Source organism: Furipterus horrens, unplaced genomic scaffold, assembly GCF_987537825.1.
Source record: "Furipterus horrens unplaced genomic scaffold, mFurHor1.1.pri manual_scaffold_6, whole genome shotgun sequence".
Classification (NCBI taxonomy): Eukaryota; Metazoa; Chordata; class Mammalia; order Chiroptera; family Furipteridae; genus Furipterus; species Furipterus horrens.
The window spans coordinates 125,313,166-125,457,344 of NW_028327176.1; the positions used below are offsets into that span (position 1 = coordinate 125,313,166).

The window sequence follows — 144,179 nt, forward strand, 5'->3', positions numbered from 1 at the left end:
TTTGGAGTCAGAGTTTTCCTTCTCTGATGTGCCCTGACTGGAAGATCGAACCAGCGACACTTAGCTCGCAGGCCGACGCTCAATCCACTGAGCCAAACCAGCCAGGACCAACACCATAACACAAATACCCTCTCCACACCAGGATGGGTTTTTTCCCCCCATTGGTTCCTAACCCACAGGGAATACAGTTGTGTTACCTAACTCCCTCAAATGTCTACAAAACAAAGCACCCTATTATTAGCCCAGCATAAGCTCAGATTCATAGACAGTAGAGAGAATGGGGGCTTGGTGACCAAGTGTTTTTCAAGGAACAAGATTGGACTCTATAAGGTGAGGGACACTGTCCCTTGCTATGCAGACAGGAAAAGTAACAGTAGGCAGATTACTCCGTATTTGTCCTTTGGCTACATTCACCCCTGCCCCAGAGAACCAGGTACACAGACAGAAGGAGCCTGAAACCTCCATTCTTGAACGGGTTCAGAATCTGCCTTGTCCACATTAACCTTTTCTCCACTCTCCATCCACTTACCTGCAGGATAAAGAGGAAGTGAAACTGATCTGCCTGTTTTCATCCCTGTCCTCTCAGGCACAGAAGCAGATACTGTCTGCCTTCTTATTCCTGGGAAAAGTACTTCCTTCTTTCATCTGATTTCCAGCTTCTCTTGCCACTAATCATTTATTTTCTGTGTGACATTTTCTCAGGTGTCCTTTCTATTAATAAATCCTCACTTGTCACACCATCTTCCCAGGTGACACTGAAGTCATTGATTTGCTACCTCATCATAGCTTCCTCTCTGGCCACAGATACTTAAAAGTGTTCCAGGAGTCCCAATGCTTCCTCTCCTCCCCCTCAACAACCGCAAACAAATCTGAGTCAGCTGAAGGATTTCATGTCCCGAATCTGCAAACTTGGATCATCTGGCAACACTGGTTTCTAAGGTGGAAAAACCCAGGAATCATGATTGTCAGACAGGTTTTCTTGTCTACAAAAAGGCAGGAAGGAACAATATAGGCCCCAGAAAGGAGTTTTAAGTGAGTTTGCAAGCATGTATGCACACATATAAATATACATGTATAAAATGTAGTAATGCTTCTGCAATTCAAGAGGATTTTATCCTTTAAAAATTCATCTATTTTGTTAATCAATATTTCTATGTAATGTTTACTTATTTTCATTCAATACCCCATAATTTAGCTGAAGAATTTTTAAAAAGGCCTTTTTAATTTTCTACCATTTAAAGTTTTTTTTGGTTACTGTTCATGTTCATGTCAATACTTAGGAGTTAACCATTCGTAGTATACGTCATTCTCTCTGGGAGATTCCTGAAGAATTATTTTACCATGAAGGATCTTATATTTATTTATTATTATTACACAGTACTTGCTTTTAAGAAGATTTTGAGGTTACTTGAAAATATTACGACTACAATAGTAAAAGAAAAGCTATGCAAAAGAAGAAAACAAACATGTTTAGGTTAGTGGCAAATACAACTACAATGACTGAGCACTAACCTAACTTGAGTTTCCTAGCAGTCAAAGCAAAAAGGGAAACGGAAACCATACCAACACTTCAAATAAAAACAGGTTTGGTTTTGTTTTACAACCAAATCTGAAAGAAGTTTCCAAAACAGGAAACATTCATTCATTCCTTCATTTATTTGAGTCAAATCCTGGATAAGATACTGGAAATACAATGTTAAACATTTCAAAAATAATCTCTTTCCTCAAAGAGTTTAAAGTCCATTGGGAGGGACAGACAAGAAACAAGTAATTGAGCAAATAAATATAAATCACAACTGAAGAAAGTGTACAAGGAATTAAGAAGATAACCAAGTGGGAAGGCCTCTCTGAGGGGGTAATATGTAAAAAGTAAGAGGTAAAACATATTTTCTGAACAGAGATGTTTCAGGGGAGGACAAGGCCTTGAAGTACTCCTACAGAAAGAAGATCGACTTTTGAGGTGGAGAAACTCCAGGTGTGCTTGTCAGATATCCTGCTTAGCAATGCTACAAAGGAAGAAACTGGAATGCAGGCTCTGGATTTTTCAATTAAAATGCCTAAGTACAAAGCCCTTGGCATGAAGAGTCAAGGAAGACTTTTAATGTGAGGGTGGCTAGGAGTTAGATTTACCTAAAGAAGTAGCAGAACCTGTTTCCAAGAGTCCTTGAGGGTACATGTCTTCCTACCTGGGCTTCTGTGATTTAGCCTGAACTCAAAGGTGAAGAAAAATGGTCTTATTTTAGTAACTTTTGGCCAATAATTGCTTTCCTTCCAACATCTCTTATTTAAGTAAAAGAGAGACAAATAAGAAATGCACTTTTATAATGGAAACATTACAATTCAGATTTGTAGTAAAATTTGAATAATTTAGAAATTGAAAAACCAGGACAAAGTTATATGAAACTTCTTTGTTCTTTTTTAGTCTGCTCAGAGAAGGGTTCAGAGGGAGAGAATGCAAGGGGAGAGGGGAAACGTGGAAGTACTGGAGATGGGGGGGAGGGGGGAAGGATAGAGGGAGGGAGAGAGAGAGAGAGAGGGAGGGGGAGAGAGAGAGAGAGCACCTCTGCTTCAAAAGGAATATGATGTTGAAAAAAGCTGACAGGCAGAAAACTAGCCCAGGTGTTGTTGCTATGGTTACTGTACCATCTGTGTTCTTGGCTACCCTATACCAAAGGTAACTAGCTAAATATTAAAATAGACCTAACCGTGGAACTGGTTATTTTTGTTATTTTTAAAAACGGTGATTGTAAATCAAAATGAAACACTACACAACTGCTCTGCAGGTCTCATTCCCTGTGAAGCTCTCTGGGATACAAGCGCAATCCCCCATGAGAGCATCAGTGAATCTCTGAAGTACTACAGCTGCTGATTTTCAATCCTCGAGAGGCTGTTGTTCTTATTTAATTTACAATTAGGCAATGTCACAGCAGGATACATTTATATGTTTTCAACTGCAACTGATTTACAAATGAGCCAAGGTAAGACTAAAATACAAGAACTGTTCTCTACAAGAAAATTAGACTCTCCATTGACCAAAAATCCAATTTTCCTCACATGTAGTAACATGCAAAGAATACACTCTCATTAGATAATATTCTAAATATTCTAATCCATATCTTTCAATAGAAATAAAGCTTTCTTGTGCAAGTTCACAGGAACTGTGAAAAAGAATTGTTGGATCACAACTGGCAAAAAAACAGCCCACAATCCATTGTGGAAAAAAATAATTTGTTAAACTATTAAGCATATGAATAAGTACAGCAGGTCCTACAATAATGCCCTTTCATTCAACATCTTTTCATTATATCATTGATGACATGCAATAGGAACTTAACTCTTGTTTATATCAATTAACCTGCGGTAAAAATTGGGTTTGCTATAGATCATCTCATTTAATGGCACAGAACCTATCAACTGCATTAAGGACTTACTGTACCTTCAGGATCTTTTCCCACTGTTCCATTATAGCTTAATTTCCTACTCACTTCCTTGAAGTTGCATGAGGAATTATTTAGACAAATATTAAGACCATAACTTTCTTCATAAAATATTACCTAAAAACACCTTGAATTTGCAATGTTGGGGTAAAGCTGCAACATGCACAGATTTTAAAATATGGAGAATTATTTTAATAAACAGTCAGATTCAAGTGTTAAGTGCCAGTATGAAATCTGTGGCATGGGGAATTCAAGCAGTTGAACAGCATTGTTACTATTCATGAACTCTGGTGCACTATTCACCACATGAGAGTCAAAATGCAAGTTTTGTAAAGAAAACTGAATATGTGCGGTTATTAGAGTCAGTCTGATTACACATTCAACAGACAAATTATTTCTGTTGAGCAGACCAGAGAGGAAAAGTGTCTGAAAGCATCATGGCAGTTGGTCACCAGGAAGCAAATTTCACCTGGAAATATAATCTTGGTGGCAAGCTTTACTTGGGTGAGTTCTTCTCCTGGTCATAAGACTTTATCATATAAATCCCCACTAGAAAGAATCCAGAAACCTCTAACTTGAAATCGGCAATAACGTAATGAAACTTTATAATACTACTGAATTGATCTTCAAAACCGGATTGCCAGATGGAAAACTGATGATGCTAAAAGGGCAGAAAGAAAGGGCCTTTCCGGAGGTGGGAGACAGAGGGAGCGCTCCCAGACCACATGGTGTCCTGCTGGTCACAGGTAGGGGCTGCAAAGTGTCCTTTCTGCTGAAGGCAAGGACAAGTGATCCCTGCTCAGATCACTGGGTATGCTGTAAGTCTCCGGACAGTCCTTATGCAAATGTTTTAGGTTTTCGGTGGTGGGGCATATGTATTTTGTTTTTCCTAACTCTTCCTCATCATATGCACATCCATAATTACTGTCTTTGTATTTTCAGGTCTCTAAACATGGATTTCCTTCATGCTGTGCATGAGACAGCCTTGCTGGAAGAATCTGGACCTTCCTGCTGTCACAGTCATGGTGACACTGCATTTCCCCCACCCTGCTGTGCACTGCTGGCTGATTATAACCAGGACTGACACATATGCATCACAGAAAAACATCTGCCCCTTGGTGCCTGCCTGGCTGGCAGACACTTCAGAAGCCATTTGCTTTTTGGTTAAAATGTCACAGTTTACTATGTCAAGGAAATTTGATATTTGGCTTTTTAGCAATCGGAAACCCACATTCCCTTTCATTTTACTAAATACCATATTTTTTGCCACTTAAGCTCAGGACAATTTCCTTTTTCAGATGAGTTTATAAAAAGTAACAACTTTTGTCATTTATTTACACACTAAAATCTGGATGGAAAGTTCTGCTAGCAGTACACATTGTATAAGTAATGCTGTTACCCCCTATTACATTTTTTAGAAAGAAAACTATTTCAGTTTTGGACACTCATTATTTCAGAATTAAACTTTGGGCTCTGGTTTTCAGATAGACATAATTTTTTTTTCTAGTTGTTTAATAGGAAAACACACTTTACTTCTCTATTAGAATAGACAGAAATAAACACCCCTCTACAGTACATTTTTAGAATTCTTTAGACCTTTTAAAAGGACTTTGCTGCTGACTTTACTACCAGAGCCCATCCATCTTTTTCTCCAGCACTCGTTTTATGAGAATGCAAATAACCTTGCTTCACAACACGCCCTTGTGTACATAGTCCTGTGCTGCTCCCAGACTCATTGTAATCTGTTGATTCAATTTGGTTAAGCTGGTCTTAAAATTTTCTGCAGTTTGGAGCTTTCTTCTCCCAGCTGATTCTTGTAGCTTCCAAACCACAGTGGTGGAACATTAGCCTTGCAATAGAACATGCATAAATAAATTTAAAAATTAGCCATCTGGTGCCTAGGTCCAGAAGAGAAAGCAAAGCACTGGAATATTGGGATCAGAATGCATAGCTGGGCAAACTGCACATGCTGAGAAACCCATGTACCTGGCAGACAGCAGTTCCTGGCTCTTCTAATTTATTTCTTACCTTCATTATCACCACCTCTCTCCCTTTTTTAAACCCACAATCCTGTTGAGTGCTTACCTCACAGACCTATGGCCTTACTGGACATGGCCTTTCTTCAATTCTTCCTTCAGAGACTGGGAGGTGCTTCCACCCAGCTCAATTCAAGCCCTAATTGGACAGTAGCATCATGACTCATGCATTGCACCCTTGGGTGTTTTGTCCATCATGAGAAAGAGAAGTAGCAGGAGACCGAAAAGGGGCCCTCCCTGGCCTCCTAGGAGGACAGTTACCAACAGCACCTGGACCAAGATGTCCCAGGATCCTTCCTTCCATACAGCTGGCTCTTTCAGTCTCTAAGTTATCGAATGGTTATTCATATATAAGAGTCTTATCTTCCACCGTCTAGATTCATTGTTAGCTTCCTGTAAACAGAAGACATGTTTAACCTACCATGTTGCCCAAAGCTTGGCTTATGGTAGGTGTTCAAGAAGTTCTGACTTAACAGGATCCAGAACTTTCTCCAAAAAAAGTTACAATTCAAACTAAGGGCAATAACATAAGTAACATGAGGCATTATGACCATAATTTTATAAAGATTCTTAAGAGTATCTCAGCAGTTAGTATGCAGAGAGAAAATTCTGTCTTATGACATGCAAAATCTATTTTTTCCCCCAGAATTCAACCTAGGAATCTGACTTCCCATCCTGGCTGTAGGTCAGAACCCTCTGGAGCGCCTGTTGGAACTATAGCTGACCGGTCCCCAGCCCCATTCCCCTAATAACCAATTTTGATTCATTAGATATGGTATACAGTTGGAAAATATGCATTTATTTGAAGTTGTCTAGGTGATTGTCTCATGCATGGCAAGGTTTGGGTACACTGCTCCCAGAGAATGCTGACATTCAAGACCCACATTCTAAGAAAGTGGTGAGACAAATCTCTGACACCCTGCGAAACTGTTGGCAAGATGAGGGTGTAGCACTTAATTGTCTTAACAATCCTCTCCCTATCAGGGCTGGAGCAGAATGTGGTGGAGATTAAAGCTGAGCATTTACACTAAACATACCTTCCTGCTGGTGCTAGAGGTGCCTCCTCAGTGGTAAGCAACAGAATAGTCCTTGTGTGATAAGCTCCTTTACATTCATGGCATTGGATTTTGGCAAAATGTATATCAAGAGCAGGAAGTGCCCTGACTGGCGTGCCTCAGTGGGTTGAGTGGCGTCCTGTAAAGCCCAAAGGTCACTGGTTCAAATCCTGGTCAGGGCACATGCCTGGGTTGTGGGTCTTGTCCCCAATTGGGGCGTGTGCGAGAAGCAACTGATTGATGTTTCTCTTGTACATTGATGTTTCTCTCCCTCTCTTTTCCCTACTTTCCCCTCTCTTTAAAATAAATAAAATTTAAAAATTCATTTAAAAAGGAAGAGCAGGTAGCATGTACTATTTGAAAAGTCTCTGTTACCACACACATTGATTACACATATCCAGACGAGTTTGACTAGAAAAGGAGGAATGGCCATACCTGATACTGGCTTTGATTCAAGAATGTGCCCTGCCTTTCCAGGCCCAGGGTCCTGACCTGCACCAGCCCTGCCCTCTCCCCCTCTGACAGGCAGCTGCCTCACCCAGTTAAAGGAGTCTCTTTCTTTTAGTCCTCATGTTTCTTCCAGCCTCATTCATCCCAGTCCCACATCGTGGTTAAATCAACAGAGCCATCTGAGTTGGCACAATCCTTTTTTCTATGGCAACTATTAATACTTCATTCATCCACAGTTGGTCCAATAGCCCTATTGATCCAATCAGTTGCATAGCTATCTTTCCATTAGCTGTCAGGATTCCAAAACACTGAAACAGTCATATCTCAACCTAGCTGCATTTATTATAAACATAGTTTTATTTAACACTAATGCTGCAAATATGCTGTGGACACAGTTACAAGAGACTGGCTAGAATCTTCTCATCCATTTATCTGGGCAAAGAAGGCAGACAGTCAAGTCTCATTACTCATGTGGCCCAGGAAATGGAATTATTATTGCACATAGAAGGCACATTTCCAATGTCAAATTAGAGAACTGCAGAAATGTCATTATGCAACCTGTTACAGTTTTAGAGACCTGCTCCTGAGGTAATGCCTGCCTGTCCATACAATGACTTTACATTTACTTCTTCTAAGACTGCAAGACATTTTTCTGGCATTCTTGTTCTGGAACAAAGGCAGGCACAATATTACTATCCTTCTTTATAGTGTGGAAAGATTCCAAAGAAGCAAATTGGGAGAACGAAATAAAACTTGGACAGAGGCTTAAAGTCCAGATTGCCACTCGTCGTCGGCAGCCGTCCGTCTCGAGAGACGATGGCGTAGCTTCTTGAGAGTCTATCTGCACCGCCGAGAATGGCTGTGCAGTCCGACTCGGGAGTGACAATCCCTGCCACACTTGTTACAGGTGAAGGCAGATGGCCGTTGTTGCTGCTGTTGATGCTGCTTCCGCCTCGATCTTTTCTGGACCGCCTCCTCGTTGCGCGCAGCCTCTGCACGTGACGTACCTTGCCTGACCGCGAGCCTCCAGGCTAGGCGGTCGTCTGCTTGAACTTCCCATGTGTTGAGATTGATGGAGCATTGTGTCATGTCCTTTTTGCAGATGTCTTTGAACCGCAGTTTTGGGCGCCCTGTCATCCTCTTGCCTTCTGCTAGCTCGCCGTAGAGGAGGTCTTTGGGGATACGGCCTGCATCCATTCTTTTGACATGGCCGAGCCACCTGAGGCGTCTCTCGCTAAGAACTGCATGCAAACTGCTCATATTGGCTCGCTTCAGCACCTTGGTGTTGGGGACCTTATCCTGCCAGGTGACATGCAGGACGCGTCGCAGGCACCTCATGTGGAAGCTGTTGAGTTTCCTTTCGTGCCTTGCGTAGGTGGTCCACGTCTCGCTGCCATAGAGGAGAGTGCTGAGTACGCAGGCTTGGTAGATGCGCAGTCTGGTTTTCTCAGTGAGGCTGGAATTGTTCCACGCTCGCCGGTTCAGTCTGGCCATAACTGTGGCTGCCCTGGCGATTCTCCGGTTGACCTCCAAGTCGACTGACAGAGAGCTCGAGATGGTGGACCCGAGGTAAGTGAAGTCGTTGACAACCTCCAGGGTGTATCCGTCGATGGTGATGCATGGGGGAGTCCCCGTGCCTTGAGCCATAACATTCGTCTTCGTCAGGCTGATGGCTAGTCCGAACTCCTTGCATGCGTGGGAAAGGCAAGTGACTAGCTGCTGGAGTCCCTCTTCGGAGTGTGATGTCAAGGCTGCGTCGTCGGCGAAGAGCATCTCACGGATGAGCACCTCTTTGACTTTGGTCTTGGCTCGTAGACGGGCCAGGTTGTAGAGCTTGCCATCGGATCTGGTGTGAATGAAGACACCCTCGCTGCAGTCCTTAAAGGCGTATTGGAGGAGCATGGAGAAGAAGATTCCGAACAGCGTAGGCGCGAGGACGCAGCCCTGCTTTACTCCGCTGCTGACTGGGAAGGCCTCAGAGGTTGCGCCGTTGTAGGACACCGTGCTGTGCATGTTGTCGTGAAAGGACATGACCACAGCAAGCAGATGTGGTGGACAGCCAATCTTCCGTAGCAAGCTGAAGAGTCCGCTTCGACTGACCAGATCAAACGCCTTCGTGAGGTCGATAAAGGCGAGGTAGAGTGGTTTATGCTGCTCATGACACTTCTCCTGCAGCTGGCGTAGGGAGAAGATCATGTCCACTGTTGATCGGCCAGCTCTGAAGCCACACTGGGACTCTGGGTAGACGCGGGAAGCAAGGGTCTGCAGGCGGGCAAGAGCGACCCGGGCGAATACTTTGCCGGCGACGCTGAGGAGAGAGATGCCCCGGTAGTTGTTGCAGTCGCTGCGGTCTCCTTTGTTCTTGTACATGGTGATAATGTTGGCGTCTCTCATATCCTGGGGGATGTAACCCTCCTTCCAGCAGAGACAGAGTAGATGGTGGAGCGGCTGTAGCAGGACTGGTTTCCCGCTCTTTAGGATTTCTGGAGGGATTCCGTCGCTTCCTGGTGCTTTCCCGCAAGCGAGGCGGTCGATGGCTTTGCCGAGCTCTGCTGCAGTAGGTGGGGTGTCTAGCTCCTCCATGACTGGTAGGTCTGGGATGGCGTTAAGAGCAGTGTCTGTTACGGTGTTCTTCGTTGCGTACAGCTCAAGGTAGTGCTCGGTCCACCGCCGCATTTGCTGTTCCTGGTCAGTGATGACCTCACCTGTCTTGGACTTAAGGGGGGCGATCTTGGAGGGGATTGGGCCTGTTGCCTTCTTGATACCCTCATACATTCCTCATGCGTTGCCTATATCGGCTGCTTCCTGAATGCTTCTGCACAGGTTTAGCCAATAGGTATTGGCACAGTGGCGGGCGGTCTTCTGGACTTTGTTCCTGGCAGCCCGTAGAGCTTGAAGTGTACTGGGAGTGGGCGTGACCTTGTAAGCCAGTAGGGCCTTCCTCTTAGCCTCGATCACGGGTTCCATTTCTTCCCAGTGAGCCTCGTACCAGTCAGCGTTCTTCCGCTCTTTCTTCCCGTAAGCAATAATGGCGGAGTTGTATATGGCGTCGCGGAGACGTGACCAATTGGATTCGATAATGTCGTCTGCCGCCATTCCCTCGCCGAGTGCATCTTCCATCTTGTTGATGAATTGCTGGGTCTTAACTGGGTTGCTGGCACAACTGGTGTTGATGCGTGGGCGACCCTTCATCTTGGAGTGGTGCAACCTCTTTGGCATTATGCGCACCTTGCTTACCACGAGGGCATGGTCCGTGTCGCAGTCTGCACTGTGGTAGCTGAGGGTGAGGAGGGTGATGCCAGCGTCATCGCAAGATGTCGACTCAACACGGGAGGAGACAGATACCGGTTATAAGCTCATCCGATTGGCGAAGGAAACGAGCGCCAGGGGTCTCCTCTGACGGTGGGAGAGGTCATCGCACCTCACTGGACAGCTACCGTCTCGCCATGGCTCGCCTGCCCCACTGGGTGCGTGGGGATCAGAGAGGCGCCTCTCGAAAAGTGGGCCACAAAACACCCGCACCAGTTAATTCCAAGCAAACAACAAGAAAGAAGCCTCCGGCTCTTCGCCTCGCTAGCTGGAACATCAGGACCATGTGCCCCGGACTTACTGCAGACCTTCCGTGGATTAATGGTGCCAGGAAAACCGCTGTCATCGATAGGGAACTGGCACGACTAAACATCGACATTGCGGCTCTACAGGAGACCCGGTTGGCCGACAACGGAACTATCAGAGAAACCAACTACACCTTCTACTGGCAAGGGAAGTCTCCGGACCAACCAAGACAGCACGGTGTTGGGTTCGCTGTGAAGAACACGCTTGTTAACTCCATAGAGCCACCCACAGGAGGCACAGAGAGATTACTTACCCTCCGATTGTCAACAACTTTCGGCCCAGTCAGCATTCTTAGCGCGTACGCCCCAACCCTCTGCGCCACCATCGAAGAGAAAGAACAGTTCTACCATGCACTGGACGAAGCGTTATCCAAGATCCCCAGAAGTAACGCTCTCTATCTCCTTGGAGACTTCAACGCAAGAGTAGGAGCCGACCACATGGCCTGGCCCACCTGCCTTGGAAACTTTGGGAGAGGAAAGATCAATGAGAATGGTCAGCGACTGCTTGAGCTTTCGTGTCACCACGGCCTGTGCGTGACAAACACATTCTTCAAGTGCAAAGAGATCCACCAGGTGTCATGGAGGCACCCCCGCTCCCGCCATTGGCACCAGCTTGACCTCGTCATCACCAGAAGAACGGATATTGGCAGATTGCCACTAATTAGTTATATATAGCTTTGGACAGTTACTTAACTCATTGAGCTCACTTTTCTCAGTCACATATTTTTTCATTTGTCATACATTTCTTCAATAATGTGCAGATATTTAAAGCCAAAAGAGTCTCATAAATAAAGTGCTTTGGGAGTTTATGCTTTCAGCTTGGAGAGACAGAGGTCTCATGCCCTTGAAGTCAAACCTTGTGCCTGCCTTCGGCACACTGGGAATGCTCTTATCTTCATAAATGCCTCCAGCAGTTCACAAATTATGAACCTGATGACTATGGCCCTTTGTTATAGGAGCAGATGCTTCTCATTATTCTTATTAACTGCATTGAAATAAATCATCCAATAAAGTTCTAGTTGAAAGGCTTGGACTTCATTTTGTACAGGACAAGTTGCTCCAAAAGTAACTCAGAATAGTATTTTTGACATTCATATTTAGGATCAAGTTATACCTCATATTCCAGTCTGATCCCTCCCCTCTGGCCTCATGGCAGGTGGAAAGTTTTTCTCACTAATTGTGGTCAGTCTCGTGACTTAAGAGAGCTCAGTCCTGGCCACACAGTCTTCTTACACAATGTAAGACATGTTCTGCCTTCTACACAAGGTCTGACAAGAGTTTATAAATTGTGTGAACATATGTCATATTTCACAGTTCAAAAAAACAGTGGTGACTGGCATACAAGTAAGACCCCAGCAGAGGTACATCATATGAATGGAGAGTGAGTGAATGAGTGCATGAACACAATTCCCTCTCCAATCCTTGCCATCACCTGTTTTCTTCTGTTGAGGCTGCAGAGCTATCCCCTGCAGAACTAGGGGTGAGCTTCACAATCTTGGGCCCCACGTCCTGCCTTCTACACAAGGCTGACAGAAAATGCCCTGGGTCTGGGTGATAGGAGACTTGGCCATGTGTGGCACATAGGCACTCAAATCAAGATTGATTAATTGAATTGAGCCTGTACTGCAGCCTTGGATTTACAACTAACTAGATGATGTGTGATTTTGGGGGAAGTTTTCCCACATGTAAAATAGAGGAGTTAGATGAGTTCACCTTGACTATCCCTTTCTGCTCTAAGATTCTATGATTTTATTCCTTATTTACTCTTCCACTAGGGGGCTGATAGCCCTGAACTGCTCCATGAACGGGTGCTAGGTAAATGCCCAGAGTCTTGTTGCCTCATCTATAAAGGCGAACAATAATCCAAGGACTGTTTTCTGGCTTACATGAAACAAGGGACATGTGGTGCCTAGAAACATTCCTGACACATAGAAGGTGCTTAACAAATGACAGTTGTTGCTGTTTTCAATATTAAATAACAGCGTTTCCTCTACTCTTTTAGCTAATGAATTTTGCTAAATCAATTGGCCTTAAATTAAGTCTACAGTAACTCTGTTCTCTACTTTGAAAATATTCAGTCATGGACTCCAGTGTTGGGCAAATCAAGGGTTCTAATAATAGCTCAGCCATCTACTAGCTGTGTTAGGGTCAGGTCTCCTAACTACTCAGAATCTCAGTCTCCTCATGTGTAAAGCATAGATCATTATACATTTTTTTTTTCTGGATTAATTGTATGTAAAGAATGTGGCATAGCAGTGGCTCAAAAATAGAAGCTATAATCACAAGTCCATGCTATTAGGCAAGGCTGGGCTTTGGGTTTTTTTAATAACTTCACCATCCATAGGATAGAAGAGTTACCTGTAGTTTATTAAATGGCATTCTCCCAACGCAGCTACAGTGATTTCTCCCATCATTCCCTATGAAGGTTTTATTCCCTCACCAACTTTATCTAGGAACTTCCAAATTATTACCAAGGATCTGGTAAGTGGGTGAGAAAATTTAACCCAGTTCCAATGATACTGATAGTTACTGAAACCTACTCCCTGTTCCAGTGTTGCTAAAATACAAGCTTGGAACACCTAAGTAATCCAGACGAATAACTTAAAAATCATATTGATTTGACTTTGAAATGAAGGTTGGGATGTTTCAAAAATAAACGTTCTCGAAGTTCTGCCTTGGATAAAATCAATTCTTGTTTCCTGATCTCACATCAACCGAAAGCAGGAAGAAGCTCCAAAATCTACTCGGTTTCAGAGAAACCCACCTTGCTCAACGTTAAATATTTGAAATACAAATCCTCCAGCAATCCACCAAATGCACAGAAGCAAAACTTGTCTACTCAGCAAGTAGGAGATGTGGGGAGAATTGACTATGAAATTCAGCAGGCACCAGCCAGTCCTAAACACACGCATCTGTGCCCTTCCTGGCCACCTAGGGGTCTGGGTGCAGCCCTGAAGTACATCTGACCACCAACCCCATTGTCTCCAGCTTTGCCCAGGGGACCTCAGGCTCTCCCCACCCCCAGGAAGGCCAGATTTACTGGTACTTTTGTTACCTGAGAGGCAGAGGCAGAGGCAGAGGCAGAGGCAGGCAATTGTGAAGACACCTCTGCAGACTGCTAACCCTAAAGGCAACCCACACTCTGTTTAGACCACAGCTAATAAAAGATCAACCAGTATTTTCTTTTCAAAAGAGTTAAAAATCCAAAGAATCTCCAACTCAAAGGAGGGCAGTTTTGAAGGGCATCTCTCCTCATTCTCACTCTAGCATCAAGATGTGGTCATCAAAACCCAACTTGTTTAAGTGTGTGAAGTAGGCCTTTGTCCCTAAAGTGCCTGAAATAGGTAAGCAATGACCTAGGGAAAGAAAGATCTGCATTCACTCCAGTGAGTGAAATAGGCTCATTTAAAAATATTACATCTTTGTTCATAGCACCTTATAATCCACAGTTTCTGGGGACTTTAGGGGAGGGAGAATAATATAGAGAAGGAGTTATAATCCCTCTCAGTACCTGACAGTATTTGTACTCTAGAGATAAGGCTTTGTGTAAACTTTAGAAATAAGTTTGGATGACCTTTGGAACGACTTACTGCCTGTCAGAGAATTCTACTTCAGTTACTCCTGAAAAGCAAATACTTTGACCTGATTCCTTTAGTGACATTTTTGTAGCGTCCCTGAAGGAAGGCGAGTGTGGGGAATTAAGTGACATGAAACAGGTAGCTCTAACCAGAGCCTGGCCAGGAGGCAGTAAGGGGCAGCAGCCACAGTTGCTGTCCTAAGTGTTGAGAAAAGACTCTGCATAATGTGGCTGAATCATAGTATGAACCATTAAGTTGTTTTTTCTCCATACACATTTTTTGTCCCCCTGCCTCCCACCGCAGCTACTTCTTCCCTCTCACGTTTCATTGCCTCTGAGAAAACACAGGGCAAGATGGGAAGCAGAGGGGTCTGTAGCCCTTCTGGGTTTAGTTTTCCGAAAGCGAAACCCATGGAGGAGGGTAGGGTTTGAGGGAGAGGCAGAAGCCTAGAGGATGTTGGAGGGAGAGTAGGCCTCTGCCCAGGGGAAGAGAGAGCACTGTGGGACCCCGCTGGGAGCTGTGCAAGAATGGGGGGCTCTCTTCTGAAGAGGGCACCAAGCTTCAGGTGGGTAGTTCCTAAGGAGGATACCCTCAGGCCCTGGGTGCCCAGCATGTGTACCAGGCATATGACAGAAGCACAATCACATCGGGCCAACACTGTGTTATGAACTGAATTTGGGTGTCCTGCCAAAATTCATATACTGAAGTCCTACTTGCCCCCCCCCCCCATTATGATGGTATTAGGAGGTGGGGCCTGTAGGAGGTAATAACTTTTGGGTTATATCCTGAGCGTGGAGCCCCCATGATGGGATTAGTACCCTCATAAAAAAGAGGAAGAAACACAGGGTACTCTCCCCAAGCACGCACTTAGGAAAGGCCACATGAGCACCCACCAAGAAGGTGGCCTTCTAAGTCAGGAAGAGAGTTCTCACTAGGAAGTGAATATGCCAGCAGCTTGATCTCAGACTTCCCAACCTCCAGAACTGTGAGATATAAAAGTCTGTTGTTTAAGCCACCCAGTCCCTGGTATTTTGTTATAGCAGTCTGAACTATCTGGGGCACACATCAAAGACCATTATTTGGAGAACTTTTCATCATTTTTAGCCCTCTGTGAGCCTCCCTCCCAGATTCTGAGGCAACCCTGGAAGGGGGAGGAAGGTCCCCAATACTGACTAAATGGTTTATGTCTATTCAGGTAGAGGCTTGAAGTAACGATTAAGTTAATGGATAGATAATAGGAAAAAAGAAACCCCCAATATTTCTGGCTTAAATATACCTTGAACAGAGTTGTATCAGCAGGAATAGATGAATTTCTGTTTTCAAACCACTCTGAATTTAAGTTTTGAGAGTCTCACAATTTTCACCGATCAAAAGTAATACTAAATGTTATAAGAATGGGACCATTCTCTATCTTTTGTATTTCATCAAAAACATCACATTCATCTGCAGCCCGTGCCCTTGGCACCACAACTGCTTTTCTGCTTTTTGCTCTGCCTTTGAAAAGACACATGAGGTTGGGAAGTTTATTTAACCTCCCTACCCCACAGCTTTTATCTGCAAAACTCAGATGGCGCTTCTCAAATTAGGAAGAGCCATGCACAAAACGAGGTACTTTTATCCAGTCCCTGGCTGCCCCACTCAGTCTCCAAGCTGCATCACCCAGGAATTAACTCCTTTACCCATGTCTAGGCAATGCTGGGCAAGCTGGGCGTTTGGCAAACAGCAGCGATGATGATAGTGGATATTGATAATAATGTCCCTAAATATTTGTCAAGTGTTTTATGGTTCACCAAGGAAATTGCAAATATTTAATGCGATTTGATACTTTCAGCAACTCTTATGAAGGATTGCTATGCCCTTTTTGCAGATAAAGATACGGAGAGAGCTCAAGTGAGAGGTCATGGTGAAGGTGTCCACCTGTCAAATGGAAGAAGCTCCATCCATAAAAGTCTGCATTGTTTCTACAGTGATGCAGAGCTGGTCTTAGTCCTGATTCTTTCCTCAATGACAAAGCCCCTTCCTTTAACCGGAAATTGAAACTGTAAATGTTATTTTTGTCATTTAGCTTCATAATAAATGCCACAAAATATATCTGGATCTCTCTAACACTCTCACTAAGGCTACTGATAGGAACTCTAAGGTATATTTGAATTCATTACTCCCAGACTTCCTTCTCAGTCCTATTTCTTGCTCTTTGTCCAGCCTTCATTCTTCCTTGTCCTCTTGTACTGCTTAGATTTCTTTTATTTCCCCAAGGGACAGGTTGGTGCATTTATTCCAGGAGGAGATGGTGGAGCCACATCACCTGGCTGGTGGCTCTGCCACTTACTAACTACATGACCTCAGCAAGTTCCTCAACCTCATATTTCTCACCTTTAAGCATGGCTAGTACTCACTTCATAATGTGACTGTAACTAAACAAGTTCATGCCAAGAGACTAGCGTACTGCCTGGCTGTTAGAAAGTGCGCTATGAACGTTAGGTGCTGCTGTGGTCATTTAGAAATCCTGTCTCATCAACTCATCCTAATTAAAGTGTGGCATACTTTTTTTGGAGGCTCTTTTACATATTTCTTTAATGCTGTGGTCCTCAAACTTTGGAGCTAACCAGAATCACCCGAGTCAGCAAGCCTGAGTGATGCCGGGGCTGCTGTCCCCTAAGCAGGCCTGAGGGGACCAACATCTAAAACCACAAGTATAATGGTAAGAACAAAGGCTCTGGAGACAGAGACCGGAGCTGGTTTCTAGTCATGTGACCTGGGACCTGTCACTGAACTCCCCATACCACATTCAAAAACTAGGCATAAAAATGCTTCTGTCATGGAGTTATTGTAAGGAAAAGGTAAGTTTATAAAGGCCCTATCACAGTGGGATCTCAGTGCATGAGGGTAGTGTAGATGGAAGGAACCTCAAAGAAGTTCTAATTAATCTTATTTGTACTAGAGAAGGAAAAACAGACTTATGAGGTTAAATAAATAGGTGCTCAAAGAACACTAATTGAAAGGTGACCCACACTTGAAACATCAGAGCTGGGACTTGAACTTGTCTTTCCTGTGAGAGTCAAACTCAGTATGTTAACAAAATTCCAGGCTCTAACACTTCACTACAGAGCTCATGCTCATATGGTACTTTATTAGCATGTAACCCTTTCAGTATCTTTAGAAGGAGTAGTGATTAACACACAACACTAGACTGGTAACAGTGGCATTGTTACATAACTACACTATGATTTGGGAGAAGGAAGTATTAACTTCTCCTCCTGCTCCTCCTCCTCCTGCCCCCTCTCATCCTTTGACAGGTGCATTGTGTTCAACATGAAACTGCAACCAAAGGGAAGGTTGACCCTGAAGACCCCAGAGGGCTTTCCCCTTATCTCTTCACTGTGAAATTTGAAGCTAGATACTGTTACCCAAGAAATCTGGGACCTGTCACTGCACAATCATGAACAATTTCTTAAACTGAAGAAGCACAGGATAACTGCCTTGTCAGCACAACCTGAAGTTGCTGGCTGTTGGCATGAGTAATTCTTCCTTAAAAATAAAAATTTTCTGCTCATTTCCACTCTCAAAGTTGCAAAAAACAGTTGGAAATTTATTCTACACATTCTTGAATCTACTGGAAGGAATCTAAAGATAAGTACTTTCAATGCTTTTGACTATGATCCACAGTAAGAAATACATTTACATATGACCCAGTGTACATACACATACACACGTTATACCTAACATATACCTTAGTTTCTGTTGTGTTTTATTCTATTTCATATTTTAATGTTTGTTTTGACCTGTTAAATTGGTTTGTTCACTGCTACAGAGATAATGGAGCTCAGAATGTGGAGGTGACTTGTCCAAAGTCACAGAGCAAATAGCTATAGGGAACAGCAAATTCTAAGGCAAGAAGAATGAAAATAGATGTAGTGGAGGTGGGTGGAGAAGAGGGAGTGAAAGGCGGTGAGGTCAGCTGGGCCCAAATATGGAGCTCTCTGTGTCCTGACACACACATTTTGCACTCACAAACCCCACAAGCTACGGGAGACAGGGAAGGATTTCGAATAGGCAGCGAACCTACAAAGAGTATGCTTTCAGCTTCTGGCGGCCAGAGCACTGAGGATGTCATAGAAGTGGAGAGCAGGGGAGGGGCAAGCTTTCCTCTTCTTGATGCCAGATCTCCTCTCCTTCTTTGTGACAACACCTGCCAATCCTCGCCCCCATTCTCATCTGATGCAGGGATCTCTTCCCTGGACTTCCTGACTTCCCAGGTCATCCCTGCACTCCCTGATACCAACCCTGGTCAGCTAAAAACCCACTTGAATGATTCCTCTGATATCGGAATTCATAGCTCTATGCTCCCGACTCTGATGACCTCCATTCTTCCTTTAACACCCGAAGCAAGGCCTTGCCTTAAACCTACCAGTGCTGGAAACTGTTTTCAGGTCTTATCCTGTGGAACTGCCCATATTCCTTTCACTTCTCCACCTACCTCCAGTTCCAGCAAGCATTTATTAAATGCTACTATATGCTAGGTAACATATGAAGAGTGGAAGATACTCTTAATGAGTCATCTGGAGTTCTAGGGCCCATGTCAGTCTCTGTGCAGGAGCCTGTGGGTTAAGACCTGAGAGGAGGCCTAAGAGTGTCTTACCTGGAGCAGAACTGTTTGCCAGGGAATAAACTCCCTGGGAAGTTGTGTAATACACAATCCTTATGCTCAGGAAGATCCCAGTCATGGGATAGACAGACAAAGAGCTACAATCCAGAGAGATATCTGTGCTGCTGCTGCTGCTGGTGCTAACATTAGTAATAGTAGTAATAATTAACATGTTTGTTGTTTTCTATGACCAGGCACTATTCTAAGTACCTTATGGGTAGAAACTCAGTTCTCTTAAGTAAAGTTAATTTAGCTGGTATAAGGCACAACCAGACAGACATTTTGACTCCAGAAGCTATACTAATAACCCCCACCCCACCCCATCAATGATAAAAAAGGCACATGTTGCTGTGGGAGTCCATTAGGGAATATCTAATGGAGAACATCCTGGAGAAGAGGACCCTGGACATGACTTTTAGGAGGTAATTTAGATTTAACCAGTAGGAGATTGTGGGTTGAAAGGAGGTGATTCAGGTAGAAAAAGCAAAGACGCAGAGGTGAAAACGGCAGAGAACATTATGGATAAAGCAAATAATTTAGCCTGGCTAGAATGTAGAATGGCAAGAGATAAAGTGGGCAAGATATACATTTTATTTGTTTTTGTCTCGTGGCATATAATGTTTGGGGCTCAAAATGTTGTCAAGTGCTATGTCCTTGAACTCTTTATTCCTAGCAATCAGATGTTTTCTTGCTTTATTTTTTTGAGCTCAAATAGCATTTGTTTGGTGGTGTTCTTACAGGTTTGTGTTGTGCCTCACACCGTAACCGTCTCTGCCTTTGTCTTACTTTCTGCTGGATTTAAGTATCCCCTGCTGAACCTCGAGCAGAGCTTTACACAGAGTAGACACTCATTTATTTACCAAACTAGTTCTAGGAAGGATTCAAGGGAGCTTATGAGTACATGTTTGGCGCATTGTGTAGAAAAGCCTCTGATTCAAACTGAGACAAACCCTGATCAGAAAGGAAGCATGGGCCTTGCAGACGCCGCCGCCACTGCCGCCGCCCCGGATATTCCCGCATCCAGCCATGGTCAACCCCACCGTGTTCTTCGACATCGATGCCGATGGTGAGCCCTTGGGCAGCGTCTCCTTCGAGCTGTTTGCAGACAAAGTCCCAATGATGACAGAAAACTTCGTGTTCTGAGCACCAGGGAGAAAGGATTTGGTTATAAAGGTTCCTGCTTTCACAGAATTATTCCGGGATTTATGTGCCAGGGTGGGGACTTCACATGCCACAATGGCACAGGCGGCAAGTCCATCTACGGGGAGAAACTTGATGATGAGAATTTCATCCTGAAGCACACAGGTCCTGGCATCTTGTCCATGGCGAATGCTGGACCCAACACAAACGGTTCCTAGTTCTTCATCTGCACGGCCAAGACCGAGTGGCTGGATGGCAAGCATGTGGTCTTCGGCCAGGTGAAAGATGGCATGGGTGTTGTGACAGCCATGGAGCGCTATGGGTCCAGGAATGGCAAGACCAGCAAGAAGATTACCATTACTGACTGTGGACAACTCTAATACATTTGACGTGGGTTTCATCTTAACCACCAGACCATTCCTTCTGTAGCTCAGGAGAGCACCCCTTCACCCCTCTCTGCTTGGAAATGTTCTGTAATCTTCGTGCTCTCGCCGCAGTTCATTGGGTTCCATATTTTCCTTACCCCTTCCAAGTCTAGCTGGATTGCAGAGTTAAGTTTATGATTATGAAATAAAAACTAAACAACAACAACAAAAAAGAAAAAAGAAAGAAAGCATGAATTTCCTGGCCATGGAGGTCAATGGCCACAGGAGTGGAAGAGGGAGGTTTTAGGAAGGACTGAGGCCACCATCCAGCAGCCAGGTACATGAAGAAGAGGGCTAAGAGCCACTTTCTGACTTGGTGTGACTCTTGGAGCAGAAAGGAAATCATAGAAGTGACTTGAGGTGGCCTGGGAGTTTATTCCCTGGGAAGCAGTTCTGCTCCAGGTAAGACACTCTTAGGCCCCCTCTCAGGGCTCAGCCCACAGACTCCTGCACAGAGACTGACATGGGCCCTGGCATTCCGGAGGACCCATTAATAGCAGCTGCAGTGGACAGTGGCCTCAGCACCAGCCCTAACACTCTTGGTTGGGAGCCACCTCACTGCTCAGAAGTCCATGAGGCCCCAAGGTTGCTTTAAGTTCAGAGCTCCCCTTGCAGGGATCATAGCTGCTAGAGTAAGAAGTGTGAGGGCCTCAAATGGAGCTTTGGTTTCAGCTAATCAGCAACAGAGGCTGGGCTCCTACAGGAGTTGACACATTGATTGTCCTCCATGGCTAGTGTGGTCAGAAAGATAGCTGTTGCAGTCCAGCTGCATGGACCCTATTGCCACAGTGACCTCTGTGAGGCCACTTCTGTGCAGGGTAACTCTACAGTCTGCAGCACCGTATTTGTTAATGAAAGTGAGGGCTTTGGAGGGGATCCGGAGGTAAATGTGGCTCTGCAGCTTACTAGACAAATCACTTCAACTCTCCAAGCCTGGGCATCCTCACCTGTGCAAGGGGAGTAGCATCTCACTCAAAGAGTTGCTATAAGAATGGAGTGTGATCACACCTGTAAAGTGCCTAGGGCAGCAACTGATGCACATTGGTTACTCAACAAGCTGTGGCTATTTATTTTTCCTTCAAGATCCAGGGGCTCCTCCTGTCTGTGACTTGTAGCACACAATAAATTGTACCTATTTATTATGAAATAATTTACAAATTTATATTTTTCTTAATACCTTATATTTCTTTTTTTTTTTAAATCTGTTTTAAACCACCCCTGATTTCTTCAGTTTTATTTTGTATGAACGTGGGCTGAAGCCACCTCGTTTTGTCATGTTCGGGAGACATGAGGCCCTGAACAGCTGTTAATGACACAGCATGGCTCACATCAGATGGCAAGGCAGGAACAGCCACAAGGAGAAGCAGGAGCCCACTGGCATTCTGAGCCCGCACCTGGCCTTTCTCATGGAAGCCCAAGTGAGGTGGGTGCTGAAAAGCCAGGGGAAGGAGAAAAATAGAGGTAAGGGTGGTGAGGAGCTGGAGGCAGGAGTAACAAGACCAACATTTACTGGGATTTTGGCTATGTGGCAGCTCTGTTCTAGGCTCTTCATACACATTTTTCTCTCTGTCCTCAAATGACTGAGGGAGATGGCTCATTATCTTGTTACAAAGAAGATACATCCCAGCAATGTTAAGTGACTCCCCTGAGTTCACACAGAGGCTTTGTATCCACGTCTTCCTGATGCCAGAGCTCATTCTCTTACTGGGAAGAACAACAAAGCCTCAAAGAGGCTGGTCCTGAATCTGCACCAAACACTGTGTTCAGGGAGCAGACTTCATCTTCCTTATGGGTACATTACAGGGTTGGACTGATGACCTCTGTGGTCCCTTCCACATATCACATGCTGTCCTTGTCACTTTGGAAAGCTCTGCTCACTGATCCAGGGCAAAAGAAAAACGCATGGAGTAGTTACTAACTGCCAGATGTTGTCTATTTAATTAATTTATAAATTTCCAGCTAACTTTTGATTATGAAAAATATCCAACACCTGGAGTCAACAATTATTAAAACTTTGCCATATTTGATTCTTTCATCTCTCTCTATATATGTACCATCTATCTGAATTTTTGAAATTAAGTAGTGAACATCTTGAGATTTCACTCCTAAATATTTTATCCCACATCACCTAAGAATTAGAATATCTTCTTATATAACCATATACCATTATCACACCAAGGAAACTTAACAACAGTTTCTTATTTATATCCAAGTTTAATTGCTAGTCCAAATTAAAATTTCCTTATCTCCAAAAGCTTTTAGAGCTTTTATCTGAACCAAGATCCAAGATTCAAGATCCAAGTTTCACTCATTGTATTTAGTTAAGCAAGTTAAATAAGAATATTTCTTCAAACTTTAGTATGTTCGTTTCTTTCATGACACTGGCTTTTAGAAGAGTGCAGGCCAAAGTTTGATAGAAAAACCTATCTTGCGCATTTCTCTGATAGTTTCCTTGTGAAACTTAAAACTTAACCCCCCCTCCCATTTTTTCCTATAAACTACAACTTGGTCCTAAAGGCTGAATTGAAATTAGTTTAAACATTTTTGAGAGGGATACTTCATAGGTGATTTGTATTTCATATCACTTCAATCAGGAGACACAGAATGCCGGGTTGTTCAACAACAGTGACACTAAATACAGCCACTTGGCTAATGTGATGACCCATAGGTCCTTCCAGTGTAAAGCTGGGGGGATTCCTTGAACATCTGCTTGTAGGATCTGGGTAATCTGTTCCACAGTAACTTTGTACTAATGATAAAAGCATCTGTTGATACTTATTTAATTACATACATAATTTAATTGACAGTTGCAAAATAGTGATTTTTCTATATTATCATTTCTTGTTCATTTATTTGCAGGCATACCTCAGTAAACAAGAGCTTTTCCTTACCTGTTGGGGATGAATTCAAGTTCCTTTCCAAAAGGCAGGGTGAGAGCCTCTTTCTCTTTGCCAACTTTCCAAGAAAAAGTTGCTGTAGTCACTTTCAATGGTGGCAAATTTTTTTTTCTTTCTTTCCTGTTTTTAAGAGTTCTATGGACTTTTATTTATTTAACTTTTATTTACTTGTTCAATTTTTAATTGACTTTTTGAGAGAGGGGAAGAGAGTGAGACACACACACAGAGATTTATTGTTCCACTTATTTATGCATTAATTGGTTGCTTCTTCTATGTGCCCTGCAAGGGAATTGAACCTGCAACCCTGGTGGATCAGGATGACACTATAACCAATTGGGTTACCCAGCCAGGGCCTTTATTTTTATTTATTCTATTTTTATAACCAGTTGCAGTTATTTCTGGTGCCCAAGTAGCCCCAAATTTGTCCAACAGGAGCTCCTTCAAGCTGGTTGGCTCCTGTGTCCTTAGAGATGTCCCCATCATTCCCTGTTTTGGGCACATGAGAATGTCCTGGGCTTACCTTGTAACTTCCAAACCCTTTACTCAGAATCAGCCATTTCTCTATGGAGCCTTGGGGCCATTTATTGGAGAATAGGATTTGAAAACCAAGATCTCTGAATTCAGTAAGCTCATTGCCATTAGAATACCATTGTTTCTAAGCTCTTCAGTAGCTAAAGGTAAGAAATTTACCTATTTAAATCATGAGTTGATATAATACTTCCAATTCAAATTTAATATTATACAGTTTCCCTTAACTTTTATGATTTTATACTTGTACCTCCTTTCTATAACATAGAAAATTCTAGTTCCTAAAGTTGATAATATATTTACTTACACCAGATAATTACTTGGTGAATTTTAGATGGGGGTGGTGGTGTGATTTCCTTTTTCTTAGAATATATTTGATTAAAGATGAACAGCAAGACTACTATGTTTCAAAGTCACTTGAAAGAAGTAATTTTTCTGTTTGTTACCCAGTAATTTGTTTGATTTCAAATTTGGTTTGCTTTCATTCTTTCTTGTGATTAAATTTTATTTTTGAATAGGTAAAACATGTCTAGTATTTATATGACTCAAATCAAAACTATATAAAACTGTCCTCAGAGGAATCAATTGTATTCATCCATATCCCCTCTACCCTGCTCCTCTTTCTCCCCGCCACCTGACTTCTATAGGTAATCAATTATTTTACCTATGTTAGCTTGATATTTCATATCTGTATGTGTAATTTCTTCCTCCTTATTACACAAAAGAAAGCAAACTACATTCACTGCTTTGTGCTTTGTTTCTTCCTCACTAACACCATTAACCATCATACATCCCTGAGAATCATGTATGTATGTATGTACCATCCTCATTCTTTTTTGTTACTGCCCATTAGCAATGCTATAATGTTGTTCTTCACTTCAAAACAAGCAGTTTTAGTTTATATACTCTTCCTGGTGGCCATTTCCGCCTTTGCTTATGTCCTTGTGGTACTCTCTGGCACTGGAAGTTTTGACCTCTGCTAAGGCTTTCCAGCAGCTGGGTGGAGGCAGAGAATGCCAGGTTGATTTCCAGAGGACTCACCACATCAACCCACTTGCCTTTGGTGGAGATGAGGGTAAACAGGAACTGAACTGCAGCTATTTTCCCTCAGATCCGGCCCTAGGTACCCTGGCTTCTTCCTGTTTAGATGGAGAGTTAGGGAGTGATGAATGAGGGCCGGGGCGTGGCTTTAACACAACTTGGTTTTAACTTCTCCATTTACTCCGTTTCCCTTGTCTAGTAGGCAAAATGGGGGTGATTTCCTTCGTGTTCTAATTTAAAGGCATTTAAAAAAGGAACATGGACTTTTACTAACATTCAGAAATCATTCCTTTTGATTGAAGAAAGATTTTATTGCACACTGAAGCTGAGCTTCCATTTTCAAAAATAAGTGTTTTAGCCTTGACTGGTGTGGCTCAGTTTGCTAGGCATTGACTGGCAAAGCCAGAGGTTGCGGGTTCGATTCCGGTCAGAGCACATGCCTGGGTTGCAGGTTTGGTCCCTGGTTGGGGCGTGTACAAGCGGCAACCAATCGTTACCCTCTCACATCGCTGTTTCTCTTCTTCTCCTTCTCCCTTCTGTCTCTGCTCTCTAAAAATAAATAAAATCTTTAAAAAATAAATGTTTCAGATTTCTCAGGACAGCTTTAAATATAGTATATGTGAGTTCTCTTTATGCTTTTTTCTACTGCTCATCTTCAAAGCTCATAACACACATTCCCTGGCTTTCTTTTTCTGCTATGTGCCATTCATCAGCCTCACTGGAGCCAGGCTCTGCCCTTTTTGAAATGATAAATAAATGTTCTTTCCTGCTGGGTAATTCTTTAGCAAGTCTATTTGTTCAAAGTTCATTCCATAAGTTATTTGTTCTATTTTTGTCTTTTTTTCAAAAAGGTAAATAAACCAATTTGGCTAAATTAAAATGTTTTTGCCTTTCCCTTCTGACCTATTTTGCCATATTGTGAGCGATATGGCAAAAAGAAACTATTGCAATGAGGTGTGCTTATCCTCTAGTTCACACATGTGCACGCCTGTGTGGATGAGAGGAGAAGCACACCTCATTGCAGGTACCAGGCATTCCCTGCCTCCACCCAGCTGTGAATTACTTATGCTTTAGCACATGCAGAATGAATTAACCTAGCTCTGAATATATTACCCATTAGTCCTTGGAGGATACCTGTGTCCAAGAATCTGGAGAGTCTTGTGTGAGAGTCAACATCCTTGTTAGCCTTGAAGTCAGGAGCAGGATGAAACAGGGATAATTTCCTGGCCTGAAGGAAGGGGAGGGGGTCATGAGCAAGAAAACAGACATGTATGGGAAAAGAAGGTGGAAGAGAAAAAGTGGGGAAGAGGGAGAGAATGTGAGCAAGGGAGAGGAACTGGGGTGTTGCATGAAAAGAATCACAAGGGTCTAAACTATATCATAGACATAGGTCTGGTGGAAAAACCTCTTCTCTGAGGATTGGAAGCCATGTTTTCCAGTCCTATATCTTCTGCATGTGGTGTTATCCAGGGAATCTGAGGAATTTGGTTGTAAATCTAGCACTTTGGGAAATACAGTGCCTCTTTTTATTAGCAACTAGTATTTATGAGTGTTTAACACGTACCATTAGTTTATTCAAGTATTTTGCATGGATTATGTCACTTAATTCTCACCCAAGCCTAGGAATTAGATTTTATTATCTCCATTTTACTGATGTGGAAACTGAGGCACAGATGCTAAATAATTTACCTGAGGTCACACTAAGCAAACACCTGTAGCATTGCTGTTGCCACTCACCACCCCCACTGTCTTCCTTGCTAGCTGAAGCCCAGTTGTTTGGGCTGCCAATACGTCCACCCTCTACTCTATTCCCTGGGAATGAATGATAACAGGCCTAAACCCATCTTGGCTCTTGCATTCTCCTTCCTAATAAACATTTTTCAGTCTCCTTTGTAGGTGGCCCTGTGACCCAGTTCTGACCATTGAGGTTTAAGGAGAAGTCTGCTAGAGGGCTTCTGGGAAAGCTTTCCTTCTACGATAAGGAGAAAGCATATTTTCTGCTTGCCTTTATATTTCTTCCTACTTGGGTGGTAGTATGAAGATGCTGTACTTGCGGCTGTGGCAGCCACCTTGCCACCATGAGGCAACAAGCCCCAGGAAGAACATCATTATGCTACTGATGTCAGAATGGAAAGTGGAAAGTGCCCTTGGCGTTGAGGGAATTGTTGGGCTGCTACAGTAAAAACCTGGATTCACCTCCCTGCACTCTTCGTGTTATGTGAAATAATCAAATGTCACTATGACTGCTAGAAATTTGTCAGGTTTAGCCAAATGTGCAGCTTCATTTACATCAACTGATATAGATATGAAGTGGATTTTGGACTGTCTTTGTTTTAGGCTCATAGGTTGCCATTCAGTACTGCAGAATTGTCTCCTCCAACACCGCTCACCCTCAGCCTGGACTCCCGTATGCGGTTGTTACTTTTAACCAAGGAACAAAGGCAAAATGTAGCAAATTACAGGAAAACAGACACTGATGAGACTTTAACTAAAATATTATTCTACTTTATAATTAAAACAGAAAAAATACTGCTACATATTGCTAGTAAACTTCAGATCATGCTACAAAGACTCCTTTCAAGGTGACTCATTCATATTTCATGTCTCTCTGCACTGTTCTCCCACAACCATTCACTCACTGATTTTAACCTTCCACTCAGGTCTTTAGTTTGTGCTAAAATGGTCTCACCCCAATCCCAACAAACTCTCTCTGTTTAATTAATCTTCATATTTCCAGCATCTAACAGAATGCCAAGTGCCTAGAACAAACCAGATAAATGCTTGTGGTAAGGAATTAAAATTGCATAACAGCCCCTCTATTGAACAGCTTTCAAAGTCAACAGCTTCTGAGGAATTCAAGGACATAAAGATTTTTGGTCTTGAGAGAATACTTTTTAATAATTATTAAAATTTTAAATAAATGCAAATTGCTGACAAGAGAAAGTTTGATAAGTTACTGATACACAGGTGCTCAACAAATAAATTGAACCTAATGGATTGGGCTTTTAAAAACTACATGTTCTGGACAAATATAAACAAACCATGGTTATGGTAAAATAAGGCATTTCACTACATTGTTTTGGGGGCAAGAAGAACTTAATAAATTTTTAAAATATGTCTGGTTTACAATCAGAAAGCAATTAACACTAGAAGGACTAGAATTCTACTATTAAGTACTTTATTTTGTGAGATGTGGGCTGGTTTATGCCTTCTGAGTACGGTACGTTGCACGCATACCGAAGTCTTGCTCCCTGACATCAGTCTTAAATGGAATTTCACTTAGTGCAAAACTGCTTCCCTTCTCAAAAGATTCTGTTTAAACCCAAAGGCTCTCATTGCAGTGAAGACCATAGTGCTGCTGAGCGATACCTGCAGTTTAAGTTGCCTCTGAATGGACATTATAGAGATGGATGGGAAGGACTGAGGAAAAGAACCGGTAACTTAAAGTGTTCCATATTTTTTCTCATCCTTTGATTCTACTTTTAGAAAAGAGCTGAGGAATTTAAAGGTAAAGACCTTTAAAAAATTGTTATTTTCTAAAACACTATGGTTCAAAATATTAAAAGTACTTACAAGCAAACATTCATAATTTCCATTTAGAAGGCCTTTCAATATTATAGGAAAAACAAAAATAAAAATAACTGCTACAACAATAACACTTTGTGTTTATTTAACCTTCCATATTCTCTAATTGTAGCTATGTATAAACCTTTTCTTATACATCTTTTGTTGTAATTACTCTAAATGGCTTTTATGCCTAGCATAATGAGAAATTATAACGAGAAAAATCATTAGCAATGTACTCATGAGAAGTCAAAATGTTTCGGAATTCAACAATAACCTAAATGTAAATTTTTGTTTATTATAACATTGTAATCATTTATAAAGTAGTTACCTAATAACCAAAATATTGTAGAGTATTAAGTATTAGAAGTTTCTCTAACTTATGTTGCCTAGAACTATTTAAGCAATATCAACTTTTATTTATTTATTTATATTGTATTTTTTCCATTGCCATTTATCCCCCATACTCTCTTCCACCTCCCCGACTCCCTTCCTGTAATCACCACACTGTTGTCCTTGTCCATGACTTTTTTCTTTTTTTTCTTTTTTGCTCAATCCCTCCACCACCAACCCACCCCTCCCCCCAGAGCTGTCAGCCTGCTCTCTATCTATGAGTCTGTCTCTATTAAGCAATATGAACTTTTAACCCTTATTTTGTTATGGAGATATCATCTCCTGATCTATAATGTCATCTTTTTTGGGGTGGGGGGATTGTATATATATCTTCAAAAAAAAAAAAGTCAATTAGGGTTCCACTAGATTAACAAAAAATCAAAACAATACAATCTAGTCTTTTCCTTCAAGCACTTAGCATATACTTGTTCAATTTTCATCCTCCCAATTAGCTATAATCTCCATGAGGGTAGGGCCTATGCTTGATGCACTGCTGGATCCCCAGCATCTGGAACAGCATCTGGCACAGAGTGAATGAATACAGCTGCAAGAAATAGACTGCACACAAGGTTTTCAGTGTATCTTCTGGTTACCAGCACACCTCAAAGCCTTATTGTTACAGTTCTAAGATGGTGCTTGTGCTAGTCTCTCTTATCATACCCTTTTTCAGTCTCTAGTGGGAATAGGCATTGGAGAAATAGAAGTGTTTTCTCCTGTCAGAGAGGATGGGGAACCCTATTGGTTGGGTTGAATGTTAACTGATTCAACCCTAAGTCCTGGATGTTGGTTTCAAGCCTAATTCCTTGCGTTATGATCTGCCTCCAGGCCTTTTACTATGAGTGCTGAAAATTCCATCCAATCCAGGAGTTGGTTAATACAGTTGTTAATTAGGGATTTTATTTTATTAAGAATAGACAGAAGGGGCCTGAAGAAGCAACATAAAAGCAGTGGGTGAATTCTCCTAAAAAATTCAAGCTACACTATTTGACTTTATTGCTGCTTCATTTCACTAATACTCTTTTTATCTTAAATATGGCCTCTAAACTTCATTAACATTGAAACGTTTTTGTTAAGTACTTTAACTGAACAGGGCAATGTACAACGAGATCCTTGTTATTTAGAAAGTTAAAATCACAGACATGAAACAGAAATATTTATAGGACTTATATGCTTTATGCAAATGAAGTCCATCCCTTGATTTACTTTGTATGATTAATACTTACTGAGGCCTCATTATGTCCCAGGCACTTTGTGAAAAAGCATTTTACATACACCTTCTCCATTAAGTTCCCCAACAATAATGAGGAAGGTGAGGTATCAGCAAGTTAAGTAAACTGCCTAAGGAAGGTCATACAGTTGTGACATTAATCCAGGTCTGGCTAGGAAGGCCCCTCCTTAACGTCTCTGACCTCCCACTACCCTTTGGCTTATAACCTCCTCTCCCACAAATCTGTCACCCACTAATAGCCAAACATGCCGACTCAGCTTTCAGAGGAGCAACTGCCTGGCGCAGGGCAGGGATTGTGACGGGCATGGTGTGGTGACTAAAGTTCCTCAAATCCTTGGGGAGCCAGATAGTACTGGATGAAGCGCTGTTAAGAACAGAATTATCAATCAGATTCAATTCTATTTTATAAATAAAATTTGGAAAGCTGATACTCCAGACTGCTTAAAAGAGCTCTTTATTTAATCTGTAGCTAAACCTTAATGAACAATGTTCATGTTCCTTGATTCCCCTTCAACTTCTGTCCTTGCCTGTCCCCTCGTAGTACTCCTCACCTTCTAATTAGAAAATACTACATCATTGCCTTGACAGCCTCATTGGCTTTCCATCCTCAAACCACTGCCATCTGGCATTTGCCTCCACCCCTCTGCTGGAAGTGCTTTCAGAAAGGTCAGCAATGATAATAAACCATCATTATAATAACCCCTAGTACTTCTTGTGGACTTACTGAGCGCCAGACACTGGGCTCTGTACTTTATTTACACTGGAGGGAGAAACCTGGAGAACCACAGGGATGTACAGGACTTGAAGATGGTTTTGGTTTAATTGGCTCAGCTTTTAAAAAATTAAGTCTACATTGAAAAATCAAAATATTTCACACAAATATCTGGATTTTTGTGATGTTCTGTCCAGTTTGCTACAGTCCTCACAGAGAATATATGTGCACTTGGACCTTCTCCACCTCTCTCATTCACGTCTCCTGCCCAACCCCTATAAGGAATATGATTTATTATCCATGCTTTACATGGATATTCTGGTCAGGCGGGTATAGTGGCTGGGAAAAGAGACCCGCTTAAACTAGCTCAAGCTTGAAGACTGGGGATATTAACCAGCAACCCAAGGGCAGGAACTGTGGCAGACCTGGATTCATGGAAACTGAGAAATGGAAGTAAGACAGCCACCAGCCTTCTCGTTAGTGTCTCCACTTTTACTCAGTAGTGGCTCCATTCTCCTCTTGTCACAGACCCCACTTCCTCTTCTTATTCTTTATTTCAGTTCCCTCATTGTCTCATACTTGCTCAAAGCTTCTCATACCCACCATCTGGCCCCTCACAGCATCTTCCTTTACATTCCTACTGCTAATTGCATTAGCCTTTTGATTTTCCAACTGTAAATTCCTGGAAGAGGACAAACATGTATTATCAAGCTTGGCCATATATGTTGTAAATTACTTCCAAGCTGTAATAGGTCATCCTTGGGGAGGGAAGTACACAGATGTGGTACACACATCTGTATCCAGGTGAGCTGGGAGTATCCTTCACAAGGGCTGTGGGTTGATGGACACTATAAGACATAACTTAGAGAATATCCTAAGCATAATTAATCCTCATAACAACCTTGAGTGATAGTCATTATTTTTACTCATTTTATGGACTTGAAAACTGAGGCTGAGAGAGGTGACAAAATTTGCCCAAGGTATTAAGTGGAAAAGCTGGAATGTGATCTCAGGCTGCCTAACTAACTCAAAACCATCATTTTCATTATCATCTTTCTTAACTTCCAGGCTGAGTAACATTCTTGCTATTCTCTACTTCCTGACTCTTGGTTTTGTACTTTTCTGATTGCTCCCCCACTCTTAAATTAGTTGTCTTCCAATACTTAAATGTAGGAGTTTTCCAAGGGACTCTTCAGGGCTCCTTCTTGTCTCTTTCTGTATTTTCTTCTTAGGCAAATTCATTGGCTGCTACAGATTTGGATAGAGTCAGACACCTCCATTTTTTAACCTGGGCTTTTTGAACACACAACCCCCATTCCACGAGCAACTTGTGGACACAATTCAGGGAGTTCATGAACTTGAGTAAGAAAAAAAAACTTTATATTTTTGCTAAACTCAAACCAAAACTTACCAATTTCTTCAATTATGAATGTAGGCAACAAACCACTGTAATAGCAGCAAACATTTGTGACTTTGTTACCAATAGAAATGACTGTATTTTTATATTTTCATGGTGTTTACTTGACCCACTACTAAATTGTGATACTTAATGCATTAATAAAAAAGTGTGTATATTACCACATAAAAAATTGTTTAATATTAAAAAAAATTTATTTGTTTATTTATTTTTAGAGAGAGGGGAAAGGAGAAAGAGAGGGAGAGAAACATCACTGTGTGGTTGCCTCTCACTCACGCCCCCAACTGGGGACCTGACGTGCAACCTAGCCGACGCTCAATCCACTGAGCCACAGCAGCCAGGGCTCAAAAACTGTAACTGTTTGGAATACAAGTAGTTTCCTTTGTAATTTTATCTCTTTTATTTTCCATAATTAGGAACTTTTTTTTTTTTTGATGAAGGGTCCAGAGACTTCACCAGATTGCTAAAGGTTGAGCGCTCCTGCTTTAAAACACTTGGCCTGTTAACTAATCTTATTGTGGCGATTATTTCACAATATATATTATATCAAATCATCATGCTGCACACTTCAAATTTATACAATGTTATAGATCCATTATGTCTCAATAAAGCTAACAACAAAAACAACAACAAAACACTCTAGCCATATGGTCTATCATGTCCTTGTGAAGGAGATCAAGTCCCAGGCAATGCAGGAGCAACTTCCCTAAAACCTAATGACCTACTCCATTTTCTGCATCCTGTCTTTAAGTTTCAGCTGCCTGCTTTATCTGCAGCCTTTACTTGTCAGATGGGCATCTAATCCTCTCAGTAGTATGATACACTGGTGTTCTTGGACCTCTAACTTGTATCCCAGATTGCTTTCTACTCTTGGTCACTCTTCTACTTTGTTTACTAACTCTGGGTTTCAACTCCATGCTGGCCTTTGAGGTCTCCTAGACTGCTAACACTTTGCCCTGCACACAAGCTCTAGAGATAAACGTTTTCACCGGGGGTGGAAAAAACATAGCTAATCACTACCAGAGTAATTCTTAAAGTGTAACTCTGATCACATCCTTCTCTTTGTCAGATTCAAGGTGGCTTAAGTAGGATGAGGAATTTATGATACAGATACAGGGATATTATTACATAAGCCTCAAGATCAGGGGTACAGATACAGGGATATTATTACATAAGCCTCAAGATCAGGGGTATAGAAATAGGTTGAACCATAAACAAGGACTGGCAAACTCTGTAAAGAGCCAGGCGGTAAATGTATTAGGTTTTGCAGGCTATGTGGTTTCTGTCATTCTGCCAGAGATAATATGAAAAGAAATGTGTTCCAATAAAACTTTATTTACAAAACAAGACAACCAGCTGGATTTGATAGAGGTTTTAGAACCCCTGGACTAAAGAATTGTCAGGACACTCTGAAACTCATCTTTGTCACCCTCCATGTGTCTGTTCTGTTGTTCTCATCCTATTGACTAGCTTCTATAGCTTCCCTGTTTCTCATGTTGGAACATAGCTTCTGAAAGCTCCAAGCTTCCAAGTCACAAGTTAAAGTTCAAATTCTCTCTTTCCCAGTCTTAATTCTAGATCCTTATGGCAGGAATGTTGCCTAGTCTTGTTCAAGTCAGGTGCTCACCCATAGGCCAACCAGTTTTGTCCAAGGGTCTGGGTCTTGATGTCTGAACAGGGTTCTGGGGTGCCAACTTCACTATAATCTCTTGGATCAGAGAAGAGGAACAGATTCCAGAAAAGGGCAAGGAACTAGGCAGACAACCCAGGAGAGTTCCTTGGTGTATTCATTCAAGCCTCTTTTTTCAGCCCTGCCCCCTAGAAGTCCCCTCACTTCCCTTTATGAAGCAAAACCAATTCCTTGCTATCCTCACATATTCTACTAGTCTCATCCTGCATTCCACCCTATCTGCCAGCAGAAAGTCTACTCATCTTTAAAGTCTTGTCTAAAGGTCACCCTTTCCCTCTTTCCTTTATATCCATACAACACTTCATTGGTACAGTGTTTTTTGTTCTGTCAGTATTTCTGTACCTTTTTCTTTTGCAGATAGTAGGTGCTCTGCTGACTGAGAAAATGACTTATTCATCTTTTCATCCATTTTCGTACTTTTTAGCGAATAGGCTCTGAGTTCCTATTTGTTGATATTAACCATATCTTCGAAGCTGTATAATTTCAAACTGAAGAAAATGCTGATTTTTATATAGTTGCATTTATACAGGAGATAAGTGTCTATTTTTAAGGAAATTATTTTAAATTTCATAAACATACATTTCCATATTTATAGTAGCCAAATTAAAGTATATTTGAAGACATAGTAATTACAGCAAAACATATTTAAAATTGTTGAATACTAAGAAGAAACAAAGTCCCATCAAGATTCCATCTTGTTATTATACTAAATTAAAGAAGAATACTACAGAAATGTCTTAATAGGAAAGGTTATAAACTGAAAATATTTAAAATTGCTCTAAAAAACAAATGGTCCAAACCGTTTAGTATGTGTGCAAGAAATTTTCCAAGAGACCTCATCACCTCGTTTCTTTGTTTCAAGAATTATTAACATTGCTCCCAGAACTCTGCTAAGCTCCCCTGCTGAAAGGAAGAAAGTAAATACAGTGCTGCAGGGAAAACTGGTTCATTTCCACTAAACTGCGAGAGGCTTGCGCTTTTGTTAAAACAGAAGCACTTGGCTAAAGAACTATTCCTAAACTATCAGTAACTACATAAAAGCTTTTTATTTAACGGCATCCTCCAGGGAGACTGCGCTGGAATGTGCAGCAGGTCTGGAAAAGGCACAGATTTGGCTCAACTGTAAATATTAGGTGCACAGAGCAAAGCCATTGTGTAAGGGTAGGGGGTGGGGCGGGTGAGGCGGGTGGGGCGGGTGGGGTCCTGATTCCCAATGTTGATAGTAGGATTCTAATTTCGCTTGGTATTTATTTTTTCTACTACAATTACAGTTTTGCTAAGAAAAATAAAATATCGGTTGTGCTCTCATCTGGGTTTCTAATTTTCAGTGTCTGCAGAAAAAGAAAACCTCTCATTTCCCTAAAAGAATCACCTTTCCGCAATCTCCAGAGTAGCTGGGAAAACAGAGGCGCGCCCAGCGTCACTGCTTCCACTGCCGCCGCCGCCGCCGCCACCTCCAGAGAGCCCGGCCCGCCCCATCCCCAGGGCCGCAGGTCCCTGGGGCTTGTCCCGCGTAGATGGTCTTGGGTGGGGATGCTCCAAACCAATAAACCACAACATAGAACCTAAGCTTGGACTTTGAACCAAGCCCTTTTGCCTAGTTTTCTTTTTCCTCGTCTTGCCGGCATCCTCGCCACCCCTCATCACACCTTTACCCCGCTTGGGGCTCCCTTTCAGCCACCTGCAGGCGGACGAGATTGACGTGAAATAAACCTGAAGGAACTCACCCTAGCAGCCACTCCAGGGGGAAACCGAAACTACAACTCCCATCATGCTCCGCCTCCGCTTCCCTCCTCCCTCTCCTCCACCCCCTCCACTGCCTTTGGCTGGCGTTGGAGAGGCGCTGAGCTTTTTTATCTGCAGATCGGGAGGGAGGAACCTAGATCCCCTTGATCTTACCCGAAGGGAGCGCTCTACTAGGTGGCGTCTGCGGTTCTCAGCCGAATTTTGCCTCCGCGCCCGCGCCTGCCCAGAGCCCAAGGGGCAGACGGTGCGTCCCGGCACGGCAAGAGAATGGTCATTCGCGTGTTCATCGCCTCCTCTTCGGGCTTCGTTGCGGTGAGCATGGCGGGGACCCGTAGCGGACTGGGGTCGGATTAGCCGGGGCTGGGGGCACCCGGTGCGGGTCCTGCGGGAGGCGCGCGGGGCTCACTCCTGCGCGTCTCTCTCCGCGCGCAGCACGTCCGGCCGGCGGTGCGAGCCGGCGCTCGCCAGGTGATCCATTCACACTTGGACAATGAAAAGGGCGGGAGCAAAGGTGGATGGGGGACCCCGGGGACCCCAGGCTCACCCCAAGCTTACCCTGCACCGCCAGAGAGGGAGACAGCGCGGGAAGCCCCCAGCTCCAGTTTTGTGGCTCGGAAATTTGGGCAAGGGGTGGTAAAGAGCTTCAGGGTCCTACTTCCCTTGGTGTTAATAACTCCTGATTTTGGACTTTAAGCCTGGTTAAGTTTTGTGCGGGAGCTTTTTCGGCTGCTTGTTTGCTATCCTAGCTCTTGAATGAAACAAGTTTAAGTGGGAATTGCTCTCCACCCTACCTTCCGCGCTAAATAAATTTCTTTAGTATTATAACCTGCGCAAAGAACAGTAGACCAGGTTTTTCCTGTTGTGCCAGGATTTTTTTTTTTTTTGCCTTGACCACTGTAGATATTTTTACTTCTTTTGCAAATGTGTGTTTGGATTCTTCCCCCTGTAATGCTGTGGTCAGTTTCATCTGGGGGATGTATAATGGTTGTATTAGTTATTGTAAGTTACTTAATTTGGTCGATGTTCTTGAATATTTTTAGGAAGAAGAGAAGTAGATTTAAGACTTTAAGGAAAATTTAGTAGTATACTTGATAGTCCCATGAGTAAGACATGTAGCAGTGTTTTACATGATTATTAAGACTTGGTTTGCTTAGCTAAGAGTTAAACTATGGATTTAAGAGGCTTTTTGGGTGAGATATATAATACATATATAATAAGTACATCAGAAAGTGCAGTATTGATTGCTAAAAATTTGATCTAGTCAGTTGACTGCCCAGCAACTCAACCCGATTGTCCCAAAATTTGTTTGTGAAGCAGGTGGGATGGAGGATGGAATAAAATGTTGTTTGCAAATCCTTATAAGGCACTGAGGCTTTTTATTTAAAAAGAAATCAACACTGTAGTACAAAAAAGTCTCCCTTTTGCATTAGGAACAATAGATGGGAAATGCCAACTTATCTCCATATGCAGACATGCCCTGGTCCCCAGACACCTGCTAGTTTTGGTGTTTCTAGTTATTTGTGATTGCTTAGTCATACCTGCCTTTTATAGAGTTCTCCACTGAAGCTACCTTTTATGTGTTTGGAAACCCATACTGTTTTGTGGATAGAGTTTTTCAAAGCACTTCTTTATAAGAATGCTACAGAGCTTTTGGTTTCACCACCAACTAGCATGCTTCAGTAATTGTTCCAGTAGCGCTTTATTGGTTGTACAAAGGATGGGATACTTTAAAGTATTAAGAAGTCTGCTATATTGGATAAGTCAAAGTCAAAACTTGAGGTAATTACTTGCCTTATCCTGTCAATGGACAGTGTATATCAAGATAGTTCTAGAACCCTGCATCTCTGTTTTCTCCATTCCATTAACAAATATTTATTGCCAGCCTATTATGGGCCTTTTTAATTTTTAATTTTAATGTTCTGTTTTGCATATGTAGAGCTAAACTTAAGAGACCTAAATATTTTTTAATTTAAATTTTTTTATCCTCACCTGAGGACATGCTTATTGTTTTAGAGTGAAGTGAAGAAAGGGAGAAAGAGGGAGAGAAACATCTATGCGAGAGACAAACATCAGTTGGTTGCCTTTTGTACATGCCCCTAACTGGGCACTGAACCCGCAGCCTAGGCATGTGCCCTGGATGGGAATCAAACCTGTCTCTTTGGCCTACAGGACGATGCCCAACCAACTGAGCCACACAGGCAAGGGTGGAACCCTGTTTTAATGCAGTCTCTTAACTAGTGGAATATGCTTGGATAAGGTGCTCCATCTCTGCCTGAGTTTGTCTTCTGTAGAATGAAGAATTGTGTGATGAATAATTCAGAATTGCATTCTAGTTTTAAAATGCTTTGACTTCATCAGTTGGGTAAATGTGGATAAACCCTCTCAACAGCTTTCTTTAATTCAGCAATATACATATAAGCCCTAAAGTGAATTTATTTTTCTTTGGTGCTTTACTATGATGTCTCAAGTCCCCTCACCGTCCTGTGTTCTGACATTGTTTGATTTGAGCTGGAAGACTTACTCTGTTATCACATATGTATAGCCCATAAGACTAATTATCTACTTGCTGGACCCAATCTTTTCAAGTCTCAGTTAATTCTCAGCCTTAGTCTCTCCAGTTGTAATATTTTCTATATCTGTACACAGTTTTGCTGTAATTATATAATATTGATACTTTTGCAATGATAACTTTATGCTCAGGTACAAGAATAATGATTTCCAAGAGATAATGAAGTTAAATCAACTGTTGGGCTGGGGATGCTAATAGGGCTTATAGCATTAAGCTGTATTAAGCTTTAATGGCATAACTGTGCAGTTTTCCCTCTAGCAGTGTTGTGTTGACCATTGGCACTTTTATTTGGTGACCAGCCATGACCATCAAGTGCATAAGAGAGCAAATAATTTGATTCCCAAGTCAGTTTGATTTTAGCTGAAAGTTTTATTAAACCTCAACCTCAAGGGAAGAATGTGACCAGAATTAGATTTAGCTTAGTAAGTCCCAGGAATTTCTAAAAAGATGGTCTACCCCAATCAGCAATAGATTCAAACATTCTATTTAGAGAAAATGCTCATATCTTTTTCTGATTTCCCCAACTCTCTGGCTTCAACATATAACAGTGGTAGTTGAAATCATTTAACACCAAAGGGTGATTGCCCTTTTATCCCCCCTGGCTCCAGGTAGAATCTGCTTTTACTAGGAAATGAAAATGATTCCACATTATTATGATAACGGATATCTGAAAAATCAGATTTCTTATGCACCTGATAGTGTCATTGTCATTCATATTGTAGTGATGGACATTTTATTTCAGTCTTAGGACAATAGTGTATTTGGCTTATCCTGGTTGTATACCTAAAGGGGGAGGTCTTGGTAACTTTATACAGGAAATACAGTAATATGAATTTTTAATATAAAAACATTGAAATCAGTCAGTTATTTCATTCATCCATTATTTAATTCATTCAGTAAGTATTTTCTAAGGGTTTGCTGCTTGCCTAGCTCTGTCCTTGATATTTTAGGGGGACTAGAGGAGAATAGAAGGTGTGGTCTTTGTCCTTAAGGAATTCACGTGGGGACCAAGTGGGGAGATAAGATAGGAAAGGTAAAACCACTCGTAATAAAGTACAGCCCAAGGACATATGCCTCTTTCAGGAACATTCTTACCAGAGATAGAAATAATATAGGCAGCAGAGGGATGCATTGCAGGATGTCAGATAAGGAGGAAATGTGCCAGAAATCATGAAATATGCATGTGGGAGCCTTAGGCAGATGGCAGGGAGAGGGATTGAGTTAGATTTGGAGCCTGGGAGTTAGTGCATAAGCCCACCTTGTTCAGGCTGGAAAGGGAGGAGCTTTGGGTGGGAGACAGCAGGCAGCAGAGGACCCCATGGACCCCTTTTGAGGAACAGTATAGTCTCAGAGTCCTTGAAAGACGCCCATGATAACACGCAAACTCCGTAGTATTCAGTGTCTCTGAGATGTCCTCGGTCTCTGCAGCTTGCATGCTCTCTGGAGCCTTTTCCCCCAGGGCACAAGCTGCTCTCTGACAGGGAGGGACCTCTGGTATGTGATTTCAGTAAAACACATCCCGCCCCCACCCCCACTCCCCGACATTGACTGAAATTTTTCAAGAAAGAAATAGTTTTTTATTCTTCATTAAAGTTTATAAACTCAGTTTTTAGAGTTGAAGAAAACATAAAGAGATTTTTAGTGAAGTCCAACTACATAATTTCACAGAGAAGGGAATTTGGGCAGAGATTCAATGGCTTTTCCTGAGGTCATTTATGTCAGTCAGTGCACAGCTGAGGGTTAAATGGAAGCCAGGTCTCCTGACTCCTGAATGTATTCATTCCTGTGTTCATTCAACAATGCATTAATTCACGCATGGATTGATTCTTGCATTCATCAATCATTGAATACATACTAAATACTGGGATCTGTGTTAGGTATTGTTAGGTGCTAGTTGTGGTGTATGTGATGGTCAGGAGAACGGATTTAGACTCTGCCCTTGTGGCACAAATCATTGCTGACTCTATAGCTGAAAGACTTGGGATGCAAAACATTTGATCAAGGAGAGTGAGAGACTTGCCAGCTTGGGGGATGTTTCCACAGGCAAGGTGAAATGAGCTAGACAGCAGTCTATCCCTGGATGTTGGAGTGGAACCTTCATTGGGAACAAAAGTTATAGAGGAATTGGAAGCAAAGTTGGAAAATATGGAGCTTTGCCCAGGGCTGCAACTATGTTTTCAACTGTTTTCAAGTAGGGTGAGGGCGGCAGGAGGACACGTAGAAACTATATTCAGAGTTGTCTTGCTCTTTGCAATTGCTCTGCATGACATAACTATTTTAAGCATGCAATGGTCAGTTAAGCAATTGCATCTCCACAGAATGAATTTAGTGACACTTCACTGTGTGAGGAAGCTACCAAAATGAGTTCCAAGGCAGTCCAAGTCAGGATGTGACTGTAGAACAGACTGGACATTAATTCCTAAGTAATGCCAATACAGGAAGGAGTTAGTAAGGGTAAGCCTGGGCTCCTTAGCATCTTTAACTCATTAAATCTTTGGAGTCATATGGCCAGGTACTGATAGTTATTAACTCCCATTTAACAGTTGAAGAGACAGAAGTTAACTGATCTGATGAGATCACATGCAAGTAGATGGTGGGACCCAGAGTAACCCTCTACTGGGCAGCTGATTCCAAAACTCCTAGAGCAAAAGCTCACCACTGTGGGCACTGTGGCGCCCTGCGTGAATGAATGAGAGTACCAGGGACTCTTGACATCCTGCAGTGTGCTGGACAGTTCCCTATAAGGACCGCCTCATGCAGAATGCCAGTGGTACCTCAGAGGAGGAACAGTGCCAAAGGGCATTGGCAGGGGAAGGTGTGGAGTGAGGTTCGGGAAGAGGTGGGACATACAAGAAATGATCAGCAGCAGAAACATATCAGGATGCAAGGAAAAGGATGTGATTGTTAGAGGAGGTCGGGCTGGGAAAGTGTGTGTATTAGTTTCCTAAGGGCTGCCATTAACAAAGTACCAAAACCTGGGAGACTCGAACAACAGAAACTTGTCTCACAGTTCTGGAAGCTTGAAGTCAAGAACACGGTGTCAGCAGGGTTGCTTCCTCCTGAGGGCTGTAATAGAGACTCTTGTTCCATACCTTTCTCCTCTCTTATGATGGTTTGCTACCAGTCTTTGGGGCTCGTAGCGGGTAGGTATATCGCCATGATACCTGCCTTCGTGTTCATATGAGTTCTTGTGTGCATGTCTGTCTCTGTGTCCAAATTTCCCCTTTTTATAAGGACACAGTTCTGTTGAATTAGAGCCCACCCTGATGACCTCACCTTAACTTGATCATCCGCCAAGACCCTATTTCCAAATAAAGCCACATTCGTAATTACCAGGAGTTAGGACTTCAACATCTTTTGGGGACACAGTTGTACCTATGACAGCATATAATGTGAGAGTAGAAATAGAAAGACTAATTAATGGAGCTTCCCCCTTTAACTGAAAAGATTTTGAGCAAATTTCTTGAATCTTAAAGGCAGCAGCTGGATATGTAACTATATGGAATTGTAGTTGATGTACAAGGTCTGTTGCTAGGAGGGGAGATTTATCAATATCCCAAGTGAACACCTCACCTCAGTCTTTGTAGTTCATTTTAATATTTCCAAAATTTGTTATTTTTATTCTACAGTAATATTTTAAACTTGTAAATATAAATATGATCAAGGTCATGGACTTCTTTATGAAATTAGGGGCTTTTTACCCATTTGTTTTAGGATACTTTCAATAAATGTATCTACCTATTTGAGGAAATGAAGTCTTGACAAACATTTCTAATATGAAGTATAAGGTGGTTTCCACAGTACAGGAATGTAAGACTACTTGAGTCTTTCTTCTGTTTCTCAATTTTTTGATCAAAAATAGAAAAAGAAAGCAACTATGATGGGAAAAAGAAAAACAAAAACATCTCAACAGTTCAGTAGGAAGCATTGTAAGATACTAACTCCAAAAAATATTTCTTCTTTAGATTTTTTTAATGTTTAATTTATAAAATGTTCAAATATAAATTGTGGGTTTTTTCCCCAGTACACTTAGAATTGGGAGATGGAGTAGAAAAAGTCTAGATCCTTGGTGAATATTTCACTTTTCAAAGTAAAAATTAGTGCCCTGGCTAGTGTGGCTCAGTGGATTGAGTGCTGGCCTGCAAACCAAAGGGTCACCAGTTCAATTCCCAGTCAGGGCACATGCCTGGGTTGCAGGCCAGGTTCGCAGTTGGGGGCGCAAGAGAGGCAACCACACATTAATGCTTCTCCCTCCCTTCCCTTCTCTCTCTAAATAATAAATTAATAAATAAAAGTAAAAATTAGGTGAAATACTGATCATTATATATAAAAGTTTAAAATAATTTATTTTGAAATGCATATTTAAAAATGGGATCAAGAAATTATTTAAGCTGCTAAATGTCAATTTTTTTAAAAGTTACTCTCTCAAACTCTAAACTCATAATGAGACCCTTTTGGGTTTCAGCAGTTTTTCAGCAGGAATCTCTCTAATCTGTGTTATTGTAGATATAGAGTTAATAGTAACTTAGGTTGTTCTGAATGAAATTACATTCCTGTATGTTATTTTTCTGATTAATTTTTGTTATACTAATCCATTATGCAAAAAAGGACTTAAGCTTTCCAAATTAGAAATTTAGTGAATATTTTTCTATTAACTGGCAAATGCTTATTAATATTTGATGGAGATTTTCCACTTATGATTATCTACAATTATCTTTTTAGTGTCCTCTTTATAGCTATAGCTCAGAAACATGTCATTGAACCTTTCTGTTGAGTGGTTTTTTAGACCAGCAGGGATCTGTAATGTAATGCCTAGTTTTGGGAGGTGGTGGGGGTGGGAGGAAGAGTTAAGAGATTGGTAGCCTGTACCAGTCAGTCGCATGCTACTGATTAGTGCAGTAGGCTTATCTGTGTTTATCTGCCAGCACTGGCTAGTTCCTCAGCAACTACACTATGGTCATTTAAAGTTAGTGTTGTTACTTCTTTTATGTTTGATTGCTTCTTCCCAAACTCTAAAAAAGAAATCAATCTAGGAAAAGTGCTTAATTGAATGTTTCCCTTTTGGACTTTTGACAGCCTTACTGTTGGACTGAAAGCTGAACTAGAGGCTGGCAGACTGGAGCCCCCTCTACCTACAAACCCAGATTTAGGTAGAGGTGCTGCCACTGGGAAATTTGAGGACAATATGGTTGGTCCCCTGGAACTGTTTCCCTCTGCACTTTATCTTAGCCAAAAGGCTGAGAAACGATGGTTTCCAACCTCTGTTGCCATTGGCAGCTTGTTTATTCCTGAGTGAACCCGAGTCTTTTGGGCTGGCTCAGTATCTGGCAGAATTCCAAAGGAGGTTTCCTGGAACTGACCCCGAAAGTAGAAAAGCAGGGGTGTGTGTACATCAGGGTGTGTCTGTCTTCTTGTGGAACCTTTGTGGGCTCTCTGCCAATATTGGTTTAGAGTTCCAGAAGCCGGAAATGGAATGTTAGCTGTGACTGAGGGCAGAAGGTTCTAGGTATTATAGGGTGCATTTTCCATTTCATACTGGTAATGGCCCAGATCAGGAAATGGCTTTTTGTCATCTTCAATCTAGTGGCTTTGGGAGTGGAGGACTGAGTGTAAGAGAGATCCAGTTTGGTGACTTGCTTGATGGGTCATTTTAGATATTTGGTAGATGCATATAAAGTTAAAATAAGTAGCTCTTGCTGCATACCAATCCAATATTATAATGAAAACAAAACCCCCAAAATAACAGCAACAACATAGCTTTTGAGTAGTTTATTTTCCTTCTGTGGGTTGCATAAGGAGTGGGAGTGTAGTCTTCTTCATTCAGGACATTCCCATGTGGATTGAAGTTTATTGGTTTTCTGTTTTGGTTATTATATTCATTAGGACAGTTCGTTTGAATGGGAATCGGCCATTTCTCAAAGAATGGATCCCCTGTTGATAGGTGAGTTTGGGGTTGTACTGTCCTTTTATGATAAACTACTACCTAGCCTAAGTAGGTGTTTGGGTTGACTATCAGCTGATATATTTGATTCTGGAGTCACTTTATTTTCAGCCTAGTGTCTATTTCTGCCCCATCTATGGATTATATATCATTGGAGGACAGGGTTCCCTCATGGGTAAGGCAGGGACTGAGTCCAAATCCTGGATCTGCCATTGAGGAGGGATGTGGCCTTAAGCAAGCAGCCTCAGCTTCTTCATTTGTACAAGTGGGATGGGAATGGTACCTTCTGTATAGGATTGTCATGAGCACTGAATGAATGAAGTATTCCCCATAAGTTATTTAGCGGAGTGTCTGCTACATAGTGAGTACTTAGTATATGTTATCTATTCTTTCTGTTATTTCATCAGCAATAGTAGTAATAGCAGTAATAAAAAGTAAAAAATATAACCTTGGATCATGTAAGATCATCAGTCATCAAAATATTATGCACAGTGTATAGTACTTACTAAGCTGAGGGTGCATGCTGGTTTAATTTTTGGAGAGTTTTTAGTAAATTTATAAAGAGTTTTCAGGTGAAATTTGAATTAATAAGAATATTACAGTTTGAGGTCATTCCTCCATGCAAACTACTTAATTAGAGTTCCGTAATGTGTGAACATGTTATGATTATATAGCATCTTGTACACAAGTCACTAAACTGGAATTAATTTACTACCTACAAAGTGCTTACTATTATGCAAATGGACACTATTCTTTGCTGTGCGTAGTATATGATTTTAAGAGTTCTGGCTTGATTTAAAGCTTCCTAAACTTGTCAAGTAGATTTCATAACAAATGACATCTCTTGACTGGTAGTGGCTGCCTGGAGAGCTGGCAGGAGGTTTTGGAGCCCAGGAAACAAGCAGTGATTGACTGTTGGTGTCTTCTCTGGCACCAGAGGAGGGAGGGCTAGGACTTATGCCACAAACATGCCATTCCTATCTTAGACTGTGCAGCTGGACTCTGTCTTTCAGATTTGTGTACCTGAATGTAGACTATTTTGAGTCTATGACAGAAATATGAGACACCAAGCTGAATTGATGGATAATATCCTCTGCAAACATCTCACTCCAAATTTGGGGGTGTGGGTGGTGGAGAAGGACCAGTATCTCTGTGTTTAACGAAGATAAGTGTATTTCCCAGCAAAGACAGTGATTATCCTGACTGTGAAACAGAATGCTGAATCTTAATGCTTGTGGCATATAGTTGGGTGCTTTCAAACCTGGCACATGGCAGGTGGATGGGTGGTAAATGAGGTAATGGGGGCTTTGTGGGAAGAGGTAGTAGAGACAGGAGAGGGAGGGAGACACTGGAATAGGCCGACCCTGGGATATGCCTGTCCACCATGCTGAGCCTTGGGGCATTGAAAGGTCAGGCTCAAGTGAACAATGAGTGTTTACCTGTGCCCAGCAATGTGATAGTTCCTGCAGGTTATTTAAACCTTACAATGACCCTATGAACTGTGGTTAATTATACCTGTTTTACAGATGAGAATATTGAGGTACAGGGTGTTTAAGTAACATAAGGATCATTCAGCTCAGTGAATTCAGGTTTGAGTCCCCCATCTTCTGATTTTGCGTCTGGTACTTTTTCAGTTACCCCACATTGCCTCCTAGAAGAGCCCACTATCAGAGACCAATGCGAACCTGGGTCCCACTGACCCAGAAAGCTGGCTAGGATTACAGTGTGTGTGCTCAAGCTAAATAAAGGGGAGGGGCAGGACTCCTAAAGAACAATTTCAGGGGTCTCCATTCAGCTGTTGAGCAAGTAATTGTAGGCACAGTGTCCTCGGGCATGTGAAAGCAATTGCTTTGCTTCTGCAGAGACTGATAAAAGCTATAAGGATTATGGGTTGAAATGGAAAGTGAATATGCGATTGTCCTCATTGTCATCATCCTAACAACTACCACTCACACCACATGCAAGAAGTACTCAGGGCTTTTTGTTTATTTTTCTTACTTAAAGTAACTTGGCATGGTAGCCATTCATATTTGTGTGTTCTCTCTCTCAGGAAACTGCTGAAGTTCAGAAACTTGAAATAACCTGCCTTGTCACACCCATGTCTGTGCCATCCTATCTCCTAATGGCCATGTCTCAGAGCCAGAGGAAGGAATTGGAGATTAAGGGGACATTAGAATAGGGGGTGCTCTGAATGGACTGTTGAATGTTGTGTTGGGTGTCCTGAATCCAGATTTGCTTCAAATGAGATTCTCTTGCTTTGTGTGATAAAGTTGAGTAGAACTGACTGGATGTGTTCAACTGAAGGGAGCAGGTTGAGATGGGAGGGTGGGAGGGGGGTGTAAAAGGGTAACGTGGAAGGAAGGATTTAGCCCAGGGATAGGGTTGAGGGCAGAAATATTTAATCTCCTGGGACTTTTGGGCAACATGAAATGTACTGGGACAAATGGTAATGGTGGGAGTGTGTGCATTCATTTTATTTATTTTGGATCCTGGGTTCCTGGGAGACATTTTCTCCATGGGGTGATGATTTCCTGTTTTCTACCCTGCAAATAAAGTATCCATTTGGTAGAGTTTATCAGTATATTGCAGCCTGCTGTGGGAGTTCAAAGCAAGAGTTAGTAGAAAGTGGGAGGCCAGGGTCAGGGCTGTTGGTGGTTGGAGGGGAGGGAGGGAGGGCCTCTGGGAGTGCAGGCTGTTCTGTGTGTAAAGGGAATAATGTAATCAACACCTGCAGGAAGGCAGGAGGGCCCACAGGAGCGGGTATGCAAAGCCACTGTTCATATACTTCACAAAGACCGGAGTCTTTACGTGTAATTTACAGAGGGAGCCTCATAAACTTGGTAAACAAGAAATTTATGTGATGCAAGCAAGGTAATACATGGAAAGGATGTGGATTTTAGGAACACAAAGACCTGAGTACAAATTATGACTCTGACACCCTAACCAGCAGGATGACTTAGCAAGTCTTTTAAGGTCTCTGGATCTCAGCATCCCCATGTGTATAGTTGTTGGAACTTAGTGAAATGCCAGCCATTAATAGTGTGAGTTTCATTTAAATTTAAGCCAGCAATAATTCTGTTGTCTTCTGTGAATTCTCAACTTTAAGTAAACATTAAGATTTAATTAAAGAAAAAAAGTTTTCCTTATTATCAGACAATGGGTTTTGAGTTTGATGAAATCCATTTATAGGAAGACCTGAAACTGACATTGTTTATTAGGGTTAGTAAAGGTTCCTGGCTGGAACTCCTTTGTTTTTGACTTAACATAGTGTTTTAATTTTAATTTTTTTTGAGCCAAGATTTTAAATACTGGGAGACACCCCCCCCACACACACACATACACACACACACTATTTCCTGCTCCTCTTAATCAATCAAAGGTCTCTTGACCCCACTGTCTTACTCCATCATGGCATGGATGGATCCATTGGAACTAGTTAATGGCGGCCCCTTCATCCAGGCATCTACGCTTGGGGCCACTACAGCACCCCACCATTCCCACCATCTTCCCAAGTCTGAGCTATTTGTTTCGGAACTTGTGATAATGCTTTTCTCTTATAATAGAAACTATTTTTTGTCTATCAAAAGTGCAAAACCACAAGGTTATATTGAGAGGGTTTTATATGTTTCATGAAGCATGGCAGCCAATGAAAAGTTTTTTGTGGAAGAAAGGAAATAATAGCCCTAAATGGTGATTAGGTGTTCATTGGCTTCATTCCTTTATGTTAACTGCCTGACTGCTGTGGGCGTTTGAATATTCAACCTTGTGGAGGTTAATTATGGGGGATAAATAAAAAGTGTGTCTCTTTCCTATGTGTGCTTGGTGCTAGCCTCCCAGCCATTCGGTAGTCTCAGCATTGCTGTTTGAGGTCATTGTACTCTAGGACAGAACGTTTTTGAAAAGCTTACAGGTGAAGTTGATCATACCTAAACCAGTTTATCACCAGCATCACTATTGACATGTTGAACTGGATAATTCTTGTTGTGGGAGGTTGTTTCATGTATTGTAGTCCTAGAGCAGCATGGCTGCTCCCTACCTACTGGATGCTAGTAGTCCCCCTGCATCCCAGTTGTGACAACCAACAACTTACCCAGACATTTTCAAATGTCCCTTGGGGAGCAAAATCACCCCTGATTGTGAACGCCTGCTCTAATCTGTAGTAGCAGAGAGGAAATGCACACAGCATGAGAAGATTCAAATTTTCTTAACACCAAATGAACTGAAGAGATCATTTAACTCATCTTCCTCTTCTGGTGAGGTGTGAGCCGTTAAGTGACTAGGTCAACCTTACACTGCTTGTCCTGATATTTGTAGAGCAGTGGAGGTATTGTGGACCTCGAATACTGCATTGGGAATTAGGAGAGTTGGAGTCTGGTTCTGGTGATGCCATTGAATTAGCTGTGTGTCTTTGGACAAGAAACTTAGCTTCTTTGGGCTTTAGGTTTCTCATGGTGTTGTTTTTGTTTTTTTTTGATTGAGATATGTCATATGCCATGAAATTCACCCTTTTCCGTTGTAGGTTTCAGGGGTTTTTAGCAGGTTCACTGTTGTGTAACCATCACTACAATCTATTTCCAAAACCTTTCATCATCAAAACCCCAAATCTATTAGCAGTCACTCCCCATTCCTTCATCCCTCCAGCCCCTGGCAACTACTAATTTACTTTCTCTCTCTATGCATTTGCATATTCTAGACATTTCATGTAAATTGAATCATACAATAGGTGCCCTTTCAGTCTGGCTTCTTTCACTTAGCATAATGTGTCAAATTTCATGCATGTTGTAGAATGTATCAGCACTTCATTTTCTTGTTTATCTGAATAGTATCCTGTTTTATGAATATATGACATTTATTCATCAGTTGATGGATGTTTGGTTTTTTTTTTCTCATTTTTGGCTATTATTCATAATGCCTCTTTGAACATTTGTATATAAGTTTTTATGTTTTCAATTCTCTTGAATGTATACCTAGGAGTAGAATAGTGATTCATATGGTAACTATATATTTAACACTGTAAGGAACTGTCAACTTGTTTTCCAAAGAGGCTCTTTTATTTTACATCTTCACTAGTAATTATGAGGGTTCCAGTTTTTCTACATCCTCACGGGTGTGTGGTGCGTGTGTTTAAGAGCTCTTCTAGCTCTTGAGTTTTTGTTTTGTTTCATTTTGCTTCTATTCCATAAACAAATGTGTGTAAAACAGAATTGAGTGTTTAGGGAATATATGTTTTGGAAATTAATTGAATTAATCAGTTCTTATATGGTTATGAGAACCTTCCCTTGCCTAGTGTTCAGTCATGTTCAGGATGCAGAATGAGTATATGGCATTACTTTTATCTCCTGTCCCCCAACAAATAACTCATAACCTGATTGAGGGAAAAAGATGAACACAGAAAATGCAGGGCAACACATTCATGCAGAATACAATGCTAAAATTATCCAACCTGTAGGTAAGTCGCAAGGGCAGGTATATTTATTTGGATGAGGGAAAAGAAAGTCATACTCAGGGCTAGGCAGAAGAAAAGCATCTCTTGAGTTGGGAAGGTGTCTGTTTTTAAAATTTTAGAAGACTTCTCTTAAATAAAAGGCTCCACTGGGAAGTAAAGACTTTGTTTCCAAAATATTTTGTATTACTTTGTGAACTGGAACCGATGTCATTCTCCCTGTTCTTTCTTGTCAGACATGAATTTGATTTATATGTCTGTGCTGCCCTTTGTTTGAAAGTAGATGACTCCTTTTGCCTTGGTATTTCCTGTAGTGTGAGAGCAAGACAAATGGATGCTCTATAGTTAGTTCCACAGAGATATTTTAATAGCAAGCTTGGTTCAAGAGATAATTAACAGGAATGAGATGATTAATAATTCACCTTTTGAATTCCTTTTCCATTAAAGAGGGGGGAGTGTCATCCTTTAAAAAGATTAAATCTGTGTTTTTGGTTCAGAAAACTTAGAAAAACCTCATTGGGTCTTGAGAGCTGAGAGCTTCAAGACCTAACTTTTAGCCTGATATTTGGGCCTTTGTGATCTGGTTCTGATGTCCCTTTGCAGCATTTTCTCTCAGTATTTGGGCTACTGCATAAATACACCAGACTTTTTTCTTTTCTGCCTTCTGTGTCTTTTCTCATGCCATTTTCTTTGCCTTGATGGTGCTTATCCTGTATTGGGACTAGTCAGAGTCCCCTCTTTTATTTGAAGCCGGGTCCAATAACATTTTCTTTTTCTTTTTAAAGTATATTTTATTGATTATGTTGTTACAGTAGTTCCAGTTTTTTTCCCCTTTGCTCCCCTCTGCCCAGTACCCCCCTTTCCTCCAGTAGCCCCACGCCCCCTTAGTTCATGTTCATGGGTCGTGCATATAGGTTCTTCGGCTTCACCCTTTCCTATATTATTCTTAACTTCCACCTTTCTGTCTATTTTGTACCAACTGATTATGCTTCTTAATCCCTGCACTGTTTTCCCATCTCTTCCCCCCCACCTCCCAGCTGATAACCCTCCAAATGATCCCCATACCTATGATTCTGTTCCTATTCTGGTTTGCTTAGTTGGATTCTGTTTTTATTTTTTAGATTCAGTTGTTGATAGTTGTGAGTTGTCATTTTAGTGTTTATAGTTTTGATCTTCTTTTTCTTAAGTAAGTCCTTTTGACATATCATATAATAATGGCTTGGTGATGATGAACTCCTTTAGCTTTACCTTGTCTGGGAAGCACTTCATCTGCCCTTCCATTCCAAATGATAGCTTTGCTGGATAGAGTAATCCTGGTTGCAGGTTGCCTTTCATCATGTTGAATACTGTTTGCCAGTCCCTTCCTGCCTGCAAAGTGTCCTCTGAGAAATCAGCTGATAGTCCTATAGGCAGCCCCCTGTAGGCAACTCTCTGCCTCTCTCTTGCTGCCCCCAGGACTCTCTCTTTATCTTTCACCTCTAGCATCTCAGTCATGATGCACCCTGGTCTGGTCCCCTCTGGGTCCAGCTCACCCAGGCACCTCCGTGCTTCCCGGACATGTATGTCCATCTCCTTCGCAAAATTTGGGAAGTTTTCCTCATTTTTTTCAATTCTTGCTTCCTCATTCTGCACTGGTTGACTGCTTTTTCTTATGTTCCAAATCATTGATTTGAACCCCGGTTTCCTTCCCTTCACTATTGATTTTGTGTGGATTTTCCTTCATTTCACTTAGCATAGACTTCACTTCTTATGTGTTTGACGTACTCAAGCATATCTGTCAAGCCTGTGAGCATCTTTATCACCAGTGTTTTGAATTCTGCGTCTCTTAGATTGTGTGTCTCCCCATCTGTTAGGTTTGCTGTCTCCTCGTTGGTTAGTTCTCCCACTGGAACCTTGATCCGTTTTGCCTTTTGGGCCATACTTCTCTGTCTCCTCATTCTGACAGGTTCTTGTGTTAGTTTGCCTGCACATCCCAGGTAGAGCTGTTGCTCCTGTTACGTCATAAGGGGCAGAGCCTTAGGGATTCATCAGTACAGGGCAACCTGTTTCACCACGTAGTGTCGCTGTATGTGGAGGAGGGGTTCGAGAGGGAACAATGCCACCTGACCAGCACTCGCCCCCTTTTCAGGCACCTCTCCCACTTCCACACTGGACTGGCGCCCCTCTAGCTGCTGCCCTGGCTGTCGTTCCCAGAGTGGGTGGGTCTGCGGACATTCTAGGACTGTGAGGGCCCTTTAAACAAGTGGACTCTACTGAGACCGGCAGTTTCTGCCTCCACTCCAACCCCTACTGGTCTGCATAGTCAGAAGCAATGAGGCTTCATTTTCCCTGGTGCTGGGACTGTGAGCTGCTAGGTCTGGTGAGGAGCTGGGAACACTCCCCAGGTGTCCCTCCTGACTTTAAAACGTGTGACTGTGCTTTCTGCCGGCCCACCGCTGCTGCTGCTGCTGCTGCCACCACCACACCACGCCCTCTCCACCCCGGCTCCGCCCTTCCTACTGTCTGGATGAGTATTTCTTCTTTATATCTTTGTTTGCTGGACTTCCATGCAGTTTGATTTTCTGGAACTTCTGATTGTTTCTAGTTTTGAGGTAGTTGTATTCCTTCTTAGTTGTGGGGGGAGATGCAGCCAGTCTGTCTACGCCTCCATCTTGGCTGTAAGTTCTCCCAATAACATTTTCCAATGAAGTGTACCTCACTCCCCTCCCATCCTCCTTCACCCTCCACATTGGGAGTGCTCCACCTCCCTCGCCTTCCATGGCACAGTCTGTGAACTTCTTTTCTGTGTCCTCAATACAGTCCACCCTTGGTTATAAGTATTTTGTACATAGGTTATTTGAACTACAAGTTCGAAGTTCTTTTAGGTTAGGGACTATTTCATTCGTCTTTTTATTCCTCCAAGTTTCCTATTAGAAAACTTGGCATATAGTATTTATTGAACAAGTGAAAAAGAAATATTGTTTCTGTAGCTTCTGTATCAGAAATAGAAAGCTGTATCAAGAGTTTACAACCATGTCTAAGTGGGACTGGAGGAGAGCATGTAGACAGAAGTGTGCTTTGGGAATTATAAAGGCTGCAAGGGACATGATTGGTTTTACTGCTTCTTAAATAAGTGACATGAAGGATCTATATTATAACAGGTAATTTATTATAGTATGACTTCTCTTATCCAGATATCAGTTCTGGAGCCCCTGTGTGGAGTGAGGCTGGAGACCTAGCAGGAAGCAGAGAGGCCACTGAGAGGTGATGGGCTGTTGTACATTCTGCAGGGTTGCAGGCTGCCCTTCACAGCCTTACCCGGAAAACTGAATAAAGTAGGCCACAGCGGTCTTTGACCCACTGAGAGGAAGCTCTGAGAAGTGACAGCTGCCTTCTGAAGGCGGAAGCGGAGAATAGCAGATGTGCAGCCCTGGCCGTTCGGTGTGAAGCTGAGCAGCAGGCTCTGATGCATGCGTAGGCTTCGAGGTTGTGGCACCACAGCAAACACAAAAACTAACCTTGGAGGTGGTTCTTCGTCCGGAACAGAGTCAGTCAGGTGGGGCATATTTTTGTTTGATGTGCAGGCACATGTGATGATGCATTTTGGAAAGATTTCTAAACTAAAAATAGTTTAAAATAAAATAAGTTTGTGAAGGGGTGAGCTTCAATTATACAGAAAGCCTCAATCTCGACTTCCAGGAGAAAGGAACTTATTTGCTGCTAACTATCTCCCTGTTGCAGCTCCTTATTTGCCTTCCATTTTCCTTTCTTTCTACCTTCATATATAGCTGTAGACTCTTTCCTCCTCACCACGCAAGCTGTTTATTTTCTGTTACTTCTTTCTCTATTTCTGATGCTGTGCTTTTGTTCTTTTCTTGTAGATCGCTGTAGCTTTGCAGCCCTCCCCATGCTCCTACCCCACAGAGGCCGGCCTTTTGGCTGCCCAGGCCCTGTAGGCACTTGTTTGTTTTGTTACAGAAGTTAGTTACTTCTTGGCAAGCCCTACCCACCCCACCCCCACCCCCACCATTAGACTATGTGTTGCATCATTTTAAAGGCCTTGTTTTGTCATCTGTGTTCCCTTAGTGCCTAGGGCAGTGTCTAGCACATGGAAAGGTCTTTGCAAGGTCTTGTAAAAACCTGTTGAGTTAACAACAGCCCCTTGACCTTTAAGATTAAGAGTCTTTGATTTTTCTTTGTGCTGGTCCTCATGCTGCTCTCTCTCTCTCTCTCTCTCTCTCTCTCTGCCCCACTCCTGCCCTCCCTCCTTTCCTCCCTCTCTCTTCCTTTCTGTCTCTCTCATTCTCCTTTGTTAATTTCTCCACTTACTCATTTGAGTCAAGATGGAATGCAGAATCATATGGCTGAAGACAGAGAAATCTGAGGTGCAGACACCAGAATTTGGAGGTACTCTTCAAGACACACTATCTTATCTGGAATGCAGAAATTAGGGTCATCAATGGGAAGGGAAGTGCCTGTGGAGATCTGCAAAAGCTGTGAAAGCTCCTAGTGATGAATGTGTCAGATCAAAACAGAATTAAGGGGTCCAGCTGAAGTTAGATGGTGGCGTTTCAGCAGACAGGGCATACTAGCATTGCTCAGTGAGTAAGTAGCCCAAGGAAGGCAGAGAAAGCTGATGACACAGCCAACCGACAGAGGGGGTGGGTCCATAGAATGCAGGTAAGAGCATCCACACTTTTGATTAGAGGTATCAGTTTGTGCCTACTATGGAAATATGAACTGATTATATGATTTCCTGCAAAATGTAATTATGAGCATGATCTGTCTTCCCCTCAATTATTTTTCAAATGTAAGTAGTAGTAGTTTCTAGATCATCTTATAGAATCACTTTCACACGTTTGAGGATGGACTGATGTATAGAAATGGGAACAACATATTCCAGAACCCACAGTGATAGAGCAGCATCTCTGGCCGTGGATAAGGGCATGGCTTTTGGCTGAAGTCCTGTATTCTTGCCTGTGGAAAATACTATGCTCAGCAGGATTTCCTCTTTACTGTAGAGGATTTTGATTATTATAGCAGGTTTTGCCAGAGCAGCTTTTTTGGAAAGTGTCCTCTAATTAACAGGAAGCATGTGTATGAACAGTTGTATATAATTTTCATGGTGGCATTCTGAACATATTTTGCACTTGGCTGACTTTTTTTCCATAAGGAAGTAAACATGTAATCTTAAAAGGGACTATAAAAACTATAAAATCAAACCACCCACATCTTTCATTCCATGTTTTTGCTAATGTCTTATTATGGTTTCACATGGCTAAGTAATACAAGAGTTTTTCTTTTTAAATGCCAACCAAGAGTAGTTTAATACACATGTTGATATTAGTTATAGCCATTTATATTTTATAAAGCAGGTGGGAAAGGAGACAAATCAGCTGACAGGTATGTGATGAGCAGCTCCTCTGAAGCTGCCCTACTGAGTCCCTTGTGGGATATAGTTGTGATACACGCATGGTCTTCATCGTCCAGAGGAATTTATAGTTAAGTTGGGGAAAGAGGCACAAATACAATCAACTGTTGTTGAATGGTGCTAGGCTGTATATCATTAAATGCTGGGTTGGTGGTGACCATGGGTGTAATGGGAGTTTGGTGAAGATCTTGGAGGGCAGTGGTTGGTGTAGGTCAGGGTCTCTCAACATTGGTACTCTTGCATTTTGGGCAAGATAATCCTTTATTGTGGGGATTTAGCAGCATCTCCAGCTCTTGCCTACTAGATGCTAGTAATGTCCCCTAGTTGTGATAACCAAAAATGTCTCCAGACATTGACAAATATCCCATAGTGGGGAGATGGGGCACAAAGTACCAATAGAGAACAACTGGGCCAACTTAATTGAGCACACTGTGGGCTTGGGACTGAGCTGTGAAGAATAAATACAACTTAGGCATTATGTAAATACCCAGTCAGTTTCTACATCAGTTAATCCTAGAGCAGAGCTCTTTAAAGTATGAGCTGTGGATCAAACTTTGTTAATGGTATAACTACTGTAATTGAAAGTAAATATTTTTTATAGCAACTTTACAGAGTAATTTTATGTTTTTTATAATAAATAAAAACTTCAGGCTTCTATTTTGTATATCTTTGGTATATCATTTATCTGAACATTCATTTTCTGAAAATCTAAGTTTGTGGCAGATTGGAACCTTAAAACAACAAGAACTACAGCAAACTGCTCCATTACCCCTGAGAAACATGGAGGCTGTGACCAGACTGGATTTAGGGTGCATGGTGCAGGGGCGATAAGAAGGGCTAGGTGTGTGGCCAAATAGACCGTGAGTTCAGACAGGTTCCTGAGATCCCACAAAGTGCCTGACACATTTAGGCTTGGTACTCAATAAGTCATTTTAAGATGAATGAATGAATAATTTGAAAGCCTGCAAGAAGAGCAGAATGTATCTGGAGGGAATCCAGGGGATATTTTAGAGATGGAAGTAACTTTTAGGAGGGTGTGTTAATATCATTTATTTTATTTCTGATTTTAGTGTTTCAATCATCTGCTTATCCCCACTTAGATCCCCACTTTCTCATTGCTTGCTCTTGGGTCATAATTTTGAACTGATAATTGCCCAGTTGAAACTTTAATTTGTAAATTTTAGAACTTGTTCAAATTACAGGTGTCCTTCCCTCTTTGGCTTTATACACATTTTAATGTCCTGAGCATGAAGTAACTTTTTTGATTATTTGGTGATTCTGATAGCTGTCCCTTAAAGAAAGAGAGTGCATTTTGGTTCATTTGCATTTTCTGTGAGTAGAAAAAGGTCTTTGTCTTTGGCACTGTTTTTAGAGTGATGTTGGTGATCTGTGTGTATCTACTCATAATTGGGATTCCTGTTTGGACCCATGGATAGCATTGGTGTGATGATAGGGAGGTTGACTGTTTAGCCTGTGGCCATAGACCTGTGCTCATTCCTGCTACTTACTAACCTCTGTATCTCAGTTTTATAATTTTGTCAAAGGATTATGTTGACTCAATTACAACAGGAGGGCACACGCAACCCACACAAGGGATACCACAGGAATACCTGGCTCAGGTGACCAGGGAGACTGCATCACTGGGCCCCACAGGATACCTACTACCTGCGGCCATTCTACCAAGCCTGGGAGACATAGCAGCCCTACCACAGAGGCAGTCAAAATGAGGAGACAAAGGAGTGTGTCCCAAGTGAAAGAACAAAACAAAACTTCAGAAAAAGAAATAAAAATGCAGACAAGCAATCTAGCAGATAGAGTTCAAAACACTGGTTATAAGGATGCTCAATGAGAACTTCAACAAATAGATGGGTAATATAAAAATGGAGATAGAAACATAAAAAAGAATCAGTCAGAAATGAAAAATACTGTAACTGAAATGAAGAATGCATTAGTGGGAATCCACATAGATAAAGCAGAGGATCAAATCAGTGATTTGGAATGTAAAGTGGTAGAAAACACCCAATCAAAAGAGCAAAAAGAAAAAAGAATCCAAAAAAATGAAGATAGTTTAAGGAGCACCTGGGACAACATGAAACATACCAACATTTGTATCATAAGTGTACCAGAAGGAGAAGAGAGTAAGAAATTGAAAACCTATTTGAAATAGTGTCATGAAAATGGAAATGGGGAGGGAGGAAACCTGGGGTAGCAATAGTTATACCAGACCAAATAGACTGTTATAAGAGATGAATAAGGACCCAGCAATTCCATTTCTGGGTATTTATCCAAAGAAACTCAAAACGCTAATTTGAAAAGACATACACATCCATGTGTTCATTGCAGCATTATTTACAATAGCCAAGATATAGAAAGAAGCAACCTAAGTGTCCTTCAATAGATGAATTGATAAAGAACAAGTGGTGTATATATACAATGGAATTGTACTCAGCCATAAAAAAAAAATTTGCCATGTGCAACAACATGAATGGACCTAAAGGGTATTATGCTAAGTGAAATAAGTCAGAGAAAGTCAAATACGATGTGATTTCACTTGTATGTGGAATCAATCAATCAATAAATAAATGAACAAACAAAACAGAAACAAACTCATAGATAAAGAGAACATTTTGATGGCTGCCAGATGGGAGGGGAGTTGGGTGGATGGGTGAAAAGGGAAGGGATTAAGAAGTACAAATTGGTAATTAATTACATAAAAAGCCATGGGGATATAAAGTATAGCATAGGGAATATAATCAATAATTAATAACTGTATGGGGTCAGAGGTAGCAGATTTATTGGGGTGATTGATCACTTCATAAGTTATGTAAAATGTCTAATCACCATGTTTTACACCTAAAACTAATATAATATTGTATGTCAACTGTAATGGAAAAATAACTACTTCAAATAAAATAAAGTCACAGTAGAAGTACTGAAAAAAAAGAGCAGATGGACAGGTCATTGAATAATTGTAGGACAAATGAGTCATTTCAGATTATGGTCCATGAGTTGGCAATTTCACATCCATTGTTTCTGCAGCTTCATTGTTTGCAATGAAGGGGTGGTATGCAAGGTACTTTAAAGTCAAAGAGGTATAACATCTGTCCCCTGCCTTCTAGAATTTGACTGGACAAGACCCAGTAACTCCAAAATACAAATTCAATATGGATATCATGCTCTTTGGAAGTAAATGGAGAATATTCTGGACTAAGGTGGTACAGTGTGAGAGGTGGACTCTAACTTGGGCCTTGTAGGAAAAGGAGGACTTAAATGTTGAAGTCAAGAGGACATTCAAGGCAAGGCAAACATGGAGCTAAATGTAGGTAAAGGAGAGGTGGGAGATTACATGGAGAAGCTGGCACCTCAAATGCTAATTCTAACACTCCCTAGTCATATTTCTAATACCACCATCCTCCTGACTCCAGCCCTAGACAGCCACTAATGTTTCTATCTGTAGATTTGCCTCATCTCTGGACATTTTATATAATTAGGATCATACAGCATAGTGTCCTTGATGACTAGCTTCTTTCACTTTGGCATGTTTTCAAGTTTCATTTATATTGTGGTATGTATCAGTACTTCATTCATTTCTATGGCCATATAATATTCCATTGCAATGGATATGAAATTCAACTTCTTGAAGCCCCCCCTCCCCGCCCCCAAGTATTTTGGAGTTGACCTCCTTTCCACAGTCTGTGTTTTGACAAGACCCCCAGGCCACCCAGATGCATGTGTGGGCTGACAGCCACTGTGGCAGGGTGAGTGTGATAGGCATGAAGCCAGAGAGGTGGGCTTTGTGAGCCTGGGCACACACAGGTTTTTACTTTCATCTCAAGGATAATGGGAAGCTACTGAAATGTTTTAAAACAGAAATGTGAAATCACCTCTGTTTTTATTTTGTTTCAGTTCTAGTATTGTCATACTTAGCTATCTATTAAAATTATACCAAGAATTAGAGGCAAGTGTTGTTTCCCTAACCTATGATCTGGAATTATGGGTTCCCAATCAGAAAATGCATACAGGTAACATTTTTGTTAATGGTGGGTTAGATTAGAGTTCATAGGAAGACTCATTCTGCCAGCAACAAGCTCTCTTTGATCTATTCTGAAATTTTTTTTAAGCTCAAAAATAGTAGGTCATTTAAACTCTGATACCAGCCTAAGTTTCATTTTGGGAACTAAATGAAGTGATTGGTCTTAATTACATATTAACTTCTCAATCTTAATCTGTAATTCTAAAAGACAAGTGAGTGTACTCAAAATAAGAGGTATTAAATCGACATTGTTTTATCAGTTTGAAAATATACCAGGATGGAAACAGTAAGTCCTAGGGGACTGCCATAGGGACATTGATCAATTATTCTTTACTTGGCTGAAATCTCTGCTTCTCCTTGTTCCATTTTCTAATTTTATCTTCAGCATTCCTTTTTAGTACCTGTATGGAGCAGAGATGGGAAAGTCAAAAAGGTTATTCTTGTGAACACTCAACAATGAACCGCGCCTGTTTATTCCTGGGTTTGGCTAGTCTAGATGGGGCAGTTGCACTTCATTCTGCTAATGACAAGATTGTGCAAGGGTGTGTGCCCAGGGAGACCCTTTTCTGCCCTCATCATTTTCAGTCTGCATTAGCCTGCTTCCCAGGCTGGGATGGTACAGTGGCTGGGTTAGCATGAACCTGGGTGGAAAATAAACGCTTAGAGAACACATTCTGCTGGTGTGATAGCATTGCGCTCATAGCTAAAGGGAAACCGGTTCTTACCAGAGGTATGTTTCCAGAGGGTGGATCATCTCTCTGTATAAATCAGGTTCTCTAGTTTGGGCATTGCCAGTGCTTTTAACTATTGACACTTGTAATTCACAGCTTTCTTGGGGGTGAGCTGAAGTAAGGCAGAGGCAGGCATATACCCCTGTGCCAGGCACAGTGCCTGCCACTTGCTAGACCCTCAAAATGTCCTTGTGGAATGAATAAATAAGTGAAGGGATGGAGAAAGAGAAGTCAGACTCCCGTGGAATTGTGATGGGACCAGGTATCCCCAGTGACTAGCAGCAGTATACCTGCTAAAGAGCAGAATAGCTGGTGAGATTGGTGGCCTTAAAATAAAGATTACTGTAGTAATAATAGTAACTAATATGTGTGGAGCTCTTTTGGCGTGCCCTGCACAAAGAACTGTATTATGTCATTTAATTTTCGTCATTTTACTCTGAGTTGAATTATGATCTGCATTTCATCTATGAGGAAACAAACTGATAGAATGAGTGTAACATGCATTAGATGATCCCTTTCTGACCATCCAGGACTAGAACATAAATCAAAAGTAAGTGGCCCAGATGAGGATCAGTCCAGTGCCCTTGGCATCATTATCAAAGTGCTCTACCCATGGTGAACAGAGAACCAGGCCCCTCACAGACCTCAGTCTAAGCTTGTAGTGGCCCGACCTACCTCTCCACCTGCTTTCATACCCGTCCCTGTTTTATGCTACCATACAGCAGGAGAGAGAGAGAGAGAGAGAGAGAGAGAGAGAGAGAGAGAGAGAGAGAAAGAGAGTGAGAATGTGTGTGTTTGTGTGTGTGTGTGTGAATGTTCTCTGTTAGGTAGGTTATTTCTGTAACAATGTCTGTAACAATGTAAAGTTTTGGATTTATAGACAGTCTATTGTCATGCCGAGTAACCAACAAAGTGGTGTTTTATTAATAGAAACTGGAAAGTAAAGGAAAGGAGGTGAATTATTAATTGATGGTTTGACCTTGTGAAAACAGGCTTTTGTTGCTATTTTTTAATCAGTCAAGTTTGAGGTGTTGTTGACATATTTAAACATAAATTTTCAGAAAGTCTTTGGAACTATGGATTGGCTCTTATGAAATAGGTCAGTTTTGAAATGCAAGTTTTGGATATATTTTCATAAAGGTGAATAGTTGAAGTCCTGGAAGTACGTGATGTTTTCAAGAGCAGAAGTATTAGGATGAAGAGAAAACAGATTATAAAGGATATTGCAAGACACTATGATGTATTCATTTTGTCAGATTCAAGCACATTATGTGCTAATATTCCTATGCTTTCTGCCTCAGGATTTATTACCGTGTTTCACTTCTGTTAACCTATAGAAAAAATATTAGCTGTATAGTATACATCTATATTTACAGCGAAACCCACGTTAGTTTTGTAGGATTTCTTTATGAGTGTAATAATTTTCCCAATCATAGAATGCTAGAATGCTTCCAGGTAAAGTATATAAAAATTTAAGCCATGCAGATCGAAAACCTAACATTATCACAAAACTAACATACCTAAATTACCAACTCCCACCACCACTACACATGTTATTAAAAAAAATATGATGAAATTTTTTTTCCCTATTATTTTTATTGATTTTGCAAAGTAGGAATTTATAAATTGACTTTTAAAACCTGGTATAAGGAAGAAAAAAAAACACTGAGAAATGAGAATAATAGAATTCAATATTTCTCAAATGATTGGAATAGAGATTTGCCTACTGGCTTGAAAGTTATCTAGACAAACAATATAAAGTAAAATAATATATACTCTTGTGTTTACACACCCACATTTCTCCTGGTCCCCACAGTTCTCTAGTGCAGTTTTCTACAACATGTTTTGATCACATACACCAGTAATAAAAAATTATTGGAGGATATATTCCCAATATCTATATATTTTATATAAATATATGCATATATCACTGTACTAACGAATACAATATGTTCATTATAAAGTGTCCACAAAATAGAAATTAAAATGATGGGATACTATTGAAACAATGTTCTTAATTTTATTTTTTAATGATAAAATTTTTTTTTCTCTCAGAAGTTATGTTTTAGTGAAAACAATGTAAGCTGATGATCAATACTGAAGCAGCCGTCCGTCTCGAGAGATGATGGTGTAGCTTCTTAAGAGTCTATCTGCACCGCCGAGAATGGTTGTGCAGTCCGACTCGGGAGTGACACGGTATCTTGTCTCCTCCCATGTTGAATCGACATCTTGCGATGACGCTGGAGTGTCCTCTCCAGTGAAGCTGAAGCTACAGAGCCTGATCAATACTACAATACTACATTTGGAAGGTCTGCTTTTAACAGTTGTTAAATTGTTGAAAAGATACCGCCCTAAAATACATAGATGAAATGGAGGATGAGCATCTTTTATGATTGAAGGACAATGGTAATCATTCTTCCATCCTATTTATCAGTCATGCAACAGTACTAAAAATTTTTATAATTAGGAATCATACTGTCTTCCCTGGTGTCAATTAGTTGTCCCTGGTAACCAATTAAAAGATGTTATATTTTTATATTTAAAAAATTCACTAAAATTTTTCATTTGAAAGACTTTTAGATTAGAAAACTATCTTTCTAGATTTTCTCAGTGACAGTTTTTATAGACAACAAAACATTGTTTTCATTAACACAATAATATCAAACATTTCATAAAATTTATTTTTTTAAAAGTTGAACAAGAAAGTTACTTGATAAAATTTTTTTTAAAAAAGAATGTTACTTGATAAAGCATCATCTCAAAGGGGCAAATCAAGAAGGAAGAAGGTGTGGGTGTGTATGTGAGAGTCTGTGTGTGTTTGATATCTGTTGGGTAGCATACTGTTGATACCATTTGTCATCATGAGGAAAAGGTCAGCATATTCAGAACAGTTATCTTTTTTATAAAAGAAAAAAGTCTAGAATGCACTCAAATATCCAATGATAGAATAATGTAAGACTAAATATTCAGTAGAATTTATGCATTCAGTAAGATAATTTTGAAGATTATAAAAAACAAAGTATTTATAATACAACCATATCAGCGTAGCCTAAAACATGTATGTTATTATATAGCACCTGTATAAAGTGTGTATGTTCTAAATGTTGAATTCTTGGAAGGTAATATGAAAAATAACTCAGGATGATGAGATTATGGTTGTTGTTGTTTTTTTTAAATTAAAAAGATGACTTAGCATTATAAACATGGAAAAAAGAAACCAATGTAAATTGATTAAGAAAACAGGACCAAAAATGTTGACTGGTTAAAACGAAACATGTTGAAAATATTTATTAAAGTTCAATAATGTTTATTTGTTTAATACAAACATATTGAGTGCCTAGTAATTACCCAGGGCTGTGTTAAGGATGCATAGATGAAAAAGCAGTCTTTTTCATTATAAAAATTATATTGCTTAACTTAAAAAATATCATAATGGTTCTTTCCACATAGCTCTGTATTTCATAATCCATCTTTCTGCACTCTGATTCCCTAAAACTCAAGTTTCAATCTCTTGCAAGACAGCATCTCTTATTGTTATCTCTGGCATGGTACCCTGGTATTTGCTTTCAAGTAAGATAAACTGAAATGGACACTAGAAACACATTACTTTTTGTGTAATCTCATGTTTAGTTAAACAGCATTAGAGTGTTGTCAGTTTGCAGATAGCTTGTTGGGGCTTATTCTATACCCCTCTTTGCTTCGCAACAAATGAGACACATTGGTGAGTGTTTTAGTTAGGAGTGTGTTCATATGCAAGTAAGAGAGAACCTGACTACTGTGAGCTTAAATGAATAGAAGTGTTTGGTCTCTCCTGGTAAGTCTGGAGGCTGATTTGTTGAGGGGTTCTGTTTCTAGGATTCTCTTGGTGGTTCTTTTTCTGATGCTCGTTGCCTCACAATGGAAAGGTTGCCTTTGCTCCTCTAGTCCTCATACCTGGGTTCCTAGCAGGAAGGAGGAGGAAAGGCAGAGACAGGAGGCCCTAGCATCTTAATCCGTCTGCTTCAATAGTAGAGCAGCCTTGTCCAGAAGCTCCCCACAGCGGACTTTGGCTCACCCCGCAAAGGCCAGATCTGGATCACATGGCTGTGGCAGCTGAGAGGGTGGATGGGAAAACTGGGGCTTGAGTTTTCCAGCCTTCACAGGTGAGGAACTAAATAGCTTTTGGGGTAACTAATCTAGCATCTTCCACGATACTTCTTGCTATCTGCATCCTCTTTATTATAATATAATGCCTAGTGAGTCCAACACTGAGGTATTAGTTGAAGAATTTGCCATGAAATGATATAATTTTGAGGTATCCTACTCATCACTGGAAAGTTTTTGGGGTCTTCAAGAGGGAAAGATTATCAGCGCCCCCATTTTTAGATGAAAGAAAGATTTATTTTAGGACCTTCTACCTCTCCTAGTCTAGTTCAACACCTCTGTAAATTTTCTCAAGTTATAAGAAAATCTGTTCTTTTCTCTCTCCTTCGTTTGCCTGTCTGACTTTTTCCATGTGAGATACATGAAAGGCCTTAATCAGCCTCACCTCAAGTCAGAAAGAAGAAAACTGTATTTGAAATGTGAAATTAGGTGAGATAACTGTTGCATCGAACATCTAAGGTTTTTGAAAGCACACAGAAGTCACTATATTTTTTACAGAAGGCTACATCTAGGGCAAGAAAGTAAAGGTGATATGTTTGAATGGATGAAGCAATTGAGCAAGTGGTTCTTATTTAATCCTCCCAGTGAACCAATAAAAAAAGATACTGGTTCCATATCACAGATTTGGAAACTGAATGTAAGAGGAAAGCAAGTAATTTCTCCAAGGCTACTCACCAACAGGGCCAGAATTAAAAGTAGGGCAGCCTAACTCTAAAATACATACTCTTTTTAAAAGAATTTTCCCTCATTGTCCTTCATCTGTGCCTCATTTGTCTTTAAACTTGTTTCCCACAATTGCTCACATCAAGTGTCAATTTTTAAAAATCTATCTTAATTCAAATTGATGATGTCTCTGTACCCCAGGTGCCAGGGTGCTGCACCAGCTGTGTACACCCCGGAAGTCAAACATAACTAGACATGTTGGGAAGTCTGTGGAAGGAATCTGGCAGAGGCTGCTTAATTATGTTAGTTAACTGGCAGCCTTCTGGGAAAGAGCTAATCCTACAAGAAGAAAATGGAGGAGTACAAATTTACTTAGAAGTTACTGCCGCAGAGGAGGAGCTAAGTCTAAGTTGAGTGCAATGCAATTTATTTAGCCTGCCCTCTGATCTAATCCCTACGGACTCGTGGAGCCAGGAGATTGCCAGATCCAAGTACAGTATCTTCACAGATTTGCATGGGTCATTGAGTATTCGTGCCACATCAGCAGGTTCAGCCCAGATAAGCCCAGATAGATTATCACTCAGGCACCAATGAGGGTGGGTCACCAGGGCTTGGGTGTGCAGGCATTGGGATCCTCAGCAGATCTGGGGCTTGCAGGGGTCTGGAGTTGAAAGGGTGAAGATTTATTGTCTTAGTCCATTCAGGCTGCTGTAACAAAATACCAAAAACTGGGAGGGTTATAAACAACAAAAATTCATTTCTCACAGTTCTGGAGCCGGAAGACCAAAATCAGAGTACCAGCATGGAGGGGTCTAGTTAATGTGCTCTTCTGAGTTGCAGACTGTGGACTTCTTGCTGTGTCCTCACATGGTGGAAAGGGCAAGGCAGTTCTTGGGACTCTTATAGGGACACCATTCCCATTCCAAATGGCTCTGCCATTGTAACCTAATCACTGCCTTCTGGTCCCCACCTTCTAACATCATCACCTAGGGGGTTAGTTTTTAACAAATGAATTTGAGGGAGACACATTCAGATCCTGGCCCTTACTGGTGCTGTGGCCATGAAGGCTGGCTCAGAGCGCACTGAAGGATCGTGCTTTAGAGATGGAGATAATTAAGGGGAAGTAGTTAAGGGTGACAGAATCCTATGGTTGCATTTGGAATCAGAGTCAGGGAAATATTTGCTTAATTCTCTCTCAATCGCCATCAAGTTGCAAATATATCAACAATTTAATAAAAAATGTCTGGGTAGAACAAAATGCTATATTATGCACTTGGTTTAAAAAAATTTTAAGTATATTTTATTGATTATGCTGTTACAGTTGTCCTTTGCCCCTCTTTGCCCAGTATCTGCCTGCCCTCCAGCAATCCGCCCCCTCTTGGTTCATGTCCATGGGTCATGCGTGTAAGTTCTTTGGCTTCACCCTTTCCTATACTATTCTTAACATCCCCCTGTCTATTTTATTCTTACCAATTATGCTTCTTAATCCCTGCACCATTTCCCCCATTCTCCCCCTTCCCCTCCCAGCTGATAACCCTTTAAATGATCTCCCTATCTATGATTGTGTTCCTGTTCTGGTTCTTTGCTTAGTTTGTTTTTGTTTTCATTTTTTAGATTCAGTTGATAATTGAGTTTGTTGTTATTTTAATGTTCATAGTTTTGATCTTCTTTTTCTTAAATAAGTCCCTTTAACATTTAATGTAATTATGGCTTGGTGATGATGAACTCCTTTAGCTTCACCTTGTCTTGGAAGCTGCTTGACTGAGCCACACTGCCGCTCCGCAGGTCTCTGTGGCTCCGCCTCTCCTACCTGTCTGAATGAATGTGCTTCTTTAAATCCTTGATTGTTGGACTTCCATATAGCTCACTTTTCTGCCAGTTCTGGTGTTATTTGTTTTTCAGATCTGGTTGTAATTCTTTCTGTGGTTGCGCAAGGAGGTGAAGCACATCTACCTGTGCCTTCATCTTGACTGGAAGTCTCTGCACTTGTGGTTTTTAAAATTAACTGACAATAGCATTTCTTTAAACATACAATCAATATAATTTTTTTCTTCAGTGGAGTGTCAATGTTAGAAGTGAAGACTTTCACATCCAGGGTCTAGAAGTTCTGAGTTAGTTAGGCTATTTACAATTAGATGTAACATGTTAGACACACTAATTTTAAATTCATACAACTTTAGCATTCACTGAGAAATATCAGTGTTTTATTTACATTTCGGTTTGACTAAACTTCAGTTACATTTGTTCCTACATAGATTACTAACTGAGTTTGATCTCTTGAACATCTCCTGGAAAACTTGGATGATCAGCACTGGAATAATAATTCTTTAATCATTTTTTCAATTAGTATTTATTGAAAGCCTCCTGCTTGCCAGTCCCTGTGCTTACAAAACTGACATTGTGGTGAGAGAGATGATCATAGAAATGAATACACAAATAAATAAAGTTTAAATAAATCTAGACAAAACTTGAGCTAAGGTGCCTAGAAAGGGCTCTGTGAAGAGGTGATACTTAAGCTATCTCATCTTAAATAAGAAAATCAACACTGCTGTTACACTCATCTTTCTGCTTGTGAGAATCCTGTCTACTCATTAACAAATGAGTTTACTGTCTGCTACGTGCCAGACACCATTCTAGCTCCTGGGATACAGCAATGAGCAAAACAGCAGACAAAATCCCCAGCCGTTTGGAATTCATGTTCTAGTGGGGGGAGGAGGATAAACAAATACATCAAACATACCATATGTCAGATACTAAGAGCTAAGGTGAAAAATGAAGCATTGAAAGTGAGTATGAAGTTCTGGGGTGGCTGGTAAAAATGTAAAATCAAGTGGTTAGTAAAGTCTTTACTGAGAAAGTGAACTTTGAGCTGGAAATGAAGATCTGGGATCTAGCCCAGGGTTGGCAAAACTTTTCTGTGAAGGGCAGCTAGTGAATACACTAGGCTTGGGGAACCATAGTGCCTGTTGGAACTTCTCCGCTCTGCCATGGTGAGGCAAGGTAGCCTTAGACAATATGTAAATGATGGGTGTGGCTGTCTACCAGTGCAACTTTATTTATGGACATTGAAATTTGTATTTCATATACTTTTTACATGTCATGAAATACTATTATTGTTTTGACATTTTTTTCCAGCCATTTAAAAATATAAAGACTAGATTTGGCCTGTGAGCCATAGGTTGCTACCTGTGAACTCACTAGAGATTCAGCAGTGTCTGTTCCCTGCTTTGGGTGATGTGTATGGCATGTGTTTTAATGATAAGAGGAAACGCACCTTTTGTGCTTGTGTAAGTATCTCCCTGTTTTAGCTTCGAAAACTTTATTGTTTTGTGAAGAAAATGAAAATCTTCTCTGTTTATTCAGTGACAAATACTCATTCACTTCCATTAAATTCACATCTTAAAGCTTTTATTTCTAGGCTCTGCTGTGCAGTAATAGCTTTGATTTTCAGTCCATCATACCACAGTATTTTTGAAGACATTGTAAGTAGCAATTAAGAATTTAACCAAGTAGGCCCTGACTGGTGTGGCTCAGTTGGTTGGACATCATCCCGAAAAGCAAAAGGTTGCTGGTTTGCTTCCCGGTCAGGGCACATGCCTGAGTTGTGGTTTGTCCCCAGTCGGAGCTGCATGCGAGAGGCAATAGATCAACGTTTCCCTTTCTTTCTCCCTCCTTTGCCCTCTCTTTAAAAGTAAATAAATAAAATCTTTTAAAAAAGAAAAAGAAAAATTTAACCAAGTAGCATTGCATTTAGATGCACACCGTAGAAAACTTGATAAAGAGTGGCTTAACTAATTATAGGTTTATTTGTTTAACACAAAGGTTTAGAGTAGGCTGCACAAGACTGGTTCATTCCTGTAAAATGTCATCAAGGACCCGGGCTCCTGCCATCTGTTCGACCATCCTTGGCAAATGGCGTTTGTTTTCACATTTGTAAAATGGTGTCTTCGCCTCTGGGCACCACTTTTGCATGTCTGCAAGGTAGACATGAGAAGGATGAAGGGCAAAATGGACTTTGTCTTTCCATTCATTAAGTGGAGCCCTCCCAAGGATCATCTGCCTTCCATTGCATAGGCCAGAGGAGTGTGGATAAACAAATCTTGTAGCTGAGCCCAATGCTTTCCTAAACAAAACCAGGCTTCTGTATAAAGAAAGGGAGAGTTCTGCTGGGTAAATAACTAGCATTTGTTTACCATGGCTTCTGAACTAACCAACCAGGAGTTAACAGGTACCTTCCTTCTACTTATGGCTAAATTGACATGGGTGAAGGCAGTGACTGTTGCTCTACATTTCTTCTCTTCCATTTGCTTCCCAAATTTATTTTCATACTGGTTGTAAGGTACACTTCATTTCGACAGTCAAATGCGGGGAGAAGAAAGCTCTTTGTGTTAAGGAAATGACTATATAAGTTACTGTTATTGGAATTCTGGATTTATGCCCAGCACACGAAGTGCCCTTGATGGCTTCATATTGCCACACAGAAGCTTTTCCATTACCCAGGGTCCCACTGTCTCCAAGCACGTGCCTCATGAGGCAGTCTGTCCCCTGCCACTCAAGCCTGGCCTCCCCTAGTGCCAGGCCACATTCACCCTGGCATATCTTAAAACTGCTTGGTGGCATGACTCATCTTCCTTCCTGATATTAATGACACAAACATCCACTTGGAAACCTCCTTCTCTGGGTTATATTTCTCCTTTTTGTTTATTTGGGTGATTTACTGTAGTATTGGCTAATTTTCTATAACCTTACCCTTTAAAAAATTTTTATTTTAAATGCTCTGAATCCTGCTTCATTTATTGGGAAACTTGATTTACGTAAAATACTGCATCTCTGTGGCTGTGTACTACTGCCCTGCTCCAGGCTGTGAAACTCTATATGAAGCTCTTTATCTCTCAAAATAAATTTCTTCTATGTAATCTTTCGACTATTAACACATTCATGCTGTTCAAAAAAAGTTTAAAGTTTATACATGTAGAGAGTGAAAACTCTTGCTCCCACTTTGCCCCAATACCCAGTTCCCATTCCCCTGACCCCTAAGCAACCATTTTTGTTAATTTCTTCTGTAACCTCTAACAGTTTTTAAAAATATAAATACAAGCAAACACAAATGAGTTTTTATTTTTCTCATTTTTTTCTTTTCAGAAATGTGCCTAGTCTACTCACAATTCTGCTCTTTGTTTCTTTTTTCACTTACATATTTTTCTTGGATACCTTTTCATAGCAGTGTTAATGGTATAAATAATTTCTCCTTTTTTCTCTTTAAGTTGCATAGTATTATAGTGACCTCTTTGTACCATAAACCTGGTCATGCCTTCCCTTGCTTTCCCCTTTAAAATAGAGATATAATTACTTACATTTCACTCCTTATGTGACTGTCAGTCATCACCATTGTTAGTGAGGAACTGTCTTTTGCTTCCTGAGCATTGTCAGTATGTAATTATGCATTTGAATTTTTTTAGAACAAGTATTTCTCTTTTTTATTTAGTTTTATTGATATATAATTGACATAACTTTGTGTAAGTTTAAGGTGTACAATGTAATGGTTTGATGTATGTATATATTGTGATATGACAGTAAGTTTAGTTAACATCCATCATTTAAGCTTTAACCTTCTACAATACAACTTTCAAATATTGGCTGTAAGGATGGAGAGGTATTGACATGGATACTTTTAAATATTGCTAATGGGAGTATAAATTGATGTGGCCTTGTATTTTTTATTGGGGTATAATTGACATATAGCACATTAGTTTCAGGTTTACAAGATAGTGATTCAATATTTATATGTATATTGATTGCAAAATGATCACCACAATAAATTAGTTAACCTCCATCACCACATCATGTTACAACTGTCTTTTTGATGAGAACTTTTAAGATCTACTCTTTTAGCAACTGTCAAATATATGCTACAGTATTATCAACCATGCTGTACATTACATCTCCATGACTTATTATTTTATAACCGTTTGTACTTTTTGAATGATGTGGCCTTGTTGAAAAGCAATTTATTCATCAGGAGCCTGAAAAATATCTCTGCCCATTCACCTGAGTTTCATTTGTGGGGTTTTGCCCTTAAGTAGCATTGTGAGAGACAGAGATTTTATAAATAAAGATGTTCACTACATGATATTAATTCTGGTGGTGAAAGTTATTTCAAATACACTAAATATCCAATAATAGAGGGATAGTTAACTGTACATCTACATGATGGAATTGCCATAGAGATATTAAAATTTATTCTCTTGAAAACTTTTAATGACAGGGGACATTATTCATGATTTATTGTATAGTGAAAGGAATAAGGTGCAGCTATTTTTTTACAGTGTGAACCTGTGAAAGAAAAGACCAATTGAGCTGTAGGGGATTATAGTTCAGCAATAAATGCTGTGTGTGTGTATGTGTGATTTATGTATATAGGACCGGGAGACGGGGACATAAAGAAACTGTATGAGTGTCTTCGATGGTCCCTAGTATGGAGAATGTATGAGTTTTTAGGTACTCACATTTTGGGGTAGAAGTTGATGTTATATATATACACATCATATGGAAAACCAAGGTTTGTGTAGCAATTTCATTTTTTATCACTCATAAATATTTGAAATATGCTAGATATGTAGATTTCCACATATAAACATTAAATCCAGGCTCTTGCCTCTAATTAAATTTTGACAATGGTTGTCTGGGTAGTAGGATTTTAGGTAACTTTTTGTTTGTTTTTACAGTTTCTACACTGTTAAGTATGTAAATATTTTGCTTTAATACAAAGTAGCTGGGTCATGAAGGACATTGGCTATATGCTCAGAAGGTGTACATGGTCTGTCCAGAAAGTATCCAACAATGTACTCTGAAAAAGAGACATTTATTTAAGAAGATACAAGATAGAAGAAACATTGTACATACGACAGTGATGCCTCAGTCCCCTTCAAAGTAGGCACCTTGGGACCTCACACAGTTCTCCCAGCATTCTTCCATTATAAAAAACACTCTGCAAAATCCTTTGTTGGAATCACCATCAGCTACCCTGTCATATTTTCCTGAATCTCATCAACAGTCTGAAATCTCTTCCCTTTCAAAGGTGATTTTAGTTTGGGGAAAGCCAGAAGTCACAGAGTGCCAAATCTGGACTGTTGGGGGCTGAGTCACCCGGATGATTTGACGTTTTGCAAAAAAACTGCACAGGACATGGTGCGTGAGCGGGCGCATTGTTGTGATGAAACTGCCAATCACCATTGCTTGTAGCTGCAGCCATTTTCATAATATTACATCTCTCAACCCACAAAGAACATTGAGGTAGTACTCCTTACTAATTGTTTGGCCTGGAGGGACATACTCATGATGTACAACACCTTTCCAATTAAAAAACACAGTTAACATGGCCTTGATCTTGCTGCAATTTTGCTGCACCTTCTTTGGGCATGGAGAACCAGGCGACTTCCATTGGGAGGACCAAGCCTTTGTTTCCAGATCATAGCTGTAGATCCACGATTCATCTCAAATTCTGACCTTCTTGAGTAAATCTGGTTCATTGGTAGCAGTTTGAATCAAGTCATTAGTGACTGCAGCATGATGTTCCTTCTGCTCTGGTAGCAGAAGCCACGAAATGAATTTTGCCACATCAGGTTTCATGCCAAGATCCTGGGTCAAAATCTTGGGTGCAGTAGTTTTTGGAATCCCCAGATCAGCTTCTAGTTCTCACACTGTCAATTGCCAATCTTTGCTGATAGCAGCCCATACAAGTTCAACATTCTCAGATGTTCTGCTTGTTGCAGGCCTTCCAGCAAATGATTGCTTTCAACAGATTCTCAACCATCTTTGAAGTGTTTGTGCCATAGTTTTCTTTGCACTGCTCTCATTTCATCATCCCCAAAAGCCTTCTGAATCATTTGAATAGTTTCTGCGGAAAGATATTCAAGCTTAATGCAAAATTTGATGCAGAGTCATTGCTATACTAGCTCAGTCATTTTGAGTGCAATGGCCACACAGTACATGTGCTCACTCACTTGCATCTGCCGCCCCCACTGACTAGTACAGTGGAGTTGTGTCATTGTTCATGCATGTGCATTCTAGTCCACTCTACTTGACTGCCAGGTTACATTGATGCTGTGCAAACCACTCTCATTATATTCAATGGCTGGACTTTTTCCAGATAGACCTTGTATGTTCTTCCAAAGGCAGTGGGGTTTACTAAAGAAGGATTTTAAATAGGGGAATGACATGATTCTCTTGACAAAAACACACACTGGGATCTTGATCAAAAGAGGTGGCTACTTTGACCTCAGGAATAATAAAATCTACTTTGTAGGGTTTTAAGGGTCAATTAAGTAGGATGGATGATATTTTTTTTGCAAGCTGAAGTTTCAAAATAATATAACAACATTTCTGAAATAGTATATCAATGAGAAAAAAAGTTCACTTTTTCAGAAATGAAAAATGGCTTAATTCAGGAAATTAAGATAATGCCAATATCAATTTGGATTTATAATCATACAGTAATTCTCTCGTTTAATAATATCATTGAGCTTAAAGATGTACTAATTAATTGGTCAGCTTTTTATTTCTTAGTAACTTTGCTCTGGTTAGTAATTCATACACTTCAACCCAGGGATCGCAATCTCTTTGCTCATGGTGTATGACAGATTTCCACCTCAGAGACATATGTCACTGAGGCTTTGCGGGGAGGGGTTAGTGGAGCCTATTCGTATGTGACAGTTTTGTTTTTCAAACATTTTATTTGTGACAAGAGGTCTTTCTGGCTGCTTGACCTCTCAAAATGATTCTTTAGCCATTATAAGATTTACTTTACCACTTTGTGAAGATATTCCGGAATCATTTAGGAAAAGCAAGCTTGTTTTCTCATGTTTTACACACTGTGTTCAAGACAGTGAATATTGTCACCCCATCTAAATTAGTTATTAATATAGACACTTAAGAAGATCGGTAACATTTTGAGAACTACAAATGTGTTTTCAGCTCTTGAAGAGCAAATCTGACCCCTAGTGACTGAGGAAGGAAGCATGAAAGATGAGAGGAATGAAGAGTTAAGAACTAGAGTTCAGAATAAAACGGTGCTTGTTGTTTACTTCCACCTTAGAAAGGATGCTTCCCTGCTGGTGGCTACAGCTGTGGAATATCTGAAGGTTTCTGAGGAAAATAACATCGCTGCTCTTGGGAATCACTGAAATGTTGCCATCTCAGATGGGCTATACAGATGGATTTGAGCAGAGAGAACTTTTCATGACTAAATGTCAACTCCTTTGGGTGGAAAGGATTGGTTATGGCCCTCTCAGAACTATGAATTTCTCACCTCATACCTAGGCAATCCGAGTTGTGCCCCAGAATTCTGGCGAGTCTAGGTGAAGAAATCATGGTGTCAAGACTCGCTTAGACCTCTCTGCTGGATAGCCACAGAGTGCACAGTGCATGGCACCTATATAAATCACCTCTTTTTTTTGTATCGGTGACCTCTGACAATGCGAAATCAAATCTAGTTTAGTTTGGAAGTATCTACATATTGTTTCAGATAAGCACTTCTCCATATTTGTTTGTTTTCTCTCTAGATAAAGAAGAAGCAGCAAGATGTGGTTCGATTTCTGGAAGCCAACAAGATAGAATTTGAGGAGGTGGATATCACAATGTCAGAAGAACAGAGACAATGGATGTACAAAAACATCCCCCCCGAAAAGAAGCCTGCTCAGGGCAACCCTCTGCCACCTCAGATATTTAATGGTGATCGATACTGTGGAGTAAGTTGTTAGATTGTTATTACACTATTTTTTTGCATTATTCACATAAAAGAGTTACCTACAGTATAAAGGGTTTTTTCAATGAAGCCCGTAACCTGTTCATCCAGTGCCTATCCAGGTCCACAAATCTAACAGAAGGTGAAGTTGAGGAGGAGGGGATATGAGTCCAACATTACAGTGTGTGTTAGTCTGAGTGCATGTTTGGGAGTATTGCTGTCTCTGTTTGCTTTGGAAAATGGGGTGGGGAGGGAAGCTGTGTGTATGTTTTAATTGTGTTGACAATTTTAAAGCAAATTTTTTGATTAATACATTTTGGGGGACTGACTGGAAGGTGTAATTATTTTTGAACCTTTATTCCTTTACAGTATAAAAAACTAATAGCTGATGATAAACAATAGTTTATTTTTTTATTATAATGAACAAGATGGATCATTATGAATGTCTAAAATACATTAGGTGCCTTCCTGCTTTATGTAGCATATGAGAAGATGAAGTCCCTTTTGTCTATTTTTCTTCTCACCCTTTGGTTAAGGGAAAAAAATCAAGACTTTTTTTCTAATGAGTAGTTAGAATTTGCCTTTTGCCAGAGCTATAATTATGTAAGTCTGTTTATTTTGGGACCTATACTATAGTTCTTTAAGGATGGCCTAGAGAAAGGCAGGGGGACAATGCTTAGGTGTTTGAGATGAAGTGAATAGCTGGGTTGTCATTAGGGTGGAGAAGAGGGATAACAGAGTGCTTTTGGTGGTTTGAAAGGAAACTGTTTCCTGTGTGTGTGTATAAGGAAGAACGAGATATCAAAACTTAAAGCCGTAAGGATTGTGGTCAGCTTTTACATACATGTCAAGAGGAGAATCCTGCTTATTCCTCTCGTTCCCCATGCTCAGCAAACCTGTGCCACATTACTGCTTTTATGACATTTATCTCATAGAATTTTCTTTCTTTGTTTTTCCATGTCTTTGCCTTCAACCAGTCTCTTGAGTTCCTTGTGCTCACCCTCTGCAGGCTCCATGGCATATTTATCTCAGTATCTGGTGCCTATCAGAATGCTAGGAACATAGACCATATTTAACAAAAACTGGTTCTGTGAATGGGTGAATACACAGATGTTTTTAGCCAAGCAGGGAGCTATCCCATTAGGTTGAGTCTTGTCATGGTTCTGAGCATTTGTATTCTCATCTTATTAATAAAAATCAAAGCCAAATGTCTCAAAAGTAAGCTTATTGAAACTTCAAAATTTTGCAATGACATCTATTTCAGAAATTACCCCTATTAGAAGCTCACATATCTCACAGGTAGAATTTCCTTAGGAAACTTATGATCTGCATTTGAAAATCTGTATTCCAAGTCCTTCTGTCTAAAGGGTCACTTATCTAACCAAGAAGAATATTCTCCTTTAGATATTTTACTGTAAATCATCTAATACAGCATCCTGACAGCTACGAGGAAAGGAAAAGCTGAGTGTTATATGGGTGTTATAAAGTCCTCTTTCTCACTGATTGCTGATCAGCTGTGTGCCCAAAGCATAACAATTTAATTAGATATTCTTTGCAGTTTTATTTTCTATAACCCTAGTTTTTTTTATTCTACTGTCTGTAAATATTTAACCTCCCATTTTCACCTGAGATGTTTGCTTCAATATTCTACAGTCGCCCTGGCTGGTGTGGCTCAGTGGATTGAGCACTGGCCTGCAGACCGAAAGGTTGCTGGTTTGATTCCCAGTCAGGGCACATGCCTGGGTTGCTGGCCAGGTCCCCAGTTAGGGGTGTGTGAGGGGCAACTGATTGCACATTGATGTTTCTCTCTCTCTCTTTCTCCCTCCTTGCCCCTCTCTCTAAAAAAAAAAAAAAAAAAAAAATTTCTGCAGTGACGAGGCCCTGGGACATGTCTTTCATAAAAACAATTTGTGCTGTGAATATTGCAAACCTTCATCCAGTCTCAGGCTACCGCAGTTGCATGCTTAGCAGTGTATGCTAACTAATATCCAAACTGGCAGTTTTCATTTTTTCTTTTCATTAAAATTTTTCTTCTTCTGAGCGTTATGTAGATAAAATTAATGAAAAGAAAACAAAACTGTTAAGATATTAAGGCCATGTTAATATCATTGTTAAGACAATAAAGCCTGTTGACAGGAATGTCAAAGTGAGGAGTCAGTTTCCCTCCGCCCTTTTTTATATGTGACCTCCCCCAGATTCCCAAAACATAGGCACTTTTATGAGATTTTTTTTTTAGGGGGTGGGGGTGGGGAGAGCAATGTGATTCTAAAGGGGTAGTGTGAGGGGGATCTTTGCCCCAAAAGTTTCAGTTTTAATCTGGTTGAATTAATCAGTCTTTTCATTTACAGTCTGTGCTTTTTGTATCTTGCTAAGAAATTTTTCCTTGCCTAAAGGTTTTGAGATGTTTTCTTATAGTTTAAACATATTCTAAAGTTTTAAAGTTTAGTTTTCTACATATAGGTGTTAATTCACTTGCAATTATTTTTTTGTATATCGTGTGAGGTAGTACCTTACCCCCCCGATCTGTCACATATCAAGTTATTTTTATATGTATAAGTCATTTTTTAGACTTTTGATTCTCCCTAATTCTTAAGTTATCACTACTCTGTTTCATATACTGATATCTATATTGCTTGATTTTAAATGAAGACAGTGTTTACTTTTTTCTTTGAAAGATGAAAAGAGATTTGTATTCTCGTAGCTTCTTTTCTCCATTTTGATTTACACACATACACACATGGACACACACTCACACTTTAACATTGCTAAAGTTTATGTCACATTCTCTTTTGTAACTATAGTAACTATTATAATATGTAAGTATATTATATTCATGTTGTTTTAAACGTGTAAATACTATTCTCTATACAACTGTTCAGTTCTGTGAGCAGTCACGGAGGGGAGGGTATATAATCCTGTTTTACTAAGTCCCTGTGAAAGGAGAATGACAAAAGTGTCAATATCTAAGAAATTCTCTTAATTAAGTTTAGTCTTTTTTCACTTACTCCTCTGGGTAGTTATTAAAATTTTATTGCTGGTTCCTTTTCCTATGTTTAGCACAAAGTTTTTTTCATCCAGTTTCAGTTGGTGCTTAGGTAGACGTATTTGCTTGCCTTGCCGTCTTGTACCAGAGTGGTTGGAAATGTTAAACATGAATTAGGAATTTCAAATCCTCAGCTTTGGGCTTACTCATATTTTTGGTATTTGGCGTAAAAATTGCTGAGTAAAGCTGTTTTAGACAACTACATTTTACATATCCTACCAGAATTGGAACTGCCAACTATTGTTTCCTTCTATACTGAGATTTCATAGAATAGAATATAGTAGTAACTGTATTTAATCACCAAATCAAGAAATTCTGCTCACAGGATACCCTCAGGCTTGAAGGAAACTTTAAGAAGAAGGAGCCTCAGCCCATTTTAAGCAGCAGCAGTAGTTCTTATAGTCTTAGAAAGAATTTTTTTAAAACATTTTCTTCTTTTGGATAAACCAAATTTGCCTTGGCTTCTTTAGATTTGATTGCTGTCACCATTTCCTTGTAGGCCACATGTTATTTTTGTTCCTTACAACCTTCTGTTTGGATATACCCTTGACTTAGCGTGGGAAGTGGCACAGCTTTTTGGAGTGGCTGCTGTGGGTTTTCCTCACTGTTCTCTTAGGGAACACTAAAAGGGCAAAGAACTTTAAGGCCTTTGTCTCAAATGCTTGTCTAGTCCATAATAGTATAATCGTAGTGTACAGCCAATGTCCTTAAGTAAGCTCTTTGGAAGAATAAGACTATTGTGAACTTTACCTGTTGTAGATTTTATCATGAGCTTATAAATGTCTCTGACATTGGTTTTCACTTAAACACAAACAGAAGTATAGGTGATGGAAGTTATTTTTTTCTTTTTAACAGCTATTTAGCTTGCTTTATTCTTCTTGAAATTACAACATTCAGATAAATGTTAATTAAGTTAGCAACAGTGCTAAGTTATGCTGATGTGTATATAGTCCAGAAATTTTTCTTGTCATAAGCAGTCGACACTAGAAACAAAGAGAATTTTCCATCCTTTTTCTTTAATGTACCAAAATTGTACCAGCTTTAGGAACTGGCAATTTTTGTCTTGAATATGCTTTGTGTGTTTGTACCCTTCTCCAAAGGTGCTATTAACTGATCATTAACGGAAGGTTGATTGACCTGAAATGTGTCATTTGCAGACATGTATTTACAAACACTTCAGAGAGACTGTCTGACTATAAGGAATTCAGCAGGCCTATTTAGAAACTTTATAGTGAGTTATTAAAAAATGCTTTTAATGTTTTTAGTATAAACCATAAAATATGTTTAAAAATATAAGTCTGATAAAGTAAAATGAATTTAAGAAAGCAGATCTTTCTCTTTTATTGGGGAATGCCTAAGGCCATAATAAAGTCAGTAGGATGTGATTTTTAAATTTCTAATACTATTTTACTCTTAAATTATTTCATATTATACTATTTAATTTATTGTCTCTGGAAGGGGGTATTAACTATTTCAAATCCTAGGTTTTAAATTATCAATCATGTACTATTTGCCTAAACATGACAAGGAAAATAATTTAACCTTTTACATTTTGAGACTCAGTCCACTCAAAAGCGTTTGAATGTCAGACAGTAAATTGTGTACATAATTCTTTAAAACCTGTAAACAATAGAGTAGAAATAGGATTTATTCAAATTTTGTTACTAGCATGACATTACCTAAAACACAGCACATCAGCATTACTTAGCAGACAACTAATTCATCCACTTGACAAGTATTATTGGTAACCTGGTGTGTGTCAAGTACTGTTCTAACATTGAGTTTTAAAAATGATTTCATTAAATTATACTCCTTTTAAGTTAATTACCAAATTTTACATTTGTCACTTTGGAAGGAGTTAATTACCTTACGTGACAATTTCTAAACTGTTGGGAGTATATAATTCAGGTAAGAAGCTTCTAAAGTTATGTGGCACTGAGTTAAAGGTTCATAAAATAAAAATAATGCTTATAATGTTTATGACAGAGATACAGTTAAAGAGGATTTTTAAAAATCTAAATGAGAAATGTTGCCCCTCTGGATCTCTGAATATCTGAAATTTCTAAATACGTTTGTCGATGATTAAAATTTATGAGAACTGTTTTGAGTCAGTGTTAAATGCATTGTTTATAAAGTTACATATTTTCTCTACATGTATAGATTTCACATGTCCTTTTTTATGATTTGAAGAATTGTACTTATTTCCCAATTAAGGTCTTTTAAAATTTTTATTTATTGATTGTATGGAGAGAGAGTAGAGAAAGAGAAACATCAGTTTGTTGTCCCACTTATTTATGCATTCATTGGTTGATTCTTGTATGTGTCCTGACCAGGATTAAACCCACAATCTTGGCTTATCCGGTTGATGCTCTAACCAATTGAACTACCCAGCTAAGGCCTATATTAAGGTTTTTAATATAAACACTGAAACCTGAATTGTACATATCTTCATTTTAACTTGTCTTTTGATCTTTTATATGTAAGATATTTTCATGTTAGCACTTAAGTCTTTTAAAGTAAAAATCATGTTACATTTACAGAGATTGAATCAGGCATTGTTTCTTATTTTTTATTCCTTATATTGTTAGTTTTTTTCATTCCTGCATTTCACACTGACATCAGAGATTATTAATCAAGTAAAAATAGGTAAAGACCTTTCAAAATTCCAAACAGGGACAGCATTTTGATGACTAAGTCACTAGTCTTATTTTTTTTCCTTCTCACTATTGTCTCTTCCCTTTCCTATTCAGTTAAACCAGAGATGGGTAAGTTTTTCAAATAGATATCTTTAGTAACTGCAATATGTAAGTGACTTGACACCTAGACGTAGCTAAACAGCCCATTTAAGAGCAACTACACTCAGTGCTCCATCATTTCATAGAGTATTGGAACTTCAGGGGACTTTGGTAGTGTCTGATGCATAATGGAAGAAATAGTCTGAGGAGCTTAAATGTGTTGATCAAGGTCATATAACTCAGTAGATTGCAGGACGTCACATCTACAATTGACTGAGCATATATACCATTCAGTTTCCCAGAAATGAATCTGTGAACCAGGTAATGGTTGGTGCATGGACATGAAGACTGCACTTCTCCTCAGTCTTATTAAGTCAGAGTCAGACTAAATAGCACCTATGTGCCGTATTAAGGATTTTAATCTGTATTGTAAGAGCAATGAGAAGTCTGAAGGAAAGGATTTAAGAAGAGGGCAGTGTGATCAATGTCTCATTTTTAAAAGATCAGTCTGCTCTTACTTGAAAATGATGGGGTGGAAATAGGTTGGACTGGAGAAGGGCTGATAAATTGGGCGCTACTGCAGCAGTCTAGCTTGGATTAGGGCAATGGGATGGGTGTCAAAAATGGAGAGGTTGAAGGAATGTATAAAATAGTTATTGGTTGAGGAAAGAGAGGAGTCCTAGTTGTGGTACCTTCATTGCTGACATGGTGGTGTCATTTTTCTTAGAGGTCCGTCTCGTGATGTGGCAGAAAGATCATGAATTGCGATTTAGATCGCATATGTTTTTATGAGTCTGTGAATAGTTAGTTCTTAAATAAAACCAGAACTGAGAGGAGAAATCAGAGCTAAAGATGTGAATGTATTTAGGGTCATGACTCTAAATGCAATTCTTTAGGAAAAGAATGTAGTCCGAATAGTGGCCAAGTATGGTATGAGGAGGAACAAGTATATCAGTTGTCTTATAGTAGATATCTAAAAGGACAAGATAACTATGGCTGTAGTTTGGCTGTCTTCTTCTTGCTACCACATTGAATATAAGCAACAAATGATCAGATAGAAAATGTATATGTCAAACAGGATTATTTCTTAAGCCCAGGGGAGTGTCACCCAACTGCTTGGAAATACCTTCGTTATGAAGAATATTTGTAACATTTTCAGTTCACGGGTTTTGCCTAAATTCCACATCAGATTTAGACTTGCATTATTTATAACATAGCTTTCTTATTTTAAAAATTGTAGATTTTTCCATAAAATTCTATAAAATCTGTAATACTGTAGAGTCACTAGGAACTTCCAACTGCCCTGTTGATAATCTTCTTCACTTGGGTGTTTCATACAATTTCTCAAACTTAACATTTTGAAATTCAGCTCCAACCTTACCCTGAGAAAACATTTGGATAAGAGAGTTTCTAACACAGACTGAAGATTTTAAATCTCCAGTCTATATCATCAACTCTCATTTAAATTCTTAGTCAGCCCTCGCTGGTGTGGCTCAGGGGATTGAGCGCCAGCCTGTGAACTGAAAGGTAGCCAGTTCAATTCTAGTCAGGGCACATGCCTGGGTTGCCAGCCAGGTTCCTGGTTGGGGGCACGTGACAGGCAATCACACATTGATGTTTCTCTCCCTCTCTTTTCTCCCTTCCTTCCACTCTCTAAATAAAAGAATAAGTAAAATATTCAAAAAAAAAATAAATTCCTAGACAGTTTTCAAAATGTGCTTTAATTCTTAATTCTCCCTAACCCACTACATTAATTCCACAATTGCTTGTGATTAATTTTTCCTCCAAACTACATCTCCCGTCTGTCCACTTCTCTTTATCTCCCGCTGTCATCGCTGTGGCTCAGGCTGTCACCATCTCTTGTCTGAATCACCAGAGTACTCTTCCAGCCTTCCTCTGCTTCCCTTCCTGCTGCCCTCTGTCTGAGCCATTCTCCACAGTTGACTTAGGGGTTTTCTTAAAGGAAACTAAACTGTTTAGCTCCCTTGCTCAGAACCTGTACATGATTTCCTTTGTACTTAGATAAAATTTAGAATCTTTTTCTTGGTTTACAAAGTCTGGCATATGGTTGATTTCTGTCAAACCTGCCAGCTTTGCTCTTCACCAGTGATGTTCCCTGTCCCAAATGTCCCTGTCCACACTCATTGCTCAGCTGCTCTACTGATCCTTCAGATTTCAGCTTGTAACTCCATTTTTCAAGGAGGCCTTTGCTGAGATTCTCTCTTCAGATGTGTTGCTCCTTCTCGGCATGGTCAAGGAAGGCCTCTCTTTGGTGGTAACTTTGGTATTAGGGCTGCTCCAGAGTGACAGGAGCTACCACATGGAGATCTACAGAGGAGCAGCAAATGCAAGGCCTGAGGCTGAGATGACTGTGAATTAAAGTCAAGCTGCCTTCAAAATCACAAGACAACTCACTAAAGCATTTGGACAAGAGAATCTCTACACAGAGTCAAATAATTCAAAGATTTTTTCATGAACTGAGGCATGCTTTGCAAGAAGCAGATTCATCGACTCTCATTTAGATTCCTAAACAGTTTTCACAAGTACCTGTGATACCATTGGTTCAGCTTAGCAGTGGATTCATTAGGGCTTAGTGACTCACATACAAGGTACTCTACACTTGATTTTCTCTTGAGCAAGAAGCATCATAGGGCACAAAAAAATCTCAACACTCTTGGGTATTGGCTATCAAGCTTGGCCAACTTTTCTTTTGCTCTGAGCCAATCTCCGACCGGGTGGGCTGTGGTGAGATTAAATGACAGACTGATTGTAAGGCGCCTGGCTTAAAGGAACTGGCTAAAAATAATTCTGATCCTTGTCTGCTTATAATATTTATCCTCAGGATAATGTTATCAAAGGGACCTCTACCAAATTTTAAGACGGCTTTATATCAGCTTAGAAACTGTGTAGTATTATGCATGCAAACTTTTGAAAAGAAACAATTGGTGAACACATTGACCAGAATTCCTTGATGGCTTCTTTTGTGAAAGTAGGGAGAGAAAAATGATTCTGCTTCTGAGGCAAAGGTAAATGTTATAAAGAATATAGTTTTCTCTGGTTTTTATTTGATCTTTTTATTCTCTCTAAAGACGGAGTCTTAAAGAATGTGGACTACTTCAAAAACAGAATAGAAGCACTCACATTGACACATGGAGACCTTTACAGGTTTCTGTTTACCCAGGGATATATATATTTAAAGCCCTAGATAACAAAATATTAAGAGTAGAATTGGGAGGCAGCCTTCCATATTGAAGTGCTAGAGTAAAATCTTAGGTCACAATGATTTCATACAAGTAAATGTTAGTTTGGAATGTGAAGGAAGGGGAGTGTGTTTCAATTTCATTTCTGTTGTCAGTGTTTTATGTTTTAATCCTGTCACAAGCTTTGGATTAAAAACTTGTTACATTTATCATCATACTCAAAGAAATTTTTAGGCTCAAGCAGAACAAATCAATCAGTATATTTATATAGCTCTTCCCTGGCCTGGATGGAGCAGTGGTGCATTTTTAATTTTCATAAAGAATTGTCAAAAGCACCAGATACAAAGGTAATGTTTTGTTTATTTTCTCCTCCTTTTTTTCTAGGATTATGACAGTTTTTTTGAATCAAAGGAAAGCAACACTGTCTTTTCATTCTTAGGCCTGAAATCTCGGTTGCCATCAAAGGTAGGTAAATCTTTTCTTGTTTTAAAATTCATCTTTCTTTGCCTTGGCTGGGTAGCTCAGTTGGTTAGAGCATCATCACAGCATGCCAAGGTTGTGGGTTCGATCCCCAGTCCGGGCACGTACAAGAGGAAACCAATGAATACATAACTAGGTGGAACAGCAAGTCAGTGTTTTTCTCTCTCTCTTCTCTCTCTCTCCCTTCCTCTCTTTCTCTAAAATCAATAAACGGTTGTTGTTGATTGTTCTTAATTGAGGTTGAAGGTGTTAGAGGAATGCATATATGAGTGTATCCTAATGCACAATTAGAGACTGCCCAGTGTAAAAACACAAAAAGAAGCCTAGTTTTTTTTTCCTTCTTTTCAATTGTTGCTGTATGTTAGAGTTCATTTATAATTTAATTTATTTATAATTTATATCCCCTTCTTCCAAGAAGAATTTAAGGTAGCAAAAAGTAGTAGGTGCTTTCAGTTTTAAAGTGCAAGTTTACATTACTTTATGTTTTTGAAATAGCAGCATCAAAGGCATATTTTTAAGGTCTTTTGCATGTTTAATTCATTTAAATTGGAAGAGAGATGGTCTGCAATAACAAATAGTCTTGAAAAAACTCTACAGTTCTTAAACCAATAAAAATGTTTTTTAAAGCTACTTTATTATATCACATATACTTTACAAAACACAAAAGCTGAAGGGTTTTTAATATTTAGACCTAGAAATGATATATATTATTACAATATTGGGAAACACGTAGATTCACATGCAGAATTTAAAAAATAGCATTCCCTTTTTAAATAAGATATTTTAATTATCTCCCCTTTAAAAATACTTTTTTTTTCTGATTATGAAAGTAGCCTAGGTTCACTTAGAAAAATTGGAAATATTGAGAAAGTACAAAAAAGTATAGAGTAGAAAATAAAAATCGCACCACCCAGAGATAACCACATTAACCTTTTTGTTGTATTTCCTTGCAGTCTTTCTATACATCACAGTTGAGGTTTTGACTGGGTTGCAGTGAGACTGAATTCTAAAGTGTTATTTTAAACACTGAATTGAAAGTGCATTACTGGGAACTTTGGTTTCTGTAATAGGTCTTTTGAGGCTACCCAGGAGTTGTACCATTTCTGGAAAACCTGTTGGGGGAAGGCAGGGACTATCAATAATAAAAATTATACACCAGCACCTCTAGTTTGTAGTCAGTGTGAAATGTTGCTTTGTTTTGGCATCAATCAGTCCACAAATGGTTGTGGGCGGTTTCCATATACATGTTTTAAACAGAGGCTAAACCCACATATATAATATTAAAAAGTTCTTAAGATTATTTTTATGAAGATGGAACAGTGTAATACTTGTGGGAAATTGTAGTATTTTTTTATAACATGTTTCATCCAAGGATATTAAACAGTCCAGATTTATCTTCAAAGAAGTGGAAAAAACTGGGGTAGGAGTAATCTAATGGATGCATAAATCCAGTCAACAACATTATCTATGCAAAAAAATTACTGTGTGCTTGCTTGCTTTGCTCTTATTTTCCCCAAAGATTTGGATTTCTTAGAGACTATGTGGGCTGACTATTCTACTTTTTATGTTTATTTTTCCTATCCTCACCTGAGGACATTTTTTGGTGCTTTTTTGAAAGAGAGAGAGAGAAAAACATTGATGTGAGAGAGAAACATTGATTGGTTGCCTTCTCATTGGCGCCCCAACTAGGGAAGGAACCTGCAACCCGTGTATGTGCCACGACTGGGAATTGAACTTGCTACCCTTCAATCTAAGGGACAGTGCTCCAACCAACTAAGCCACTGGCCAGGACTGACTGTTCTACTCTTTAAAAATGTTTATTCTCTCAGAAATGTCTCAAGAAACCTATGATCTATAAAATATGCACTCTCACATGACTTGTGACCATAATATTCAAGTTGATTTGATGCCAATGATGTTGACATGATTTTAGCAGACCATTCCTAAGGCAGTGGGGGCTCCAGGTATAACCTCCCATTCAGCCCACATTTTCAGGTGCTTGCATCAGTCATACCTGAGCAGGAGCACATGGAACCAGAGTAGAAGTTCATGGTGCAGTGTTTTTGCCACCCCCATCATGAGGCATTTGGGGCCTTAAGGGTTAATAGCAACTCATACTACATTCGTCTTCATAAGAGAGAAATGAAAGTATCTTTAAGAGCAATTCAGCATTTCCCCCCTTTCTAGTTACTTATTTTTTTACTTTGGTGGTAATTATAAAATCTGTACTCTGGGGCCTGGACAGAGCATTCACAGGTGTGATGCACTAAAAGGTGCATCACCTCCTTTCCTGCCCTCGCTACATTATACACACCTAAAACACAAGGCTAGAAAGCCTGCCAGGGAACATGACTTGCTCTGAGCCAGCGAGGAGACAGAAAAGAGATGCAGGAAAAGAACACTGTGGGCACAGAGGGCAGAGGGGCAGTGTAGGCTGGCAGTTTTCAAAGCAGACAGTGCAGGGGAAAGTGCAAGGTCACTAAATGGTGGCCTTCGGGCCACACTGGCTCTGGACGTGTTTGTCTGTACAAGATATTTTTAAAAAACATTAAATGAGTTGTTAATATTTAACATAACAGATTTCCCACCTTTCTCGAGAAGCTAGAAAGTATAGGAAACATGGGGAAACCCACTTTCTTCTCTTGCTGTCTGGAGCCAGCAGTGTTTGGCCCACCATGGCACCTACTTAAGAAAAGGGGAGTGTTTTCACTAATAACTTTCAGGTAGAAAACCATCGAGTTAGTTATTTTAATAGACTCAAAGCAGGGACTGAAGTAGAAGTTTCTGCTTTTGGATTGCTGCCGTTTGGGAGTGATAACAACTGTAAACTGAGCACTCACCAGCCAGAGCTGAGGCAGGTCAGAGGCCCTTCTATGCCAGGTGTCTGTTTGGTGGATGAGTCATGGAGCCATCCTGGGGATTGGGGCGGCAACTGTTTGCCGGTAGGCGCGGCCATACAGTGCTGCTCTTCACCTTGCGTCACTGCCCAGGGGCCCCCTGAGAGAGGTGACCCATGTACACCTCACTCTCCCAGGTGCGAGTGGAACGGTACCTCTGAGAGGAGTCTTGGCAGTTGTTGAAATGTGGCTCTTTTCACTTTTATATTTGGCCAGTTAGGTGTGTGGGACTTAAATCTAGCTTCTTACTCTTGAAATCCAGGATTTGTTTATCAGTCACATGGGGGTGATTTACTGTGATTCCCAACATCTCTCTTCCTGACATTTAAAATATCACTGCCAGGGTGAATTTTCTTGTCAATACAATGCAATAACTAACTTTTTTTTTTTTTTAAATAAATAGGCAGAACCTTAGAGAAGACAAGTGGAAGATGATGGAGATGCATTTTGGAGCACCCCCTGGTACTCAGCACACACCTGCTTACCTAATGCATCACTGGGACAAAAGCCACATTCATCATCAGTAACTGCTTGCAATAGGAAAAGGTGTTTTTGGAAGACATGGGTATAATGGGATTGCATGATTGCTTTAAACCAAATCAGAACTGTGGTGGGTTTTTTCTTATTTTCAGAATTGCCTGCAGTTTCCTCACTAACCTGGAGGTACTGTAACCTGTTACAGGTGTGATTTCTTAATGACTGAAAGATAAATGAGTGGCATCATCAGAAAGTGCTGGATCTGCCCTAGGTTGTAGTTGATGCCAGTGTTGCTCAGACCTGCTTCTCTTTAAGCTGCCTGGATTGTGTCTAAAATTAGTCTGCCAGGCTATTAGAACCTGTTGATCAAAAAGATAAAAAAGAAGTTTTGGTTGACAAAGGGATGGAAATTTTTGCTACAGAATCACAAATGTAACTGTTCCAGTGCTTTGTAATAACACCTACAGAAAAAGTTGGATGTTGCTGCCTTCTTTTGGTAATGTAAACTCTTATCCCCATAAATCCAACATGTTTCCAGAAATCACTGTTGCAACAGCGTTCAGAACCAAGTTATAGGGATGAAAATAATTGCTATTTTGGAAAATAGATGATGCTTTATCTCTTGCAAAGGGAAAGTGTCACCTAAATGCATAAGACTGCTTAAAAAATATATTTTAAGAGGTGCACTAATTAGAGTAAATTTATAGGAAAAGTTATCTGACTCATATGTGAAGGCATTTTCAGCTCTAGCAACTTATACATGAGTGCACATATCAATGTATTTTTAAATGCAGCTACTCTGAGTAACAGTTGCTTATACTATTTTGTGAAGGGATTATATTTTTTTTAGAAAGGAAGATCTTGGTTGGATATATTTTGTGAACCCTTGATGAGGCATATTAAAATATACTAATATTGCTGCACAATTTAATTTTTTTCCTGTCTTTCCATTGGTTTTGTAACTTTGCCAGTTCTTATTTCTGGCCAATGATTAGTCCCAGATTTTTCAGATTAATGTAGACACGTTCTCATTCCATAGATAAGCTCAGTGAGTTTTCAGAGCAGCATATATGAGAAATAGGCTGTTGGAGATAAATCTGAATTGTACTTGGCATGCAAAGTCTTGACTCCCTTTGGAGCGGATGCTTATAAGCATTGAACATGTCTGTTGTATTAGGGCAGAGGCTACTTTTTTGCATCCTTATCCCTGCTTACATGCTTTAAGAGTTTTTAGTTGCCAAACATGGGAACAGCCTTGACTAGGATAAAGCATCAGAGGGTTGCCTAAAATATTCTGCTATTCTCAGCATCATGTTGCTGGACCTGCCATTTAGATTCTGAGCAGGAAGTTTATAAGAAATTGAAAGAACAGAAGAATTAAAGCCCTGTCTCATATATATGTCCCCTCATCCTCCAACTTGCTAAATGTGGACTGTTAGATGCTAAAGTTGAAATCTCTGCCTGAAATTTGCAGCCCAGGACTCTCCAACAAGAAAAAAAGCATGCCACAGATTTCTGCTTGACTGGAACAGATACGTGATCTACAGTTTTTGCTCCAAGGAAAGCTATTGTGAAATCATGGGTATTACTGCTTAGTTTGCATTCAGTAAGATCCAGGTCAAATTCCATTTGATGAATCCCAGGGACTATCCAGGAAATTTTGTTAACTGGATATTGTGAAAGTATGTGAGTCTTCTGTTAAGACTTAGAATTTCTTTTTAATCTACGGCAATTAAGTTTTTTTTTTAGTGTTACAATAATGATCTAATTTATTTTGTCTACTCTTGCCAGTGAGAACCAAGAACCAAACTTGTTAAGATTGAGGCTTTATAAGTTAAATTCCACGGTTGTAGGATCAATATAATGCTTGCTAAACAAAGATTTGTTTTAAAGCTTTTGAATTACTATGGCTGTGGTAGGCCCACTATGATTCTTCTAAACAGACTAAATGAATAGTAGTGCTAAATTATTATCATCATTACACACCATCCACCCCTCACCCCACTTTTTTTTTTTTTAATCAGCAAACAAATAGGAGAGATCAGCCTCAGCTGGTGCTACATTTGTCCTGAGTGAGCTAGAAGCACATTGCGTGGCATTAATGCATATCCAGGCTCTGCAGAGCTCTGGGGATTGCCCTCTGGGACCACACTGTCTTCAGAGAATATTGTGTCCTTCCTCATACTATTTTACCAGCTGACTTTCAAACATATAATAATTTTCTTGTGCCTTTAGATTTAGGTAATCACAGTCTTAACAGCCTAGGAAAGAAAGTGGATGGGAATTGCAGGCATAGATGTAATTTCAAGGGCATTGCAAGACAGAGTTTTTGTTTATTTCCTGTAGTATGCTTGTTGGGACAAAGGAAATGTGTTGCCAGAAATCAAAGTATGCCATTTTAAAATTAGCTAAAATACAGAGTGCCATCCTGCTGGGTGTAGGCAGACCAGAAGGAGATTTAGTTGGGGAAATACTTGTTTTTTTTTTCCAAATTCTGGTGTTCTACCAAAATCAAAGAGGAGAAAAGGAAGACTTTTTCTTTTTTTTTTTTTTTTTTGAGACTTTAATATATTTTAGGTTTGTTTCTGTTATAGATTTATTCAACATCCTCACATAGATGTTTTTGTATTACATGAACTTATAATGAACTAAAACTATTCTTTCCTCTGTTATTGAAAGGTACCAAAGTCTCTTACTGTTTTGTTTGTTTTGGTTTTTTAAAATTTGATTTTGCCATAGAGGGATTTGCTTTTCCTAGAAATACTTTTCATTTAGCAATTAAGTGTCGGGCCCATTGTGATCTGCATAATTGTTAGTTTTCGACTTCAATTTGTATGCATTTTGTCCTTAAAGGCATTGGTGAAATCTCAGGTTTTATATTCAACATTAAAAAGGAATACATTCCAGAAATCACATATTCTGAAAATGGAGTGTTTGTTCCCTACCATTTCTTACACCTCTTCTAATTTTAGTTCTGTGTTTGGTTGAAACTTCCCTGTTCAGTTGGGATGCTCTGTTTCCACTCCCATTTGTGAACCCCATGCCTCCAGATTAATCGTAAAAATGCAGACATATCATTTAACCATTTGAGGAGATGTAGTCTTCTTTGTGTGTGTGTGTTGGGAGGACACCACAGAATCATCTTAGACAATGACTGGGACCAAGGATGGTGCTATATCACTGGTCCGTTGGTTGCTTTAAATAGTGGGCTGTAATTTCCTGAGTTCACTGAGGCCCCAGGCTGGCGGATTTGTTCTTCTAATTGGGGGCAGAAAATAAGTAGTGTACCTGCCACTCTTAATAGAGGGGCCCCCTTTGATGCAGCCATCTCTGAAAGCAGAAGAAAACATTTCTGAAGGCAGTGTCTAAAGTTGATCTCATCACTGAACTATTTCAAACCTTAAACACCAAGACAGGGGGAGGGTGAAGGAAGAGATAAAAGAGAACAGGCTGTAAGTTTGCAGAGTGTGCTAAGAAGCCACCCACTTGTAACCCTGACTTTCAAAGTTTTCCTAGTTCTAGAAATGCAGGTCAGGTTAGTTTAGTCATCTTTTGAATCAGCAGACATGGAGCCCTTAGAATGTTATAGGTACTGTCTGAGCAGAGCCATAGTTTCCACCCTGAAGGAAGAGAGAAACAGAAGCAGAAACTGCAGTTACAGCTGAGTGGTGGATGAAAGAGTCTGTGCATTGTGCTCCTGGCGATGGGCATTATCTGAGACATGATGGATAATCTTTTTCTATGTTTGTTAAAACAACTCCAATTTAAAATTATTTCATATATGCAATGGAACATATATGCATACACACATTATATGTATATTGTATATATACTATATATATGTATGTAAAGAGTAATAAACCCCTGTGCCACACCAGCTTACTGCCTCTCCTTTCAAGCACCGTGAGCTCTTCTCTGACTCTATCCCATCCTAGTTTGACAGCGGAAGCCCCTCTCCTGAAGTCTTTGTTGATCATAGCCTTTCTGTCCTTTTCCAGTTTTCCTCCATGTATGTATCCTTAAATAATAAAAATGGAATTAAACTATTCTTCTGTCACTTCCTTTTTATGTCCATTGCAATCGGGCATTATCATTTTGAAACAAATACCCTAGCTTGTTTATTTTCACTGTTAAGTTTTATCCTACTGAATGACTGTGTCACAGTTTTCCCCTTCTGTTGCTGGATGTTGAACTGCATCTTTTAAACAGAAAAGGGAAATGTTGTTATGAATATTTTTTATGTGATTTCTGGTGCACATATGCAAGTGTGGATGAATACCTTGAATAGAATTGGTGTGTCATTTAATAAAACACATCATTAGCTTCAACAGATAAGGCCAAATTGTTTTTCAAAGTAATGGTACAACCTTACACACCCACTGGTATACTAGAACCTCCGGTTCTCTAGCTCCTCACCAATTTTTGGGATCATCAGACTCAAATTTTTGCCAAACCTAATGTAAAATGGTGTCTTGTGATTGCGTTTTGCATGTATTTGATTACTAGTAGGTTGAACGTTTTTTATTGTTGGAATTCTTATTTCTTCTTGGGAATCCCTCTTCCAGTCTTTTACCTTTTTTCTATTGTGTTTTTAATTATTAATTTTTGAAACTTACTTATATCTCTTATCAGTTAATACTTATTTAACTATTAAAGAGAAACTACATTTAGAGTGGAAAAATGTTCTGAGGCCATTCCAGAAGCATGAGAAATATGTGAAACTTTATTCTATTTGGAAAAAATAAAGTTAAATGCATATATTGAATTTTATATTGTGTGCTAGTTTTCAGCTTATCAGCAGTATCATCCTAGAAAAGATGTACTTTGGAAACTTCTCTATGCTCTAAAAGTATTTATTCTTTGAACTTATTTTAAGGCTCATCAACTCCAGTTATTTGGTAGGAAATGAATGTCATGATTTGGTTTTCTAATACAGAATTTCTCCAGAAGGAAATCTTTATATAGACTGCATATTTATATATGCACATTTCCTTAGCATTTCAACACATAATAAGCTTAGAGCAATAGGCCAAAATTATATACATAAACAAGCATTTAAAAAACTTATTTAAGTCATAGGAGATTGTATTGAACCTCGTCGGCGGCGGCGGCGGCGGCGGCGGCGGCAGCCGTCCGTCTCGAGAGACGATGGTGTAGCTTCTTAAGAGTCTATCTGCACCACCGAGAATGGCTGTGCAGTCCGACTCGGGAGTGACACGGTATCTGTCTCCTCCCGTGTTGAATCGACATCTTGCGATGACGCTGGAGTGTCCTCTCCAGTGAAGCTGAAGCTACAGAGCCTGGGCAGGGTGATATGGAGGGTCTGCTGTTGCCCATGCAGCAGACCCCCCCTCTCTTCGCAGCTGAAGGGTCCAAGGGAAAGACGGAGTCAATACAGCTTGGCTTCAGGTGCACCGCAGGAGTTGCCGGTGTTGACTACAACGTCAAACCGCCTTAGGGACTCCGGCTCCGGATTTTCTGTCGGGGTTTACTCCCTTAGCCCTTCCCCTGAAGAGGTATGCCGCATGGCAGCGGAGGTTTTTTGGAGTCAGAGTTTTCCTTCTCTGATGTGCCCTGACTGGAAGATCGAACCAGCGACACTTAGCTCGCAGGCTGACGCTCAATCCACTGAGCCAAACCAGCCAGGGGAAGTATTGAACCTATACCCATAATTAAATAAGCCTTAAGTTGAACGAGGAAGATCAGCATCGTGTGAGTGTAACCCAGTGTGTTGTGACAGTAGCATGTTTTCCTGCATGTAAACTGGTTAGTTGGTATAAGAACAAGAAACTACAATGTGGTCTTATTTTGTGAGGCTCCTGCTAACCATGGGACAGCATTTTTAATAGACTAAGGAATGTGGCATTGGACAGTATTATTAACTGAAAACCTGGTACTGCTTATAATGACTTGCACAAAGATTTAGACCTTTTGATAAAACAGCTCTCTCCACACATAAAATATACATCATTTTTGGTTCTATAATAAAATTCACTATAACCAAACTTTCCACCGAAAAACTTCTGGTGTAGATAATTTAACATTAATGTTAATGGAAATGAAAGCTCTATAGTACAGAACAGTGCTATCAAGTATGGTAACAAGCCGCATAGAACTGTTAGCACTTGAAATTACCCGTTTGCATTTGTGATGTGCTGTGAGTGTAAAATACAGTCCAGATTTTGAAGAGTTAGTATGAAAAAAATGTACAATATCTCAATTTTTATGTTGATTATGTTTTTAAATGATAGTATTTAGGATATATTGTATTAAATATTAAACTTTTAATGTGGCCACTAAGAAAGTTTAAATTATGTCTGTGGCTTGCATTATAGTACTGCTGGACAGTAGTGTTCTGTACCAGCCTCCTTACTTGAATTTACAATAGAGAAATTAATACCTTTACAAGATATTCAGGGTTTGGGCAAAAGACCTCTTTTTTTTTTTTTTTTTTTTTAAATTTGGAATTATGAAAGGAAATGTGAATATCGTTTGGAATATAATTTTCTATACTGCTGCCAAGATAAATGCTTTTCTCATGTTGCTTTTTTTGTCCTCTAGATTCAAGCCTTTTTGTAGTGTGTGTATGTGTGAGTGGGTGGGGATGCATGTTCTATTTTTCCTGAAATAAAGAGTAATGTGTGTGTATTATAACATGGGACACCTGTCTTATGTATCCATCCTCTTGTTCCTTGATTGTCCTATAAGTTGATGTCCCTGTTGAATTGACCCACATCTGTGAAAATGTCATGGTGGCATTTTTATGTTTTTCCTTTTGTTAAAGAGGGAATTTAATGAATCATACAGATACCCATCCATAAATTGCAGAGCCGTGATGAATATTAATAGGATTTTGTCCTAGATTTCCCAAAATGTTAATTCTCTGTATCTGTAAAACCCATTTGAGCTCATAATAATATATGGATAATGAGCTTTTAAAAAGTGTCTTTCTGATCTCACTGCCAAAGATGGAAACAAAATGTGAGTATTAAGGAAAATACCTTACTTTCCCTGCCCGGGGTGGTTAACCACTTTCTTTTTTGCTACTATCTTAGCGGAATAGTTTTTGGGAAAAACCTGTGTTAGTTGTGGTATTAAAATAATTAGTGGTAACAATACAGGTTAAGTGAAAGAATATTTGGGGGAATTGTTTTGTTTGAGACCCTTCCCTGAAATAAGAGGGTGACTACACTGCAGCCTTTGGAAGCCAGGAGCTGCTGGTCCCCTGTTTCTGTAGCTGCTTTTGCTGGTTTGGGGCTCCTTGTTTGTCATTCTAATGAACTACCGCACCTAGGGAGGATTTTGCCTTTGTAGATGGGTGGCTTAACTTGTCTGAGATACATTACAAACATTCTTAACACTAATTTGATTTAGTTTATTGATATTATTCCATCTGTCAAGTTGGGATACTATTTTTATCTTATTTTTCTTCCTGTCAGTCATTTTATGCCATGTACTAATAACATCACTGGGCTGAAATACTGTTTAGGGGCTCTGGGACAGCCCACAGCTAGGCTTAAAGATGACTTAGATCAGGAGCTGGGGCAGAAAGACCCGCAGTTTGGCATCGATTCTGTTATCCGACCAAACTTGGCCTTTTTTCTCTCCCTGTCTTTAGTGGTAAACCACTCTTAAATAATCTGTTTCCAGCCACATCCTAATCAACTAGTACAGTGGGTAGCAAAAGTGTTGACAGCAGCACTCTTTTTACTCCCCAGAATGGCAACAGGAAGGAATGACTCCGGCTGCAGCTTCCCTTACTATACTGTTTTACATGTCTAATATTTATTATCTATATCCCAGTCATAAATGAGAAGCTGAATACTGACAAGTTTCCCATCCTAGTCACAAGGTGACTGGGCAAGCAGAATTTTAGCAGTTACATATTTAGAGGTAAAATGACTACAGTATTCTGACTTGTGGACAGTTTCCAAAAGACAACAGCAGGAAACCCCCCTGTCATTCACTCATTTAGGGCCAGGGTGCCTCTAAGTGAGACCATTCCAGAGTGACCTAGTTGTCTAGGGACAGCTTTACAGGCACCCTAAAACATAAACAGTTACATCTGCAGTGAAGATGGGCAGAGGTACTACTGGGATCAGATAAGCAGGCAAAATGATAGAGATATTTGGGTGGTAGTGGTTTCTACCAAAACATACAGGTCTTCCTAAAAATGGGTTTTTAGGAGAGAATGAATTTTAAGTGTTGGTGAAGATCTGTTTTCTCCAATGTTTTCATCATTACTGATAATTTTATCAGTCATTCTCATTGAAATTGACCTTTTATTGGGTAGTATTTTTGATACCAGCATGGTGCCCAGCGTGAGGGAGGGGCCACAAGAAACGCTTGATGACAGATATCCCCACCCCCAGGCAAAGATGCATAGGAGGCCTTGCACAAAGTATGCGTGAGGCCAGCGAGAATGACCTCCTAGCCCCTTCTACTCTCTGATTGAAGGTGGACCAGGGGACACAGAAGCACACGTGCCATAAATGTCAACTGGCAGCAGGGGGAAATGCTGTCCTGTCAGTCTAGCCTAGGAAAAGTGCAGAATTGGATGGGGACCCTCCCTGAGCTTGCAGATGTCCTGGCAGGGGAGATACAAACCAAAGCTCCCTGTCCATGGGAGGCGGCGAGGGCATGGCGGTGCCAGCCCCACACTCAAACTTCAGGACGGAGCCTGAAGCTGGACAGTGGCCGGTTAAGAAGCTGAGCTGCTTGGATGGCCCTGCTGCAGCCACCTGCAGTTCCCAAAGGATAGTTTTTAAATGGACGAAGGAGCTCTGGGCACAGCCTTGGACTGGTTTGGCAGTGGCTGGCAGGCAGGGTTTTCCTCTGGGTGTTCTGGAGGGGAGGGCCTCTGAGGCAGAAGCCTGCTATTCTTCCAGATTGTGCAGTTTTTGAATAGAAGACCTCTCCCTTCCCACCAAACCTCTGCCTCCATAATTTGCCTATGGGTGACAGCAGGTAGCTGAACCCCACTTTCTGTTCAGTAATGTTTTCAATATATGAGATCTGTCCAGAAGGTATCCAGCCATGTAATATGAAAAACAGACATTTATTGAAGAAGATACAAGAAACATTGTACATAGGACAATGACGCCTTAGTACCCTTAAAAGTAGGCATCTTGGGACCTCACACAGTTCTCCCAATCACCATCAGATGCCCCATCATATTTTCCTGAATTTTATTGATGGTCTGAAATCTCTTCCCTTTCAAAGGTGAATTTAGTTTTGGTTAAAGCCAGAAGTCACAGGGTGGCAAATTTGAGCTGTCGGGGGCCTGAGTCACCTGGGTGGTTTGATATTTCACCAAAAACTCTGTGTGAGTTAAGTCTTTTTTTTGTACCCTGGCTTGTATCTTTTACCTGGTGAACAATAAGCCCTTTATTACCTGGAGAGATTAAGCCCTTTCCTATTTTGGTAAGGGCATAATCTCCATTCACCACTTAAGCCCAAATACATAAAAACCAGATCCATTATCTTTTACCTTGTATTAAGACAAATCTGTGGGATTTGTTGATACCAGATATTGATATTTACATTTGCGTGATGGTGATGAAAGAGTAGCACCCTTGGTGAGCGTAAATATTTACTGTTTAATATCTCAGAAGCTGGTTTTTGTTTTTTCTTTTTTCATTTTGGTGTTATTTTATACTGTTTTGGTCTTGGTCAGCTTTGTATTACTTGTATGTTCTCTTTTTACAACAAATTTGTTATATAAAAGCTGCCCCTAAGTCATATGAAATACATGGTTTATTGGTGTGTGTTCAGTAGTCTATTTGACAATTAAATACATGGCCATGTACTGAAAAGTATAGTGTGTTGTTGTTTTTAATTGTATCACTAGTAACTTGGATTCCTTATGTCTCTTCTGCTAGCAATTACCGTTGCTAAGTGTGGATGTGTTGTATCAGTCAGTGACCAATTAGGAGAGAAATATCACATGGTGATTTAAACAGGAAATTAAACATAAAAGAATTATTAAACTCCAGTAAAATAGTATCAGGTATATTTTACCGTGGAACTGAGGAAGAATTTCCAAGGAAGAACAGACTTGAAAGGGTGACCAGGCTCCTTGGAGAGGTGATAGCTGCAGCCTGCTGCATGACAGAGGTTCACTGATACCCCTGTATAGGGCTGGTCTAGTCATTGGCAGCAGGCAGCAGCCCTCTGAGGTGTAGGCAGTAGCCAGGTGAGCTTTGGTCCAGAGCATGTGCTTGCAGAGTGAGTCCAGGTGCCAGTGGAGACAGGAGACCTAGAACATGTGGTGTCCATGCCAAGGGGTTTGCGGGGAGGTTATCACCAGGCCAGACCACAGCTGAAAGGTCCCCAAGGAACCACGTCTTCTGGGACCCCTGACTTGAGGAAGCACCATCAGACCCACAATGGAGATCCGCTGTGTGATAGCCCCACAGAAGAGCCCCTTTCTCCTACAGTGTTCCTCCAGCACCTTCTTCTGAGAAAGCTTAACATCATGCTCACTGACAAGGAGAGATGCTTAAGGGAGTTCTGAACATGTGTTCGAGGGAAAATTTGGAGCTAAGAGACCAAAAATTGATAACTGGCATGTATCATAGAAGGATTCTGTAAGTGACTGTTCATCTGAAATTAGCCATGCTCATTAAGAGCAAAAGGATTATCAGTGTTTTGTGAAGGATAGGTAATTTAAATGAAAATCTGCTTCATAAACAATATGGATGCCTTGCTTTATAGTGAGAGCTAGCAACTCAGTTAATGAAGTTGATGAGTGTCTTGCCACAAATATACATGTCACAGGAAGATGCAAAGCTAGTTCATGTCATTTTTGTGGTTCTCAGTTTTATAAAGGTGTTGAAATTTTATTTAAAGGAAGCATGATGCTAAAACATTTAAAGCTTCTAGAAATGACTTTATGTAATCAGTTATTCAGAGTATATGCACCACACTATTTTTAGAGCATGAGTCTTAGCCTAGCAGTAGAATTTATTCCAAAACAATAAATACCAGGAACCCAATACTTTTTAAAATAATATTTTATTGATTATGCTATTATAGGTGTCCTGATTTTTTCACCCTTTGCCCTCCTCTACCCAGCCATCGCCTCAGGCCATCCCCACACCATTGTTCATGTCCGTGGGTCATATGTATAAGTTCTTTGGCTGCTCTATTTCCTATACTGTACTTTACATCCCCATGGCTATTCTGTAACTACCTATTTGTACTTCTTAATCCCCTCACCTCTTCACCCATTCCCCTGCAGCCCCTTCCATCTGGAAACCATCAAAACACTCTCTCTATCCATGATTCTGTCTCCATTCTTGTTTGTTTAGTTTGTTTTTTAGATTCAATTGTTGATAGATATGTATTTATTGCCATATTATTGTTCATAGTTTTGATTTTTTTTTTTTAAATAAGTCCTTTTAACATTTCATATAATGATGATTTGGTAATGGTACACTCCTTTAGTTTTTTTCTTACCTGGGAAGCTCTTTATTTGCCCTTTGATTCGAAATGATGGCTTTCTTGGGTAGAGCAATCTTGGCTGTTAGGTCCCTGCTTTTCATGACTTTGAATATTTCTTTCCAATTCCTTATAGCCTGCAAAATTTCTTTTGAGAAGTCAGCTGATAGTCTCATGGGAACTCCCCTATAGGTAACTAACTGCTTTTCTCTTCCTGCTTTTAAGGTTCTCTTGTTAATCTTTAACCTTTGGCATTTTAATTATGATGTGTCTTGGAGTGGGGGCTTATGGGGCCAGCTGCTGCTGTTTGATAGGATTTAGGAAGTTGTGAAGCATAAGCCAAGACCACCTATTTTATGGAAAAGTCAGGGTTAACATTTGGGTGGGCCCATAAAGTAGGTGGGACGGAGTCTGAGGGGGTCTCCAGGGAGGGGCAAACAGTGTTAGCCAGGTTGATGGAGTCTTAGATATGGCACCCACCTGCCAGCTCTGTGGCTCTATCGGGGGAGGGTTCAGAAAAGGGACAATGGCCTCTGTTCTTTCTGTCTGGGTGAAAGCTGTCCCCCGGTTCCTGCCTTGGTGCCAGACACTTCAGTTCCTCCCTGTGTATCATTGGTGCCTTCAAGCTGCTACCCCAATACTGGAGCTCAGAGGGAGTGAATCTTAAGTCTGTGTGTGGGTTCTTTAAGAGAAACTGCTTGAGACTCCAGAAGTTTCTTACACTGACTTAATCCCTGCTGGCTTTTGCAGCCAGGAGTTATCTTCCTGGCACTAGAACTCTGGGCTGAGGACTCTGGTGTGGGCCTGGGACTCCTTGCTCTGGAGATAGCCCTCCCAAATTTTTATCTACCACATGTGGATGTGGGATCACCCTGTTCCGTGTCTCTGCCCCTCCTATCAGTCTGGATGGATGTGGTTTCTTTAATTTTGTAGTTTTCAGACTTCCATTCAACTTGACTTCTGATGGTTCTGAGTGATTGTTGTTCTATATTTTAGTTGTAATTTTGATGTGGTTGTGTGAGGAGGCCATGTCTGCCTACACCAACATCTTGACTGGAAGTCCCCAATATTATAAAGGGCTTAGCTATTAGCTCTTTATCCTTTTTTTTTTTTTTTAACAAATAGCAAATTATTTTTAAATCTCAGTAAAGTCTGACCTATTCACTCACCCTAAAAGATATTACCTCTAATGGAAGACAAGGCAGAAGGTTATTAGGAAATGGCAGGTACCAAATACAATTAAACCCAATGATTCTGTGCATTCCCAGACTCGCAGTCCATGGCAGCGAGTGATTAAGTGGGTGGGGAGATGGAGAGATAGATGATCCTGCCAGATATCCTTCATTTATTAACTTTTATGTAAGCCTGAAGGGAAAGAAAAATTAATGTTACTGAGAAAGTAATTAGCTTCAAAAGATGGTTAGTCCAGAACAGTCCTGCACACTCTCAGCTTGCTGCTGGAACACTGGGGTTGCCCGTTTTCTTTTCCAATGTTCTCATCAGTATTTGAGGGGTTTTGTGTGAATTTAAGACAGGTTTGCAAAGTCAAGAGTAGCATATTGAGAGCACCAGCATCATTCTGAACATTGCTGGGAATATAAAAGTAACTTCCTGTGTGGCTCTGTCATGGGTGTTTACAGTGTGGGTGTCACTGTGGTGCCACCGTCACCGAGCCTCCAGGTGGAAAAGGTCGCTGTGGTAGTGAGGACCTGCACAGAGAGCCTCCGCACCCTTTCAGCTCTTAGGTTCCATGGTATGGATTGTACAGGTGTCTGTAAATCAGTAGTAACATTGGTGTTAGTTCTGGGAGTTACTTACCCTTCCCCCACAAGCCCAGATTTTGTCACCCGTTAACAGTTATGCCAGGGAGGTTTTGGTCTATATGTTATTTTATAAACGTATTAGTTCATTGAAAATTCTAATTTCTCCAAGAGCCTAATGGAAGGACCACTACTAGCTTATAATGAAAGGGGACCAAAATTGGATACTTACTTTTATTATGCAACTACCTACTTTTTCAATTTGATTGATATCCTTTTATATACATAACTTAAAAAAAAATACTTAACCAGCATAGCCAATTTAGTCTCTAATACAACCATGGGGGGGTTATTTCTCTGTTTAAGAAAAAATTCTGGTCTTCCTGTGCTCCTTATTAATTTTAGCTTCAGAGTCAGAAATCGATACAAATTGCTTTTAGAAATCTGAAAGAGTTCTGCCAGTTTAGCGGTAACTAGATAGAGCCCCCAATATGAGCTAGCTGCTGTTCAGTATTTTTCTTGGGTAGAGCAAGTGGGTGGATGATAAAAACAGCCTGTTCTCTTGTCTTACAATAACCTAGATTGTAGTCAAAGTTCTTTGCCTAACAATAGCTTTGTATAAATAGCTGTATAAATATTAAATATAAGATTTAGAAAACTTTCATTTTTATTTGTGTATGTGTATACACATATACACATATCTCTTAACAGTGACAGTGACTTATCTCAATTTTTAATTCTACCAAATCTTAGTTTAAAAAAGAAAGAAGCAAGGATTATCTTTAAGTAGAATGTTCTTTCCAGTTATGCCATTTAAGTCTTGGCCTAGCCTATGAAATGTGACCTACAGCAGCCATCAGAAGTTAAGTGTAATAATTACACAGTTAGGAAGAATCGCAGGGAGAGGGTGACAAGTAGAGCTGCAGAAGTGGCAGCAATGCCACCGTGTAAATAAGAACACACAAACAGAGAAGGCATTCCTAGCATAAAGAAAAAGTAGGACAGAACTGATCATTTTTGTAAAAGTTTGTCATGTGTCTTGAAATCAAGACAATTTAGCAATACAGACAACTTATAAAATCAGTAAGAGGCAGTACCAGAGAGCAGTGTTTCAACCTTTCTGAACCTTTCTAAATTCTCCATTTGGCATCCTTTTCAGAGTCAATATACCATGAATTTACACTTATAAGTTGTCAAATTTCAGAATGGGGAAGAACCAAATGTTAGTGGCCAGTGAACTTGAGACTGTTTCCAGGACTCTAAATGCACTCTTCCTGCTTTGCAATCCAAATCAGCTCACAGTAGCCTCCAAAAATGTATACAAATTTAGAGGAAGGAAAAAAACTGAAACCCAAAACAGTGTTGTACAAGGAAGACCATTTGTTTGTATGTTAATGGAGCCGGGTGCATCTTTCATGAATATTCTGATAGCCAAACAAAATGCAGGTTGTTCCACTGCTTATGTAAACATAGAGCAGAAATAAAATTTTAAAGTATGTAGGTTCATCATTTACTCTTTTAGTTTGAATTTTGCACAGAAAACTAGAGTTAGAATGTAAACAAAGGAAAATAGCGATGTTCTATGGTTATTATAACACACACAGGAGTGAAAAATGATCTGTAACACAGGTGGAAATATTTATATAAAGAATATATATAATCCACCCACCCCCACTCCCAATAATCTTTTAAAAATACTACATAGAGCCAGGAACCCTTTGATAATAGGACTTGGGTGGTGGTGACACCTAGAGGCCTGACAGCTGCGTACAAGTTACAGAAAGGACTTCCTGTTGCATTTTAACTTGTAAGCATAGCAGTTCAAGAGACCTGTGAAGTTATCCGTGAAAAGCATATCTACATTTTAAAAATAAGTCTTTTGCATATATAGTTACATACGTTAAGTTGGAAATGAAGGCCTAAGGAAGGGGGTTCTTGAAGTACAGTGTTTTTTAGAAAGCTATATAAGTGGATCAGGAAGCCTAAGTTCTCAGTGGAGGTAGATGGTCTTGTCTTGGTGGGGGGGTGGGGGGGGGGTGGGAAGAGGGGCAGAGAGAGTGGGGAGACCTGGTGGAGAGCAGGAGCTGATCACAAGAGGTGTCATTTGAATTTACCTTATTTCAGTTCTCATTCTCAAGGTGTTCTAGAAAATTTTAAAGTAAACTATAGACTAAATAAAATCTCCCACAGCACCAACCACAGAGACTTGCACCAATAGGTGATAGAAAATTGTTAAACATGACTTTGCACTTTGACGGAGTGATATAGTAGGTAGCCACCCCCAGCGCTGACCCAGCTGGACCTGCAGAGCGCAGGGGGCTAAACCCCTGTGGATGTAAAAGGTACCTTGGACAGGTATCAGAGCATCACCTGCCGCTTCCCTTGCAGCTCAGGAAGAAGGAGGAGATAGAAAAAAACACAAGGACAGAGAAAATGAGCCCAGAGACACGTTCTGTTCTTGGATTCTGTAAAAACATTAATTGAGCACTGTATTCGTTTCCTATTGCTGCTGTAACGAATTATCCAAACTTATTGGCTTAAAACAATACGAATATATCTTAGCATTCAGGAGATCAGAGGTCCAAAATGGGCCTTGGGCTAAAATCAAGTTGTCTGCAGGGTTGCATTCTTTTCTGTTGGCTTTAGTAGAAAATTCCTTTCCTTGCCTCTCCCACCTTTTAGAGGCTGCCTGCCCGCCCGCCTGCCTGCCTGCCTGCCTGCCTTAGCTCAAGGCGGCATCACTCGACCTCTGCTTTCACCTCGCGCCTGTTTCCCACACTTCTATTGTACTTTCCTCATAAAAGGAACCTCCCACCCAGATAATAATCCAGGATAAACTCTCCAGTTAAAGATCATTAATTCTATCTGCGAAGTCCCCTTTGCCAGTGTAAAGCTACATTTCACAGATTTAGGGGATTAGGACGTGGTGTCTTTGGGAGGATTCCGCCTACCAGAAGCACCCTGTAAGGCAGCTATGTCAGCCAGGCACAGGAGCTGGAAGGCCCCTGCCTCCAAGTGGGTGGGGATGGGGATTATACAAATAAATCAGATTTTCAAGCCCTGCACATGGTGGCAATTGTAGGAAATTCAGTAAGAAGCTAGCTCAGCTGAAGCAATCAGTTCAGGCTTCCCCATTTAGGTAACATTTGACCTAATTCTGAAAGATCGGAAAGAGTTAGCTACCGGAGTGAGAAAAGGAGTTTTAAGCAGAGCACATAGCATATGCAAAAGTACAGAAATGTGTAAAATAGCTCAGCAGTTTTCATGATTAATATGTTGCATTGTCTTGCTGGAAGTAGTGGGAGATGAGCCTGAACCTAATGGATCAACAACATTATGAGATTGTCCTTCCTACGATAATATCTGTTCTGGGTTTTAAAAAAAGAAGAGATTGATCCCTCACATAAACATTGCTTCCCAGTGGTGTAGGAAATTGTGTTCAACCCTGGTCAAGCAGCCAAATGCACTTTAATCCATCTTTTATTAGCCACTTCTAATGATAAAAGAAAAATGAGTTATAAAGCTAGAATGAAGATAAGCACTTGATAATCCAATGAAAATATTAAAAGACAATATCTGGAGAAAGATATATATATTTTTTCATAAGGTTCTTAATATAGTTCTGTTCTCTCACCACTGGCCTCATAAAATTTTAGTGAGATTTTCATTAAGAAAAAAAGATTACCGTGGTAAAGACTCAAAGGTAAATTGTTAAGAAATGTAAAACAAATGTGATATTATTGAACAATTTCACACAAAGAGCTTGTAACACACGTATTTCCCTGTTATTAGGGAAATTTTATTTGATTTTTATCTTTTGAATATGAGCAAATCCCCAGCTGGTGCTTATTTTACTGACTGAAAGAAAAAATTGGCTAGAAAACTGTGAGGGTCTCAGATAAAGGGAGAGGGAAGAGTTGGAGTGACTGAGGTATCACAGGAGTTCCTCGGGCAACGCCAGGAATTGTGGCTGTAATGCTAAGCAGGGTGCAGACTGTAAGGGGTCCCTGTTTAACATTTGGACATGAACCTGGAACTCTTGATACTCAAAGTGTGTTCCAAGGAGCCGCAGTAAAATCATGTTTAATAAACTCCCAGGTGATTCAGAGTCAGACTGAGGTTTGAGAAGCATGGCTGTAGCTATTAAAAGGCATTAAAGGATTTAAAGCAAGTGTGTCAAAGAATCATATTTGTATTTTCGGAAAATCACAGGGTTAGCAGTGAGAGGAGAAGGGTGATGTGGGGAAGAGTAGAGACCAATTAGAAAGTTAATTCAGAGATGAGAGGGCTTGAGTTAGGGTCATGGCCAAGGAGATGCCTTATTATCTGTTGGGAGCAGGAAGACTTAAGGGTGACACCAACATTTCTGGCTTGGTTGATGGATGTAGTTACAAAAATGGGGGAGATAATGAGGCTGCTTGTTTACACTACAAGTTTGAGGTGCCAGTGGAACACACAGGTGGTTGACTTTACCATTGAACAACCCAGTGGTGTGATGAGATAATTCAGGAAGTCCCAGAGAACAGAAAATGAAGGACCACCCTGAGGAGTAGGAAAACCAGTGGAAGTATTGTATGGAAAGCTGAGAAGGAGGAGAGTTTCAAAGAAAGATCTGATGAAACAAACGCTAGAACACATCCTTTGGACTTGATATTCTGGGAATTTGGAGTAAGTTCCCTGACTATCTACTGGCAAAAAATGTATATAAGAAAGAATTGCTGAAATTGGGAGATAGTGAATACAAATAGAACAGGACCAGTAGATGCATGTAGACGTTACTAAAGAAAAAAAAAATTAAATTGGCGCAAGTGGGCTTATAGTAGCGGGTGTGATTTTAAAAACTTTCATGGAGGCGGGCAAGCCACTTGAAAAGGAGAATTCTTCGGCAGAAATCTTATAAAAGCCAACTGCAGCCTGTGGAGCTCAGAAAATAAGAAGAAGAAAAAAAAGGGAAATAGAGATCAGAGGTGTGAGAGGCTCTGTGAAGATTTTTACAGAAGGAAAACAGAGAAGAAAGTTGGGCCTAAGTGATGGAGATGGGTGACTTTTTAAAAAACTGGTCATTAAGAGTGTCTTCAATTTTGTGCTGTCTTGTTAAGAGCAGGTGTGTGGAGTTCATCCCGCCTGTTGCCTTCCCCGACTAATTGCTGCGCAATGGCTGTTCATGCTACACAATGTGGTGGCAGGTCTCCAAGCACTAGGCCTCCTATCGCCTCTCCACATTTCACTCCTGGGTGCATTAGAAACTGGGTGGGCTTCATCAAGTTCTTGTACTGTCTTAATGCTTCACAGTCCATGAGCTACACAGAGAGGTTTTTTTTATCACAGTAATTTATTTTCCAGTGTCTTCAAAACTTGTATGCTTCCAGGGATCTGTTCCACTCAGGAAGAAAAGCCCACAGGGAGGCTTTCTGGCAGGCAGATGCCGAACCTCACCGACACTTGGGGGGCTGACTTGATCTAATTTTGCCTCCCCTTGTTGTAGAGTAACTTACTGAAAGTTGATTTGAAGCTATCCTTTTGTTCCCATAATTTTGTGGTCTTTTATAAAAAGTAATTAAAACTAAAAATGAGAGACTGCTATACTTGCAGTAGTCTTTATTTTTACTTAGTCATTACATACAATTATGTCCACCTCCACACAAGACATCATAAATCTGAAAAAATTTTAAATTGCTTGCTAATTTGTTTAATTCACTTGTTAACCCTACAGGGAGATCTCCCATACATGGTTTTCATTCATGTAATACTATTTGTTTACTGTTATTTCTCACTGGTTTTATGTCTTCTTCTTGGTGCTAAATCTAGCTTCCATTGTCTTTTCTTAAACCTACCTCATTTCCATACCAGTGCTCCTCACTGGGTAACTTGGTGTCTGTTATCAGCTCACATAATCCACACTTGTGCTCAGTTATTGCCCAAGGAGAACTTTGGATGGAAGGCCAATGGGACCAACCCGCTTTGTTAACTTCAAGCGATGATGACAGAATACTGATTTGAGAACTGAAGTTAACACCCTAGGCATGGCTGCATCTCAGGACTCCAGCCGCGGTGCCAGGGGTCTTCCTCTCCAGCTTTCATCCTAAGTCTTCCCTAGCTTCTTTCATGCTAAAAGAAAAACAGCTCCAGGTTCTCACAGACCGTGTGCCCAATATCAGGAAGACTTTGGCCAGTCTGGATCACTTGCACAGCCTAAAGGAGAGTCTACCAGAACCTCATGGAGCAGTGAGGGGTAGTTCCCCTCCAAAAGTCAGCAGGCTATTGCCAGATGACAGAAGCAATGCTTATCTGATGAAAATAACAGATGTCTACTACATCCCAAATGATGAGTGAAATTAACCATTTGTAGATGTTCTGAAAATGATCAGAAGCCACAGAAATCAGGGAGCAAGAAGTTCTTGTGAAAGGCAGAACTTCATTTAAGGCAGAGTCAAGGACATGACCGTATAAAAGACGGTCATAGCTTAACTGATCACGATATGACATCAGAAGTAATGTGAAAAGAAGTCCTCATGGAGGAGGGGAGACGCAAAGAGCAGAAATCTCTCAGTGAGCCCCAGAAGGCCTCTCACAGGATGATGCAAGTATCGTTTAGCAAACACGTTGAGCACCAACTATATTCTAAACCAGCAGGTTTGCACTTTTTGACCATGAGCCACATTGAGAAATACACCACATATCAAGACCCAATACACACACACACACACACACACACACACACACACACACACACACACTATGTAATTATAATAAAGCTACATTATTTACTCTTCCAATTTACAGAGCTTCCTGGCATTTTTAATTCAGTGTATTTCATGTCTAAAAGTCCTGTGTATTAGTTTGGCAGAGATTTCATAACAAAGTATCACAGATTGCATGACTAGAACAACAGAAATTTTCTCACAAGCTAAAATAAAATTCCTGGAGGCTAAAAGAAGTCTGAGATCAAGGTCTCAGCAGGGTTGGTTTCTTCTAAGACCTCTCTTTTTTGGCTTGCGGGTGTCCATCTTCTCCCCGTGTCTTCATATAATCTCTGTGCATTCCTGTGTCCAAATGTCCTCTTCTTCCAAGGACAGCAGTCATATTGGATTGGGACCCACCCCAATGGCCCCATCTTAACGTAATAACCTCTTTAAGAGCCTTGTCTCCATATAAGTCACCTTCTGAAGTACTGGGGATTGGGACTTCAACAGATGAATTTTGGAGGACACAATTCAGTCCATACCATTCTCATTTTTACCCAGTAATGTGATTTCATAGCCACTATTGGGTTGTGACAGGCAGTTTATAAACACTCCTCTAGGCAAAACAGAGGGTATCTTCCATCAGATAATTCTAGTCTGTTGAATTCCACATTCTGAGTGAGCAGAACCTCCCTAAGACAGGTCCACCATCAGCACCTCAGTGCCTACACCTGCTGAGGTGGTTGTGACTACAGTGGTGCCGCCTCCTGGCTTCCACCTCTGGACTCCTTATTTGTATTAAAAAACTACTTGAAAAGAATGATCATAAAGTTTGCTGTATTGACCTTCATGTTCTTGATGTCCTGCTTTAAAATAAGCAGTTCTCTGACAGTGACCAGAGAGGAGGGGGGAGGAGTAAAAGGTAGGAAAAAAGGGGAAGGTTCTTCTCAAGGAGCAGGTGTAAATGACCCATGGACATAGACAACAGGGTGAGCATTGAAAGTGGGGGTGGGGGTGAGTGGGGTAGGGGAGAGCAATGGGGGAAAAATGGGACAACTGTAATAGAACAACAATAAAAAAATTACTAAAAAAATAATAAAAATATAGTAAAAAAATAAATAAAATAAATAGTTCTCTCATAGCAATTCAACTTTAAGCAGAGAAGAGGGAGCCATTTAATAATCAAGAATAATCATTACCCAAAATGACTTCTCTTTTTCATTTAAATTTATATTCCCTGGACAGTATCTCAACTCAAAATATATTAGGTTGGTTAGAAAAGAAAGTGTTTTATGTATTGCCCTCTAATTAGGGGTCAGAAAGTGATGCTCTCCGCAGAAAAGTAAACATATTCCTTTATTTTGACATTGCAATATTATTTAACTTATGAAGTTGGGGAAAGTACCAGAATAACTACTCACCACTTATTAGTGTTCATTGCAGGAGCTGACCTAAACTTCAAAATTTTTTTTAAATGATTTGTTTGTTTCTTTATTTTATTTTATTAGAGAGAGAGGAAAGGAGAAAGAGAGGGAGAGAAACATCAGTGCGTGGTTGCCTCTCACTTGCTCCCCCAACTGGGGACCTGATGTGCAATCTAGTCATGTGCCCTGCCTGGAAATCGAACCAGAGACACTTGGCTCGCAGGCCGATGCTCAATCCACTGAGCCACAGCAGCCAGGGCTAAACTTCAAATTTTTAAATAACCTTTTAAAGAAACTAGACATTTACATGTATTTTTTCATCTGAAAAGTACACAATAATTTTTATCAAGCTAGCAACTTGTCTTTTCACTTGAAGTTTTTTTTTTTTTTTCTTATTAAATTTATTCTGGAAGAGTTTCCTTCAGCTTTTATAATCTAATTCTATTTGCCTAACCCATAGATATAGAGAACAAGCTGATGGTTGTCTAAGGGGAGGAGATTGGGGGGATGGGTTAAAAAAAAGGTTATACTTAATAGTGAAACAACACTTTTCTCCCTGAATTTAGGAACAAGACAGAGATGAGTTCACTATTATCACTTCTATTCAACATTGCTTGAGGTTCTAGTCAGTTTAATAAGGCAAGATAAATAAAAGGTATAAAGATTGAGAAGGAAGACTAAAATTGTCATTTGCATTTGAAATGTCTAGATATGGAAATAAACTAAAAGAATCTATGGAAAACTGTTAATTAGGGAATTTAATAATGAAATTAGTTGCAAGGCCAAAATAAAAGTTCTCACAAGATAAAGGAATTCTGTAACTATGCATGGTGACAGATGTTCATTAGGCATTGTGATTATTTCACAATATACACAAGTATCAAATCATAACGTTGTATGTCAATTCTATCTTAATTTACAAAAAAATAAATTTAGACAAAACAATAGCGACTCACCAAGGCTTTCTTAAAAGCTTTCTACTCCATCGGTGGCAGAGATTTGAAACTGCCAATGTCACAGCCCCTCTTGGTTATGGTGGGCTGGGCTAGAAAGTTGGGACAGGGTTTGCTCTGGCCAAGCCCAGCCATGTGGTCACCAGCACCAGGACCCATGCTGAAGTCATGGCCAAATCACAACTGGAAAAAAAAAAAAAAAGAATTACATTAAAATACAAAAGGAAGAATTTAATTTAGGGTTATGTTAAATGAAAAAGGTAAAAGCTTTTACAAAAGCCAGTTACATTTTATTTAAGTTTAAACTTAAATCTTTCTGTTGACAGAAATAAATCATGTGGTATTAGATCATTGTGCTCTTCTATTCTTCATAGAACTTAGTTCATTTAGTAGTAAAATTATGTAAATTAGCCTAGAAACATGTTTCATTTAATGTCAGGGCCATTAATTCCTGCCCATTTTAGTTACTCATGTAATTGTGGAGAGATTATTGATTAGCAAAACATTTAGATATTTTAGCATTTTCTTAAACATAAAACTATATGGTCTATTGTTTTTACCATCCACACTAAATCTATTTATATATGGAAACAATGAATTCTGTTCACCAAGAAATAGTGGTTTGAAGTTTTTAAAGCTTTTTTTAAACAAACCTGTTTCCTCAAATGTGAAAGGTCAGTCTGATAATTGGTTATCTTTTATTTCATACCTACAAGAATTTGTAATAATCATGGAATAATTATGACTTATGATTCTCTTTTCCCTATCATTTTATTTTCATGCAAACAAGAAGTGCATTTATGGTTAGTTTTGACGAGAACCTCCATGTTAGATGAATCTGGCCTTTGGGTCATTCACTTTCAGCTAAGCTGCTCAAATCAGGGCTCACTGAGGTGGCAGTAAGTCTTCTTAATGTGTCACCACTGGGACTCAATGACTCCTAGTAAAAACCACACATGGTGACAAACCTAATAAACATACAGTATTATTCTTTGGCTTATTTTATAAAAATGATTTTGTTTTATTGTATGAGTCAAGATATTTAGGTGGGTCACTAATGGTAAAAATCTTGGTTCTTAAGGGGAGAATAAAAACGGTAGCATCTGCTATTAGCCATTTTAGTAAAATATCTGAAATGGCAGAGTCCTTAGGCTCCTTTTATTATCTTCGCAAATAAGGGGCATGCACCTTCATATGTGCACAGAGTATCCCTTATGATGGTCTTCTCCATGCTACATGGCTCTGATTACTGTTTCTCACCATTACCAATGGGGATGTAATCAGCTATTGGCCAGTGAGGTTGGTAGGTAGCCACTATTTCATTTTAATTCTTGTCACACTGAAATAGTCAAGAAAGAAACTAAAAAGAAGATGGTGATGGTCCTGTTTTTTCAGCAGCTTCACCAATAGTAAAGATATTTTATTTGATTCACTCTTGAGCATTGTACTTTTTTTATTCCTTTCTCTCCAGGAATTTGGAGAGAAGCTCTGGAAAGGCTATGTCAAGAGATACTAAGACTATTATTGAGTTTCTTTCAGAATATCTCCCCCTCCTCCATTCAGGGTTGATGACTTTAGAAAATGCCCTCTGAAATCTCTTCCCTCTTTCATTCTAATCCTTGGTTCAGGAGGCTAAGAGACATCTGAGGTTCCCCAGCTGTTTAGAACACTTTTTTGAAGGAACCAGTTGTCTCTGCCAATGCTTCTACTCATTATCTTTTCAAAGAAGTTCATCTGCTCCTTGGATGAATAAAGCCACTGGCTGTGTGCCCAGCATTAGGGCATGGCATGATGTGCCTGAATTCACAGCGCTGGCTGCACAATTTCCATCCTTTTTCTTGGACTCTGTATTTTGTCCTTGGAAACTCTAGAAAATGTGTTTGTCAGGACTATTTCTTTCCTAAGGTGAACACTCTGTTTCTCACAGCTCATCTCTCTTCTAGTGGAACATCATCAGACATATCTGTTGTCTTTGTGTTTACATATAACTCTTCCATGTGCTATTGCTTTGACAAAGACAATTTCTTATCCTTTCTCTTTACAGAAACACACTAGGTTCCTCCATTGTCAATCTGGAAAGCCTTCATTCTCGCTTTCAAAAACCTTCCCAAACCCCCGTCTGCTTTCTCTCCAGCTTCTCCCCATCATACCCACTCTTCAGCCTGGCTGAGCTCTGCTCTTTTGGCGGGTGGCTTTCTTCCACCCAATACCAAGACATTGTTCATCCATTTCCCATGGAATGCCTTTCCTCCCCTCTCCTCACCCCCATCAACCTTCAGGCTCTTTCTTTCCTTCTTTAGGAGGTCTTTCTTGATCACTTCCACTCTTTGTAGCTTATTCTTTTCTAAGTGATCCTATAACTTGTTTCCAGAATGTCTCATTTGCTACTTGATTATCACCAATGATCCAATGTCTTTTCTTATCTTCCCAAGGAGAATATATATTTTGGAGAGTAGGAACCACAATTTAGGCTTCCTCTTTGTCTCTCTCATTGACTTCAGCATGGGCTCTTCCATGAGAGGCACTGTATAGGCAGTTGTTGAAAAAATGACCTGTAGCTTCTGGTGCTAGATTATTCTGTCTTAGGGACATTTGCCTGATGTCTAACAGGCAGCTGGAAGGGTCCACAGGCTGGAGGGAGCGGGCAGCATGTGAGTAGGCAGTACTTTCTCATTTAATTGAATGGTTGGCAATACTTGGAATTTGCCTACTGTAGGGGAGTCACTTGACCCCGGATCCAACTCAGTGATATTCTTAGTGGGTATTTTTTTTTAAATGTGTTTTATTGATTATAATATTACATTTGTGCCAGTTTCCCTTCCCTCTGCTCCCCTCCACCCGGTGGCCCCCCTCCCTCCAGTTGTCCGCCCCTTTTAGATCATGTCCATTAGTTGTGCATACAGTTCTTCTCAACCTCTCTCTGTCTATTCCATTCCCTCCTACCATGATCCTTAATTCCTATATCATCTCCCTCCCTCTCCCCATTCCCCCTCCCTGTTGACCTCCCCCCAATATGTTCCCCATACCTATAGTTCTTTTTCCACTCTCGTTGCCTGTTTAGTTTTGCCTTTGTTTCAATTCCCTAGCTTCTGTTGTTTCTTGTGATGCAGTTTTCATTTTAGATTTCATTGTCTTGATCCTCCTTTTTCTAAACCAGTCCCTTTAACATCTCATATAACAGTGGTTTGGATCTAATGAACTCTTTCAGTTTTATTTTGTCCTGGAAACACTTTCTCTGTCCTTCTATTCTGAATGACAATTTCGCTGGATAGAGTATTCGTGGTTGTAGGTTTTGGATTTTCATTACTTTGAATATTTCTTGCCAGTCCCTTCTTGCCTGCAGGGTCTCCCTTGAGAAGTCAGCTGATAGTCTAATTGGGACCCCTTTGTACATGATTCTTTTCTTCTCTCTTGCTGCTTTTAAGATTCTCTCTTTATCTTTAATTTTTGACATTTTGATTATAATGTGTCTTGGAGTGGTTCTCCCTGGGTCCAGTTTTTTTGGAACTCTCTGTGCTTCCTGGACCTGTAAGTCTATTTCCTTCCCCAAGTCTGGGAAGTTCTCCTTTATTATATTTTCACTCAATTTTTCAAGTTCTAGTTCATCTTCCTCGCTCTCTGGCAAACCAATGATTCTTATGTTGGGCCTTTTATAGCTGTCCCAGAGGTTTCTGATCCTCTCATCGTTGCTTCCCATTTCCTCTCCCTGCATTGGTTGACTGCTTGTTCCTTCTCCATATTCCAGTTTGTTGAAATGAACTCTGGATTTTTTTTCCTCACCATCTGTCTCGTATGTGGTTTTGTTCCTTTCGTTATGAGTGTTTTTCGCTTCTTTCTCATCTTTTTCCAGATCTTTTGTGAATTCTGTAAGCCACCTGATAACAATGGCCCAGAACTGAGCATCTGACAGGTTTCTTATCTGTTCATCTGTCAGGTTCTCCATCTGTTGCCTGGTGAGCTGTGCCACCGGGATTTCTATAGTTGTCTGCCTCATTTTGACAGATGCGTTTTGTTTTCTTGGGCCGACTGTAGGGGGCAGTGCCTGTGTACTCGTAAAGACCCAGCGATTGGCGCCGTTCGGCAGCCTTTGTTGCTGTGCCGTGGTGCTTTGTCGTCACAATCCAGCGACCGGCGCCTGTCCGCGACCTATTTCGCAGCCCTGTGGCGCTTTCTTTGGGGGCGGGGGTCCAAGATGGATTCACACAGTTATTCCGCTAGGAGACCGGGATCCGTCCTCCCGCCCCCCCTGGGCCTCACTGTTCAAGGCGATGTGGTGGCTGCTTTCCTCAGCGTTGGGGTCGCGAGCTGCTGGGGGTTTGACTGCAGCCGGGGTTGTTCTCCCCGCCGCTGTCCCAGGTGCGACCGCAAACAGCTCCGCCCCCTTTCGCTCCCCTTACCTGCCCAAAGGACGCCGCTGGTTTATAACTTCATATGTTGGGCTTCTGTGTAGTTTTAATTTCTGGAATTTCTAGTTATCCTTTGTTTTGAAGTAGTTGTATTCCTCTCTAGTTGTAGAGGGAGACCTAGCGCGTCCGTCTAAGCCTCCATCTTGGCCGGAAGTCCCTTAGTGGGTATTTTGGAACGCTTTGTCTACCAACTCTTCTGTGAAGTATTGATCATTATCTTCTCTGTCTTCAATAAGTATACAGAATCAACTTTTTAATCATACTTATTTATCAGTAGGAATTACACTTTACACTTGTATGACACTTATATGTTACAAAATCATTTTATATATATTTTTGCATGTGAACCTCAAAATAAGCCTACGAGATACAAAAAACAAGTGACATTGAACAGACCCCCAGAAAGGTTAGATGATTTGTTGCTTTAAGTCGTGCAGCTTTCTGTTTTCCTGTCTAGTTCTCTGCTATCATTATCAATAAAAATTTAGCAGTTTACCTTTGATGTAGAGCGGTTTTTCCTGTTAAGCAATTCTCTACTCCTCCCATCATCTTTAACCTTCTAAAACCTGTTTTGTTCTGGTTTCCCATGAAGCGGCCATGCTTTAGTGCAACCCATTCCTGGCCTCAATGTTTTGTGATATCTGCTATGCAGATCCCTTTTCTCACTATTGATGATATAGTACAGGGGTTGGTAAACTTTTTCTATAAAGGGCCAGACTGTAAATATCTTAAGCTTTGCAGGCCATATGGTCTTTGTCACAACCACTCAACTCTGTCACTGTAGCATGAAATCAGCAATAGACAATACGTAAACAAGTGAGATGGTTATGTTTCAACAAAACTTTTTTATAGACACTGAAATTTGAATTACATATTATTTTCATGTGTCATGAAGTATTCTTTTGATTTCTTTTTACAACCATTGAAAGGTCTAAAACCCACTTTTAGCATACACACTATAAATACAGGAGGTGTGCCAAATTTGGCCTACACAGTATCTTAAAGTGCAGCTTAGTGATCAGCCAAGGCACTTTAATTAGAGCTAAAACTGGCTTCAGACTGGTTCCCTCACCTGTGGAATTTCAAAGCTGTCCCTGAAGTCCCTATCTCTTCTTGGTGGGTATGTGTTATCATGAGTTTCTCAATCTCCTGATTCCTCCTTCCCTATGTCTGGCTTCTCTTCTACACCCTCCCATGAAATACAGTCATGCACTGCTTAACGATGGGGATACTTTCCGAGAAATGCATCATTAGGTGATTTTGTCATTGTGCAAATAACTTCCTGACATAACTAGGTGATAGGAATTTCTCAGCTCCATTATAATTTTACGGGACCACTGTTGTATGTGGGGTTTGTTATTGATTCAAATGTTGTGTGGTACAGATCCTTCACTGAGCTCCTCAAAAAAAACAAGAAAAGGAAAAAAAAAAGAACACATTTCCACCCTCACAAGCCTTTTGAAGAAAACAGACTTAACTGAAGATTTCAGAGGATGATTTATCACAGAAATCTAAATCATAACATTACACTTCCTAAAAACTCATTCTCTTACTTCACCACTGAGTTATTTTTTCCAAATGAACTTTGTGTTCTTTAAGAGGACTAAACTTTTTACAAAAGCAGTACATTTTCTCCCCTTTCAAATACTGAGCATTTATGCATGCATTTATTCAACATATATTTATTGAATGTCTGATATAGTGTTGTTCAGAGAAACATTCTGCAATGATGCAAACCACCTGTGCTATTCAATACAGTGGCCAGTAGCCTCGTGTGACTACTGAGTGCTTGAAATATGCCCAGGGAAACCAAGAAACTGAATTTTGAACTGTATTTAATCTAAATTTAAATAGCCACAAATGGCTAGTGCTATTATCTCGGACAGCACAGATCTAATATGTGCAGGGCACTTTTGTATCCTAAGTGGCTCTATTAATACTCACTTTTTAAAATGTGTACAAAATTGGAACTGGGCCTCGCTGCCAGTGTGTGGGATTTAATTAAAACTCCATGGTTTATCATGGCTCCGTGTAATCATAATGTTCAAAGCTTTCACTCTTCACTCCTCTCATGTATCTGAAGATGATTTCTGGTTTTCAAGATTCTCCCCTATTTTTAACTTCAGTTGTACAGAAATGCAAAGGTTCTTTTCCCCCAAGGGCAAATTTCTCACAAAAAGTACAGCTTTTTTTTTTTTTTTTTTTTACCAAGTATATAGACAAAATGGCTGGTCATTGTTTCTCTTTCATTTTTTTGCCATATCTGTTTTTTGTCACTTTTTTTTCTTTTAAAATTTTATTGTTGTTCTTTTATGGTCTTTGATTTTAAAGCCTCTCCACTTAGGCTAAATAATTCACCTTAAATACTGTTTTAATATGTTAACATGAGGATGATCCATATGGAAACTATCCCATGGAAATATTGATGGTTTGTACACAAGAGGAATGATCTACCCAGATTAAGGAGGTTTTGGAATAATGCTAGGACATTCCTCAGAGATGTCTATGGATACTTCTGTAGAGCAACACAGCCCCTTAGGCAATGAAGCCAAACTTCTGGCATTTTCACAAGGATATATTTAACCTGTATATTATAGCAAAGCTGGAATCATGGTTCCCAGGCCACTTGAAACATTCTGCCACAGAATGTAATATTCAAATACAAGTGGATCTTGGAGAAGCTTGGATCTATAACCTCAGAGGCTAAATTAGTGTTTAAATTCACTCCAAAGTAATGGGATAAAACAAAATGGTGTCTAAGAGGGTAGCATATACAGGAGACCAGTTATCTACAGCTTTCTCTAGTTGTTTGTCATTTATCCAATGGGTGGGGTTGTGGGGTTCAAGATAGGCGATACTGATAACTACTTTCCAGGTTAGAAGATAGATCAGATATAAAACACAAGGCTGGACCCTGTCATATAATTATCACCTGACAAACATCAGTTCCCATTTTCCTGACTTTGTTCCCTTGCCTTTGAGACTGTAGTCCCTGGGGAGGTGCCACATCTAAAGGAGTCCTCTTTCAGGAATGACATGACCAGACACCTACCTCCATGGAAGGTGCCCTGGAGGGACTGTGAGACAAGGCAGAGATGAGATCAGCTCTGGCCAAGCTGCTCCAAACAAGGTCAAGAGCAATAGGAAATGGAATTCCTCTCTACCATAAGTATTGTAAAGCCAGGACACACAAAAAAATTCTTACCAAAAAATGTTCCAGAGAATGCTCAAAGAAACATGTTCCAAAAAGTGTCCCAGAAAATATGAACTCATATTTAAAATCACTAAATTCAAGAGTAAACAAACCACCATAATTAAGAGTTAGCAAAAACAATAAACTGCAGAAATAGAGGTTGGGTATTGGAAATATTTTATTTTAGTATTAGTATTGTTGTGAATCCTTTACTGTGCCTTATTTATAAATTACACTTTATCATAGTTACGTGTGTATAGGAAAAAACATAACTTATATAAGGTTTGGTACTATCTGCAGTTTCAGGCATTCACTGGGGGTTTTGGAAGGTATCCTCTGCAAACAAGAAGGGACCACTGTGTTATAAACCTTGTGTCAATTTACCTTGGAATATAGTTGTTGGTAATGCAGTGGTGAAGAGAGAGATTTCAAGTCGCACCCCACAAATAATAGCTCATGTCCAATTCCACAACAGTCTATAAATATCTATGAAAGTATATAGTATCAGGAGTACTGCTTTCCTAGGGAAAGCAAAGAGATGATTTTTAACTACATTTTGGCATGAGCTCAAATCGGGCTTGAAAGAATAATGAATAATGTGGGGAAAAAAATGCAGCCTGGTGAATCAGAACTGAGTTCTAGCTTGAGCTCTTCATGAATTCACTTGGACACTGGGTTTTAATTTTTCAGTCATGAACCGTGTGTTTTAAACGAGGTGGTATTAAGGGTGGTTGACACCTTTGTCATTCTATAATATATTACTACAAGAATGGTTTTGTTAATAGCTTTATTATCCCTATTAACAAAACAGCTGTAGCAATATCTTTAGCTGTGTTTTCAGAAATGCTTTCACTGGGGTTCCTTGACTCTCACTGTGGTCTGAGTCCACCATTAGGGCTGACTTACCTTTTACACACAGTAGAAGGCACCATAGGGTCCATGATACTTTTAGGGGCCCACAAAAATATTTTAATTTGAATTCCTTTTAAAATCAGAAGAAAAATAAACAAAATAATGATGAAAATATAACAAATGCAACCTTGGCTGTACTTCTCTTCTACCAAGTCAGTCATAAATTACAATTTTAATAATACTTTTATGGAGGAAAGGGTTCACAAGTCATAATGTAGCCCTAGCCACTATAGGTCCTGATGTACAGGAATTTATACAACTTCCAATTAGATGAGACCTAGGAGAGACTATAGAATCTCCACATTCTACGTCCGGTAGCTAGTACTTGGTGGTGACACTTAAAAATAAAGTTATGTTTGAGTGTTAAACTAGTAAATCAACATTATAAATGAGACCAATAATTTTCAAAAACCACTTAAAATACAGGAAGAGCAAAATTGGGAGATCTGCCTTGCCCAGGTGGCTCAGGTGGTTGGAGTATCATCTGGCGCACCAAAAAGGTTGTTGGGTTCAATTCCCAGTCAGGGCACATACCTAGGTTTCAGGTTCTATCCCCTGTCAGAGTGCCTACGGGAGGCAACCAATTGATGTTGCTCTCTCATATTGATGTTTGTCTCTTTCTCTACCAGAGACATCTCCCCTTCTCTCTCTCTAAAATCAGTAAGAATGTTCTTGGGTGAGAATTTAAAAAATTGGGAGATATGTGATAGTAATTATAATTATCAAGCATTTATAATATACCAAGTGCTGTACTGAGTTATGTGCTCTATCTCACTGAATTCTCACAAGAATCTTATGAAGAGACTATTATTATGAACCACATTTTATACAGGGAGAAAAGGAGGCTACTAGAAATTTGATTAACTTGCTGAATTTCAGACATTTGGTAAATGGCAGAAGTAGAATTTGAAAATAGAGTTTTATTTGGAAGAATGCAATAATGTCCCCAACAAAAAAACCCTCCCCTTGTGAAAACACACTAAAGCCCCCACATATTAGCAGATTTTTCAGTGCAGGCAGAGTGAGTCTCCATGGAGCAGAGGGAAGCAGACTTCACAAGGTGGACTCCAAATGGGTTAGTCTTAATGATGAAAGGCAAAACTTGAAACCTGATCAAAGAAACTCATTTATTTCATGATAAAGCCTTTTAAAACACAAACCATTGAAATTCTGTCACTCTGAAAATCAACATGATTCTCCAGTAAGTGTCAATGTGCCTTTCATGAATTTTTTTAAAGGTTAATAACAGTTGTAGAAATACAACTGGAGAAAATTAACCTTCTTTAAAATTTAAGTTTTCAATGGTTTTGGGTCAAGAAAATGAAAATTTTTGAAGTGACTTAGAAATATCAAGAAATGACTGTGTCAACACAATAAGATTCAACAGGTGAGAAGATATTAGGACTGAAGTAGAAAAGACAAAACACAATAAAAAACTTTCTTTAGCCACACTGTTGAGGGTTCTAGGGATTCCTAGCGAGATAACACTGAAGTTGCAAATAGTACTGTGCTTACGTAGTGTTCATAGTTTATAGGAAAGAACTATGCCCAAGATAATTTAGAGTAATTTGTTTATAGTTCTTATTCTACATGGCCTTCATTAAGTTATTCTCAATTACTCCTTTTGTGATCCTTACTAAGGATTGAATTAATGATCTCTAGTATTAATGTCTGTATCATTAATACGGACACCAATTTCACTCAATTGGTGTATTAACCATGCCTTTTATTTTCTGATACTTTGACTTCTCGGGACCTCGTGACTCCAGAGGAACTGCCTCTCCCAGAATTAGCTAATTCCTAATGATAGTCAAGAAGTTCCCTGTGAGCACATCTTTCAAAAAACAACAACAACAACAAACAACAATAAAACAAAAACAAGCAAACAAGCAAAACCCCCACTCCAACCACATCCTTTATCTGAGTTCTCACACTCGGTACTACTATCCACTTGCCCTACCACCCCAGGTCAGGTGCCACACAACTAGCTAGGTACAGTCCCTGTGCCCCAGAGCCTGCTGATGTTATTCAGATTAGTCAATCATAAGCTTGTTTACTCTGCTTTACTGGTTCCGTCTCACGAAAATCACAATAAGATCTCTTGCCCACATTTCCCCCTGGTCCCACTGCCTCCCGACTGAGCCTGGTGCTTCCTCGTGTGGCCCACAGGGCATGGCATAGTGTGCCTCCTTCTCCTGGGATCTATGAGGATGATAAACTATCTTTTCCAGGGCAGTTGTCTCCTGATCTGTTGGCCTTGCCATACCCGAATAATAACAAAACCTATATTTTAAAACAATCAGTAATCTAAAAGATTCTGGTAACCTGGATGGGAAGACAAGATTAGATGCTTTCCTTACTGCATACCACCTTAGCCAGGGTTAGTCTTATTTGAGTGTGTGATGCACATTACAAAAGAATGTGAGAGTTTTTTTCCACACACATAATCTGGCAAATGTTAATATTCTGGCCAATGGATAATTTCTGTGACTGGGTGAATCAGGTTAACTGTAATCATATCCAAGCCTCTTCTGTAACCGTGGGAGAAAGCAAAGGAGAAGGGAACCACGTTTGGGGTATGATCCTTTTCTATGCTGGCCAGTGAGGGAAAGCGTAAGAGTGCACCACAGAGAAGGGATGGCGTGAATGCACTCAACAAACTAAAGGCAGGAGCATAAGTTGCCACAAAATAAGGATAAAAATATTTAAATAAGAGGAATATGAATCACTCTCATTGACCAGGTGGAGACTTGGAGGGTAGGGCAGGAATAAAATTTTATATCACAGTGTGATATCTATTACTATTTGATTTTAGATATTTTAGGAGACGGCGAGCCTCAAGCTGGGTTGGAAGGCACTACGAGCCCTCCTGGCCTCTGCAGCACAGAATCAGAGTTCTCTGTTTCCTTCCAGACCCTACTTCCCTCCAGGAGTCAATGGATCTTGAGAGCAGTTTACCTACTTCTCCTCTGTAAGCCAGAAGAAACCTGGAGAAGGAGCAAAGACCTTCACCATGAAATGGGACACTTTACAAGATATCATAGTGGGGATGAACCTTCACATTACTGTAGGGAGCAGCTGGGCCTCAGCTTCCTCATCTGGAAAGAGAGCAGTCAGCTCTGAGGTTTGTCATTTGAGAGATGTCTATAAAGCACTGCGCACACAGCCTGGCCATGTGGCTTCTCTTTGTGGGTTAGCTAATGCTGTTATTCACATGACATTTAACAGATGAAGAAACTGAGGCTTTAAAGGGAGACTGCATAATTCTCCAGGGGTATAGTTGACAAGTGGCCAGTCTGGCTTCAAACTGAGGTCTTAATTACCCACAAATCCACACACATCCAACACTATGCTACTTCTCCAGGTACAAAAGGGCTGCTGTGATACCTGTGTGATTTAACCTTTGAACTCCTGCCCTGCTTTGTTCCAGTTCCATGCTTGCCAAGCAGCCTTCTGATGCCTTCCCAGGATCTTGGTGTCAGGGTGGGTGCTCTGGGTGTCAGAAACTTATGACTGGTCAGCAGATCAGGAATATTTCTGACCATTAATCCCAAGACTGACAAATAGACACTGTGGCTAATACACAGGGATTTTTATTTTGCTTTTTATTTTCTGTATCACTCAAGCCTGATGACTCTGAGAGCACTGGACACTGGTGCACAGTCCCTGGCTGTGGTGACCGGAACGAGGAATTCCCACCGCCTGCATTTCCCTCTAGCCTGGTCAGTGTTTCTACCTCATCCCTCCCAACCTGCCTCAGGCACCTTGGAATTCTTCTGACAAGGTCCCAACTTATTTTGCTACTTATGCCATTCTGTAATTTTAATGTGGGTCAGTGTTAATGTTCTTGACACTGAAATAAAATCCAACTTGACGGCTGTTCTTTTCACTCCAATAAAAAATTTTAAATGTGGTCATTATTTGTGATTTCTCACAATTTAAAATTTCTCAATATTATTATTCATAAGAAATCAGGAATTCACTCCTGAGCAAGGGGAGCCTTCTGTGGAAATCTTCCAACTGGTGGGAAGGAAATGGTGGTATAAGTTTGTGATAATATTGGGAAGCATTATCTATAATTGGTGGCATCAAGGTGACTGTCTTTTTTTTGAACACTTCAGTTTAGTTTTCAGCTGGGGTGTGTTGGTAGAAGGAGTACATCAGGTGTCACCCAGGGCAGAAGCTGCTTTCTCGGATCATCCCAGCATCTGGGACAAGCCTTGGCCTTTCCTGAGGTTCCGAAGAGCATGAATGTTTAGATAAAACTGGGCTCAGGTGCACAATATAGTGATTCGACATTTTTACACCTTACAGTGTGAATACCCTATTAATTCTAGTAATTATCTGTCACAGAGCAAAGTCATCACAATACTGTCGACTATATTCCCCTTCAATTTTCCCCACCTCTTCCGTTCTGGTAACCATCCCTTTGGTCTCTGTTTCTGACTGTTTTTGTTTTGTTTTGTTTTGTTTGCTTGTTTGTTTGTTTAGATTTCACATATATGATATTTGTTTTTCTCTGACTTATTTTACTTAGCATAATTCCTCTAGGTCCATCCATGTTGTTGTAAATGGTAAGATTTCTTTCTTTTTTATTTCTGTGTTATATGTATATATCACATCATTTTTATCCCTTCATCTATTGAGGGACACTTAAGTTGCTTCCATATATTGGCTATTATAAATAATGCTCCAGTGTACATAGGGATACACATCTTTTCAAATTAGTGTTTTTATTTTCTTTAGATAAATACCCAGAAGTGGAATTGCTGTGTCATATGATAGCTCTGTTTTCAGTTTTTTGAAGAATCTCCATATGGTTTTCCATAGTGATTGCACCAATTTGCAGTCCAACCGACATGACAAAGGTCCCTTTATCCTCACCAACCAGAGATGGATTAAGGTCGGTTGAGGCCCTGAGAGCAGAAGAAAATATTGGGCCCCTTAAAAAAGAGAGAGAAAGACAGGCAAAGTAAAAATACATTGTTTTGCGGGACCCTTCGGAAGTCAGGGCCCAGGGTGCATGCCCAGTGCACCCTCCATTAAATCTGCCTCTGTCACCAACATATGTTATACGTGATTTTTGACACTAGCCATTCTTACTGGTATGAGGTGGTATCTCACTGTGATTTTTATTTGCATTTCCCCTGATGATTAGTGATGCTGTGCATCTTTTCATAACTCTATTGTCCATTTGTATGTCTTTTTGGAGAAAAGTATTTTCAGGTCCTCTACCCATTTTTGATTGAATTATTTACTTATTTTTTTTATTGGTGGGGGTTATGAGTTCCTTATATATTTTGGATACCAACCCCTTATTGGATACATCATTTGTGAATATATATTCTCCATTCTGTAGGTTGTCTTTTTGTTTTATTGATGGTTTCCTTCACTGTGCAGAAGCTTTTTAGTTTGATGAAGTCCCATTTGTTTATCTTTGCTTTTCTTCCCCATACCACACAAAGCAATCTACAGACTCAATGCAATGCCTATCAAAATGCCAAAGATATTCCACAAAAGACCGCAAATAACCAAAGCAATCTTGAGAAAAAAGAAAAACACTGGAGGTATCACCCTCCTTGGTTTTAAAGCTGATGCAAAGCTTTAATAAACAGTATGGTACTGGCAGAAAAACAAATAGATCAATGGATCAGAATAGAGAGCTGAGAAATAAATGCAATTCTATATGGTCAGTTAATCTATGACAAATGAGGCAAAAATGTACAATGGAGTAACGAGAGTCTCCTCAACAAGTAGTACTGGGAAAACTGGAAAGAGTCATGCAAAAAAAAAAAAAAATTAAAACTGGACCACTCTCTTACACCATATACAAAAATAAACTAAAAATTGATTAAAGCCTTAGATGTAAGGCTTGAAACTATAACACTCCTAGAATAAAGCATAGGTAGTAAATTATTTGACATCAGACTGAATAATAATTTTGTGCTATGTTTCCTGAAACATTGTACTTATGTTCAATAATGTTTCCCCCACTTCCTCTGTTCCTCATTTTTAACTTGTAAAGCGATTATGTTAACACATTTGCATGCAGTTGTTCTGAAAATCCACAAATGCAGAATCCCACAAAAGGTAAATTGCCCCCCTATTTCTATTTGTCAGGTACTTTAGTCTATGAACTTATGGATGCATGTCTATTTTCATGGTTATGTTAGAATAAAGCTGAAAAGACTTTATAAGTAACTGACATCTAGTATTAAGAGCTTATTTACCTGTTGAGGAAGTATAATTCAATTAAAAAATAATTTATTTATTTGTTTGTTTACTTATTTTTAGAGAGAGGGGAAAGGAGAAAGAGAGGGAGAGAAACATCTCTGTGCGGTTGCCTCTCACGCATCCCCAACTGGGGACCTGATGTGCAACCTAGTCATGTGCCCTGCCTGGGAATCGAACCAGAGACACTTGGCTCACAGGCCGACGCTCAATCCACTGAGCCACAGCAGCCAGGTTGTATAATTCAATTTTAATGGACATGTCTCAAAGAGATTTCTAAAATGAATAGAGAGAATACCAGATCAATGAAAAGCCTTAGGAAATAAGTAAATTGCTGAATTTGAACATATAAACAAATAAAACACCCTAACTCTTACCCTCTGCTGAAACAGGTACTAATGCTCAGGCAGTTAAAGAAATCACTTTCTGAACAACTTTTCTACGGCCCAAAAGATGCTAAATGCCTCCATAAGTAAACATCTTCATAATGTCATAATAATAATGGAATCCAGTGTAATATAGAATTCTCTGGATTCTGTAGGGGAATGTGTTCAAGGAAGAACCAGATAGGTGCTCTTCATTATAACCCCCAACTACAATCAAATTGATATCGGCAAAGTGAATTTTAACCAAATAAGGAAACTTGAGTTCAGATGTGACCTGTTCCCTTTTCATTCTCTCCATATCCTAGCAAGATCTTTATTAATATCTGCTGAATGGGGAAGAGAAGTAAACTCCCACAAACAATTACATGACAGAATTTTCTGTTGCTGGAGTAGTGCCTTCCCCTACAGTTCTTAAAGTCCTTTTCTAATCTGGCATGATGTACTTGTGCCAGATGTGAAAGAGGTTTTTTATATTTTTCTCTCCTTGAATATTTGCTTGTATTTTTTCTTCCTTTGTCTGTTTACAAAGCCAGCAAAGACACGATTTTCTCTAGGCTGGCTTTGACAATGTATGTGAATGCCCTGCTTTCCCTGCTCTTTTCTTAAGACTTATCAAGCTGCTTTGTGTCTTGCATCCTGGCTCTCTGAAACAGCCATCTTGTCATTTATGGCTTGGCCATTTTTCTGGTGCTGCCTTTATTCTGAGTATTTTCTCTTGCACTTGGCTGAAATTGTGTATACGCAGAAAGATCACTGAACTGAGGAAGAGCTGCCTGCCTCCTGCTCCCCAGGGTAAATGGCATCCAGAGGAGCAACTCATCATGGATCCCATAATATTTCAGTCACACTGTGACTGCGCATGCAGGTTTAATCAACTGCGCCACAGATGTAATTCACAGTGGATCCCTTTTGTTTCACTTATCATCAGAATGAATGCACATAGGAAGCCCATTTAGCCCCCACCATTTGTCATCTGCTGCCATATTAAACATTGATTTTATTTTCCCAGGTCCGAAATGATGAAATCGATATCCAACATGATGAGTTATACTGCTCATACTTTTTCATTCAGATTCCCTGACAAATTTCAAATATTTTACATTGCATTTACTTTAAAGATTAAGTTCATGAGCTTACAGATTTAAATGTCAGTGAAGGTTAACAGTTAATTGCACATGAAAATGCACTGAATTTTAAAATTAGAATAGTTATTAACATACATGGAAATACTGCATTATTTTATTGTTATGATCTACTAACTCATTCATTAGTAAATTTGTTTATTTGACATAAGTTAATTCAGCATTTAGTATTTTTCAGAGAGCTTGAAAATAAAACGTTATATATTGACATATAAAAATGTTTTCAAACTGTAATACTTCATAAAAATATTATATCTAAAATTACTTTCTCTGTTTCAATGTATTCATTCATTCACAAAATGGTAGACACTCATCATGTATGGCCCATATCCTGTGCTCAGGACTGTGAATTCACATTTAAGAACTAGCCCCCACTCTCTAAGAAGTCATAGTTTAGCAGGAAAGAAGCAAGCACAGAAAAGGAGAGAACTGGTAAAGAAGTCATGGATGAGGTTATCTCATCCATGGTATCCTCATAGGTGATTCCTTGCTCCATGGGCTCCACAGAAGAGCTGAGGAGGTAGAAACCAGAGAAAAGAGAAACATCAGCTCTAAAATGTCTTGAGGTATTTAAGAATGTTGAAAAATTACAGTGCCTGCAAAGGAAAACCAGAAGGACTTGGAAAAGACAGGTGTGTACATGCAAGGCTGAATGCCAGGTATGTGGCTCAGCTTCTGTGACCTGAAGGGGAGACTGAAGGTCACCCTAAATGTTCCCTGCGTAAGTTCCAGCAGAGCAGAACTAAAGATCATAAGTGATCATTTGCTGCTCTTGTTGTGTTTATGCAAATGAACAAGATAAATTAAAAATGAACTTAATGCAGTCCCTTTAATGACAAGGAGGGCAATCTTAGGGAGAAAAATTGTTATTCAAGGAAAATCACAATGATCAGTGGTATACTATAAAGTAGTGCAGCTAACCATCTTTAAAGTTTCTTTTCATTTAAAATATGTTTTCATTTGAAAGTTAAACTATGTCTTTGGTATCATCAAAGATGTTTAATTTACAGGCAAGAAGAATGTCAAATGCCTTGCAACTGGATGTCTTTCCAATAAGACAGTCTTACAGATTTAGAGACTTGTTTGTGGGTTATGTTACATAAATTAACATGTGTTTTCTGTTTTCAAAGGGCATAAGCCTATGACCTCATTACCTGAGTTATTGTCTATACATATAGGCCTCACTTAATCCTCTCTGCAGCGCTGCCTCCTGAGACTCAACGGTTTGGCTGAACTAAGTGGCTGGGTGGGTGAAGTATGGAGTGGTCTGTGAGCTTCACTTTAAAACTGATTTCTCTTTTCTATCCTAATGGCTTGGACAGAAAGAGCCCAGAGGTCTGAGGTGGGGAAATGTAAAATATTTCCCTCAGCCCAAACTAAGTATAATTGGCAAAAGGGTTTTGGACAGGTGAGATGTACCTGGCACACCTTCCTCCAAAGAAGCCCTTTTTTTCCCTAATGTGCAACATTGAAAAATTAATCCCTGCCTTCTGTCATCTAGTGGTTATGGATTGAATGATGTCTTTTAACCCTGTTGCCACATCTGTTGCCCCCAAAATGCAACAAGGATGCCAGCCTATTAAACCAAGCATGCCGTTGTCCAGAGACAGCCAACCAACCTGGAGTCTGCACGATCCTTCCCCTTGTGGGAAGACCACCATCCCCCCCCCCCACTCCTACTCTTAATTAGGGATTTCTGGACCCAAGGGTAGGTAGGACGACGACCATGTCCAGCTCGAAGCAGCTAGAGGAGCTCGAGACCTTCGCCCATTGTCCTTTATAAGATTTTAAAGGGTCTTAAGTCTGAGAGGGAGGGATTGTTATTTTTTATTGTTAAATTAATTAATTAATCATTTATTTATTTTAAAAAAAGAAGAAGAATATATGAAAGGGTGAAGTGGGAGAGCTTGTATGTATGACCCATGGGCATGGACTTGGGGGGTATTGCTGGGGAAGGGGGGTTGCTAAGTGGAGGGGAGCAAAGGGGAAAAATTGGAACTATTGTAACAATATAATCAATAAAATATACTTTAAAAAAATGAGCAAAGGACCTGAATAGACATGTAGATGGCCAATAAACATATGAAAAGAAAAAAAAAAGAAAAGAAAAATTATAGTGCCTGGAATAATAAAGGAGAGTGGCCAAAGACATGTAAGGAAGAACCAAGATGTGAAAGGTTTTGCTGCCTAGACTTCATCCTTCAGTCATGGGAAACTACCAGTTATATTTATGTTAAACAATTGCATGTCAAATCAAAACTTTTTACCCTGTGCCATAGTTTATGGTGTTACTTAATTCAGTTTACCCGATGGCAGCAGTTTTCAACCAGCATGCCATGGCCTCTCATATGCCTCAAGAATTTTTAAAACATGCAATACCTGATTATTTAGTCAGGAGCACTGACCTCTTTTTCCTTAGATTGTCCAATAAGAAAAATAACAACAACCAACACAATAGCCATCTAGTGTGAATGAACCAAAATTATACCTATTTTTTGCCAAATTGGCAAAAAAATATAACATTTTTTGGTGTGCTGCAGAATTTTAGTAATTAGTTTATGTGTGCCATGAAATGTAAAATGTTGAAAATCGCTGCTTTATGGTAAAGTTGATAATCATAATGACAAGCCAGTGGTAATATAATAGACCTTGTTGATTTCCAAAAGTACTCCTTTGGTTTTTCACCTTACTGTGCACATTACTAGCTCTTCAAGGGTGTTATCAGTGCTTTTAGATTCAGAAGACATGGGTCCAATTGTCACTCAATAGCTTTGTAACCTTGAGTAAGCCATTGTTTTTTCTAAGATCTGGTCTGCTTATTTATCAAATAGCACTGGGGGATAACAATACCATATTCCCAAACTGTTCACAGGATTGTGGTAAGAATCAGTTAAATAATGTATTGTACATGAGTGATTTTTAACACAGTAGAGCATGATGTATGAGGAAAATATTATCATTATCATTGTTATTTAGGAAGCTGAGATTAACCTGAATTACCTGTCAGTCATCAAAAACAATCTTGTTTCCTGGATCACCAGATATGTAATGGCTAATTTACAAACATGTACTAGAGGTTTTTAATTTAAACATTAATTCTTTGATTGAGAATTGACAAAAATGTCTCTGGGTGAGTTGGTTGAAAATAAGGGCTTATAGCCTCTGGTGTAAATAGTGCCCCTAGAGCTGCGCAGTGTATTACCCACACAACTGTACACACACAGTGCCTTTGCCAAGATAGAAGTTTGATAAGAGAGAAAGGAGGGAATAGTGGAAAAGCACTGTTGAAGAGATTTGAGCTGACAATTTTGCAGAGTTGAAGGACATGACTTATGAACCCAAAAGCACACTCAGAGTACTGAACGTGATAAATACACACTTCCAGCTCCACCACTAATTGGCTATGGATATAGCTCAAGATACTTCAACTCTAAGCTTTCTTTATGCACAATATTAGAAATATACCTCATAGCCTTGTTGTGTAGTGTAAGTGAGTTAATATTTGTGCTTATCAAGTATTGTATAGAGTAGACACTCAAAAAATGTTAGCCGTTATTACAAAGAAATGAAAATCAGACCAACAACGTATTCGTAACTGGCAGCAATGAATGACAGAGGATAATACACTAATACCCTCAAAGTGTTAGAGACAATAACTATCAACTTAGAATTATATTAAGCCTAGATAAAGTATTATTTAAGATTGAGATAAAAAATAGAGATATTTTCAAACTAAACTAAAACAGTGTACTACTTATAAACTCTCACTAAAGAATTGTAAAAGGATGTACCATGCAGAAAGAAATAAATTCATAAAACCTGAATTATAAGAAATAAAATGTATCATAAGAGGGATTAAAATAAGTCTTAATTAACTATTAAATATGTTGCTTCTACTATTTTTTATATTAAAATTAAAATTAAATGGAAATAACAGAAAGGAAGGTGGTGTTCAACAAATAGCTAACACATGATAAGAGCCATGTCCTATAAAGGAATCAGACTGAAATACTGAAAAACTTTAAGTGTTATTAGAAAATGCATATCTAAATATTTATATTTAAAGGTAATTTGTCATGCATAAAATACAAGATAAAGCTTCCAAAATCGCAGGAAGAAAATTAAAGAAAATAAAAATACAAATAAACAAAAATATGAAATAAGAAGGCAGAAAGACAACACCACTGTTTGTAACAGTATAAGTCAGGAAAACAACATTACCAAGAGAATGGGGAAGCAAATGTTTGCATCATTGTTCAGTGTTTAACAATAATGTAAGCCATGTAAATAAACTGAAATAGCAGGTATCAACAAGATAAACTGAAGGAAAGAGCAAGTTGGAAAGTCGATACCAAGTATGATGACATTTATCTAAATTTCTTAGGTACAAAAAGCATGAGAGGGAAAGGGAAGAGAATGACTAAAATTGGCTAAAATCCAAAAAATTGCTCTGACATTAATATATTTATGTACTGGTATTTTGGTAATTTTTTGTCATAATTTCTCAGAATTTTCTGTTTCTTTTATGAAAGCTTAGTTTTATAATATGTGCCTATTTGATATTGCTATTTATTTTCATATATTTTTAAAATTTAAAATACTTTTAGCCAAATATGTCAGTTCTGCTTTGAACATTGAAAAGTTTTCAATTTCCCTTCTCCCAAAGATATTGGAGGGAAGGTGGGTAGGGAGGGGGATAACTGCATTTAACATATGATAACTACCTCTGCTTTCCAAGGAATGATCTCCCCTCCCAATCATCTGAAATCTGTCAACAACTCACAGCCGCACTACAAATCCAATACTGATATGCCAATGCAATCATAAATTCAGAATTATTCAGGCTTTGCTCTTAGCTTAACTGGAGATTATGCATTTTCAAATTGGAATGTAATTCGCTTAGTCACCAACTCTTAAAAAATATCAGATTAATTACTCAGTGATTATTGCCTCTTTTAAAAACAAGATTGTACTGATTAGCTACCTTTTTAGTATGCTCAATGGTATGACTGATAGAGATTCCCTAACTCTGCATTCAAGTCTCACATTTGGCATAGTCTACTTTCAACTATCTCTTAAAAATTCATAGAATGTCCGACCTTGAAAAAGAAAGGCTTTAGAGACCTGATGTCCAATGAGTCCATTAAACAAATGAGGATATTAAGTTCAAGAAGTTAAATAAATGACTGAAGGTCACACAACCGGTCAATAGTAGCATTAGGATGAAAGTTCAGCACTCTTAAAAATTTTGAGTATAATCCATGCTGTGTTTTTGTTTTTATAAAAAAATAATTTGTTTGTTTGTTTATTTTTAGAGAGAGGGGAAAGGCGAGAGGGAGAGAAACATCACTGTGTGGTTGCCTCTCACTCGTGCCCCCAACTGTGGACCCGATGTGCAACCTAGTCATGTGCCCTGACTGAGAATCAAACCAGTGACACCTGCCTCGGAGGCCGACGCTCAGTCAACTGAGCCACAGCAGCCAGGTATGCTGTGTTTTTAAGAGGCTGAGGGAACGTGGATGATGGGAAAGCAGGATGTGCAAACATAGTTTGGTTCTTCTGCCAGTTTGCAAATTGGGTATACTGAATGTTTAGTAGTTTTACGTGATTAGATTTCCTGAAGGAATTCAAAATCCGTATAACACATCCAGTATTTTCTTCTGAAAACTGCTAACCATTTTCTAGCATCCAAATCAAACTTAACAAGAAAATAAAAATTTATCAGGTTATTAAGTGCAATTATTAAGTGTTTGTTTGAGACCCCAATCTATGTAGGGCATAGAAACAGACTTAATGGGGTATCATATGCAGAGGGACTAGGAAAAGAGGACATAAAAATGAGAGTTTCCAAATGAAAGGGAAAAAGATTACATAGCAATTTCTAGAGTAATTTAAGAAGTATAAGGTCTAGCCTTAAAAGTAAACAATGTGAACTCACTCCAATCTGTCTCTCACTGATTATAACTAAAACTCTGGACAGAATATAAAAGTTAATGCTTGAGGACTTTGAAAGGTACACATAGCAGGCTAATTGGGGAAGGAAATCAAAACCTGCAGCATAAACCACCAGCTCAGTGATGACTTTCCTGTATTTCTTTCCCTTCTTTATCTGACAGATTTGACTTAATAATGAGCTAAGACTGAAAACCATGCAGTGCGGCTGGACAGGAAAAGCTCTGAGTAATCACCATTGTCTCAGCAAAGGATAGGCTAGGGGTTCCTCCTTTCCCTCCTCTTTTTCCCTCTGCCTTGTATCAGCTCCCACTGTGAAGCTGCTTTGCTATAGAACGTAAAATCCTAGAGACAACTCATCTCTCCAGCTAGAGAGATCAGGAAAAGGAACTCCTGTGGAGGGTCTCTCTCTCTCCCCCTCTCCTCTCTCTCTTTCAATTTTTTATTTATTGATTTTAGAGAATGAGAGGGAGAGAGGGGGAGAGTGAAAGAGAGACAGAGAGAGAGAGAGAGAGAGAGAGAGAGAGAGAGAGAGAGAGAGAGATTTGTTGTTCCACTTATTTATGTGTTCATTGGTTGTTTCTGGTATGTGCCCTGACCAGAGATCAACCCACAACATTTGTGAATTGGGACCACACGCTAACCAACTGAGCAACCCAGCCAGGGAGCTCTCTCTCTCTCTTTCTCTCTCTCTCTCTCATTCTCAATTTCTCAGCAATCCACCCCAAGGGCAACCTCAAATGCACAGAATTGCATGATAGTACCAGGAATTACACCCTGAGAAAAGAGAATCCCTTAATTCTCTGTATGTACAAGAACCAGGCTGACTCCCAAGCTTCACATGTGCAGAACAGATGCAAAAATTACTAAAATATTTGACAATAAAACCATGATCTATTCTTACTACTCAATACCCAGACTGACCTGGCTCAGTGCTTCATGTACAAAGGCTTTGAAAACATAACATTGTAACTACTATCCACAAATGGTAAGACAGAACTTGCCATCTTTCTTTTCTGGGTTGTTTTTCAGCTCCCCCGACCGAAAAAAAAAAAAAAAAAGTCAATATTATCCCAAGAATTTTGAAAGACCCCAGAGTCTCACAATATAATATTTGAAATGTCCAGAATATAATTTAAAAATTACATCTAAAAAGACAAGAAAAAACAAATAATTCTCAAGGGAAATAATAATCAAAAGACAGCAACCCTAAGATGACACATGCAGGAATTATCACAGAATTAAAAGCAGCTGTTTTAACTATTGTGTGTTGTGAGGTAAAGGTGAACATTTTGGAAATAAATAAAAAGTATAAATTGTGAGTAGAGAGCTAGAAGCAATAAAAAAGAAACAAATGGAAATTTTAGAACTGAAAAATACAATATCAGAAATAAAAAATTTACTAGACAGGTTCAGTAGCAGAATAAACAAAATTGAGAAAGAAAAAGACTTCAAAACAGTCACTCATGGATATGTTGGGCAATATCAAACAGTCTGATTTATTGCCAATGGAATCTCAGAATGAGAAAAAAGAGAGATTTGTGAAGAAAATATATTTGAAAAAAAATAATGACTGGAAGCTTCCCAAATTTGGTGAAAGATATAAATTTATAGACTCAAAAAGATCAGTGAATTTCTATCCAAAGAAGCCCATAGAAAACCACACCTAAGCACATTATAATCAACCTGCTGAAAATCAAAGATAAAGAAAAAACAGATTCTGAGAGGAACCAGAAAAAAATTGTATAGAGGAACAAAGTTTCAAATAACTGTGGATATTTTGTTTAAAATGATAAAAAATATAACTGTTAACCCAGAATTTTATATTCTGTGAAAATATTCTATTTGTTTAGAGAATACTCCAGTAAACAATAGCAAAATACACTTTCTTCTTAAGTGTATGTGAAATCTTCACCAAGATAGATCGTGTCATTGGCCATAAATAAATAAATAAAAGAACAAATTAAGAAGAGTTGAAATCACACAAATTATGTACCCTGACAATAATGGAATTGAACTAAAAATCAATAAGAAGAAAATATCTGCATAATTTTCAAATATTTAGAAATTTAAAAAATGCACTTCTAAAAATACATGGGTCAAAGAAGAAGTCTCAAAGAAAGTTAGATAATGTTTTGAACTGAATGAAATAAAAATACCATGCCAAAATTTTTTATTGCAGCTAAAGCAATGCTTAATGGGAAATTTACAGCATGAAATCTATGTTAGAGAAGAAGTCTCAAATTAATGCTCTATACTCTCTGTTGGGGAAACTAAAAAAATAAGATAAAATTAAATGCAAAGCAAGAATAAGGAAGAAAACAAGAAAGGGCAGAAATCAGTGATATCGAAAAGAGAAAAACAGTGAAAAGACATGAATGCTGTAAAAGCCAGATTTTTAAAAAATGAATAAAACTCTAGCCAGACTGGCTAAGAAAAAAATATTGCCAGTATAATGATGAAAGAAGGGTTATTTCTACAGACCCTAAGAGATATTAAAAAGATAATAATAAAATATGACAGCTTTATTTCCATAAATTCTATAACTTAGATGAAGCAGACCAATTGCTTGAAAGATACAAACTACAAAACGTCATTAAAAAGTAGTACCACATCTTTTGGAAAATTGAATTTTGTGGCAAACGTTCCAAGAAAGAAAATTCCAGCTGAAAATATTTCATTAGAGAGTTATATCAAAAAAAAGAAATTATACCCTTTTCATTCATTCTCTTCAAGAAAATAGAGACTTCTGGCCAAGAAGGAGGTGTAGACAGACACACTGCATCTCCCTCCACAACTAAGAAGGAATACAACTACCTCAAAACTAGAGACAACCAGAAGTTTCAGAAAATCAAGCTGCATGGAAGTCTAACAAACAAAAGTATAAAGAAGAAATACTCATTCAGACAGGTTGGAGGGATGGAGCCAGGGCGGAGAGGACGTGGTGTGTTGGCAGCAGCAGATCCAGCAGCAGCAGCAGGAGGCTGGCAGAAAACGCAGTCATACATTTTAAAAAGTCAGGAGGGAACCTGGGGAATGTTACCAGCCCCAGATCAGGCTGCACAGCTCACAGTTCTAGTGCCGAGGAAAATAAGAGCCTCATTGCTTCTGACTGTGCAAACCAGTGGGGGTTGGGGCGGAGGAAGAAACTGCCAGTCTCTCAGCAGAGTCCACTTGTTTAGAGAGCACCAACAGTCCTAGAACATCTGCAGAGCCACACACTCTGTGAATGATGGCTAGGACAACAGCTAGAGAGGCGCAGTCCCATATGGAGGTGGAGAGGTGCCTGGAAGAGGGGTGAGTGCTGAGGTGGGTGGCATTATTCCCTCTTGGACCCCTCCTACACACACAGCACCACAGTGTGGTAAAATGGGTCGCCCTATATAAACAAATACCTAAGGCTGTGCCCCTTAAACGTAACAGGAGTGACAGCTCTACCTAAGACAGGGAGGCAAACAAACACAGGAGCCTGTTAAGATGAGGAGACAGAGAAGTATGGCCCAAAAGAGGGAACGGATCAAGATTCTGGTGGGAGAAATAAGCAATGAGGAGATAGCCAACCTAGAAGATGCAGAGTTCAAAACACTGGTGATAAAGATGCTCACAGGCTTGACAGATATGCTTAAGTACAGAAAACACATAAGGGAAGAAGTGAAGGTTATGCTAAGTGAAACAAAGGAAAATCCACACAAAACCAATGGTGAAGGGAAGGAAACTGGGGTTCACATCAATGATTTGGAGCACAAGAAAAGAAAAAACAGTCAACCAGTACAAAATGAGGAAACAAGAATTGAAAATAATGAGGAGAGGCTTAGGAACCCCTGGGACAACTTTAAACATGCCAATATCCGAATCAAAGGGGTGCCAGAAGGAGAAGAGGAAGAATAAGAAATTGAAAGCTTATGTGAAAAATTAATGAAGGAAAACTCCCCAAATTTGGTGAAGGAAATAGACATACAAGTCCAGGAAGCACAGAGAGTCCCAAACAAACTAGACCCAAGGAGGACCACACCAAGATACATCATAAGTAAAATGCCAAAGGTTCAAGATAAAGAGAGAATCTTAAAAGTAGAAAGATAAAAGCAGAGAGTTACTTACAAAGGGATGCCTACAAGACTGTCAGCTGATTTATCAAAAGAAACTTTGCAGGCAAGAAGAGACTAGCAAGAAGTATTCAAAGTAATGAAAAGCAAGGACCTATGACCAAGACTACTCTATCATTTAGAATGGAAAGGCAGATGAAGTGCTTCCCAGATCAGGTAAAGCTAAAAGAGTTCATCATCACCAAGCCATTATTAAATGAAATGTTAAAGGGACTTATTTAAGAAAAAGAAGATCAAAACTATGAACACTAAAATAACAGCACACTCACAACTATCAACAACTGAATCTAAAAAATAGAAACAAAATCCAACTAAGCAAACTGGAATTGAAACAGTGTCATGGGTATGGGGATGACTTGGAGGGTTATCAGCTGGGAAGGGGAAGGGGAAGGGGGAGAAATGGGGAAATGGTGCAGGGATTAAGAATCATAATTGATTGGTACAAAATAGACAGGGGGAAGTTAAGAATAATATAGGAAAGGGTGAAGTCAAGGAACTTATATGCACGACCCATGGACATGAAGTAAGGGGGGTGGGATTGCTGGAGGAAAGGCGGGTGCTGGGCAGAGGGGAGTAAAGGAGAAAAAAATTGGGACTACTGTAACAACATAATCAATAAAAAAAAAGAAAAGAAAAAGAAACAAAATAGAAGAGGCTGCACATCCCAACACATTTTATGAGACCAGTATTATCCTAATGCCAAACCAGACAAAGCCATTACAAGAAAATAAAACCACAAAATGATATCTCTCATGACAAAAGATTAAAAAATCTTCAATAAATTCTTAGCAAGTAGGATCCAACAATATATAATAAAGACAATGCACTATGACACAAAGGTGGTTCTATATAAAAAACCAACCAATGTAATTAACCATATTAACTGATGATTCATAATAAAAATTTCCATCAAACTAGGAATAGAGGGAACTTAGTCATTCTGGTAAAGAGCATCTACAGAAAGCCCTACAGGTAACATTATACTTGCATTGTTCCCAGTATTTGGGAGAGATACTGGACACTTTCTCCCAAATACTGGGAACAATGCAAGGATATTCTTTCCAACTATATTTATTTCTAACTACATTTACTGTATTTGGTATAATGTTACATGTTTTAAACAATGCAAAAAAGCAAAAAAAGAAAAAAGGCATAAAGACTAGAAGTAATAAAACTGTCTTTATTCAACGATAACATGATAATTTTGCAGAAAATCCTAAGAAATCTACAAAAGAGCTCTTAGAAATAATAAATGTGCGATGTTACAATATGCAAAGTTAATACACCAAAATCAACTGCATTTCTAAATACAGGTAATGAAACCTAAATGTACACTATGGCACTATAATACTTTCAAAAGATAATATAGGAGAAAAAATTTATAACCTTAAATGAGGGAAAGATATCTTAGATATGACTCTAAAAGCATGATTATGAAAGAAAAAAATGTTCAACTAGGCTTCACCAAAATATAAAAACTTGATCTGCAAAAGACAATGTTGATAGACCGAAAAGACAAGCCACAGAACATATAATTATAAATCACATATATGACCAAAAAACTTGCATCTAGAATACATAAAGAATCTTAAAACTTTTCAAAAAGAAAGCAAGTAACTCCCCCCAAAATGGGCAAAAGATTTGAAAAACACTTCATTAAAGAAGATTGATAGATAAGCACCTGGAAAATATTCAACATCATATCCATTAGGGAAATTCAAATTAAAATACACACTCTTATTGGAATGGGAATTAAAAAAATAACAATATCAAGTGCTAACAAAATAAGGAGTGTGATTGTCATTTATTGTTGGCAGGCATGCAAAAATAGTACAGCCACGCTGGAAAATAGTTTGGCAGTTTTTAATAAAACTACACATGCAACAACTATTCAGCCCAGCAATTTCACTCCTGGGTATTTTACCCAAGATAATGAAACTTAAGTTCATAGAGAAACCTATACACAAATATTGATAACAGTTTTATTCATAATTGCCAACAACTGGAAACAACCCAGAGGCTATTCAAGCGTTGAATGGACACATACACTCTGGTACACTCATACAATGGACTACTACTCAACAATCAAAGGGAACAAACTATAATATTAATACAGTCAACAAGGAGGATGAACCGCAAATGTATAATGCTAAATCAGGGGTCAGTAAACTATTTAATCTGCAGGGCAAATCCAGCCATACCTATTCATTTATGTATTGTCTGAGTCTGCTTTCACTCTACTATGGCAGAGTTGAATAGTTGCCAACAGAGAACATAGGGCCCACAAAGCTAAAAATATTTACTGCTTGGCCCTTTACAGAAAAAGTTTGTTAATCTCTATGTGGTCCAATGAGCTATTCTTTGATCTCAAATAAATGTTTATTGCCTCTTACTTAGAAAGAACTTTTTTACTTTTAGGTTAATATGTACTAAGTGAAGAAAGCAAGACACAAGACTGTGTATCATAAGGTTTCATTTATATAATGTTCTGGAAAAGGCAAAATTATTGGAATGGAGAACAGGGCACTGGTTCCCAGCGGTTGGGCTCAGGCACAGGGATGACTATAAGGGGTCAACATTTTGGGGTGTAATGGAACTGTCTTGTATCTTGTTATGGTGATGGTACTGACTCTATACACTTGCTGAATCTCACGTAACTGATTTAACTGCAGATCCAAAAAAGCGAGTCTTCCTGCATGTAAATTAAAACTAAATTTAAGAACAAGTCAAAAATAAGTGCTGTAACATGATAAATATATTGATCTGGACTTTTTGTTCTCAAGTTGCAGTAACTCAAATGATTTTTAAGCAGAAAAAGAGATGATTCACTGCTTAGATAGCTGGAGGAACTACTTGGGTGGATGGCAAACCTAAAGGCAGTGCTTCAGGAACCAAGGCTGAGAGATGCGTCCAGGAATGAGCTATGCATCCTAGAGATCACTGAGGTCTTGTATTTGTGGTCTCTCTCTCCTGCTGACCTTCTTGTAGCAGGGAACCTGCTGCCTAGCAGTCCCAATTTAGTAACCCTGCTAGAAAGAGAGAACTTTTTGCCTTTGTTTACTTATCAACTCCAGGGAAAGACAATGACCTGCATTGTCACAGACTCACACTTTGATCAATCACTGTTGCCAAGAGGGAAAAAGCGCTAGGATTAGCTAATCCCAGCTCTGTGGCCAAAGTGTTGCCAGTGAAAATGGATTCTTGTGAAGGGCACATGCATGGGAGAAGTTTTAGTGTCAAGATTTATTGGAGTGAAGGGAAATAATACGCCCATAGGGATGTAGAGGGTATTGCAGGCTCTAGTGGCAACTGCCCCGAGATCCCCGCTAATCCTCCATACATATGTTTTGTTTTCAGGAATGAGCGGCTTGCTTTCGAACTATCTGACCTATTTCCTGGGTTTTCTTGGGCTTGTGCTGGGGCTTCACCCTCCAATCTCTTTTCTGGATTTTATGGGGTTCCATGCTCTTATCCAATCTGATTCTTTTCTCAGATTAGACCTTTTATGTTGTCATTTTGGCCCCTACTCTGTATGCCCAAAGTTCAGCTGCATCATCTGGTTTCTACTGAGCATGCACTTATCTCCCTTTGAACCACCTTGATTTTTAATGGACATGTGCCTAGCAAAAAATTTCCCCTCTATTTTCATCCCTGTCTTGGTAATCCTAGCTAATGACTAGTGAACGATTATTTTTGCTTGCTTTGGAAATAATGCCCTCTGCAGAGAATGTGGTAGTCCCCTGGGGAACCTGTGAGTGCTGTGACTTCTTAGGGAATGAGGCTTAGTGACTGAATTCCCTTTGCTTCGTTCCTTTATTAATAATTAGCTATCTATGCTAATAAAAGAACTAGGGTCTCTTTCTAGAAGAATAGAATTGAAAAACATTTTGGATAAAATCTGATCACAGGCTCAGTTGACTTCATTAACCATAAATTAATAAAAGTAACACGACTTGTGTTTTATTTTTACTTAATATCTATTTGTAATTTTGCAATTTTCCCCATACATTAGGAAACCACTGATTTGGAAGACTGGTTAAATGCATTTAAAAAAATTTTGAAGCACTCAAACCAAGTGGTTTGTGACTTCTACAACTGGAAGCCAATTTAAATTGTGAAAATATTTATTTCAGGTCCCAGTGTATTTCACTCAAGGATTAGGAAATGGCCTAATTATGGTGATGTAGCCTAAGTAAAAAAAAACAAAACATTATTACATATGTATTATAATCATACTGGATCTATTACTTTATAGTTAAGTTTTTCCCTTTGAATACCCAGTCTTTAAATCTTTTAGAATGCTTTATTTTTTAAAATTCTCACCAGAGGACATTCTTTTTTCATTGCTTTTAGAGAGAGATGAAAGAAGAGAGTAAGGGAGAGAGAGAAACTCTGATTAATTGCCTCTTGTATGCATCTGGGCCCAGGATTGTATGTGCCCTGACCAGAGATCAAACTTATAACCTAGGTATGTGCACTGATCAAGAATCAAACCTGCAACCTTCTGGTTATCGGACAAAGCTCCAAGCAACTGAGTCACACTGGTTAGGGCTGGAATTATTTTTAAAAAAAATCAAATCTAAAAAAAAAAAAAAAAAATCAAATCTAGATAGTGTATCTTGTTAAAAGATAAAAAAAACGCATAATTTTAAAGATTTTTCTCAAGAAACCATCGATCATAATTGAACTCAGTTTCCTAATTTTTTTGCCTCTGTGTCAGTGAATTAAAACCAATGTTCTCTTAAATGAAAACAGGCATACAGAGACCCTAATTTCTTTTTTCCATGCATTGTATGTTATAAAGAAATCATTAAACGATGTGTAACACTTCTTCCAAAGCAAAAGACAAATAAGCTTCATAACCTTGTTTTCCTCTTTCTCATTCTGCAATGTGATTTCATGGACTTCACCTGAAGGTGTTAGTTTACACGGGCAAACTAAAATACACAAAAATCTCGAGCCCCGAAATTACCAATTGGTAACAGGATAAGGAGAAAAACAAAAGCTGCCTTTCATTTGCCCAGCCTTCTGGCTCATCAACCAAGAAACAGCCTCTGCTGCTCATTTGCAGTCCTGAGTTGATGACTTCTTCCCAGGAGGGAACCACAAAGAGAATCATTCACCCTCCAACTCACATACTTCTAGCCTGGGGAAGCAAAAACAGATGAAGAAACTGGAATATGACTTGTCTGAGAGCAGTTCTGAATGATTTCAGAGAGGATTTATGTCATGTAGTTTCAAGTTTATAAACCTAATTTAATAAGTATAAATCTTTGCAAAACAACACTGTGCATATCAGAACCATTTTTATCTTTTTCAACTGGAAATGGAAGTAAAGTTTCCTGTTACTGGAAAATCCTATCAGTGTTGTAGCAGCTGCAAAGAAGTTAATTTATCCTATTTCTTCTGTGCATTAAAGTTGTTAACTTACTTTAAATTTTTCTACCTTTTACTTTAAAAATACATGTTTAAGAGATGTGCAATAGTTGAATTAAAGCTGAGAATTTAAAAAAAATTATCCTATTAACCTAAAATCATTAATGGTCATATCAAGCAATGTCAACCTGGTATGATTAAGTTCAATAGAAGTGATTCAAGAACTGATCTCTTGGTCAAGATGGAGGTGTAGGTAGAAATGCTTCACTTCCTTGCGCACCATAGAAATAATTACAACCAGATCTCAAAAACAAATAACAATCAGAACTGGCAGGAAACTGAGCAATACGGAAGTCCAACAATCAAGGATTTAAAAAAGCTACATTCATCCAGACCGGTAGGAGGGGCAAGGTCGCAAAGAAAGGGCAGAAAGGGAGTAGGGCTCAGAGAAGCAGCAATGGAATAGATGCTCCTACATTCACATGGTGGATAAAAGTTGGGAGGGATACCTTGGGAGCAAGCGATCCAAGCCTCAGGCCAGACAGCACAGCCCAGAGTTTCCAGCACTCTGAAGATAGACCCACATTACCTCTAGCTGTAAAAACTAGCGCGGAATGGGGCGACAGAAGAAACTGCTGGATTTTCACCACTTAAAGGGCCCCCATGGTCTTAGACCATATGCAAACCCCAAGACAGTGACTGGAAGGGCACTAATCACATATGGGAAGTGGGTGAAGTGACTGGAAACAGGGCGAGTGCCAGGCAAATTGCCAGAAGCCAGGCAGTGGCATTGTCCCCTCTCTGAGCCCCCACTGCCACAAACAGAGCCACAAAGCAGTGAAATGGGTGGCCCCGCCCTGTCAATTACCTAAGGCTCCACCCCATACAGGATACAAGTCCCTTTGCTACATAGGCTGAACTACTAAGACAGGGAGTAAAAGCAGCTCTACCTAATATACAGAAGCAGTAACAGGGAGGCTGCCAAATTGAGGTAGCAAAGAAATATGACCCAAATAAAAGAACAAAACAAAACCCCGGAAAAAGAACTAAATGAAATGGAGAGAACCAACCTATCAGATGCAGAATTCAAAACATGGGTGATCCAGATGCTCAAAGAACTCATAGAGTACAGCAAAAATAAATAAATAAATAAATAAATATTGCGCCAAGTGAAATAAAGAAAAATATACAGGGAACCAACAGTGATGGAAAGGAAGCCAAGATTCAAATAAATGATTTGGAACAAAAGGAAGAAATAAACATTCAACCAGAACAGAAAGAAGAAACAGGAATGCAAAAAAATGAGGAGAGGCTTAGGAACCTCTGGAACACCTTTAAGTATACCAACATCTGAATGATAGGGGTGAGAGGACGCATGCCCCAGCTTGGTGGAAACTCTCTGTGCAGCAGAGGTTTTGGGATCACAGATGAGAAAAAATGAGTTGACCTGGACACTGATTTCTGTCTGGAAGGAAGAGAGGTGGCAGTTCTCTCTAGAGGAGAAAAGTCCGAAGCTCTCTTTTCCCATGCCTTTTATTGAGAAACGTATGTATAGGAGTATACATTCAAGATATGTAAATCACCAATCAGCTTCAAGTGCTTGGGTTATTATCAACAGCCACTGATTATAGATAACAATGCAAGGAACACAGAGAACATTCTAGATCAGGGTTCAGTGAACATTCTGGTGTCAGATGACTACCAGGTGCAGGATTTCATATGTTTTCTGGACTTTTGATCTCAGACATTCTATTTATGTTAAGCAACTGATAAGAAAAGCAGAGCACGCATCAAAGCATAGTACACATTCTTTAAGTCCAATTCCCACAGGAACCCTCAGAGTAGCCATAAAGTCATGTATGCCTTCTAGCCTTCCCAGTTTTCTGGTCAAGACTTACAGGCCTCTTTCAAGGCCTGGCTTGTGGCAAGGCTACAGTTCCTGATGCCACAAAAAGTGGTCCCCCACAAGGGTGCCAGAAGGAGAAGAGAAAGAGGAAGAAATTGAAAACTTATTTGAAAAAGTAATGAAAGAAAACTTCACTAATTTGGCAAAGGAAATAGACATGCAAGTCCAGGAAGCACAGAGAGTCCTAAACAAGTTGGACCCAAAGAGGATCATTCCAAGATACATCATAATTAAAATGCCAAGATTAAAGATAAAGAGAGAATCTTAAAAGCAGCAAGAGAAAAGCAGAGCGTTACCTATAGAAGACTATCAGCTGATTTCTCAAAAGAAACTCTGCAGATAAAAAGAGGCTGGCAAGAAGTATTCAAAGCGATGAAAAGCAAGGATCTACAACAAAGATTATGCTATCCAGCAAAGCTATCATTTAGAATGGAAGGGCAGATGAAGTGCTCCCAGACAAGGTAAAACTAAAGGAATTCATCATCACCAAGCAATATTACATGAAATATTACAAGGATTTATTTAAGAAAGAGAAGTTCAAAACTATGAACAATAAAAAGGCAACACATTCATAACTATCAACAACTGAATCTAAAAAACAAACTAAGCAAACAACAAGAACAGGAACAGAATCATAGGAATGGGGGTCATTTGGTGGATTATCAGCTGGGAGGGGGAAGAGGGAGAAAAGGGGAAACGGTGCAGGGATTAAGAAGCATAATTAGTAGGAACAAAATAGACAGGGGGATGTTAAGAATAGTATAGGAAAGAGAGAAGCCAAATAACTTACACTCATGACCCATGGATTTGAATTAAGGTGGAGGGGGGGATTGCTGGAGGGACGGGGATATTGGGTGGAGGAGGGCAAAGGGGGAAAATTGGGACAACTGAAACAGCATAATCAATAAAATATACATGGAAAAAAAAAAGAACTTACCTCTTATTTGTTCTAAAATGTGTGGTGTCATGGGGATGTAAAGTACAGTATAGGAAATGGAGTAGCCAAAAAACTTATACACATAACCCATGGACATGAACAAAGGTGTGGGATTGCCGGAGTGGGTGGGACAAAGGAGAAAAACTGGGACAACTGTAATAGCATAGTCAATAAAATATAATTTAAAATAAATAAAAATTATAAGTAAAAATTGAAAAATAAAAAAATTAAAGAAAACTTCAAGTGTCTCATTTAGAAATTGGCTTTTCA

At 39.6% G+C, this 144,179-nt stretch overlaps 1 protein-coding gene across 1 annotated transcript; it reads left to right on the forward strand.

The window, feature by feature from the left end:
* The first annotated feature begins 35,671 nt into the window (after positions 1-35,671).
* SH3BGRL2 (SH3 domain binding glutamate rich protein like 2) lies at positions 35,672-89,650 on the forward strand. The gene is made up of 4 exons (XM_090282690.1): positions 35,672-35,908; positions 74,090-74,275; positions 83,634-83,714; positions 87,030-89,650. The coding sequence occupies exons 1-4, from the start codon at positions 35,864-35,866 to the stop codon at positions 87,039-87,041; spliced, it is 324 nt and encodes a 107-aa protein (XP_090138816.1). The 5' UTR covers positions 35,672-35,863; the 3' UTR covers positions 87,042-89,650.
* Positions 89,651-144,179: the final 54,529 nt, after the last annotated feature.

Excerpts from the sequence above, each read along its gene's own strand:
- SH3BGRL2 (XM_090282690.1), top strand. The coding sequence starts at position 35,864 with ATGGTCATTCGCGTGTTCATCGCCTCCTCTTCGGGCTTCGTTGCG. Across the intron at positions 35,909-74,089 it reads CCTCTTCGGGCTTCGTTGCG|ATAAAGAAGAAGCAGCAAGA; the intron begins GTGAGCATGGCG and ends TTTTCTCTCTAG. Across the intron at positions 74,276-83,633 it reads ATGGTGATCGATACTGTGGA|GATTATGACAGTTTTTTTGA; the intron begins GTAAGTTGTTAG and ends CTTTTTTTCTAG.